A 117,710-nucleotide genomic window follows, 5' to 3' on the forward strand; every position below is an offset into this window, starting at 1 on the left:
GTGGCATGTGGCACACTGGGATACCTACCCCTAGGGCATTGCACTTTGCATTGACCCAAGCACTCCTGGTGCGTGCCCACAGTACCGATGCAAGCAGCCAAGTGATATACAAACTTTGGCAGCTGTATGCCAACATTGACAAGTGTGGACATGGCATAATAATGCCTGACAAAAAACTGATTCATTGAGGCAAAATTAAATTACAGCAATTGATGTGTTCATTTTAAAACACTCTTGCAGATATCCCTTATACCTGTGGGGAAAAAACAACATTAGAATTAATGCCAGAGTGTGAACTTTGTACATGGAATACCCATTAATGCCATGTGGCTGCAGGGAGTGTCATGTGTGCAAATCGAGGGCACTTTATGCCCTTTCTCAAGAAATGTAAATTGCTCAGGCATTTTGCTCTATTTTTTTCAATTGGATGACCTGCGTCTAATCTCTCTTTAACCAGCTGTTCTATTTTTGGAAGCTAGATGTGAGTTTTCTCTCTCCCAGCATGACAGTAATTTCCATCAGCAGGCCATTTGTTTAGCATTGATGGCTTTGAGACTGTGGGGCCTTCACAAACTATTAGAATGATGTTTGTTTAATACCCAAGGCATCGATTTTAAACTGGGTCTGAAGCAAAAGCATTTGTTTTGCTGCTCAGGGATTAAATATTGAATTCAGTCTGTAAGAGCTAAACCCAGTTAAAGAGCTGGGGAGAATCTTGTTTGATTCCACAAGCCTCAGTGGCCAGAGACGAGGAAAGAAAAGGCACAAGGAACAGAAGAGTTGGAAGAACTTAACCAGGCAGAAATGAGAGCAAGCTGCCAGATATGGCTGTGCATTAATCTAAAGGGGGTCGGAGGCAAGAGAGAGACAGACAGTGAAATTGTCTACATTATAAATTGTAGTATTCAAACTCAATTGTGAAGAGTTAGCTGGCACACTGCTGACCATGCCTGAGTGGCTAGTGCAGATCATGGCAAATCATTATCATCATGGTGTCAGCTAATTTTGATCATCATCGCTAGCTGACATGATTTGTGTGGCTCTGACTGGTCTGTTGTGGACAGTATCATGTCAGCTAACTTGGCACTTCACAATGCTGTTTGAATGCGACCACCAGTGCCGTCTTTCCAAAGTACTGGGGGGTGCTTGACCCCAGGCCCTGCCACCACTCCACCCTTTCCCCAAGGCCCCACCCCTGTCCCACCTCTTCCCACCCAGTTCTGCCTCCTCTCCTGAATTCGCTGCGTCCACCCTCCTCCCCTGTCCAGGGCCTCCCACACGCCACAAAACAGCCAATGGCGGGGGAAGGGGAGGCACTGATCGGTGGGGCCTGCCAGCAGGGAGGAGGCACTGGGAGGGGAGGGGGATGTTCTGACAGGGGGGCTGCCGGTGGGTGCTCAGCACCCATTTTTTCCCACAGAGTTGGCGCCTAGGAATGCAACACAGTTTTGAACCGTAGACAAGCTTGAATGCTTTAAGAAACCTCCCTCTTTCCCACACACACTGAGATTACTGGGCAATAATGTTAGGTCCAATCCTGCAAAATGCAGAACATATCCTCAATTCTTGCTGAAGGCCCAGGGAGAAGTACTCCAGGAGCAGGCCCTAAGTCAGATTTGCTGCATCTTGGGACCTGAGCTCCAACAACCTCCAGTGACTTCAGTGTTCTTTAGTGACAATTTAAAAAAAAAAAAAAAAATCAAAAAAGGAATCCTTATCTGAAAAACAAAACTATTTTTATCTTCAGATACCAGAGAGCAGCAAACATTTAGAGTAATACAGGAGAACCCAACAGTACAAATTTTCACAATATCAATAAGATGTTGTGAGCTCTCTTCGAGTTTGGACTTGGGAATGAAAAAAAAATTGTAGCTGGAAATTTTTGGAGCCTGCCATTTGATTTCATTGCAAGTCCCAGGGAACCTTTTAGCCCTCTCCAGATTGTTCTAAACTGAGTTTCAGAGTTACATTAAGTGATAGTCCTGTCTGAATTCCAAAATTTGTATTTGGAATCTGAGGTGACTCCAAACTTTCCTGGACCCAACCCCACTTCCAAAATGAAATGGTAGGTCCTCTAGATGAAAATGAGCACCAGGGAATCCTTGTAAAGCCAGACGTGTCCAACACTTTTATTTTTAGAGTTTTGCCTTCACCATGTTGGATTCACAGAAACATGCAATGAAACTAAAGGAATGGAAACCACATGAAGTAGAAATACAAAAGGAAGACAAACTTGGGCACACTGAAGTCAGCAATTTTTGCACTGCTTAATCTAGACTTTTTTTTTTTTAAAGCAGTAAATACTGAACAGTTCAAAAGTAAGAAAGAACCAAGCAAGTAACAATTAAGGAGTTTTGGAACCAACACCTCTTTCAACTTTCCAGTAGGTTTTCTGATGTTGACGGTGTAGGCAGCTGATGTGATGTCTAATCCAGGAACTAGATTTGTAAATTATCCTCCATGAGTAAGGCAAGAGAGACTTTGCTTTTTGTCAGTGTAGGCTGAGGTGTGAAGCTCCTATGTGCCTAGTGGTGTTCTGAGGAATGCACTTCCATCTCTATGAACACGAAGGGGGCGACACACACTGTTCAAAATCCATACCTTCTTATCCAGGTGTTTGGATAAGCCTGGCCACTACTCAAGAGTTCTAAGGATTCTACTTGTGGCACCTTAGAGACTAACAAATTTATTGGAGCATAAGCTTTCGTGAGTTACAGCTCACTTCATTGGATGCATCCGATGAAGTGAGCTGTAGCTCACGAAAGCTTATGCTCTAATAAATTTGTTAGTCTCTAAGGTGCCACAAGTACTCCTTTTCTTTTTGCGAATACAGACTAACACGGCTGCTACTCTGAAACCTAAGGATTCTAGTTGAGGTAAAAATTAAGCGTGCAACAGTGCAAGCTCCTAACATTTACTAATTATACTGACATTTAACAATTGTAGTGGAGTTCTGAATTAAAAAAAAAAAAAAGACACCTTTCTAGGCCTAGGAGAGAATGTCCTTACACTTGCAGCTAGCCACAGAAAAGGACTGAAGCTTTTGGAACTGCATTCCTTTTATATAACCTGTACTCCAAATTTTCAAGGGTGCAAGAGTATACTCATGAAGCCCCCATAAGCCTTGCTCTCAAGAAGGGTCCTGCACTGGAGGTTCATCCCAGTAGTGCAAATATGGAGAGGAAACAGAGAAAAATGTAGACATATCACTTGAACTAAAGGGTGCTTTCCTTCACTCTCTAATTAAGGTTTACTCTCCTCTTTGTAAATCACTGTGACACAGAGGCCCATTGTTGGTTTACTACACTGTGCCAGCAACTCGTCAGGCCTGACATACTCACCACACCTAAAATACTGTTGTCATAATTGGTATCTAAAAGGTGTCATGTAAGGGATCATATACTGGTAATGTGCTGGTCTGAAAATCACTGTGTGATGTATGTATGGTAAACCCACAAACGATTTTATAGCTATGTGCTGCAAATGTGTTCTCACAATGTATTTTTGAAAACAACTCTTAAGAAAGCCATGCCTGTTCCAGACAAAGGAATATGGTTCCACCTCCTTGAATGCGGTCTTTAATATAAGTTAGGCAGAGTGTGACCAAAGACAAAAAGCAGCACAAAGCCATCTGGAGAGCAAATGCAGAAAAATGAATACTTAACAGTCTTGACGTGGGGGCAGGGGGAAAGGGATGGAGATTGCATCCTCAGGGAGGCCTCCTGCCTCTTGAATCATAGTCAATGAACTTCAGGAAGACAGCATGGTGTCTACACCCCGGCAGGAGAGAGAAGCATGGTTTGGGCTTACTTTTCAAAGCATACATTGCAAAGGTTTAGTGGACTATAAAAGACAGGGGTTCTGAACATCATGTGATAAGGTATTGAATCAAACTGATTATACAGAATATTACTGTATTAGAAGTGTACTGAATAAGGTCTTTTATGAATCACCAGTGTGTCAAAGGCTTTAATACCACTGTGAAATGTATGTATTGACACAATATGTGGCATAATGGGTACTCACTGATATTATGCTTTAAAGTCCAACTAAATAGAGGGAAAAACAGGTTCTCTCCCAGACAGGAGGGGAAGTAGCTATCTCCAGTGTAAATTAAGCATTATGGAAACAAAACAATGGAAGCCCCCATCTACATATGAATCAGCAGAGGGATGGGAAGTCAACAAGAAGGGACGAACAGTAGGGAGCCTTCAGGCCTCTTGTTACAGGGTCAATGAACTTTGGGAGACATAAGCAGAAACAGGGAGCCATTTTGGGGGATTTAATTGAGGGATTAAAGGGACCACAGCTCTTGAAAATCACAGAATGTTGGATCCTTCAAGCAAGGGGGTTGAAGTCTCTGGGAACCGAGTTTCAGTGTGAAAACTGCTTAGGCAAAGAATGTAACATGCTGAAATCAACTTTTAAGTCAGAGAAGTGTATTTTTCTTTTGTTTGTAACCCTTTCTATCTTTATTCCTTATACTTGATTCTAGGAATTTGTGTTTAATAAACTTGTTTTACTTTTACTATAAAACAATTCAGCGTGCTGATTGAAAGGAAGGGTGTGTTAACCCCAGTTAAGCTAACAGGCTGCAGTGTACTGCCTCTTTCAAGAAGCAACAAACATAAAACTTCTGTGAGTGTTCAGAAAGGAAACTGCATGGAGACGTCTCTGGGGAACTCAAGAGTTGGGATTCAGTTTTGTTACTGGTATGACAAGGTTTGGATTGGTAGAGTCCTGAAGAGTTTCCTGCAAGAAAGACAAGCTGGTATGTCAGGGCTTTGTCATGCAGTAGCAAAACTTTCACTTGCTGAGGTTAAGAAGGCTAACACAGTAACTCACAGTTCTGGGAACCCCAGCAGATGGTCACAACCAATCACTAGACTAGAGCACAAAACAAAAAACACTTCATCAGGTCTGATTCCATCCAGCAGATGACAACACAGGACACAGAAAACATTATATGTACACACTGACCCAAGCTAAGGCAGCACTAACCAAAGTATCTGGGGGTCCATTCAAAACTTCAGCCAGGAGTCAATCAATAAGAATCTGTGGCTCCATAAAAATATCACAATTGTTTGCAGAGTGCGTATCTCTGGCACAGGGAATAGAACTTGTAATTTCAGCTCAAGCACCTCCACCACTAGTTCTTTTGCATTTGAGCTGAAGGTAAAGGTCCCTTAGCTCACAGTAGCACTAAGGTTCTTATCCTTTTAGATCAAACATTAGAGGAGGAAGCCACCCCCCAAACACAGATCTGATCCATTCCAGAGAGAGAACTGTGGTACGCATACAATCCATTATAATACCCAAACTTTTCAAGACCTCCTTTGTTAGCGTTTAACGCTTGATGCGGCAGAACCATTACCATATTACAGGTCTTAATTACCTGCTATGCAGGTATTTAAAATTATACAAATGGAACTAACATCCTGTGCATTATTTCAAGTTTGAATATATTACAATGAATGTAGTTGTCTTTCTTGCTTGCAGACCATCTGAGGAAATCAAGATCAGTTTGCAAATATATTCATTATCTACAGGTGTACACTGAATATTTTGTGCAAACAACTTTCAGTCAATGAGGTATATGAGAACTGTTCATTTTTGACTATTCACTATTTGTTGTGAGATTGGTCATGTATGTCACATGGTATTGTTTCTGCCCTTTGATTGTATAATAAACTTTTTAAAAATAGAAAGAACTGACAAATAGCAAACAAACAATCTTGTTTTGTACAAATACCAATATTTGTATGAGCACAAGAAACAGCCACTCTCTGTTGATCTGTGTATATATTTCACTATATTATAATGAATTAGTTCATATTATTCCTTCTTAGATCAATTGCATTAACATATTAAGGGAAAAAACTCTGTATAAGAAAAATAGACTTTGTGATAAAGCTTCATTTGAATTGTTGCCAGAATGTATTTAAAAGATAGAGGGGAAAAAAAAAAAAGACATATCCCAAGTATGTCTGATTCACAACTTCATGCAGGAAGGAATGCATTTTAGTTTTAGTGGTGCTGTCCTGTATTGTTTATTGTCGTCTGTTTTTAGAATAGAGTATTGCTTATATTTGTGTATATATCTACTTTGAGGCTCAGATTTTCAACAGTGATTGCACGAACACTTCTGTAGGTACTTGATTTGCATATGCACTAAGGTCATTTTGCAGCATATACAAGTATGTCTGTATGCAAGTCAGGATTTACATGTGATCATTAGTTTGCACATCTGCAAAACTGCACATGTATGTATGCACACACCTCCCCCCCGCCCTGAAAATATAGTGAAAATGTTGAAAAATATTCAATGAAAACACAAAAACATTTTTTCTGCTTTTAAAAATAAATTGATTTTATATACATTACAAATCAAATTTTGGCTTTTGCCTGAGCTCTGTGCGATAATTCTGCAAAGCATTCTCATTTATTATTTTCTGTAGCCATATAGACTTGATGGGGTTTTCTTCACCAGATTGCAGCAATATTAAGGTATGTCAAGTTTTGAACCTATACTACTTGTCACTCTCCTTTTGACATGAACCCCCCCCCAAATTCCTGTTACATAAAACTATGAAACATTAAAGTGAACTACTAAGGAGTGGAAATCTATTATGTGTTCTTTCAGCATGTCAATGCACAAAGTCAAAACTACCTGCAAAAACAGTTACTTACAGACAGCAAACGTTCTTTGAAATGTGTTGTGCACATATACATTCCACTGCAGGTGTATATGTTCCCAATACACTCGAGTCAGCGACTTTTGCCAGCAGTACCACAAGGTGGTGCATGTGCTCCTACTCTCCTGGTGCTCTAAGGCAAAGACATAAAAGAGGTGTGTCTGCCGCCTCCCTCTCTGTTCCTTCACACCGCTGTATGTAAATGTCTGAAGTAGAGGGGAAGGTGGGAGGGTTATGGAATGTGTATGTGCACAACACATCTCAAAAAAAGCAAGGTTTCCAGGCAGCTTATCTAGATTAGCTTATCTCTCTAAAGGTCTGGCATCTCTGGACCATATTTTTCCATCTGAACACCTGTTAAACCTTTACATGAATATGCTTATAGCTGTGCCTGCTGTCTTTTCCAGATAATATATTCTCTGATGGAAGGACCTAACCCTGAGACGTGCTCTGCATCCACAACTTCTATTCAGGTGACATCTGAAGATCAGAACTATAGCATTATAGTCCTTGTGATTAAGATTTTCAAAGCTGACTAGGCAATTTAGCTGTAACACACCCACTGAAATTAATAGAAGTGATGCAGATAAATCCCCATGTCATCTTTGAAAAAATCTTTTTTCCTTAATATTTGGAAGAAAACATGCACAATGTTTTATGTCAAAAATGCTTAAGACAGATTCATATAAGTGTAAAAGGTCTCCAAGACACCATATCTGCTCCAGACCAGTAGCTGAATTAATTGACATAGCAGAGATGTATTGACACATGTTTACCCACACACAAATTAATAGAGGTTAAGGACTGGAAGACCAGCCAAGGTTTGTAACAGAATTGTATTGCATATTAGAAGTATATATATTTTCAAAACAAAATGCAGCATCCGGTTGATTTTTTTTCTATGATTAAAGGCTGTTCATTTTCTTTTGCAGATTAATTACTATATGTAAGAAATATCCAATTTCACCAGGGACCATCAGTATAATCTGCACATTTTTCACGAGTAATAAAACCCCATAAAAGCAGAAAGACATTTGGATCGAGACAAAAATCTCCTCTCATCTCCATTGTAACATTTTTATTTTAATGCTGTCACACAAAACCTACTTCAAGCAACATTCAGGGTCTGCCAGAAACTAACCCAAACCAATATATTTAGAATAATTTCCAGCCTTCTCTCTCTCTCTCATCTCTTGTGTCTTGTGTGACTAGCCCAGCTGAAGTCAAGGGAACAATAGGCCTGATCCAAAGTCCATTTAATTCAATAGGAGATTTTTCAGTGACTTCAGTAGGCTTTAGATCATGCCTTATTTGCATTAATAATCTTTTAAGAAGTAAAGTTGGGATCTGGCCTATTGTCCCAGCTCTAGATTTTGCAGGGATTTCCTAACGGTAGGTAATTTAACAGATGACAGGCCGGATCCTGCATGCTTTGCACACTTAAAACTCCCACTGACTTCAGTAGGATTTTGAGTATGCCAGGAATGCAGTACTGGGCACTTGCATTGTCCTGCAACACCCTCGGCACTATTAAATGGGGGATGGACCAAGCATTTGACAGAGCTCTGACTTTATGGCTTGTGTCAGTTTAAGTTAGAGGGTTAATCTAACCTTTTTGTGGGTGTATATGTTTCCTTTTATTAAGTGTAGGTTTTGAAAAAATTCCCACTTTATCTTAAAAGGTGCATTTATAAACTGTTTACAAAAGGGTTAATAAAGGCTTCTTAGATACCGTAATAAGTGGTTAATCAATTGTTTTGGTATCAAGAAAAGAAATAGGTTGCTTAGAGCCATCTCTATCACCTTCTAGTAAAGCCATTTGTAAGTTTTTTGGGGGAAGGATGAGGATGTCTGCCCATGATCTGTGGTTGAAAGGCTTTTTTCAGATTTTTTTTTTTTAATTTGTAGTCTTCATCTGATGTACATTGTTACCTGCCCTTCATTAGAGAAGGCTGGTGGAGTTAATTGATTTGTAATTATGCTGTGCCGCTAAGTGGTTATTGCAAGTTTAATTATTGCCAGGACAGCTTTGAATCTATGGTTTCAATGTCACATTAAAGACATAATAAAATACTGATGTGTCTAGGACCAACTATAAGACACTACTCATGTCTATAACGTCTATTATAATCATTAACCCTTTATTAACTATTTATAAATGTATTCCTAGTATGAAGTGTGACTAAAAAAATCTCTCTCTCATGGACCCATACCAGAGTTGCAGAGTAATCATAAAACCTTTGTTGTCCTTGAAAATATTTTTATGAACTCATAATTACATATCCAGCAAAGTAATGACTTTGGAGGAAATACAACTGTATCACATAAAAAGTTTATCTGCTTTTTAAAGTGAGGATTTCTGATCTAATAGAGCATGATAGTTCTGGAAATCCATTACAATCTACCTGCCTTTGAAAAAACAAGTTGGCACATAGGACTTGTACTGCATTGCACAGGAAAAATACTTCTGAAAGTGTTTTGAAAAAGCAGTTACTGTACATGAAGCTACTTTTTGGAAGTTCAATGTCCGTGCCATTTTAATTAACAAATTTCAGAGCAACAAAAACAAAGAACACATATCATAGACTAACTACCTGCTAAGTCTTTCATTCTTCAAAAAAGCTTTTGCACAGCAAAAATCAGTCTCCCTCTCCCACCCAAAAACATTAAGAACTAGTAAACCATTTTTTCTGCATTTGTGTAAACAAAACAAAAAGGCCAAAAAATTGTCCCAGACAAAAATCTTGGGTAACTAGTTCGACATGATATTTTCCAGCTACGTTACAGATTCCTGAAAATATGACTGATGTTGAACTAAATAATGCTAATATAATTAAAGCAATGTGAATACTTTAAGTTTAAAGACAAGGCATGCTTTTTCCATTCAGAGAAACTGTTCATGTAAAAATCCATCATTCATGAAGCATGTTCTGATTTTTAATTTTTCTTTGCTTTGATAGATCAGTTGCTTCACAATATCCCTTAAAAGACAACTATCCAAGAAAAGCTAAATTTACAGTGTTCACATTTTAAAGATTGTCAGTTTTATAGAACCAATGTTGCTAAAACAGTGGAAGATTGATGGATCATTTCTGTTACTATCTGAAAACATGGGAATCTACTAACATTAGGTAAATATTTTGACAGTAGACTACAAAGTTAGTAAGTTTGTAAAGGCGCGCGCTCTCACACAGTCAAAAAAAAAAAAGAAGAAAGTGATTATTCAGTAGATCCTACAGAACTACAGAGCAGAACAACATTTGTATTTCCACGTTGCACAGGTAACCAAATGACATAGTTAGGGTGACCTTTTAACAGCATACTTGCGCCATCTTTCATTCTACCTCATGCTGGATGATTAAGTAAAATTATTTAATAATGTGAAAAATAAAATTCTTGAAAGAGTTTAGCAAGCCTAGAAAATCAGATTTGGGTTTGGCAAAGCCAACCTAGCTATTCAATCTACAATGAAACAACAACAAAGTACAGTCAAGTCCTAAATGTTTCTAAGAGTACTCTTTAGCAATACATTTAACAATTCAGAAGTAATACCTGTTTAGGTTTTAGTTTGTTCATTTGAATACTACAGTTAAACTTGCATTCTCATTGATTTTTCTTGGCTAGCTTTGCTTTTTGGAGGAGATGATTACAGTCTGAATACATTCCATTTACTATGGCAGAGGGGAGAATGGTTTAGAAACAGAAATGTTTCACTACGTAGAACTTCAAGCATTTAATATCTTAGATTTTCAGGAGGGAATGAAGGTTACTTATATTTCCAACACACTTTCCAAATTATATTTTGCCTAGTCAACTTTAAACCCAGCTGAAATTTTCATTAATGTTTTGTCTGAATGATCATCAAAAATAAAAGAAGACCAAAAATACAACAATAAAGTACTTATAAATCACACAATTATGGCTGGAGGGGTGACTTTCACCTTGCATAGACTGAATAATTATTCATTAATTGCTCCCAAGCAGGTTTGGTACCAAAAATTGAATCATTAGTAACTTAAATTAACTTAATTACAATCAAGAACATCTCTTTTAATTTTGCATAATTTCCATGATTTCTTTTTAAATGTTGCAGTTTTAGTTATTAGATATCAGTCCTTGAAAAATTTGGGCCTCATAGTTTGTTAAACAGTACCTCTGATTACTAAAACTGAAGTAATTTTACAAATATAGTTTACTTTTCACTATACTGTTTACTTTTTGCAGTTCTCGAGACTGACATTAAAAATGGATTACTCCATTTTCTTTTGTCACTAGTAACTTTCCAATCAATTTCACTTTCCAGGTACTTATGCATTAGCTAAATGCTGCAAACACCAGCGAGAAAGCTTACTTATTCTATTGAATACAAATATATATACTTCCACTAGAACTAAAGAAAAAAATCCAAGGAAACACTTAATTGGTGTAATGATTTGTACAAGCTTGCTTTCGTAAAATCAAAAGGGGCATCATCAACTTGAAATCTAGTTATTTTCAACTGAGTTAAAAGTTTTAGGTACTACACCTGCCTGAGTCCCTCTGCCTATATATTTTAAAAATCACATTTTCCTATTTTCTGAGGACTCAATTCTGCCAGCCTTACTCGTATTGAGCAGTACATGATTCTACTCACGTATGTAAGTATTTGCAGCACCGTGGCTTCAACTGCTACTAAACATGAACACAGTTGGCTGAATCTAGTCCTACAAATATTTTTCCTCTCACCTTCTGTTGTATGAAAAACATACACAATACAATAGGAAAAAATGGCTCTTCCACAGAAACACTGAAAACAAAGTACTGGAAGAAGCAAACAGTAAACGAACTGAAAAGAGAAAAAGTATATTTGCTTTCAATCTCTGTCAATTATAGTCATCTTAGGTGTTGCTTGTAACAATAGCAGGCAAAATGTTTTCAGACAGGAGTTTGATTTTTAAAGTTGACTGTGTCCTTTTAATTTTGGGGTCAAACTGGACTTGTCAGTATGCCTTACATCAATTACATTATACCAGTTTTCATAATTAAATCTTTCATTATACACTCTTAGTATTTTCTTTAAACTGCTCAGTACATAGGGAAAGGGTATTAGAGGCAAAAACAGAGACGTTGGATTAAAACAAATACTTTAAAAAATTTAATAATTCTAATCATAATACCACCTCATTACTGCAGTCGAGTCAACAGGCCCAATTCATCACAGGCATAAGTGGGTGCTATAGTAGCGAAGTCAGCTGCTTATGCTAGTGGCAAGTGTAGCCCAATGCCAGTAAAACAAGGGGTTTTTTTAATGGTAACCTCTGAAAAATAAATTTCCCCCTATGAACATGTAACAATTTTTTAGCATCTCCTGTCAAGGTCTCTGTTCATGCTGCCTATAAATTGCTCAGTAAGGCAGACTTTAAAGCCCCAATTCAACAAAGCACCTAAGCATGTGTTTAATTTCAAGTATATGGTTTAACCCCACTGAAGTCAATGGGATCTAAGCACATGCTTGGATATTTTGTGGAACAGGAATGGCTTTAAGTAGGTGCTTACAGTTAAGCACCTAACTAAGTGCTTTGCTCAATCAGTGCTTAAGATTTGAAGGTAGCACTCTCCTTTTCACACTGTCCTGCTACAAGACTTCTTGAGTCTTCTGTTATTTGCACTTAACAATGGGGAAAGACCAACTTTTTCAGCATGATGTGTCAATAACAGGTGTTCAGAAACAACAATACACAACTCAAGATCTGCAGGTAAATGGAAATTAACCATTATCACAGATAAATCTATTTTCATCACTAGTTCTGAGTTTGTTAAAAGATACACAAGGATTTTTTACAAACCTGTTGTAAATTCTGGTAGTGATGTTTGTATTTGAAAAGATTCTTTATATAATCCATGAATTATATTTTTTGTATGTGGAAAAAAATTTCAAAAATTCAACAACATAACCTAGGTGGAAAAACTAGCCAGTCAGTTTTTCATATTTAAAAATCAGACTGAAAAAACATGAACTATTAAATGTCTCTGTTGATTACTAGAAATTTTGTGGATAATTGTACTTACTTACCTGAATACTTATTTAGCAAATATCTTCAGATACAAGTTTAGATACAGAGTTAAATGTAATTTGAGCATTAGTTTAAAGATATATAAATCAAAGTTTGACAATATCAAAATCCCATCAAACCGTGGGCCCTTCTTATGCTATTATCAAATATACTATACCACTATGGGATAGCAGAGAACCATGGAACACTAGCATTAGGCATGTTTATTAAATTTGGTCAAATTTTCAGAATCTTCCAAATAGGAATACTAAACATTTATTTTCCCCTTCTGGAAATTTTTTTCTCATGCTCAATACAGTTGTCATTCCAATTCCTACTGAATTTATAAAAATATTTTTTTTATCCAATAATCCCGCCAAGGTAAAAATAGGAGTTTTTATAGCAAATGATAAACAAGCTCACTGACTATGAGAGAAATTAAACTTATTTAAACTGTCATACATTCACTACTGAATCACACATCTCTATTTTCTTTGTGTGCGCGTGCGTGCGTGTTGTTGCCCACCTCAGACTGGCAGCTTTTTAAGGTGCAGAAGCATCTTTCAAACGTGTGTAACTTAATGATCAAGTGACACATGCTTTGAATTTACATCGTTAGCCAACCAAGAGTTGTGTTAAACAATAGGTCTAATTGAAACGGCATAATTCTTTAGAAATTGTAGCACTTTCAATATAATGAGAGAAAAAAAGGGATATTTATGTGGATCATTATGTTACTAGATGCAATTTTTTGAAATGAAAAAACCCAAAAACCTAACCCCTCTTCAAAATTCAAAAAACACATTTGAAAGAAGTTGCTGCACCTGCAAAGACACTCTTTAAGCTTACTATGAAATACAAAAAAGTGCACCCTTCTATATCTACATATAAAACATATTAGAAATAAAACTTGTGTAAAATGTTTGCTGTGCAAACTATAAAAACAGTCAGTCAGTCCATTCATTTTCCTAAATATTTTGTCACACTCTTGCTTCCTACTGCAAAGAATCGCTGTTATCCAAAACAAGCCCACTGATGTTTGTTGTTGAGAGGTCTGCTCCATCATCTTCACCACTATCCACAGATTCATCCTCACTTTGTCCTGCCATCATAACTTGCTGAACAGCCAAAGTAGCACCATCAGATGACAGAGACTGGAGACTGTCTACATTCATGTTGACTGGAGCTGTAATTGTTACAACAGCTCCTGCAGAGATGAAAACGTGTAAACTGAATTAGTAAACAATTAGTAAACTGAAAACAATGATCAAATCAGAATTTAGATTTAACATTACACAAGAAAATTTGTTTTTTTGTTTTTTTTTTTAAAATAGGATACCTTGGAAATTACGTACAACAACTAAGTTATTTAGGTTGCAAAGTCAAGCACTCAAAAGTTAGGAAATGTCAGAATTGAGATTGCAAGACTCTGTTTGGTCCCTCTGTGTGCATGCATGAATCAGTCTTTAATTACATGATCACAAACTAAATATTTCCCACTGTACCCCTACCTCATTCAGTGCACAGGCTGGAAGGTGCTCAGGGAGTGAATCAGGGTTACTTAAATGGATGACACTTTTGCCTTATGTAGCTCCAATTGATGTCAACAATTAATTGAAGTGTTGTTGTAGCCATGTTGTTCCCAGGATATTAGAGAGTCCAATAAAAGATATTACCTCACCCACCCTGTCAACAGTTACTGGCAGCTCTCCTATTGACTTCAGTGAGAGTCACATCAGGCCCTGGATGCAGACACTGCAAGGTGAGTAGGGACCTGAGGCAGGGGAGTGCAGGAAGGGAAAGGCTGGTCCTGTGATTAAGGCAGTTGGATGCCATCCAGGGGGGATAACGGGGTCTATTCCTGCCTCTGCCACAAAAGTTCCTACATGATACTAGCCAAGTCATTTAAACCAAAAGTTCAACAGGTGGTTACTAATTATATATTCCTCATTTTCTTGGTGCCCAAATGTGAGACTCTTGGGGTCTGATTTGCAGCACTGAGCACACAACACTACAAGAGAATTCAATGGGAGCTGTAGTACCTTGGGCAGTAAGGCAGTGTGGTCTGCAGGAATGAGAACAGCGTGGAGAGTCAGGAGGCCCCATGTAACAAGTCTGGCTCTTCCACTCTGGGGAAAATAATACATGATCATGTAACTAAAAACTGTATCATAATACATATGCAACCAGGGCGAAGAATTAAGATTGCGTGGGCAACTTTAATTCTGACATTTCCTAACTGCTGAGTGTTTGACTTTGAGAAACCTAAACAACATTCTTGAAACACATTTTTTCTATATATTATATAGCTAATTACTTGGATTTTTTGCTAAAATTCTGAGAGAGAAATTTCTGTTAATTTTTTCCAGACTATCAACACAGTGATTTAGCTACATCAGGAAATGCCCCAAAACATAATAACAAAAGCCACTTTATTTCTATGTAATAAAGACATTTAAATAAGGAATTCATTTTACTATACATGTTCCAGCCAATTTTCCTTACCATCTGACATTGTAAGTTCATTAGATTGCTGCTGAGCAACTCCTGATGCAATGGAATCAGGCCAGAACCTCTGAACTGGTCTGTTTTGAGCTGTTTTTTTCTTTGTTTTTGGAGTTTCAGAACAGCTAGAATCCAGCATTGGCTGAAGAATTCGTCTTCTAGCATTGATAAACCTAAACATGACCAACAAAAACACCACACAGCTTATGACCAAAAAATTGTGAATGCATGCACATGCATGCACACACAGAGATGGTCTCAACCAATGTTTTATGCAAAAAATAAAAATTAAATAGAAATTCATATTAAAAATGAAAACTATTTCTCAGCTCCTTGATTTCATACTCCATGTTAGGGATGCACAAGAACCACTGAACCACAACACCTGTGCCTGGAGCACTGAAGTCCTTTGATATTGCAAATCTAACTAAGGAAGCAGCTCTCTACTTCTCCCTGGCTGGCAGGCCCTCTTTCCTCCCTCCCCTACTGCCAACTGGTACAGTTCTTCTTCTAGCCACGTGCATTCCAAAGTCCACCCACACAATATAAGCTGTGAATCATTGCAGCATGGCCCAGATAATCGATACTTCTCTAATTAGGGTCCCCCCAGACATGGCTCCTACTTGCGTCATTTGCTCAGGTTTCCTGCTCACCTGGCTCTTCCCTGTTTATCTCTGGTTTGTTCCTAGCTCCTGCCCGACATCCTTTGATGGTCCCACTAGATCTCTCATGCCTGGCTCTTGCTCCAGTCAATCCACTCTCTTGTCAACAGTCTCTGCCAAACAGATTCTCCACCTTCTTCCTAATTCCCTGTAACTCTGTTCTCCTCCTATTTACTTCAGGCCCCTCCAATTGCTGCACAAGAACCATCCTTCCCTTTCTTTCTGCTCCTGAACATAAATTCAAAAGCCTGACAAGCCATCAGTAATTAATTTCACTGTAGTTAGATAAGGAAGGATTTTCTTATGGCAAAGCACAGGACTTTGAATGAGGAGACCTCTATCTATGCCAGATATGAAAAGACTTCTGTTCTGTTGGACTGGTCATTAAAGCTCTCTAAGCCTCAATTCCTTTATCAGCAAAATAGGCATAATACTACTTCCATATCTCGAAGGGTGTTAGGAGGTGAAAATCCTTAGTGCCTGTAGAGTGTTTTGAGGTCCTTAGGTGTTTAAGTTTGCAGAGTACTGTATATGGAAGACCACTCTGTTTCCAGGCAAGTTTAGTGTAAAACTGTAGATTTAACTCTAGATGTTCATGATTTTTTCAGTTTAAGTTAAACTCCTAATTTTATTTCTATGTATTGTATACATGTGGATGGCACTCACATACACAGAGTGTACTTCCATACCTACACTCCAATAATGGACATTAAACCAAAGTTTTGGATCTTACCAATTGTTAACCTGAAGTAGTGTAAGATTTGTCTGGGCTGCAATCTGCTTTTTCTCATCTTCTGTTGGATATGGATGCTAAGGACAAAAAAACCCAAAAACAAAACAAAAAAAAAACTTTATATGTAAATTTTGCTATTTTCTTTCCTTAAAAGAAAATGAAACTTTCTTCATTAAATTGATTAAAAATTGCTAGAATAAAAAAACCTGTTTCATCAACAAAATAAATTTTAAAACAAACTTACTGATACAGTCACTTAAAAAGTAAAACTTTACTAAACAAAAACTGATTTTACCCTTATAAAGTGTATATGCCACCATTTAATTGCCCATGTCAAATTCAGGGAAAAAAATGCTTCTCACAGCTGCCAGAGTCCTTGTTAGACAGTGTGATCCTTCACCAGCACAGCATGTGGTAAGATTTGATTAGTTACACTGTCTGACAGCTATGTCACATGAGAGTGCTGATGAGCCTTTTGTGGTTAAATAACACTCTCCCTTTCCCCCGAATTGAACATGACAAGGAAACTGTATGTAACATAAGAATACACGTGTGATTTTCATGTATAATTTATCTGTTGTAACATCAGTTAGCTAAAACAGAAATTTGTTAGTCTCTAAGGTGCCACGGGTACTCCTTTTCTTTTTGCAAATACAGACTAACACGGCTGCTACTCTGAAACCTAAAACAGAAGATACTCCATTAAATTATAGTGCTCTATTTATTACAAATAGAGACCTATCTTCCCCTTCCAGCGCAAGTATGTGCGCGCTGGGAGGACATTGTAGAACAACACAGAGCCGATGGCACACAGCAATTGTTGGAAAGTTTGGTGAAAATTCAATTCCCCATCCACATATAATTTATACATAATTGCTCCTGAGTGAGCCATGCTCTGGATGAGTACCTGGCACTAAATCCTGAGCACACTGAAATAAAGAACAACAATGTCTAGAAAATTTAATAAGATCTTGCAGTTCAAATATTAAATATATTCGAAAATTAGGGTCTTATCCAATTCAGATTAGAGTCAATGGAAAACTTTAACGGACTTCAGTGAAAGCTGGATTGGGCCCTTAATGTATAAAAAGTAAGGCCAAAAATTTTTATCTTCCTCAGGAAGCAAATCCAAATAGACCACACAGAAAGTCTTCTCTGAATACTTACGACTGCTGATCATGTTTAATCCTTACCCCTATATGCTGAAAGAGCCAAGATCTCATCACATTAGTAGCGTGCTTTGGAAGAACCCCTCTCTTATTTTTTGACGAGCCATCATCTTGATGCAAGATACTTAGATCTTGGTTTAACTGTAACTGAAGCTGCACAAATAATTTAAGAAAAATGTAGAAAGTTATACAGTTACTTTAATGAATAAAGATATTGCACAAAAATTGTTTTTATCATCATGTGAAAAAATGAATATATTTACAGAAGCAACGAAATAAGTTAGCTCTATAATCTGTGTCAAAAAAGGGAACTTTATTTACCTGCAATGGTAGTGATGGAAGTTCTCTTGCCGTATTATCCTAAAGAGATCCATACTCTGGGTTACATATTATCAGGTTTCTGATGTTTTAGCATTTTCTAGAACCTCCTTCAAGAATTGCTGTAGTTGCCAGAAGGCTGTATTCACTGCATCACAGCTACCAAGTGCCCATTTATTTTCACTTACAATAAAATTCATTCCAGTGCAGGGGGCAAGGCATAATATCCTCCTTATCCTGTAAACACCATATTGAGAATCTGATTCTCTACTGACTTGCAATTTGTGTATCCATTTACACATGGTGCACAGAGTGTAACACGCTATGCTTATTTGGTAGTGTTTCACACTCACTTTACACAGATGTGACTACACAAGATGCAAGGCTGTGAAGAATCAGGTCCTAGGGGCTTAACATGGAGCTTAAATAGTGTAAGACACCTTGTGCGGTTCTTCTGCACTGAGGTGAATTTAACTCTAAGGCCCTTACTTCCCCAGCCTAAACAAATACACCAAAACTCTCAAAGCACAATAGGTCTGTGCATGTGCCTCAATCCATATCATCATCTAAGACAACAATAATGACCGGTATAAAAACCATCTCTCGCTACTTAACGTTCCCCTGGCCTCCAGCCTCCGGAAACTACAAAGCTGAACTGGTGAGAGGCGTACACACCAGCTCCTTAAAGGAAGCCATATAACAGATACAAAGAATACATGTATGACAACTAACTTTGTAAAATGAACAGCTATCACCAGCTCCACTTTTAAGAGAAAAATCGGCTAAACTCTGTCCTTGAAGTAGGTATGCAGTTTCTTGGGAACTGCATGTATGCATGTTCAAGTTGAGTTTGGCCTAATGAATTTAGATTATTGCAACAAGTTCAAAAGAGCATGAGAACAGAGTAAAATAAATGACAAAGTTTAACTGATTGTAGTGGAAATTCAGCAGCTCCTTTACAAAGTATATAACTGTATGCAAAGCCACTCTACAGGGAGAATCTATTACTTAAATTTACATGCTTAAAATACCAATTAATGAGGTTTTTCTCATATATCTCTAGCTATATGTGTGCATACATTTTTTAAAACTACACTAAAGCAAAATTAAATTTTAAAAAGTTTAACTGCACAAAAAACAGCAGATTCTGAATTAGAGTTTCCACACAAATTCTAACTCTACCCAGTCAGTAATCAATGCTGCATGCACTTGATTTATATTTATGCTGTACCTTTTCTACAGCTTCAGAGGCACATATTTAATGTTTTGTTTTACCAACTCTGATCCAGAGGCTATATTTGTTTTACAAGACCATGAGGCTGTATTATATTCTCCATGTCCCCTCAGCTACAGAGCATAACCAAGTGGCATCAGCTGTTTTAGAAAGGGCTGACTGGCTTCACATGTAAATGTTCTTGGTCTCCCAAACCTGGCAGGCCACTGCATGATTAAAAGGAGCACAGCATACAGACTTGAAACAAGACAGTCCTCTCAGTCAGCTGGAATCCTCTGAAACTGAAGTCAGCAGGATTTGAAAAGTCTGCACTTGGGAATAGAGATCATGAAACAGATTTCAAAGCCTGGTGGCCAGGTCTCCTCCCCACAACCCCCAAGACATCTGAAAAAAAAAAAAAAAGAAGTTGTACTGTATTGTATGATCATTTAATGGAAGACCCTAATGTAATGCCTACAAGGAGAAGAGTTCAGGCTACTATAGGATCCTTAACACTGAGTAGCTTAATTGTTGTATTATTAAAATTTAGACCTTAATGATTTTTAACATAGATGTATGAAACCTTCACGAGGTATCTATCTTTCCCTCTTTTGTCTCCTTTTTTCACTCTCAATTGATGTATCTAGATGTTCCCACATTGAAAAAATCTGCATCTACGAACATTTGGAGAGATGCTCTTCAGTGTTTATCCAAACCTAGCAGGAAACAGCATAGAGCTCACATATGATATATCATTTCAAACAGCTGTGTTACAACTTTATTATTTCTAAACCAAGTTTCTTCAAACAAGACAGAACACTGGTTCATCACCAAGCACTGTGTATATGCTGAGTGTGAATCTATTTTAAAAAGGATGTTCTTGAGCTAAGTGTAAAGTATCATATGAAAAAAATTTCTTTGAGCCCCCAAACACATTCAGAATTGACAACAAACACAGCCAATTTTTTTAAATTCACAGCAATCGGCTTCTCTGCAGAGGCTCACCATTGTATTTTTCAGCTCCCACAAGATAATTTCTTCCCCACTCCCTCAGAAAGTTATGGAACACTAGAAATAGGAATTTAGGAAGTTCTATTTCATGCCCAAGGGTTACAGTGGAATACAGAGTCACAGTCAACCCACAGATGGACTTGGGAGTTCCAACTGAAGTCGAAGGAAGCTATGGACATATTTGTGCATAAATTGAGGTTATTTCCCACTTTTCCCATTCGAAGTGGCAACAGTTTTCCCTCCCAACAATCCAGTTTACGTGACCAATTTTACAGGTCAGGGGTATGGATGCAATTCTTATTAACTCAGAGGTATATGTATCTGAGAGCAGAATTTGGCCATGTATGTGCTATTACAAAGGATAAGTGAATTTTAAATGTACTCTTTCATGAAAGAAAATCAGTAATTGTTAATGGGCTTTATATTGTGCAGATGAATCTTCCTGTTCAAATGTTTAACAAATTAATCCACTGTACGGTCTTCTTATTCCTGGATGATCTGATTTACCACTTTCTGATACATGGACCATTATCTTGATGTTCTGATTTGAGACTGTCAACCTGTTATCATATATTTTCCCTTCCTGTAATGCAGATTTCATTGGACTGTCCTATTCTAAACTGTAAAGGGCTTCCCAGCAAAAGAAGGCTGACCTTTCTCTTTCTTGAGTTTGATGTAATGCACACTATTTGGCTGTCACCCATTTAATTCAACACAGTATTCTGAAAGTTTGTGTAGTGAGAAACACCTCTTAACAAGTGTAAAATCTGAAATATATAAAAATAAAGTTTTAAATTGCAAGAAGTCTGCCAGCACCAGTAAAATGACACTGACACCAGCAGTATGGCATCATAACATACTCGTATAAATCCATCCTGCCATAATCCTAGTTCAGTTACAAAGAGTTTAAAAATGCTTAATGTTTACTCGGTAAAATATTTTTCTTCTATACAAAATACTTCTCTGCTATCACCAAGAAGAAAGAAATTGATAGTTGATGTCATGATGCTCTGTCCTGTCAAGGGAGATTTTTGCAAATCTTTGAGATCCTATGCCATATTACAAATGTGGGGATCTTTGCAACAATGCTTAACTTTTTTTTCCTGGAATTAAGGTAAAATCTACATTAATTAATGTTTATTTGTGTAATGCTCAGTCTGGCACTTTAATCATACTGAATATATTACTACTAATTAAAAAAAATAGGTATTTTACTCCAAGAAACTATTCCATGAAGACCATGAAACAAACCTGTGAATTCTGGATCCTAATTGTCCCAGGTGACAGTGCTTGTGTCACTACTTGACCTTGTGGAGTGACCACAGTGACTGGCTGATACACTGTACCCCCTTTAAAAACAAAATACAAAATTATGATTATAAAGTAAATAAAAAGTGAATATTTGAAAAACATGCATTTCAACACTAAGATCACTATTGATTTAGTTGGGGATTGGTCTTGCTTTGAGCAAGGGGTTGGACTAGATGACCTCCTGAGGGACCTTCCAACCCTGATATTTTATGATTCAATTAAGTGAACATCTTGGTGGGAGTTACTTTACTAAGGGACAAATAATCATTCTATTTAATTTTAATATCATTATTGCTGACAAATAGAAATGCATTTTTAGATAACTGATATTAACTATATTTTATTACAACTTCTTTAACACATTAAGATGCACTCTTTGATATTAAAGTTTCATTTATAGAAAACTGCAAAAAGTTTGACTCCATTTCCATCCATTTTAGATATGCCAGATCAGATGCCCATAGTGACAAGACATTTCAAGTGTATTTCATCTTCACTGCCAGCCCAACACAATGGTGAAGTTTGGAGTTGTCAGGATTTCACTGTCTTCCAGATCCTGTTACCAATCTTCATAATGCAATGAAAGACTTGCTTGACCCAGTGTTCTGGCAGGTCCAGGCAGCGTGGTAAGGGGGCAGGGAATGGTGGGGGGGGTGTTGGATAGAGGGCAGGGGAGTTGGGGGAGGCAGGGGTATGGATAAGGATCGGGGTGGTTAGAGGGTGGGGAACAGGGGGATTGGATGGGGCAGGGGTCCCGGGGGGCAAGTCAGGAATGAGGTGGGGGGTTGGAAGGGGTGACAGGGGGCCGTCAGGGGAGAGGGGGTGGTGGATGGGGCAGGAGTCCCGGGGCGGGCCGTCAGGGGAGAGGGGGGCTGGATGGGGCAGGGGTCCCGGGGGGCAAGTCAGGAATGAGGTGGGGGGTTGGAAGGGGTGACAGGGGGCCGTCAGGGGAGAGGGGGGTTGGATGGGGCAGGAGTCCCGGGGCGGGCCGTCAGGGGAGAGAAGCGGTGGGGTCAGATAGGAGGCAGAGGCCGGGCCACGTGTGGCTGTTTGGGGAGAGTCAGCCTCCCCTAACCAGCCCTCCATACAATTTTGGAAACCCGATGTGGCCCTCAGGCCAAAAAAAGTTTGCCCGCCCCTGCTTTAAAGCACAGCATTTTAATAATACATATTTTTTGCCTAAAAATATTTTGAAAAACAGTAGAAAACATGTTCTTTTCAATAATAGATCAAATTTTTCCATTTATAAAAGGACATTGCACAGAAATACATCACCCTCCCCCACCCCACATACACATAACCCTTTAGATATATTTCTGTGCAATGTCCTTTTTTTGGTTGTATATACAAAAGTATATACCAGTGCTCCTCAACCAGGGTTCCAGGGCCCCCTGGAGGGCCGTGAGCAGGTTTCAGGGTGTCCCCAAGCAGGGCCAGCGTTAGACTCACTGAGGCCTGGGGCAGAAAGTCAAAGCCCCACTGCATGGGGCTGAAGCCTGGGGCCCTGAGCCCTGCCACCCAGGGCTGAAGCAAAAGCCTGAGCAACTTAGCTTCACAGGGCCCCTGCCCCAAGGCAATTGCTCTGCTTGCTACTCCCTAAAACTAGCCCTGGCTTTCATATGCAGAAAAACAGTAGTTTTGTCACAGGTGGGCCATGGAGTTTTTAATAGCATGGGGGTGGGGTTGGGGGGTCAGAAACAAAAAGGTTGAGAACCCCTGGTATATACTATACTTAATTTACACAAAACATATAAAACCAGTATTCAAAAGAACTACTGGGACACTTGTTTGTATAACATTTGGAAAGTTACTATTATAGGAGGTTTTAATAAGAAAATATTCCTATCTTTGTACATTTCTTAACAACTGTGAAAGAAAGCAAAATAAATAGCAATATGTCAGTTTTTCTTTTCTGTGTCATACCTGCTACTGTTGCCATAGTTACATTTCCCTGCTGCAATGCTGATGCAGGCACCATAATCCCTTGGGGACTGAGTGTGCCTGCAATGGCACTTTGAATTTGCTAGAAAAATAAAATAATTAATTTTAAAAACTAAGTATGCTCATGTAATTTGTAGTTACAACAAAGCTGGGGCTTTAAAAAGAGGATCATCTCCAAGAGAAAGACTCCATCACTCAAAGGACATTACTGCAAAAACTGACCAGCTTGAAAACATTAGTCATTAAATAATAAATCCATAAAGCAGACATGAAATAACCAAATATATTAATAATAATCAAAAAGATTTTGGATACACAACTAAACCAGAAGTGAAACAACAATTTTCAAAGACACAGAAGTTAAAGAGTAGATACAATGGGTCTCAGGAAGTAAAATTACAAGCGAGTTTGGAGGTTTAATAAATAACTTAATTCCTTCTATAACTTTCTGACTTAAATATGCAATATGCACACAATATCTTAATCTAATTAAACTGTGTACTACAGTTATGTAATTTAAATTATGTTGGTAAACCCTGATCCTGCAAATATTTGTACATATTCTTAACTCTGCCTGTGAATAGTTCCATTGACGTCAAAGTAAACACATGCGTAAAGTTAAACAAATGTGTGTCTGCAGCATTGAGAGCTAGTAGCCATGCCACCAAAAACTGTTTTAAGTAATCTCTATCTAATTTCAAACTTTCCTCTCCATGCTTCAAGCAAAAAGTGAGAGTTTTAAAAACTGAAATTTAAACCATTAGAAATATTCACAGTGCATAAAATTAAACATGCATATAAGTCATTACAGGATCGGCACCCTAGACTGAAGCACTACTAGGTAGTATGACATCATTGTCCACACTCAGGGAAATAGGGTTGCCAACTTTCTAATCGCACAAAACCGAACACCCTAGCCCCGCCCACTACATTCCCTCTCCCTCAGTGGCTCATTCTCCCCAACCCTCCCTCACTTTCACTGGGCTGGGGCAGGGGGTTGGGGTTCAGGAGGGGGTGAGGGCTCTAACTGGGGGTGTGGGCTCCAGGGTGGGGCCAGAAATGAGGGGTTCAAGGTGTGGGAGGGGCTCTGGGCTAGGGCAGGGAGTTGGGGTGTGGGATCCGGCTGAGGGCGGGCTCCAAGCTGTGGGGTGGGGCCAAGGGATTTGGAATGTGGGATGGGGCTGCGGGTTGAGGCAGGGGGTTGGGGTGCAGGAGGGGGTGAGGGCTCTGGCTGGGAGTGCAGGCTCTAGGGTGGGACCAGGGATGAGGGGTCCAGGGTGTGGGCAGGGGCTCTCGGCTGGGGCAAGGGGTTGGGTGGCAGGAGGTGGTATGGGCTCTGGGCTGGGGGTGCAGGCTCTGAGGTGGGGCTGGGGATGAGGAGTTTAGGGCATAGGAGGTTTGGAGTGCAGGGCTGGGGCAGAAGATTGGGACTCGGGGTAGGAGCACAGGCTTACCTCAGGAGGCTCCGGTCAGCGACTCAGCGGAGCTAAGGCAGGCTGTTGCCCGCAAGCACTGTCCCCCAGCTCTCACTTGCTGGGAACAATGGGTGGGGAAAAAAAAACCACACGGAGCCTTGTGGCCCCCCTGCCTAGGAGCTGGACCTACTGACCGCTTCTGGGGTGCAGCACGGTGCAAGGACAGGTAGGGACGAGCCTGCCTTAGCCCCCCAGCACTGCCGACTGGACTTTTAATGGCCCAGTTGGCGGTGCTGACTGGAACCACCATGGTTCCTTTTCGACTGGATGTTCCAAAAAGGGTAATAAAGCAATCATTACCTTTCCGATTACTTTATAAAATAGATTAGGTATTGTAATCAGATATTTCAACAACCTAGCAAATACAGTGCACGTGTATAAGAATATGTGCAGCTGTTGATATTACAAGATAGACAGAACAGACACACGTGACATCTCAAATATTATGACTAAAAACCAACAAGTAACCTTTGTCCACTCTAAAATGTTTGGATCAACTTATATGTTCAGTTTATATACACACGCAGAGCCAAACCACCTTTAGTGAGGCAGATAAACCTGACACCGGGGTCAAAGCTAAGGAGACATTGCCAAAGAGATACAATGCATATTATGACAACTTTTTCTTGTGTCCATTCTCTTTCCTAACATCTGTTGTCATCAAGGCAGCAACTCCAGCAAATCCAAGGTTTTTTTTAAATTTTATTTTATTTTTGAAGTTGCTGGAGTGAGGTAAGAAGTAAAAGGAATACAGACAAACTAATTAAGGCATGTCTCTAAGTGTTGACACTTTTCAATAAACTTGTCCACTGTTCAGCTCCTCAAAAGAGGGTTGCTAACCTTAATAAAAACACAGTTACAAAGAACAAGGTAAGCAGCGTATAAGTGGAATTCTTACAAAGTGTAGTAAAAACGTATCATAAATTTCACAGTATTTCTAAGCAAAAGCCCATTTAAACTAGCTTGAAATGTACCTGTGATGGTACAGGTGAGTAAGGACTTCCAGGTTCTCCACTTAGTAGAGTTTCACTGTTCATTTTAGTTTTCAGACAGGCAATGTAACGACTACAGAAATCCTTGCAGAGTTCATTAACCTTTTCTAGCTCAAGCAGATGAATACGTAGAACCTGGATTGCCTTTACCATCTAGAGAGAAAGATGGAAAAAAGACTTAGAAACAAGGCAAGAAAACACTATTACTTGCATGAATAATTAATTTAGGGCAAGCTTTAAATACATGTAAGAATATAAGAAAAGGAGTACTTGTGGCACCTTAGAGACTAACAAATTTGTTAGTCTCTAAGGTGCCACAAGTACTCCTTTTCTTTTTGCAAATACAGACTAACACGGCTGCTACTCTGAAACATGTAAGAATATACTATTTCAATTACCAGAACACAGAATTACTGATGCAGAAGGCTGCTCACAATACTCTTTCCCAGGCTGTATTATACTGGAGTGTGAAAGGCATGTGTTTAGAACAAAATCCTGTGTTGCTCCACCGCTTAGGTAAACTGTCAAACAAGACAGAACAAACACAAATACAGCATAGGATTTTTCTTGTCTTGGCCACGTCTATATTACTGTACAATTTTTAAAAAATGGTTGGGGCAGATGTGGTGAACAATAGTACTCTGAGCTATACCCAAAAGAATGGGTTCAATTCTTCAAACCCATTCCCTCACTCCCTGGGCCAGGAGAAACTGTAAGTGCTATAGTAGCTCTCCTGGGGAGGAGTGCTACCCATTACTCGCAACCCATGTGGCCAATTAATGCTGCCCTATTACCTAAAAGGACATTGGCAGAAACATAAGGCCTCAAGAACAGAGCTGTGAAAGTGAAAAAGTGGGAGAGGAATCTTCAATTCTTAGACAAGAACAGAGCCTGTCAGCACACAAACAAACAAACAAACATAAAAATGAGCATTCATGCAGTCCTTTGAATATAAGCATATTTGTAATCATATGCTTTAAAACGCAGTTCTATTCCAAAGCAAGACTACATAAAACTGACATCTTACTCAACAGATCTGCTCCGATGTGTATTCAGCCATATCTGCTGACTTTAGTAACAAAAATGCATTGTTTTTCTGCTTTTTATGCCAGTTTGCAGAGCTAACACATCTAAGAAAGAATCCACAGCTCAGCTCGCCCTATTTCACCTTGTGCATCAACAGGATTGCTCACGAAACTCTAATCTGTTACCTTCAGTGAGTTTGTACTGGGATAAGAGGGTTGCACTGGTGTCACTCAGGGGATAATTTGAAGACAATGGGAATGCATGTGTAATCTTATCTGGCCTACAGAACCTTATTACTTACAATGTACAAAATGCAAAAAAAATCCAGTGGCAGGCAAGGGAAAAAACGTATCACCCAGAAGCCTTAGACAATTGTTATCTGGGCAAATAAAAGCATCAGACTTCCTGTTCATCAAACAAGGACATTTTGGAGAGCCAGAATGACATCAGACACAGCAGCATAGACTATAGTCAGAGGACAGAGCGGAGGGAGGAGACTGGTGAAAGGGGAGCAGAAAGAACTAAGTTGCCTCAGGGACAGAGAGGAGCAGCAACACTGAGCTACCAGTGAGAGTGGACAGGAGAAGATGCTGGGCAGAGGGATGGGCTTAGATGCTGTCAGCCAGATATGCAACACTTTGGGAAAAGGGGCTGATACAAGGGAAAAAGCACACTACTGAGCATATCTGAGGATAATGTATTGGATATAAGCGCTCTGATCAGAGGTCTGTGCTGCAGTCAGGTAGTTCAAAGGCAGTCAGGTATCTTTCCCAAAAAGGGAAGCAATGATTTAACTTTTCAGCCAAGCCAAAGTAGGCTGTGTATTATTATTTATACTGTAGCAGCACTAGAGGCCTCAATCAGAGATCATGACACCATTGTGCTAAGCAGTATATGTACCTAAAAGTCTGCCCCGTCTCCATAAAGCTTATAGTTGACTCAAACTAACTAAAAATTTCATTACTTGCTGCTGCTAAACACAATTTGATTGTATTTAGAATGGAGATGATCTTTCTTTAATACTCTGTTGCAGCCTTCAAACTGCAAATTTGCTCCTCTAACGACAGGTAGTCCGATTTTTCGCAGCAATCCTTGATTTACACACTAATACTTAAGAATCATTTGTGTAAAGACTATCTACACACATAATTTTAAACAAATCTGAAAAGTATCTGGAAGACATTGAACAACACTGCTGGGTTTGGGGGTAAAAAAACCATCATCAGCAGAGCGCAATATTGGAGACCCCGAGTCAAGTAAGAATAAAGCACATGACACGTAAGGAAAATGAGGTACTTAGAGTTAAATGCAATTTCCAGAATTAATTAAAAGCTACTATTGATGTATTTCATGTCAGAAAGATGAAATGTTCTGTGTAATTTGCAGAAAGCATGAGAAGCTTTCTAATGAGAGATCTTCTTGTAAATGGGTGAAAATTCTTTAGAACTGATTTGCCACCCATACATGATCTCTCTGCTGCTCATGCAAAATATACTGAAGCAGAAAACAAGTTGCTTTGTCCCCAACGAGAACCTGTTACCATATAATTTTCTGTAAAGTGTTAAATAAGGAGATCCAACAATTTGTCACCTTGTTTAACACTCTTTACAATCACTAAACAAGATTTTAGTTCTAGAGATTCTGAGATTGAGATTTTGTAATCGGAAGGCCAAAAGTGGCCTTAATCCTAGATGAGAGATGGGCAAACTATTGCCTGGGGGCTGCATCTGGCCTTTCAAACACTTTAATCCAGCCCTCAAGCTCCTCCCGGGGAGCAGGGTCCAAGGCTTGCCCTGCTCTGCACGTGCTGTGGCTAGGCGTAGCTCCCGGAAGCAGCAGCATGTCTCCACTCCAGCTCCTATGCGTAGGGGCAGCCAGGGGACTCCACATGCTGCCCCCGCCCAAAGCACTGTCCCTGCAGCTCCCATTGGCCAGGAACTTCGGCTGATGAGAGCTGCAGGAGCGGCATCTGCAGACGGGGCAGCGCGCAGACCCGCTTGGCTGCACCTCTGCGTAGGAACTCGAGGGGGGACACGCCGCTGCTTCCAGGAGCTACTTTAGGTAAGTGCCACCCGGAGCCTTGGTCCCTGAACCCCTCCAACATCCAACCTCCTGCCCCAGCCCTGATCCCCCTTCCGCCCGCCAAACCCCTCCTGCACCTCAGAGCCCTCACCCTCAACCCCTCCCACACCTCAACCCCCAATTTTGTGAGCATTCATGGCCCGCCATACAATTTCCATACTCAGGCCAAAAGTTTGCCCATGCCAGTCCTAGATCAAATCATATTAATAACTATGGCGTGGAGGACTTTACAAATGCAAAGTTTCTTCAGGAAGTGCCTCAGAAATATATACAGACAGCTAGCTTTGTTACTGTGCTTGCTGATGAATCAGCTGACAGGTAAGTAACGGAGCAAGAGATGGTGAAATCCGATTTGTGCATGATGACAAGTCTTGTACTCTTTACTGATACAGAAGACTTGGAATCTGGGATAGCTAGTGGTACTACTCAGGGAATAAAAACAGTGTCAGGAATTGTAAACGTCATGGCAGAATAGCTACAACCAAAACCAAATGGCCTTTCAAGACCGATTGTACAGTAGTGAATACAGGATGTTAAAGTAGTGTGCAGGCCAAATATAGGTACAATACTTCTGTCAAGGTTCTTTCCCCACTCTGAACTCTAGGATACAGATGTGGGGACCTGAATGAAAAACCCCTAAGCTTTTTTTTTTTTTTTTTTTTTTTTAAAAACCAGCTTAGGTTAAAACTTCCCCAAGGTACAAACAAACTATTTTACCTTTTGCCCTTGAACTTTATTGCTGTCACCAAGCGTCTAACAAATATATAACAGGGAAAGAGCCCGCTTGGAAACATCTTTCCCCCCAAAATCTTCCCCAAACCCTACACCCCCTTTTCCTAGGGAAGGCTTGATCAAAATCCTCACCAATTTGCATAAGTGAAACACAGACCCAAACCCTTGGATCTTAAGAACAATGAAAAAGCAATCAGGTTCTTAAAAGAAGAATTTTAATTGAAGAAAAATTAAAAAGAATCACCTCTGTAAAATCAGGATGGTAAATACCTTACAGGGTAATCAGATTCAAAACACAGAGAATCCCTCTAGGCAAAACCTTAAATTACAAAAAGACACAAAAACAGGAATATACATTCCATTCAGCACAGCTTATTTTCTCAGCCATTTAAACAAAACAGAATCTAACGCATATCTAGCTAGATTACTTACTAAATTCTAAGACTCCATTCCTGTTCTGTTCCTGGCAAAACAACACACAGAGAACCTTTGTTTCTCCCTCCCTCCAGCTTTGAAAGTATCTTGTCTCCTCATTGGTCATTTTGGTCAGGTGCCAGCAAGATTATCCTAGCTTCTTAACCCTTTACAGGTGAAAGGGTTTTTCCTCTGGCCAGGAGGGATTTTAAAGGTATTTACCCTTCCCTTTATATTTATGACAACTCCTTGGCTGGCTGTTGTATAGTGCATCATCCACAACACTGACTTGCTATTCTGGATCTCAAAAAAGATTCTCCTTATTCTATATAAAGTTTGGATTTCTTTTGTAAAACATAAAAGTCTCAAAAGACGACAGCAGTTTCAAGCAGTGCACTATTTTGGAAGTATTCACCATGTACATTGATTTGCTTGCCTGGCCAGAGCACTGAAGCCAAATGATCATTTTTGATCACTAACGGTCACCCATTTGCTACATATTGCAGAAACGAAGTTAAGGGCATCTTAAGGAGATCAAGACAGGCAAATTTGTGCGCACATTGTTTTCCATGACGGACGGAGCCTACATTATGCCTGAAGTTTTTCTTACTCTTCAAGGAGAGGATCTTTTCTTGTATGAAGTTTTAGCAAATCTAGAAAGTGGTATGTCAGAACTTACAGCAATGAAAGGCAGTCCTAGCCCTTTGGTTCAAAACCTGTAGGGATGACAAAATGCTTCTGAGTCTTTAAAAGAAGAGCTGCAGAAAAATCAGCTCCATGTGCTCAAAGTGTTATTTTAAATATGAATGCATATTCACTGGGTTTCAATATTTTGACTACACAGAGTTCTAGTGATTAAAAAAAAAAGGATAAAAAAGCACAGAGCCATTATTAAAGTATAAAATAAACCATTTTCTAGACCAGGGGTCGGCAACCTATGGCACGTGTGCCAAAGATGGCACGCAAGGCGATTTTTAATGGCACGCTGCTGCCTGCCAGGTCCCAGCTGCTGGCGGGCTGGGACCCCGGCAGGCAGCAGTGTACCATTAAAAATCCTGCCCGCCCCGTCCCGCTCTTCTCTGCTCCCCGCCGCGGGCACAGGATGAAGAAGTTTGGTCCCGCCGCCTGCTGCTGCAAGGCAGGCAAGGTCCTGCCACCCCCACCTCTTCCCCCAGCATGCTGGGGTCCTGCCCCTCCTCCTCTCCCTCCCTGCCACCGATCAGCTGATGGCCCTTGCGAGGGAGGGGGAGAAGCAGAGCCACAGATTGTTCACTGCTCCGGGGAGGAGGCGGAGAAGAGGTGGGGACGGGGCCTTGGGGGACGGGGTGGAATCCGGGCATATCCCCTCCAGCCCCCTGCCGCGAGCCACTTTGGACGGGGGCTGGGAGCACCCCCATGACCCTAGCTCACACCCTCAGCCCTCTGCCCTGATCCCTACACCCTACCACACACACACCAGCCCTCTGCCCTGACCCCTGCATCCCCCACATTCCCACTCCCACCCCTCGCACCAAATGGGAGCTCCTGCAAACACACACACCCCTCCACATTCCCACCTGCACCCCTCGCACCAAATGGGAGCTGCCCAGGTAAACACGCCATTTCCAAACCTCCTGCCCCAGTCCTGAGCCCCCTCCCTCATTCTAGCTCCTGGCCAGACCCTAAACTCCGATCCTCAGCCTGCTCCTTCATCCCCAGCCCTGTGCTCAGTGCACTCCCACCCTCAGCTCAGTGCAGAGAGAGAGAGAGAATGGGCTAGAACCAGGGAGAAAGGTAGGTGCCCACCGGCAGCCGGGACCCTGGCTGGCAGGAGCCGGCAGACAGAACCCCAGACTGGCAGCGGGCTAAGCCGCTCAGCCCACTGCCAGTCTGGGGTCCTGGCCGCTGGCCCCGCTCAGCCCACTGCCGGCCTAGGTGAATGGAATCCCAGGCTGGCAGCGGGCTGAGCAGGCCGGTGGCATAAGATCATCATTTTAATTTAAAATGAAGCTTCTTAAACGTTTTGAAAACCTTGTTTATTTTACATACAACAATAGTTTAGTTATATGATATATAAACTTATAGAAATAGACCTTCTAAAAAATGTTAAAATACATTACTGGCACGCAAAACCTTAAATTAAAGTGAATAAATGAAGACTTGGCACACCACTTCTGAAAGGTTGCTGACCCCTGTTCTAGACCAATGCACTCCTCCAGCGGTTGCCTTTCCAATTGTATTCAAATACCACCAAATCCCAAATAAATGATCATGAACATGCGTATTTAACTAAGTGTTTAACCAGCAGGTCACCTACTTTTAGGAATATATTGTTCTTGGTGGAAATATTGTTAAATAATTGTCCTGTAATACTGCAATGGTAGAACATAGGTTTTACACAAAGAACTTAAAAACAAAAAAACTACCAGTGGCAAAGCAAGACTTGATGTAGGTACAAGTAAACAGCCTAAATATAAACTTTTTTTTAGCCTCAAAACTATTCTCTACTGCAGAGGTGGGCAAACTACGGCCTGCGGGACCGTCCTGCCCAGCCCTTGAGCTCCAGGCTGGGGAGGCTAGCCCCCAGCCCCTCCTCTGCTGTCCCCCACCCCCAGCAGCCTCAGCTCGCCCTGCTGCCAGCACTCTGGGCGGCGGGGCTGTGAGCTCCTGCCGGACAGTGTGGCAGGCTCCGGCCGGGCGGTGCAGGTGGCAGTCCTGCTGCTCTGAGCGGCATGGTAAGGGAGCGGGGAGCAGGGGCGTTGAATAAGGGGCAGGGAGTCCTGAGGGGCAGTCAGGGGACTGGGAACGGGGGCGGTTGGATGGGGTGGAGATTCTGGGGGCGAGGGTGGTCAGGGGATGGGGAACGGGCTGGGGGTTGGATAGGTGTGGGAGTCCCAGGGGGCCTGTCAGGGGGCAGGGGTGTGGATAGGGGTCCAGGCAGTCAGGAGACAGGGAGCGGGGGGGGGGGGGGGAGGGTAGGATAGGGGGTAGGGTCCCTGGGAGGACAACCATTAGGGGCAGGGGGTTCTGGGAGGGGGGCGGTCAGGGGACAAAAAGCAGGTGTGTGTGTGTGTGTGTGTGTGTGTGTGTGTGTGTGTGTGTGTGTGTGTGTGTGTGTGTGTGTGTGTGTGTGTGTGTGTGTGTGTGTAGGTCGGATGTTCTGAGAGGGGCAGTCACGGGGTAGGGACCAGGCTGTTTGGGGAGGCACAGCCCTCCCTACAGTTTTGCAACCCCGACGTGGCCCTCGAGCCAAAAAGTTTGCTCACCACTGCTCTAATGGCTTGAAGAAGGACCAGGAACAAAACACATTCATGGACAAAGTCACAATGAGCATACAACAGTAGGTAGCATTACTGGAGGGCTTGACTAATGCTAGTCTATAGGATCAGATGGAGAGTACTCATGGTATTATCTGGGTATCAACACTTTTACTTGTTTGAAATAAGTTACCTTGCCTCAGTTTTGACCCTCCGTCTCAGATTAGTTGTGATACTGTAATTAACATTAAAGCAAGGACAAAACTAACATAAAATCAAGTGAGAGCTAGACACACTAAAAACAAGAGAATAAAAATAAAATTCTAGCAGAATAGTCCAACACAGAACAAACATACCATAAAGAAACGCTTCCAGACAATCACAGCAAAAATAATATTTCATTTTAAATTCGCTTGAGAGAAAGAGACCACAGCCTGTAAATTTGGATGATCACATTTTTGCATATAACAAGTACATCTGCAGTCTTAGCTTCCTGTGGACAAAGCATTAGAATTCTTTTCCCCCAGCATGACTTGACTATTACATGCCACCTAACTATGGGTGTCAATAGCCATCTGGTATTGTCTTTCCAGTTGCAGAAACAAATCTGGAACATCCACTAATGGTTAAATCCAGTAAGTAGAATAATTTGTCCATAGGTGCCAGATTGTAAAAACTACATTGATATTGTTTTAAGTAAAGCCAGGCACATACTACAAAACAGAGAACAGGACTAGAGGAACGGCTATACCAGACAGATCCTTTGTCCATTTACTTCAATATCCTTTGAAAGGGCCAGCACCAGATAGTTCAGAGGAAGGTGAAAGAAACCTTGTAGCCAGACAGTTACAAAATAAACTGCCCATGGAAGAAGTTTCCTTCAGACTCTTCACCATCTCATCAGATATCTTATCAGATTGGCTTATGCACTAAAAGATGAGGGTTTATTGTTCTTCTAAAAACTGTATCGTATCTGTTGCAACTGTACTGAATCTAAACCAAAGTCCATTAAAGTCAATGGAAAGACTCCCACTGACTTCAATGAGAGTCATATCAGGCATATCATCACTACAAAATGTCTAATCCTTTGATGTCTATTAAGTTTGGCTTCAATGACAATGGATTTCACGTGTTGTGTGAAAACTATTTTTTAAAATCGGCCTTAAATGTGTTGCCTTTAAATTGCACTGAAAATCCCTTGCTCTTGTATTATAAGAAAGAGTAAACAGGATTGCACAGATTTTTCTATACATTATTCATTATTTTGTCCACCTTTACCATGACCATTTTATTTGTTTCAAGATCACTTTTCCTGTGGAAAGTCTCTCCTTGCCTCTAAATAATACCATAAATCTGATGAAGGTAACATGGACAGCTCCGAGTTTCGAAACTACTTCTCATATGATAAATAACTGCTTGGATTAGCAACACCACCTTTATATGTCCCCCACAGGAATATATTGGGAAACACAGTCAGACACGCTACTTGCAGAAGGCCAGCTCAATACCTTGGGGTCAGCAGACACATCAAAGATTATGTTACAAAAGAACGCACATATGCCTGAGTGTTGCCTTTGAAAATTGTTAGTGTGCTCTTCTGAGTAATGCACCAACTGATAATTTTAACTAATCTTTAATTCTCTGGATCAATTCAAATCGGTGTAAAAATAAGTTGATAATGTTAAACTGCTAATTTGTTAAGTCTTCTTTTTAAATGTTGCCAGATCGCCCAGAGTAGTGAAAAGGCTATCTGAGCTACTCAAAGTACTCGCTTGGTAATATCTGTAACAACAGAACTCGCAAAACATACTGCTAACAAGTCTTATCGGTAAGCCCCTGTGGCATTCTTAGTACTGACCCAATAAAGAAATCTCATTACCTAATGCTAACAATGGTGGTACCATTACATTACATTGCATCTAGGATGAAAAGAATATAAGTACTAATGTGTATCTTCTCTAGGATAGATTACTTCAGAGTTATTCACAGGGTCTGATCCAAAGTCCACTGAAGTCAATGTGAGTCTTTCCACTGATTTCAGTGTCCTTTGTATGAGACGATGTTCAGATTGGCACTCTTTAGGATACTATGCCAACTGGTTCAATTGAGTGTAGCATGGAGGAACTGAATCCTCTCAATTCAAATAATCAGACAGTGCTGAAATTTAATTTAGACATCACCCTCAACTACAGGTGCACTAAGGTGGTCCTTAGAGATACTTCAAGTAAATTCTGCTGGAGTTTCGCATGCTGAAATCTTTTGCATAGCATTAAACACAAAAAAAAAGCTTACAAGAAATGGAAGATTGGACAAATGACTAGGGAAGAGTATAAAAATATTGCTCGGGCATGCAGGAGTGAAATCAGGAAGGCCAAATCACACCTGGAGGTGCAGCTAGCAAGAGATGTTAAGAGTAACAAGAAGGGTTTCTTCAGGTATGTTAGCAACAAGAAGAAAGTCAAGGAAAGTGTGGGCCCCTTACTGAAAGAGAGGCAACCTAGTGACAGAGGATGTGGAAAAAGCTAATGTACTCAATGCTTTTTTTGCCTTTGTCTTCACGAACAAGGTCAGCTCCCAGACTACTGCACTGGGCAGCACAGCATGGGGAGGAGGTGACCAGCCCTCTGTGGAGAAAGAAGTGATTTGGGACTATTTAGAAAAGCTGGACGAGCTCAAGTCCATGGGGCTGGATGTGCTGCATCCGAGAGTGCTAAAGGAGCTGACGGATGTGATTGCAGAGCCATTGGTCATTATCTTTGAAAACTCATGGCGATCGGGGGAAGTCCCGGACGACTGGAAAAAGGCTAATGTGGTGCCCATCTTTAAAAAAGGGAAGGAGGAGGATCCTGGGAACTACAGGCCAGTCAGCCTCACCTCAGTCCCTGGAAAAATCATGGAGCAGGTCCTCAAGGAATCAATTCTGAAGCACTTAGAGGAGAGGAAAGTGATCAGGAACAGTCAGCATGGATTCACCAAGGGCAAGTCGTGCCTGACTAATCTAATTCCCTTCTATGATGAGATAACTGGCTCTGTGGATGAGGGGAAAGCAGTGGATGTGTTGTTCCTTGACTTTAGCAAAGCTTGACACTTGACACTGTCTCCCATAGTATTCTTGCCAGCAAGTTAAAGAAGTATGGGCTGGATGAATGGACTATAAAGGTGGATAGAAAGTTGGCTAGATTGTCAGGCTCAAAGAGTAGTGATCAATGGCTCCATGTCTAGTTGGCAGCCGGTATCAAGTGGAGTGCCCCAAGGGTCGGTCCTCGGCCGGTTTTGTTCAATATCTTCACAAATGATCTGGAGGATGGTGTGGATTGCACCCTCAGCAAGTTTGCAGATGACACTAAACTGGGAGGAGAGGTAGATACACTGGAGGGCAGAGACAGGATACAGAGGGACCTAGATAAATTAGAGGATTGGGCCAAAAGAAATCAGATGAGGTTCAACAAGGACAAGTGCAGAATCCTGCACTTAGGACGGAAGAATCCCATGCACTGCTACAGACTAGGGACCAAATGGCTCGGCAGCAGTTCTGCAGAACTGGGGTTACAGTGGATGAGAAGCTGGATATGAGTCAACAGTGTGCCCTTGTTGCCAAGAAGGCCAATAGCATTTTGGGATGTATAAGTAGGGGCATTGCCAGCAGATCGAGGGACGTGATCATTCCCCTCTATTCAATATTGGCGAGGCCTCATCTGGAATACTGTGTCCACTTTTGGGCCCCACACTACAAGAAGGATGTGAAAAAATTGGAAAGAGTCCAGCGGAGCGCAACAAAAATGATTAGGGGACTGGAACACATGACTTATGAGGAGAGGCTGAGGGAACTGGGATTGTTTATTCTGCGGAAGAGAAGAATGAGGGGGGATTTGATAGCTGCTTTCAACTACCTGAAAGGGGGTTCCAAAGAGGATGGATCTAGACTGTTCTCAGTGGTAGCAGATGACAGAACAAGGAGTAATGGTCTCAAGTTGCAGTGGGGGAGGTTTAGGTTGGATATTAGGAAAAACTTTTTCATTAGGAGGGTGGTGAAACACTGGAATGCATTACCTAGGGAGGTGGTGGAATCTCCTTCCTTAGAGGTTTTTAAGGTCAGGCTTGACAAAATCTGGGCTGGGATGATTTAATTGGGGATTGGTCCTGCTTTCAGCAGGGGGTTGGACTAGATGTCCTCCTGAGGTCCCTTCCAACCTGATATTCTATGATTCTGTGATTAATGCAGAAATCCATCAACTCACTTAAGAAGTGAGTAGCCCTCATAGCATCAAAGTAATAGGAAGTCATCAAAATGACTAAAATTCACTAAAAACTGTCGAAGGTAATCACTGACACTTTATCAACCCCTTCCTTGGGAGTATCTCAACCAGTTTAGGTGTATGAGCCAGGTGAATCACCTGTAGGGTGCTGTTACTGATCCATGGGAGACTCCCAGACCATCCTTTATGATTGCTCAGAATGTCCTTCAATTAGTGGATTAGTCTCTGTGCTGCCCTTGAGCCATACGGGTTTGCCGAGAACCACGGTTACAGTATCCCAATTATTGTGGAGCTACTGTTCCCTCAGGACAGTCATTGAAGCAACACGGAACAAGTCATAAGAATGGCCATACTGGGTCAGACCAAAGGTCCATCTAGCCCAGTATCTTGTCTTCCAACAGTGGCCAATGTCAGGTGCCCCAGAGAGGATGAACAAAACAGGTAATCATCAAGTGATCCATCCCCTGTCGCCAATTCCCAGCTTCTGGCAAACCGAGGCTAGGGACACCATCCCTGCCCATCCTGGTTAATAACCACTGATTGAGGTTTTGAACCCTGTTATAGTCTTGGCCTTCACAACATCCTCTTGCAGGGAGTTCCACAGATTGATTGTGCATTGTGTGAAGAAACACTTCCTTTTGTTTGTTTTAAACCTGCTGTCCATTAAGTCTAAATTCTGAAAGCTGTTTCTCCCCCCCCCCCCCACACACACACAAAAAGTAAAAAGAAAGCTCTTTTATCTTGGCCAAGCTCATGGCTCTTCTTCTGTTGGTACTGAAATATGTGGCTTCTTTTAAATCAATACTGAAATGCATGGCTCTTCCTAATTCAGCTCTTGTTCCACGATGAGCCAACCAGACACAGGGTTCTTATGTCAACGCTCCCTGAATTATTAGTGCTTCCACAACAAGGGAGGCTTGCAACTGGTTGCAATGGCAGCTTTTCCTGCCTTATAACTTTTAAAAATATATATTTATAAATCCAGGTGGAATGGGCAGGAACCTTCATTACAAGGTTGATTTCTCCTCCTCCTTCCCCCCGCCCCCCAGCTTCTCTTCTTCTGTCTTTGGCCCCAGCTCATCCTGGCAAAGAATGCAGGCACCACAGGGACTGTTATCAGGACAGCCCAGAGAGGGCCAGACAACTGCAAGGCTCCCTTCCTTCCAGTCTGGAAGCATTTCTTTATGATCTGTTTGTTCTGTGTTGGACTATTCTGCTAGAATTTTATTTTTATTCTCTTGTTTTTAGTGTGTCTAGCTCTCACTTGATCTTATGTTAGTTTTGTCCTTGCTTTAACGTTAATTACAGTATCACCACTAATCTGAGACAGAGTCAGAACTGAGGCAATGCAACGGGGACTGGACTGGAAGGAAGGGAGCCTTGCAGTTGTCTGGCCCACTCTGAGTCTCTCTGGGCTGTCCTGATAACAGTTCCTGTTGGTGCCTTCATTCTTTGCCAGGATGACCTGGGACCAAAGACAGAAGAAGAGAAGCTGGGGAGCGGGGGGAAGGAAGAGGAGAAATCAACCTTGTAATGAAGGTTCCTGCCCATTCCATCTGGATTTATAAATATATATTTTTAAAAGTTATAAGGAGCAGCAGCAGTCAGGCACTCCATTGCTGTCAGTCATGAAAGAACTGACAGAGGCACTACAGGCTAATAAACTGGCAGAAGTGAAGGAAGAAAAGAGCTGTCCCTCAATTCTAAGACTATAAGAATGCCTGCCAGTCAATATACTAGGATCATGGACTTAAAAACGAGACTAACACCAATGGTCTGTTTAGGGAATTCTGCTTACAGTTCTGTCATGTTAGCAAGCAGACTCACAAGAGCATGTACCATGTCACTCATGACATCAAAGATGACAATCTGAAATAATGGCTGAAATCTCCCTCAGAAAGAAATTTTTATGGCTATTTAAAACCATTAGATGTATTTCCTCCCTTGAAAATGAACCTCATATTTAAACAAGATATTTTAACTGAAAACAATCTTTGAAGGTGTGAAATGTCTGCAGCGGGGCTCTTTCCTTTTCAAGAGGAATCTAAAATGGTGGCAGCAATGTGGTGGGTTTTACAGAATATCAGTAAACCTGCAGTGTTTTCCATTGGCTCGGCTACACTTTTCATATGATGGGAGAGAACATATCATTATAGCCATTAACATAGCAGTTATTATTATTACCAACACTTATGATAATATAGTGGTATGAGTACTTCACAAGGCTTCACTGGGTCATTAACATTCCATTTAAAACGAACAAACACTACATGCCCCTGCTGCTTGCAGCTTTCAAAAAGCTGGTGGAAGGACCTGGTTTATTTTCTCTCTTCCACATTGTGTTAATTATTTTGGTCTATGGTGACAAAAGCCACTCTACTACAGGATTTAGCCACAGAACCATTATAGGACACAAACACATTTCTTCTTCTTTCTGTCTGGGCAAATTATTTCACAATGTCAATGATCTTTTCTTATGCAAGTTACATCAAACCTTGCTTCTCCGTTAGAGAGATACAAGGGCCTCAGGGCTGAAACACTAAACAGGGACTCAGGAGTTCTGAATTCTCTTCCTAGTTGGGACCTTGGACAACTCACAGAATCCCTGTGCTTTGGTTCCCCATCTGCAAAGTGGGGATAGTAAGATCTCTTCATCTCATATAGGTGTTGATTATGCATTAATGCCTCTAAGGTACTCAGACCACAGAGAAGTGCCATTGAAAGACCTATACATAAATATAATGTAAATATTTCACTAACTCCTTAACTACGTTTCCATCTTTCTTGAACACAAACTGGGTCTTCTAACTCTGTTCAATTAGAAGTCACCAAAACAAACTTTCTACTTGACAATGGAAATATCCTAAGCTATCTGCCTTTCATTCCAAGTCTAGTCATGGAGTTGACCTCCACCATAAGCTCTTCTCTGCACCTCAAATGTATATAATCTGCAAGTAAGCCTACTGTAACCTTTTCAGTACAGCACATTGTCTTCCTTCCCCTCCAAGTAGCTTAATTTAAATTTAGCTCTTTCAATGTTTCCTTATACTTCACTCCCTCCAGTCCCCTGATAGTTTCCGATAATCTTTTCTTCTGAATTCCTTCCAGTTTGTCAATACCTTTCTGGTCTTATACCAGAAAGAAACCCAGTATTTCAACCACAGTCACACAAGTGCCATATAGAGAAGAACTATTACCTACCTTCCCGCTCCATGATATCATGTCTTTCTATACATATTGACTTGTGTCTCCCACCTTTCCCTTCCCCCAAGTTATTAACTGCATGTTTTTAATCTTTCTAAGTCCCTTTTATTACAACATTCTTCTGCCCTGACTTGTTTCCCCAATTTTGTTAAATTCATAAATGAAACACGTTTACTGACTCTTCAAGACTGCTAAAAATGTTATCAGCCTTTGTGAGCATCCCAATAGACACCTTCCCCAATTCAATCTATTGCCATTTATCATTAATCTTTGTTTACAGTCTTCTAATCTATAAAATATACTTATGCACATACTTTTAGAAAACTAAGGATATGAAACTCTTTTCTCCAAAGATACATAATAGATCCCTACTCTGAGTCTCTAAAGCTCCAAGACTGTGTTTGTAAAAATACAGAACTTGCAACAATGTAGGAATAATATAAATATAATGTAACAGAGTGCAAAAACCAAAAACAAAGTAAAACACATCTTGATCAAAAGGCAATACAATAATTTTTTGCCTGCTTTCAACAGGTTCAATGAGGCGGACTTCAAGCAATAATACCTTGTAAAAATATGTCTGGAACTCTGTGTGGATGCCATAGATCCCAAACCAACATTTTTTTTTGACACTCATCATTAAAACCACTGAAATCATAGCCCTAGCAAGAAATAGCAATGCAAGATTACTAAGACAGACTTCTGGAGGTTGAATTTATGGAGAAGGGCCTTTACTGGACTTGACATGTGTGCGTGAGAAGCTAGCAGGACTCACTGACCTAGGTAGAATACAGAGAAAATATCTCACTGTAACATAAAAATAAGGTAGTCAAACATTGTGTGTGAGATGCATACCAAAAGAGCCACATGGGCCTTTTTGGACCAGACAGTGAGTTCTTTCTGTGTAAGTTGGAATGCTCTTTTGATAGGCTTCTTCTGAGCAACTGGGACTTCAGAGGTACTGAATCTCTGATCCTCTACCTGCAAGTACTCATGAGCAGTCTAATTTGAAGTTCCTTCTCTCTGCCTTATCTGAAATGACAGAATTCCATTTAAAACAGACACAGGACTCTACATATGAACAGGTTTTTACATAGGCCCAAAATACCAAACTATCATTTAGAACTGCTGTCTCAAACTGATTTATCATTCAACACAAACTTTTTTTTTTTTAAGATTTGCTTATATTCCTATTGCATACCATGCCTCAGACTTATTTTTATGTATAAATGTTAGTGGGCAAATTTTCTAACCTTTCCTCCCTCAGACAATGCAGATGCATCAGGGCAAACACCACATAACAGAAAAATCTGACTAGATAAGATATACAGAACAGTGAAGCAAAAATTATCTGATTGCCTTCTGAGAAACTACTCCGTACAGTCAACTGGATTGTAGTGGGTATATGTCTTAACTCATCTCTAAATATAATGTCAACCTCAGCTGTTTTAGGAACACATATTGGAAACAACTATTGAAAAATGTGAGGCATGTGATCAACATGAAGGATGCAATAGATCAGTGGTTCCCAAACTTCAACAACCTGTGAACCCCTTTCATTAAAATGTCAAGTTTCACAAACCCTCTCCTAAAAATGAATATTTCAGGGATTTTCTCCTTTACCCGAATATAAATTATAAAAGCAGTGATCTTGGAAATATAAAATTTGTTTTTATGACATGCTTATTACACACTATTTATTATTATTATGTATAATTACAGTATTTTTATTACATTATGAAAAAGGAAACACTCTTCCAAGATCTCACTTTCATAGCTTGCATCATTTTGAATAAGCCATTTATAAGACAGGGCTCCTATGTTTCATCAAGGAGTATCAGATGTGAAAGAGCATGAAGGTATTTAAGAAGCCAACTCAAAGACTTCCTCCTGCACAAGCATTCAGGTCTTGAGCAGTCCAGGCACATAACGCACGTTACAACAAAGCTTAAACTTATTCTTCATAATAATTTTAAAAACAATACTAGCTGCCTATTTAATTTTAAATACAGAAAAAAATATCCACCTCCCTTTCTATTTCATATAAGGAGTCTTTAAGTTTAAATATGAGTGATAGATATGCTTGCTTTGATCTGCTTACCTCTTGGAAGTCCAGGGGCTCCGGGCTGCTGGTCCCGGGCTGCCTGGGGTCCCTAGAGACAGTTCTGTCCACCATTAGGGAATTTCCCCCCCTGAAAACTCCCTGTAACATTTTGCGAACCCCCCAGGGGTTCATGAACCCCAGTTTGGGAACCACTGCAATAGATGTTTATAGATAAGAAAAAAAGGATAAAAAGACTAAGTTTACAAACTTTTTCAGATCTTTAGTTTCAGAATTCAGTACTTGCAATACTAACAATACACCATTGTAGGATCAAAAGATTTGGGAATCTACCGAGAGCAGCAGCTGAGAGACGTAATTGGGAATAAGAGGAAGAAGTGTCATTTGCTTCATAAAAAGGCTTTATACTTACTAAATTATCAGTTTCTGGATCTTCACAAAAAAAGGGTTTTCCTTCCTTCTCCTGCTTCCTTACAAAATTTTCAATATCTACATCAAAACTAGCAGAGGTAGTGCCTTCTGAGCCCTGTGTAGATTGTTCACATTTTTCAAACAACAGCGCTAACAATGGAAACAGTGGGTGCCTATGAATAAATAAATAATAAAATCAGGTCTGAATAAATATTTTTTTTACTTTATAATGTTAGGTATCCAAAAAGTAAAAACCTAACCACCACTCTTCCAGAAAAGGAATTCTGTAAGTTTTATTAACAGATTATATAAAACAAAACTGACAATATTAGCCAAAATACATGTGAGGTGTTTTTTTTTTTTTTTTAAATAAGAGTGAAACTGTATAAGATTTAGACATAACTAAAGCTGTATAATAAAGCAGGACTATTTAATTGGACCTTAAGAAGAAATCATAATTGCAGTTATGAAGCTATGAAATACCATTTTATTAATTGTAATTTAGTAGAAGGTGATTTATTAGTACAATGTGTAATGGATTAACACTGACACAAAGAATGAAAACAGATTTAAATTACAAAAAAAAACAAGCCTGAGAGCACCCATCTGGTCTCCAATATGTGCCCCATTTCAATATAATAAAATCACCTTACAGTTTGGTACAATTGAGAACCGCCTGTATTATGAGAGACTCACTGTGAAATTAGCTAACTTGGCTCAGGTCAGGACTAAGATGATTTTACCATTAACTCACTTTGTCATCTAGGCCAACTCACCCTCCCTCCTATGTGTCGTTTTCCTCATGTGTAAACTGGCAATAACAGTGCCTTTGTAAAGCACTTTTGGTATGTCTACACTGCAAAGTGAAGATGTGATTGTAGCATGGCTAGGCATACATATGATAGTTTTAATTTAGCTAGCACAGGTCACAATAGCAGTGTACTCATAGCAGCACAGGTTTCAGAATGGGCTACCAACCAAAGTACATGGCTAGGGTCCATGGAGGGCTTGTATTCTGGTTGATAGCCCATACTAAAGTCCTTGCACTTTTATGTGTGCACGGCTACTGTTACCCGCACTAGCTAGATTAAAGCTAACACAGGTATGCCTACCCGTGCTACAATTACATCCTCACTTTGCAGTTTATACATACTGATTAATATCTTCAAATGAAAAGTGCTAAGATAAGTATTTTTGTATTATAGAGTTGTGAGAAAAGGCACATTTTTATTTATTTATTTATTTTTAATCTAAAGAAAAAGTGGTACAGGTTTCGTTGATCACAAAAATAAAATAAAATAAAATAAAATATCTGAGGCCTTTTCTCATTTTACTATTGAAACTAATTCTAACATATAATGGGACAGCATGAGTTAAAGTCACTATTCCTCAATAGCCTAGACAAAATACTATAGCTAACTTAAAGCCTGATGCCTGATGCCCACTACAGCTATAGCAGTACCTGTTTTTAATAACTGACATATGTGCACTTCATAATAGTCTTCAAGATCATGCAACAGAATCCTAAATTTGGGGGAAAATTTTGCCTTAAGTAAAGAATCTGAAAATGAAACCATTTTATTTGAACTTACTCATTGTTTACTTGCAAACTACAACTCATCTGGTTTTAATCTGCCTACTTAAAAGAAAAAAAAAAAGAAAAAACACACCCCCAACTTAACTTTTTACCCTTCAAACACACAACCAAAGTCCATAATACTACCTGTAAATGGCCTGCTTGTCTGCATCCATTGGTGTCTGAGATTCTACAGGGGCAGGACTCACTCCTTCTGCATCAGTTTCAGAGCAGTTTGGGTCTTGTTCAGTTTTTAACTCTGTTACTACTTGCATCTGTAGAAAAAGGAGGATAAGTTTTTTTACGTCACCAAGCACAAAGATTTATTAATAAGTACACTGTTTTCTAAGTAAATAGCAATGCAAAAAGCTAGTAAATTGCCAGAAGGTTGGTATGATTTGGCAATTATACAAAAAGCATAAGCAGTAACAAGAAACTCATTTAATCCTTGACACTTTTTGTTGGATGGTGTAAAGGTCACTACAAGTTTCAGCACTAAGCTTTAAAATTGGAATGATTGATATTAGTGAACTGCTAAAGCATTTTGTGTCTCACAAGCAGCTATTTTTGGAATAGGTTAGACATATATTACTCCAAAAATGAGTTTATGAAAAGGCTGACTTACCAGCCTTTGTGGTGAAATCACAACAACATTTTTACCCTCCTATTGATTTCCTTCTCCCTTTCCACGGAGATGCTGATGGAAATAGGGACTCTGAAACTAGCTTCAAATCCATTATAATTTACACTTTGTTACACAGAACTGAAATATAGCATTTGTTGCAGTCTTTCACTAAACAGGAATGTAATTTCGCCTTACAATTTACCTCTAAACTTTTACATATGCAGATGATATTAAACAATATAGGAATACCTATTCAATGTAAAAAGCAACAGTAGTTATATTTAAAAAGTAATATTTAGTAGTTTTTCAGCAGAATGGAGTGAAGTAACTGCCATTAAAAATATTTTAACATGGCATTTGTTTGCCAGTTCAACTAAATGAGCTCATCTTCATATCCATGCAGAACAAACTTAGATCAGCTTGAAACAGAACAACGATGACAAATTAAAATCAAGTTAAGTGAAAGATACCAGCCTAAAAAGGCATCCAATAGTGTATGTTAGAGAGAGACTATCAGTCTGAACAGCTACTCTGCAGTTTGTGTGGGAGTGCAGGGCACAAGTAAAAGCTGCAATAGTAAAAGAGGCAAGAAAAAGATGCAAAAACAGGAAAGCACCAAAGCACCTTAAAAGATAAACCTAAAGAGTCATGATTTAAACATTACTAACAGGATATAGAGTCCTGTAATCTTTGGGTAGTTTTATGTTATTCCATGATCATATTGGGTATATTATAGCTCCACAAGAACATGGTTAGAGTTACAATAGGGCAATTCAATCTGCACATATAGAACATCCTGAATGGCACCAATGGACTGGGAACGGCTTTGAGACTTTCTGAGGGCTTTCTAAAATGGGACTTCCATTCTTTTTCCACCTACAGCAAGGTATCTTTAGACTAAGAGTCCGCTTAAGGGGGACAGAAAGATCATCCCACTTGAAGAACTTATCCACCATGGAATCCAATCTTCCCTTCAAAAAGGATTGCATTTTTCTTCCAGCTTGAGCATTAGTCACGTCCCCCTAGGGGCACTGAACCAGTGGCATAAGAAGTTTCTTTTTCTGCTTGAACCATGGCAGTTTGTGTCTTACGCAGAAAAGCCAGGCTGCATTAAGCACCATTACCACATTAGGATCAAGGCCTCAGAAAGAAAATTAAAAAGCACAGAAGGACCCACCCTCACAAGAGTTGTCACCATCTTGTGCAAGAGCAATCCTTTGAAGAAAGAGTCAGCCCCTTAGTAAATATTAGAGTAACCAATTCAGACCTCATCTAGGGACAAAGCTGCACCTAATTCCGCACACAACAAACAAAAGGAATTTAAGACACTATCCTGGAGTGAGTCTTGCATAGGCTGTTTGTACTTTGTCGTCTGACACGGATGAGCCCTCTTTTAGCTCAACAGGAAATTTTGAGAAAATGGCAGAACTTCCTGACCCTCAAGAAGTTCTCTCAGAAGGGTTAGCTGATTTGGAAGCCACTGTGCCTGGAGAAAGACATAATCGATGGACTTATTTTTTGGCTAACAAAAGGAAGGATGGGCAATGGGAAAACAAGTTACCTAAAACTGGGGGCTACATTCTTTCAGCTGTTTCCTGCGGATGACAGAAGCCAAGACACACCAAAACCAGAAGACTACCTTGTGGCAGAGTGCTCCTGAGGCGCAAAACAAAAAAAGAACCACCGCTCTGTTCCTGAGGGAATTCTGCACCACTGTGCATTCACATAATTCATGTGCCGTGCAGAATTTTCTTTCCTCAGCACAAAATACATTCTGCCAAGAAGTGCTGCAGTTACGCCTTTTGCCTACCAGAGGCTGCTGCTGTGCCAGAACAGAGAGCAGACGCTCCTTGGTGGGAGCAGCCCCAGCTGCAGACAGGGAAGAGAAAAGACTCTGTTCCTCACAGCGCCCTACCTGTGGGGCTAGGCCAGGAGGCATGGTATATGGGGAGGGTGGAACACATGGAGCTCCTGGGAGTTACAGACTGGGGTTCAGAAGGGCTAGTGGGGAGACAGACTAGGGTGGGAGCTGAATGGGAGTGGGGGCGCAGGGACACATGGGAACAGAAGGGTGCAGGGACACGGTGAGAGTGGTGGCTGGCTGAGTGGGAGTTCAGGGACACATGGGGACGGGGCAGATATGTCTGACTGAATGAGGCTAGGGATCAGCGAGAGTCTGCACGGGGGAGGCTCCCTAACAACCCCTCCCACCCCACCCCCCAAAAAACGGTTCCATACTTCTCCCACACACACCCAACAACCCTCCAAATTCACGCCTAGGCTCCCTCCCAGCAATTACTTTCCTCTTCCTCAGCTCCTCCATTATCCTTGACTTCTCCAACTCTTTGCATTGCTTCTGAGGGGTGCGGGAAATACATTACTGTATTGTAGTTTAAAGAAACTACTACTCAAATTACATAATTGTAGATATATATTTTGAAATAAATTACCAAAATAATTGAAACTGGCATGATTATATTGTGTTATTTTGACAAATAAAATACACAGAATTTTGCCAAATTTGAATCTACTGTATACAGAATTTTTAAGTTATGGCGCAGAAGTTTTAGGGTGCAGAATTCTTCCAGGAGTAAACTGCCACTAGCCAGGGTGGATTTGATTTAAATCAAATTGATTCAAATCATGACTTAAATCACTAGTCAGAAAGACTCAATTTAATCATGGGATTTCTAAATAAAAAAGTGCATTCTTGTTGGCTGTTATAAACCTTAATACATATTCTTCACAACTCAGAGATAGATGTAGGTTTCATTTTTAGAAGGTACACACTACACATTTTTTAAAGTGAAAACTTTTCAGATTAGTTTTACAGCTATATCAGAAAAGAAATGATTGTTTGGTTATTTCATTTACCAAAGGTAACTGAGGCAGATATTTATGAAGTCATTGGGAAGTGAACTATCTCCAATTCAACAGGTTAATCATTAATATTTGAAGGATTTTCTTGCCACGCTGTATTAGGAGGAGATCATCATCAGACAGACATTTAAATTGTTTTATTTAACTAAAACAACGTTATGTATTCTGGATTTTTTTCTTCAACAGGAAACATGATATTTTAACAAAACAAGCATATGAATTTTTGAATTTAATTAAACATGCAAGTTTTTTTAAAAAACCAGGTTTGTTTTTGTTAAAATTGTTTTTAAACTAAAATAGTTAAATGAAACATTTAAAAAAAAAACACAACCAAAAATTAAATTGATTATCTCAGCCAGGTCAACATGAGAAACTTAAAATATTGGCTTCTGCAGCTCACTCAATTGTCTTCACCTTCATTTTCCTGTTTGTTCATAATCTGGGAAAGAAAAACAAGTTTTCTTGCTTTTTCACGTCCCAAATGATCTCAAATTGGAATGAATTAGTCCAAAGGAAAAAAAATATTCTTTCTACACGGGCTGAAAATACTACTGCTGTTAAAAGTGAGATTATCACTTCAACAGTCTCTGAATCCAAGTGCTTAAGGGACTTCCACCAGTTCACTGGTGTGACTTTCTTTAAAACATCATCAGCAAACATATATTTCTTCAGTGGTTCACCCTTAACTCCGAAGTTTATTATAGTTGGCATTATGGAGGGATGATTGCTGGATGTCCATGTCATAGCCAACTCCTCTTCTTTAGCTGTTAAGGTTTGATCCTGGTACCGAGTATTGAGAATATTTGTAAGAAAATAAGCTGGAAATAGTGCTTGTCCCATTCTTTTTTTTAATGCTTGTAATTTAACTCTGTCATTGCATATTTCTCCTTTTAAGATCTCACTCAGTTCCTTCCAAATTTCAACAGCATCAGCAATAAAACAGCTATTTCCCTGCATTTTGTTCCAGGCTACAGAAATAGACTTCAGGGTACTCAGCATGTGTTCAACATTTCTCTTAAGATCAACGCTGAGAACTTTGGCTGCGACAGTGCCATCTATTTTTTCATGATTTTGTTCAAAAACTGTCATCAGATTAGGCCAGTTCTTGATATAGTGCTCAAAACAATTCACTACTGAGTTTCACCGCTTGGTTCCTCCCACTTTTTTCAGAGCAGCTGCTGCAAAGTGGTTGTTACCGAAGTATTTTGCAATTTCAACAACATTAGCCTTTATTTCTGGAACACTGAAGTCTTTGGCTAGGAGATGCATCACATGAGCACTGCAACCGTATGTTATTAGCTCGGGACTCTCTTCAAGCTCTTCTAAATAATTTCTTCTCATTTTGGATACATTTGCAGCATTTTCTGTGACCAAACTGCATACCAGAGATTTGAAATTTTTTTTCCCACAGTTTGTTATAGCTTTTACTGCTATTTCTAGTAAGTATTCTGCTGTGTGTGTGCATTTCCTGATGTATCAGTTGTTTCTGTAAGGAAGACATTCCCTTCTTCTGTTGTCACACAAGCACATACAACAGGATCATTATGGACATTGCTCCACCCATCAAGACTCAGGTTAACAATTTTACCCTCTAAACTTTTTGCACACTGCTCAATTTTTCTTTCATACACTTTATGCAAATTTGCCTGCAACATCTGCTCTGTTGGTGGACTGTATCCCAGTCTTAGTGACTGAACCACGTTAATGAAGTGTGGGTTCTCAATCATATGGAAAGGAGAGTTTGTTGCATAAACAAACCAGGCAATTTTTTCATCAATTACCTCTTTTTGTAATCTGCTGGTTTTTAATCACAAACTTATCTATGGTTGTTTCTGGATGATGGAGATTTTTTTTTTCCTTTTTGCTACAGCTGATATACTGTAGCTATGTGACATACATGATGTGACTGAAATATTATCATTGGCAAATAACTCTGAAACTATGGAAAATTATGGTGATCTTGAAGGTGGATAGTCTTCAGAATCCTGTATGTTGAGGATGGATTCTCCTAAACAAAATAAGTCAATGCAGTTATTTAATTATTATTACCATACTGCTCATTTAGTATTACTCATTGCATTCACTGACACTCAGTACTACTTTAAAGGGGAAATTGTAAAAAGAAGATCTGTCTATTTCAGTTATTTTTTTTTTTAATCACAACTGCATCTAAAATGATAGTACCATATAGAGTAACAACTATATTTTTTGCTCAAACACGACAATTTAAGAAGAGTCCAGAAGGAAGACAGGCAGTCCTTAAGAAAGTAGCATGAAATAAAAAAAAAGTTTACCAACCTGAAGATCCTGCATATTCAGACAAGTTCTTTTCATCATCTTCAATACAGCTTCCTCCTGAGAAGGAACACTTCTCCTGATGTTGTTTCATTCGGGCAACCAGACTTTGCATTTCTTTGTTGCACTGTTTGCATTTTGCAAGCATGCCTGTTTTACCCACAGGTAGAGGAACTTAATTAAAATATTCCCAAACCGGGTCTCTTTTACAGTCTTCTGCCATTATAGGTTTTCCCTTCTAGTGAGAGAATGGTATGGTAGATCTCAAATCAATGAAGGCTACACTCAGAAAGACCTTAAGACTTCTGGAATATGCTGCTCAAACAGTTTCACTTTTGTTTCTACTGCCTGTCACTCCCTTCTCACATTTATCTCCAGACTTCTTCTCCTTGTCCAGATCTATTCCGCCCCCAACAATCTTCTATTCATTGAACTTTTTGAAACTTTGCACTTTTAGAGAGATATAAGGGATTGACTCTGTGTACACAAATTTGCAGAGGGACAATAGGGTTGAGGTCTGTTATTTCTCACCTCTATATATTATTTATTTATTTAAAAACATTTTTGCTGTTAACAAGCATGTTATCTCTGGAGTGGAGACACAAATTCACAGGTTGAGAACTGCAAAACTAAGCATCTCTGATGGTATCTTCTAGACTGAGCACTGAATCCCATTGGGTAGATAGAAAGATTAATTTAAATAATCTATACAGAAGCCCCTGGAATCCCATAAGATTGGATCCCTAATCCATTAACTATTGGAACTCATTTACAAAACTTTTCTTAAACATTACATGAATATATTGGCTCATACTATAGAATTAGAATTTATAATCCCTATTCCATGATGAGTTTGTTTTAATTAAGATACATTATAGCTCAAAGATATCTTTAGATAGGTTTTTTCCCCTCAAAAAGCAATTTATCAAAAAAACCCAATTTAAAAAAAAAAAATCATTGATTTTTATCCACCCTGCCACCAGCTCTTTACCAAGGCAAATAAGTATTCTAAACTAAGTAAACCTGTCAAAGAAAAGGGTTTATGGAAAAAAAAGCTCTCCAAAATAAAAGCAGGAGATACTCCAAAAAGAAGACAGCAATCAGAGACCTGCCTCTTTGGAAATAAAAGAGAATTTACTGTTCAGCTAACCAAGCTTCTTTGTAGGGGAATCAACAACTCATTTTTTCTTCTGACAGTTAACACTATCTCCATCTACTGGCAGGAAGACTTGCACCTACTGCTCAGGCTGGCATACAGCAATAACGGAGAATAGGTCTTCAGAGTGCGGATCAATGGCATGACTTGCCCCCAGACTAATGTTAATTTGAATGCAGTTTTAGGAACCACAGCTCAAAGATGCAACATCACATCACATATAGAGCCTAACCTAAAACAAAAAGGTAAATTTTTCACTTGCTAATAGTAATGCAATACATAGAGGAGAAAAAATGCTCTCACTTGTTGCCCATCTTGATAGTTGTCTATACTTAATGTCTGTGTTGCCATCATGGTTAATGAAGGGTTTATAATGTCAAATCATCACAAGAAAGAACACATTCTAGAAAAGAGTAAAAGATGTCAGTTACAAAAATATTTTTTTTAAAATGGATTCTACACAATGCAAAAAATGTTACCAAAATTTGTGTGCGCAACAGCAAAGTGACTCAGTTATTTAATTGATAATGCAATTATATTAATTTTTTAGGCAGCCATCACTCTCGCAAACAAAACATTTAAATTAATTGAGCTATGGCAATTTAAGGCTCTGAACCCTACATGTTTTCCTTCTGTAATGTATCTAGTCATCAGGAGTGCTTTGGCTGTTGCCAAATCTTTCCCACACTCTTGCATATCACTGTAGTATATGACCATTAAGATGACTAATTATTCATTATTTTCCAGATGTATTCTATTTTCTAGATATTAAAAACTGTCTCAAGTGGAGTTTTTCCATTGAGAAAACATTTCAGATTGTTTGAAGAATATTCTCCACTTTCATTTTGTTGAAGGATTTTCGTATCATGAACAGAGGAAGTCACAGCTAAGGATACTATTTAGTCACAGAGATCACGGTAGTCACGGATTCCATGCCTTTACTGGACTCCATGACTTCTTTGGCTGTCAGGGACTGAAGCCGGGACCATGGCTTTGGACTGGGCTGTGAGCCCCTGTCCTGGAGCTGTGACTGTGCACGTACCCCTTCCCCCTTGGCTGCAGCTGGGGCTGTGTGCCCTGCCCTGTAGCTGGGGCTGGGACTGTGTATCCCCTACCCCTTTGTCTGGGGTTTGAGCCAAAGCCATACGCAAACCACCACCCCACATGCTGGGGCCAGGGCCAAGGCCAGGCGCCACTGCCGCACTCCCCACACCAAAATGGCTGGAGCCATCTGTTGTTGTCCATTCCTCTCTCCCCGCTGGGGCTGTGTGCCCCTGCCCCGTGGCTTTGGCTAGAGCTGGAACCAGGGCTATGCACTTCTCACCGTGGCTGCTGCCAGGGCTGGAGCCAGGACTGTGTGCCTCTGCCCCACAGCTGGAGTCAGGGGTGTGGTGCCCCCGCCCATGGAAGTGGGGCTGGTGCTGTCAGTCCATACCCACAATTGGGGCTCCAGCTGTCATTCTTCTCTACCTCTCCCCTCTTCCCCCCCAGCCCTGTCTCCTGGTTACTTTTAGTAAAGTCACAGACAGATCATGGGCTCCTGTGAATTTTTATTTATTGCCAGTGACTTTTACTAAAAATAACCATAACAAAATCTTAACCGTAGTCTTCGCTCTTTGGGACAAGCCTTTGTATGTGTTTATATGGCACCTAATGGGGCTGCTATCCTGATTGGGGCCTCTAGGCACTACTGTAAATTTTCACTGATTTTAAGGCCATAAAGGTCCATTATGATCATCTGATCTTCTGCATAATGCAGGCCATAGAACAGCACCCAGCAAATTCCTAAATCAACCTTTTATCCTGTGGTTGAGCTCGAGCATAATGTTTAGAAAGACATTAATTTGGTGAAGAAAGGGGACTGGATTCACATTCCTAGATCCTTTAAACCTTTGTTTACAGTTTTAATGAAAAACTAGGAGGAGGCTATTTTCTGGTTCTGGTTTGGAGGCAGCAAAGATCTCAAGAGAACAGGATTTTTACAATATTTCAGTCCAAGACAGTAGAAGCCTCACAAGAACACCTGATCTTGGCAGAAGTTACACCATTCCAAGTCAAAAACCTCACAAGAAGCAGATCATGAGATTCTGTCATTTAATAACAGAAAGCCTAGGCCTGATTTGTGTATTCTTGGCCCATCTCCATTTAAAATGCAACTCTCCTTATACTCACCCCACACAACCCCAAAGCAAGCACTGAAGATATAAGAACTATTAATACTGCATTGCATTCTCATTAATCTCTCTATATACGGGTGGGCAGAGATGCTGGAACAAAATTTTTATAGTGGGAGTGCTGAAAGCAGAAACCATGTATTCGGTTGTTACTACTTCTTCAAGCCAGGGGATGCTGCTACACCACCAACACCCCTAGTTCCAGCACCCCTGGTGGTAGGGCAGAAATTAATCTTCTTCATAAAACTTTTCCATTATAACAATCTTTCTTACATAAGATTTCTCATGACAAAAAAGAGTACATTGCTATATTGCCATAAACTTACACACATGAATATTGGGATAAAAATCAAAACAAGAAAGGTATTTTGTACCTAGATATTACAACACTAGACTTCTATAACACCTTTAAAGGGATCTTTAAACCTCATTGGTCCATAGTGATTGACACCATGGTAAACAGGATGTAAGCGGTGGCCAAAAGCCTGGTTGGTAGTTGATATTTGTACCTCCATCTGGTGAGGGAGGTCCCTAAAGGTTCTCCACCTTAGGTGGACTGGAGAGCAGTGCCTCCTTCCACAGGTTACCTAGAAATACAAGACCGGACTGATGTGGGAGGTCACTAAAACAGCCTTACGGCTCAGTTTTTCCATCTATAAAATGATATAATGCTTTCTTCTTTGAGTGCTGTCCCTGTGGATGCTCTACTTCAGGTGTCGGTGCATCCCGGTGCTGTTGATCACACATTGAGTAGAAGTGTCCGTTTGGGACACACGTGTGCAGTAGTCATCTTGCGACACAGTTGGCATCTCATCTAGTGCACGCATGACCCTCACAGAGGAGAAGACCAGGTAGATACCACCCTACCCCGCGATCAGGACCCCGACCTCTCTGCCACCTCACCATCAGGGACCACCTAAATGGAGACACTACTCTATTCTCTCCTGCTCCTCAAAAGATTGTGCTTCAGGCTAAGATCTGGATACCGAGGAGGATGGGGAGCGTCTAGATCTTTCCCTCCGAGTATTCTCCCTCTGGGAAACTTTTGCGTAAAAGCAACCCATGAATCCCAGCAAAGTCATTGCATGGGCATAAGCCTGGGGGGGCACCCATGGGTGCCCATACCAAGGCCTGGAATCACACCTGATCTCCTGGTATCTAGTATGCGTATGCAGATCACACTGTGTAGTCCATGATATATGGGGGGTACGTAATATCACTGAATACAGACATCGACATCTTTGTCTTCACTTGAGAAGGAGCGAGCAGTCCCAGATGGTGATGGTGAACAATGTGGTACCGGTTACACTGTGCGGAGACAGGTGCATTCCGCTGGGAGCTCCGTGCAAAGCAGGGGTGATTCCCGAGTCTCAGAGATGAGCAGGTCTTTTGGGAATCTAAATTCCTGTAGTACCGGCATCAACAACATCGGTATCAGGGACAGTATTTGTGTCAGTACCATGAGAAGCGTGTGCATCAATGCCCATACTGTTGGTGCTGATGGTGTTGAGATGACTATGTGCTCTGGTGATTGTGAGGTAGGTGGTGGCAAAGTTCTTGTCAGTGCTGAAGCACTTGGTACTGTGTATTTAGGTGGTGTCCTCTGTGCCATCTTTGAGGCTCTGGGCTTCTCTTTGCCTCTATCGCCTGACAGTGCAGTCTTGTTCAGTCCACTTCTCTTGGGGTCCTTGGACTTATCGGCAGTGTTGGTACTGGAGGTCCCAGGGGAGTCAAAGATACTGTGTTTAGTACCTGACGGCATGGAGGCTACTGACCTTGTCAGGGAACTCTTTCTGGGATAGCTCCTTGGTAAGCAAACTTGGGGCCCTTTTCTTACTCTCTTCGTGAGAGTCTGCTGCCTCTCTCTTCATGGATAGTGGAAAGTGTGAGGTGGCAGATGTCAGTGCTGTTGGTGATCGTTGCTCTGGATAGATGCCAGGACTGGAGTCTGAGGCTAGCCGCAGCAAACTCTCCATCATTAAAAGTTTCAGCTTCAATTTACAGGCTTTTCAGGCCCGAGTTTTGAGCTTGAGACTGTGTGTGCATTTTTGTGGGAAGCACACTTCTCCCAAGCAACGAATGCACTGGGAGTGCCCGTTGCTCATGGGGATGCCTGCCGGCAAGAGAGGCACTTTTTGAACCCGGAATATCCTGGCATAACCCCCATGTAGGGATAACTCCTGTGAAGGAAAGAATTTAGGAAACACCAATCTGATGTCACTAAAGGGTAACGAGGAGGGGAAAAAAATTTTTAATAAGGAGAAAAAGGGAAAGAAAATGGAAGCAACTATCATTATAAAGAGCACTAAAGGCACTTGCCTAGAAAGGGCTCTGCAAGGACTCCGTCTCAGGACAAGGGCAGTTGCAAAGGAACGGATGGCGACTGGATTACACAGCCCTATATAGCTGCTGCTCACAACGTGAGACCGGAGAGAATGGGCTCATGTGCAGTCCAACAGGCACTGCTACCAAAAATCTCAGATCCTAGGTACAGGGATGCATACACACCTAAGGTGAAGCACCCACAGGGACACTACTCGAAGAAGAATCTATTTTTTTAAATGTTTAACTGCCATCTCAAATTTAAGACCTATTAAAACAGGTTTAAGATTTTCTACTAAAACTTCTCTCTTCTCTGACTTAACTGACAACCTTACAATACTTCCAAAATCTATATTCTCTCTCCTCCTCTTCATATATCCAATCCCTGTAATTCCAGTTGTTTCTTCCTCTTTAATATTTCCAAATCTGTCCTTTTCTCATTGTGACCATTGCTCAAAACATGTCTACACCCGATCATCCTCTTATCTTTTACCATTCCAATATATTACTAATGTTAGTTTTCTCACACACCATTTGACTACCACATTTTATTCTTAAGAACATAAGAATGATCATATTGGGTCAGACCAATGGTCCATATAGCCCAGTATCCTGTCTTCTAATAGTAGCCAATGCCAGATGCTTCAGAGGGAATGAACAGGATATATTTATATCAAGTGATCCATCCCCTGTCATCCACTCCCAGCTTCTGGCAGTTAGAGGCTGAGGAGATCCAGAGCATGGGATTGCATCCCTGATCATCTTGGCTAATAGCCATTGACGGACCTGTCCTCCATGAACTTATCTAATTCTCTTTTGAACCCAGTTATAGTTTTAGCCTTCACAACATCCTCTGGCAATGAGTTCCACTGGTTGACTTTAATTGTGTGAAGTAGTACTTCCTTTTGTTTGTTTTAAACCTGCACCCTATTAATTCCTCCATCCTTCCCATCTCCTGCCGTATAAAATTAAAGCTCCTTCTCATCACCTAGAAGGGTTTACATAATCTTTCTTCCACGTACATCTTTGCTCTCATTTCTTCTTCTCCCCTCAATTTCCTATGCTTTCTTCCTCTTCCCCTTCACTCCTCCCCCGACCACTTATCTTCCTCCTTCCTTCATCTCCTTCTTCCATTCTCAGATCTCTGCCTTCTAGACTGCTGCCAACTACCCCCAAACAGCCTCCTTGGCTTCCTCTGAGAAATTCCCTCTCTGCCCCCCTTCAAATAAGTCCAGCTCTCCTATATCTTGTGCTTATCTGATCGTACTAAGACTAATCTCTTCAGGATGGTGGGAGTATTTATGTTCTGTAAAAGTTTTACAGCACAAGAAAACTTTATTTTAATATAGATTTTTGCTATTTAATTTCTTAAACGTGGTGCTAAATATTGTGTGTAGCACTACCCATTAATGTAACAAGGACTAATAAAAGGTTCACATTTTATACTACTTTATAAATACCACCTTAGGAAAGTCCAATAAAAAATAAAATAAAAAAGGATAATGAAATTATAAAGTATTTAAATGGGGGTTTCATAAGCCAAATTTTCATTTATTTTCTTGGGAATTAGATCAACGTGTTTTCTCCAATCCTTAGATACTTGGAGGTTTCCATTTTCTAACCCAAATTTATTAAATAATGACTTCTAAGTTAGTGTCATTCCACTGTTTAATTATGGAATGGAAAGAATGAGGAACATTTCAAAGTTCTTGCTACATTTGTCTTGGGTTTACTATTTAAATTCCATTATCCCATATATTTACTAGAGGAGCATATTTAGCTTGAAGGTATCAATTAACTGCTACTCCATCTCCATAAAACTATAGATTCAGTATCTGTTTTTTGGAATGGCAAAATATTACAGATTTCTCCAGTATAGAAGTTATAAAGAGGGGAAGGTGGGAATAGAAGGAATAAATGCATTTACTAATCAAACCTGTATTATTTCGTTACTGTACTGAGACACATGATAGTAAGGACTAAGCAGTCCTGTGAAGACCAGTGTTCATCTTAACAGTTACATTGGAGGTTTCAGTAAAATTTGTATGATTCTAAAGGGCCACATTCTAAAGTGGCAGCTTTCTCAGTGTTTCATCATATCTTCAGGTGTGTCTCTTTTTCTGTTTTATCTGATAGTTTATACTTGGGGAAACCCATGTAGATGTCTTCACTTGTAAATGGAGTGAGGAAAAGAATGTACATTTTTCCCTACTGTTATAGGCTACTCACATTTCATGTCTTAGGGTGATATCAGAGGGACAAACCAACATAGCTCTATAAATTTACATTGTGCCTCTCTGATCTACTATAATTATTTGAATAAGTCAAATTAAATGGATAAAAGAGAATCAGAAGACATAATTTGGTAAAATCCTTTTGAAAGTTCATATTAAGTCCCTCACAGAAGGCTACTATGGAAACTATGTAGTTGCCGAATGAGAGATGATGTTCTGTTCTTAGTCAGAAACTAGTCAAGAGAGAGAACAGAAAATAGGAATAAATCATTGATTTTCAGCGTGTAAAGAGGTTAACAGGGAGTCTGTCAAAAGGAATCTTTTTCAGACTAATGTAATTGCATACCATTATTAAATGACCTGAAAATAGTGTGAATAGTATTGTGGCAAAATCTGAAGATAAGTTATGTAAACTAATCAACACTACAGAAGAACATGAGAAACTTAACAAGGTCCTAACAACAGCCTGGATGACCCCATCATGCCTGATTCTGACACAGAGGAGACTCTCCACGTTTGCACTTCCCCCCACCTATGTGGAAGGGGAGGAGGAAGAGATATTTGGTAATTGGAAGCAGATCAGTAGCTCATTCCACTGAAAAGGGCTCCAACATCATCACCTCTAAATGGAACATTTGAGGAGGATCTCTAAAAGGAATCCTATCATAGCTGTCCTCCCCTATAGCCTCCTTCTGTGGATGAGGAGGATACTGAGCAAGCCAATGACAGATAAAAATTCACCAAAGACAACTCTAAGGTAATGCAAACTGAAAAGAACAATTTGAGCTAATCATGCACACTGATTGGCTCTAAATTAACTGAATCCACTCAGGAAAGACTGAGTCTTCATTGTGTATAACTAAAGAAACATAACTGTTCATTATGCAGTGGTGGCAAAAAAAAAACACAACCAAAATATGTCAGGTTTTATTAAGAAAGGGATAATATAAGAAAGAACAAAATAAATGTCTTTATATAAATTGGCTGTACATCCTCATCTGTAATACTGCACTCAATTCTAGTCAGCAAAAATATAATTCAATTAAAAAAAGGATAGAGCAGAAATAGAGAAGGTTCACAGAACAGCAACAATGATGATTAGAGGCATGGAAAGATTTCCTTGTGTGAACAGGAAGGTCTATGTAGTTTAGACAGGAGATCAACAGGTGAGCTGAATCAGGTATATAAAATGCTTAATGGTATACAGGTCAATCATGTGCTCCTATTTACTCTCATAATAAGAAAGTAGACACCCAGTGATATTAACTCAAGGCATAACTACCTTGTGGGATTCATTGGTGCAAGAGATGGCTAAAAGAGAGCTTTGTAGGATTCAATAAAGAAACAGATATTCACAGATATAAACAATGTCATTTGCAGGAAGACTAAATATGGCAGATAGTTATAAGAGATCTAAAACCTCATTCTTCAGGGTATAAACCAACCATTAATTGCCTCGGGTCATGAAGTACCTTCTACGGAATATTAGTGCACAATTGTTCCTTATAGGATTTTTTGTTTATTAAACTACACCTTCCTCTGAAGCATTTAGGACTGGCCAGTTAGATAGACAGATACTGTAGATGTGGGGGCCACTGACCTGATCCAGTACGACTAGTAGCAGTACCAGTAGTAGTACCAATACTTTCTATACAACTGTCCATGTTTGTGCGTTCATACATAGCAAAGTAAAAATAAATAAAGAAATAAAGAAATAAAAATGGGTATTTCTCCTGCCCAAGGCAGGCTAGCGAGGAACAGACTGCACTTTCCATTAAAATACAATGGAATTTGCCTCCATCTGCACACTGCCTGTTAGAGGAGGAGTTAACATGGTACCAGCTGCAAGGAAGCTCTCACCCCTTTATTTCAACTGGACGTAGAGGCCATTGTCTTATTCCAGCAGATTGAATTCCAGGCTCATTGCTGCACAAGATAGCAGATACACACCTAGAAATCAACAAGGAAAAATTCAGATGGAAATAATAAGTTGGCAAATAGCTTATCAGCTGGAAACGAATTTCCCCCCCCCCCCCAGAAAACAGAGTAATAAAAACAAGGGTTAGAAAAAAAAAATGTAATGGTAAGATGTTTTTTCTACCATTTCTATTTTGGGGGAAAAAAAGGATGTATTAAAAAAAAGAATAAACTGCCCAGTCTTTATTGTGGACTTGCCCTGATCTTACGACCTCCAATGTTGCTTTTGTTAGTGCTTGCAAAAGAAAGCAAATATTGTGACTGCTGATCTTCTATCCATTGTATGTGGAACCTTTGTATTTTACTCTCTGGATAAACATCTATTTGCTTAGGCAACACAAGGCCAATTCCAAAATAAATCCAGTGATGGCAAATCGGAACAACTGTGTACTGTCTTAAAGGAAGCTCTTCCATATCAAATCAAACACAGAGCCAAGAACTATTAATCAGCTCTTTTGATATACTTCTTAATTGTACTCTCTCAAAATAAGTTCAACAATTATTAGTGAAAAAATAACTGACCTACTACATGAAAAAATATGCAGAATGTAATGTTGGAAATTATTCATCCCATATGCAGAGAGCTGGTAGGTTGTATTGTAGGTTTACATAGTTTAAAAAGCCTTCTTTAAATTATCACTTAATATTGAATTATGTTTGACATATTCAAACTAGCATTTAATTAGTGCTGATGCAGAAATTATGAAAATATACTCAGAAAATATGGTTCCTGAAAACACTACTGAAAAATGGCAGTTAACCCAGAGCAAAGTTTATGGTCAATAAAACTATCTCAGGGGAATGGTCAAGATGCTAACGCCATACAGAGGTCAAATGGTGAAACAACAACTAAAAAGTGGTCATTCTTTAATACACAGTTGTGATTTAAAATAAAACTATGTATTCACTTATTCAAGACTCCATATTTCTAATCATAAAGCATTTTTTCTAAAATTTAGCTACAATGAAAAAAAGACAAACCCCAAATCCAAATTTTGGAAACTGAACTGGAAATGGTTGGATTTGAGATGTAGAACTTTAGTTGTGTTCAGTGTAGAACCGGTACCTCAAACTGTCAGTTTTTATTCCTGGGATAAACTATAATGAGGACAGTGGTTCATAGTACTTTCTCCCTTTATCCACCAAAGCCCCACCTCCCCCAAGAAGCTGGACATCCCTTGTTTTCTGCAACTCCCCACGGTTGTCTTTGTGGAGGGAGATCTGTGGCCTCAGTACCGCAATTGCAGGCAGTATATCTGGGGATTACTACATTAGCTTTATGAATGTTATCAGTACGTTATATATATTGTGGTGGACTAGGGATTGTATTCTACTCTATGGTGGAGGGTTAACACTGCTCCTCTAGGAATTAAAAACAGTCCCTTGACCCTCCCTCATGTAAGATACCAAGTATGAGCAGGGAAAGGTGCTTAAGGAGGACAAGACCCAGGTGGAAGGTTGCTACTGAAGTGTGAAGACTGAATGGGAAAAGATGCTATGGGAGGAAATTGTGTTAGTTTGGATGGGAGGGAATCACATGAGGTTGTGGTTGTGCAGTCCTCCCCATGAAGATACTTGAGGCCTTAGCAGACCACTATGTTTTCCTCTAGAAGACATCAGAGGAGACTGGAGTGCCACAGGAAATCATGGGGCCGCCATAGGTTGGGACAGTGTGAAGCCTGGGCTTGAGTCTAATATTGCTGAGGTTTTTTAAAATTAATTTTATTCCTTGTGTACTCCTACAAATAGGGGAAGATTTAAAGAGGGTAAAAAGAGAGAAGGTATGAGCACTCATATCACAGATTTAGATGCTGATAAGAAAATTAAAGGAACCAGAGAACATAAAGAGAAGAAATTCTTTAATTGCCTAAATACCAATGCTAGGACCCTGGTAACATAAGGAATTGCTCATTTTTGGGACATAAATTCAGTCTAGTTGGTATTACTGAAACCTGGTGGGATGATTCACATGATTAGAATGTTAAAATCAATGGTTACACCCTATTTAAGAAGGATAAAGGAGAGAGGGAATGGCACGCTATGTCAAAAACGCCGTTACCTGTTTCTGAATCACTGACAACTTGGAAGAAAATGATCTTGAATATTTATGGATCAATGTCCTAACAGATAAAGCACAAGATGGGGTATTAGTTGGTGTCTGCTACAGACCAGCAAAACGCACTAGGGAACAGGATGACCAGCTCCTTACACACTTATCTATAATATATAGGGAGAAATGCTCCATGATCATGGAGGACTTTAATTTGAGTGGCATATTCTGGATGTCTCATGCTGCAGCAATAAAATATCCTTGGATTTCCAAACAGTATGGATGACAATTTCCTAACTCAAGAAGTGTTGCATCCAACATAGGGGAACTCTATACAAGACCTCATCTTAATATATAAAAAGGACCTGGTCACAAAACTAAAAATTAATGGTAGCTAAATACAAGTGATCATGACTTGATTATTCTGTTTGCACACTAAATATGTAAAGTCCAGACCAGTTATATATATCACTTTAAAAGGGCCAATTTCACAAAACTTAACACACTTATGAGCCAAGTCTGATGGAAAGAGGAATTCAATCAGAAAAATGAAAATGATAATTGGGAATCATTAAAAACACCATACTAAATCCCCAAAATCTCACAATTGAGGAAGAATGCCATATTGGTTTAAAAAAAAAATCTCCCTGGTTTAGAGAGGAAGTGAAGGCACTTATAAAAAAATTATATAAACAAATGGAAAAAAGGAGACGTTGATAGCAGTTAATATAAATCAGAAGCTAGGAATGGTAGAATATTGATAAAGAAAGCAAAGGGATACAAGAAGATATCTATGACTGGAAGAGTTAAGGACAGTATGGAGTTTTTTAAAAGTGTATTAGCAACAACAGGAATCCTAACAATAGTATTGACCCATTACTAGATGAAAACGGTAGATTTATCAGTAGTCATGCAGAAAAGGCAGAGGTGTTCAATATATATTTTGTTCTGTATGTAGGGGAAAAAAGAGGAAGTTTATCATATGATAACGTTCTTTCTATTCCACTAGTATCTCAGGAGGGTGTTAAACAGCAGCTACTGAAGTTAGACATTTTTAAATCAGCAGGCCCACATAACTTGTACCCAAGAGTTTTAAAAGAGCTGGTTGAGGAACTCACTGGACCATTAATGTTGATTTTCAATAAGTATTGGAACTTAGGGGATGTTCCAGAATACTGGAAGAAAGCTAATGTTGTTCCAATATTTTAAAAGAGTAAACAGGATTACCCATGTAATTATAGACCTCTCAGCCTGACACTGATCCAGGGCAATATAATGGAGCAGCTGATATGGGTCTTGATTAATAAAGAATTAAAGAAGGGTAATCAATGCAAATTAACATGGATTTATGGAAAATAGATGCTGTCAAACTAACTTGGTACCTTCTTTTGATGATACTATAAATTTGGTTGATAAATGTGTGTTGGAGTCATGTACTTAGAATTCTGTAATGCATTTTTCTTGGTACTATAGGACATTTTGATTAAGAAACTAGAATGACATAAAATTAACGTGGCACATATTAAATGGATTAAAAGCTGGCTACCTGATAGGTCACAAAAATGCAACTTTAAATGGGAAAATCATCATCAAGCAGGTGCGTTTCTCATGGGGTCCTGCAGGGATTGGTTTTTGGCCCTATGCTATTTAACACTTTTATCAGTGATCTGGAAGAAAACAAAATCCCCACCGATAAAGTTTGCAGATGACACAAAAATTAGAGGAGTGATAAATAATGAAGAGGACAGGTCACTGATGCAGAGTGATCTAGATCGCTTGGTAAACTGGGTGCAAGCAAACAGCGTGCATTTTAATACAGCTAAAAAGAAATGTATACAACTAGGAACAAAGAATGTAGGCCATACTTACAGGAGGGGGATTCTATCCTGGGAAGCGGCAACTCTGAAAAAGAACTGGGGATCCTGGTGGATAATCACCATAACATGAGCTTCCAATGAGATACTGTGGCCAAAAAGATTAATGCGATCCTCAACTGCATGAACAGGGGAATCTTGAGCAGAAGTAGAGAGGTTATTTTACCTCATATATGGCACTGGTGAGACTGCTGCTGGAATACTGTATCCAGTTCTGGTGTCCACAATTCAAAAAGGATGTTGATAAACTGGAAAGGGTTCAGAGAGCCATGAGAATTGTTAAAGGATTAGAAAATATCTGGTATAGTGATAGACTCAAGGAGCTCAATCTATTTAGCTTAACAAAAGAGAAGGTTAAGGGGTGACTTGATTAGTCCGTAAGTACCTACAAGGGGAACAAATATGTGATAATGGGTTCTTAAATCTAGTTGGGAAAAGTATAACACAATCCAATGGCCAGAAGTTGAAGCTAGACAAATTCAGACCGGAAATGAGACAATTTTTTTTTAAAAAACAGTGACAGTAATTTACCATTGGAACAATTTACAAGGGTCATGGTGGATTCTTTATCACTGGCAATTTTTAAAACAAGACTGGATTTTTTCTAATAGCTGTGCTCTAAGACAGCAGTTCTCAGTCAGGGGTCTGAGGCCCGCTGGGGGGCCATGAACAGATTTCAGGGGGTCCGCCAAGCAGGGTCAGTGTTAGACTCTCTGGGGCCAGGGTAGAAAGCCGAAGCCCCATTGTGCGGGGCTGAAGCCTGGGGCCCTGAACCTCGCCACCCACAGCTCAAGCCGAAGCCTGAGCAATTTAGCTTTGAGGGAGCCCTGTGACATGGGGCTCTGGGCAACTGGCCTGCTTGCTACCTGCTAATGCTGGCCCCGTTTTTTATATATGCAGAAAAATAGTTGTTGTGGCACTGGTTGGCCGTGGAGTTTTTACAGCAAGTTGGGGGGAGACTCAGAAAGAAAAAGGTTGAGAACTCCTGCTCTAAGACATTTTGGGGAAGTTGTAAGGCGCATGCTATACAGGAGGTCAGACTAGATGATTACAATGGCCATGGAACCAATTGAAGCCAAAATGGAGACTATTTTAGCTTGATACGGTCAGAGAGAGAGAGTGTACAGTAACTTGGCAAATGTAAAATACTCCATATCCCTATAGGTTAGGAAGTCAAAATCAAAGTCAATTTGCTTTTGTCACATGAAAAAGACAAAGCTCCATTGAGGTTTTGCTAAAAAGCAAAAACAAGGTAGCCTGAGCCCAAGGGCCCAATTCTATAAAAGAAAGCACACAAAATAATACCCTAGCATCTTAACTGAAGCATTTATATTGCACACTCATTCCCTCAATGCCTACTTCAGCTATTAAAAACACAAAGACCTGTGCATACCTTAAAGATATTGTTTAAATCAATGAATTTACTAATGCAATAATACAGCAACATAGTATACAAGAGTGTACTGTGTCGCAGGGACTCACTCATTCCACTGCAGTTGAAGTGATTATTCGTCTCTGACTTACCTAAACACTACTGAGCATATACTACAGTTGTTCTGTGTTTGTTATTTATAGGATAGCCAATAATATTGTAATCTTTGTTTGTTTGGAGGATATTCATGTGTCTATCAGATTCCCAGAGCATCAGCTTGTAAAAAGAGCTCGTCTACACAGGGAAATTGACTAGCATATCTAGAGCAGAATAACGATCCCACTATGCTGGAGTGACTTTGCAGCATGGCCATTCTATTCCAGAGCGTCACTTTTATTCCAGAATAGCATGCCCACACAGGGGAGTTATAACACCATAGCTATAGCAGAGTAATTGTTCTGTTATAGCTGAAAAGTTATTCCACTATAGCTAGTCAATTTTCCCATGCAGACAAGCCTTAAGAAAGTCACTGATATGATTTTCCATTACAGTAAGAGGAATACTTGATTTTATACAACTTTTCTCGACTGCTTTGTGATCTAATCAAGCCACTACCCCACACAGACATGAAAAAGTGTAAGGCAAAGTTAAGGTCTGAGTGCATCTTACCTTTCAAGAATGTTAAGTTGGAAATCCAAGAAATATAGAGTTAAGCTTGGATTTCTCAAGCAAGGCACCCAAACTTTGCTCATGAGGAGACAAAAGCTTACCATCATCATTTCTTTGCATGTGGCGTGTTAAAGATATGCATTACATAACACTGGTTTTTTGTTTCATAGAGACATCTCTACTGTTACTTTGTTACTACATTAATCTTTGCTTTTTTCATGTAATAATATAATATAATATAATAATAATAATATAAGTAATAATCTGGGGATGCTAAATCTGCATATGGATCATTTTGTGTCTAGTGACACTTGGAAAAGTGGATGTCACATGCCATCATAGAGATTGAGCCTATAAAGTACTATGCGTTTCACAGGAAGTGTTATGTGCCCTCAGCATTTGACAGGATTAGGTCCTTAATGATGAGTGAGTAAACACTGCCTTCAATATACAGTTTGTCAAACCAGGAATTTGTAAAATTATTTTATATGTGCTACTTATGACTAACAATGTTGTGAAGTGGCACAACCATTGTATGATTAAATGAACCTGTTTTTATGGTCACCGTTAAAATGAAACTTTACTATGGATGGATAAGGAAGTACAAGTTTTTAATTTTCTAAATGTATCACTACGAAGGCAAAATTAAACAAGTTAGGATGCCTCATTTAAGCACAACCTAACTCTGCATTTCCTTTTTTTGTTTTTACATTAGCATTCTTGAGGTAACATTCACTTAACCCAAATATATATGCCTGCAATCTCCATTTCACCTTAAAGGTTCTGGGTTTTTAAAAAGAAACCTTAGGCTAGCTAGAGGAAGGCCCCTTTTTCCTATGAACCGAAGGGTTTCCAAAGATTGGAAGGTATCCTGGAAGTCTCGAGTGAATGCTACCTGGGGCTGCTGGCTACAAAATCTCAAAATAACCAGTGTCCTCTTCACCAGATGGGAGTGGGAAGTCCTGTAATTCTACAAGGGTATTCAGAATCAGGGATCCTCTCCTACAGGACACAACAGTTCCCTTCCTCTCAGCTTCCTATTGTACATAGGACTTGGGCTGTCCTCCTAAATTCTGCAGGAATAGTGGTGAGGAATAAAGTGGATTGGAAGGAGACCTGAAGTTCAGAAGAAGTGGAGTAAGAGGGGGAAATCTCCTTATCCCTCCTTTTGCTCTCATGGCCCCATGAAGGGGATCTCGGCCTTTCCTCACTAGTCTCCAGGACCCATTTAGGGTTTTCTGGTAAATGAAGATTCCCTCACCTGCTCATGCCAGCTTCCTTACATCATGAACCTTAGAAAGCTTGTGACCTCCTGCTAGCGAACCATGGGATGCTCATCACAGTCCTCTGTTCCCACTGGCTTTAGCAGCTTTGCTTGGCTTCCAATTAGCCAAATTATGTTCATATAGGACTAACATAGGCAATGCTTTCTGAATAGATAGTTATTCAGTATTTTATTTTAGCCTCATAATTCAGTGTGGCCCATACACTTTTTACTGCACTTCATCCAAAGCCAGCACAGAATAAAGAATTATTAATTTCTTAAGGCTTTTTCTGTGGTGCTCTCAATGTAACACCTTAGTTCTTTACAAACATTAATGAATTTATCTTCACAATATCCCTGTGAGATTAGATATTATCCTCATTTTAGACATCATGAACTAATGGACAGAGACCAATGACAAAAATGTCAGAAGTGTCTACTAATTTTGGGTGCCCAACTTGAGACGCTCAAGGCGTGGTTTTTCAAAGTACTTAGTATTTTATAGCAATGAACATGCTCAGACTGGAGCTACCATTGACATCACTTGTAATCATGAGCTCTTCACACTTCTGCAAATTTGCCCCAAGATGTCTCTTGTTGGGCACCCAGAAAACAAGGCACACCCAGTAAGTAGCAAACTGTGAAAACGTTGCGTTTAGTGACTTGCCCAGAACACAGAGGAACTACATTAGAGGCAGGGATAGAATCCAATTCTCTAGTGAAGCATTCAATTGTCCTAACCACAAGACCATCCTTTCTTTGTCCTTCAGTCCCCTGCCTTTTCACAGCCTACCTTCCAACTTCTGCAACAAATGAAGTAAGGGTCCTAAAGACCATAGCCTCATTCACTACAAAACCTGGATTCTTCTCGAGAGCACAGTCCTTGTGTGCACTAAGTAAGTCAGGAGTCCAGCAGATTTGGGATGGTTATATCCACAGCACAGTCCTCTGCCTCATAAGATAATGGAGTAACCAGTAGTAATAGAAGACGATGTTCTATGTGGACCTGCTGCTAGAGGGACATGAGACTAATTTTGTCAGTGGCTTTCACAACTATTTGGTATCTAGCAAAGGAATGTTAAGTCAAAAATAATGGGTTTAATTCCATTGTGCTGTAATGGTTAGAGAATCTTCTGCTCTTGTTCCCCCTAGCCTCTCCCTATCCTCTCCTGCTCCCATCCACCGTGCATAGCTCTTGGCCCATCCCCACCCCTGCTGCCCCCCACACCCAAGTCCTCTCCCTCTCCCTTATTCCCTTTGCTCTTTTCCCTCCGCCCCCATTAGTTCCTATCCTCCCATTCCCTTTCCCATCTTTTTTGTCCTATTAAATCTTGCCCGTTGCCCTCTCCTGACTCCTGCTCCTGTTCCCCTCCCCACCAGGTTCTTAGTCTCATTACCAACCCTTCTGCTCTTTACCCTTCTGCATTTCACTCAGGCTGCTTCCTCCTTGCTCTTCTTGCAGTCTGAACACCAGTAGGAGCAGCACTGACAGGAGAGATGCTCTGTTCCTGTGCCTGGCACCACAGTAGCATTGGTAACTGGGAGAAGCAATTACAGGGAAGGTCCTGCTCAGCCCATACAGCCCTGGTATGCTGCATGCTCAGTGCAGATGGAATCTTCATGGAATTTAGCTGCCAAACTCTAACAAACTGCTAATCACATGTAAACTTTTTTCAGAGGCTTATAACTCAAATAAATTTAGGCAAGTTTTCACAGGGGCAGCAAAAAAAAATATAATCCTGGCCCAAATGCAATCACCCTATCAAATTTCAAGTCTCTGCATCCAGGTCCCTCAAAACAAAGGATGTAAGATTTTTTAATTGGCAAAATGTATTTTTCCTTAATCTTATTCTCAGAAATGGTTGAACTGTTTTAGCTGAAACTTTCCAAAATAATTCAGTTTAAGACAGCCCAAACAGTTTACGTTTGCCAAAGTTAGAAGCAACTGAAAACAGGATTTTATAATGGAGAGCGTCAGGCAACCTTACTATAGGCATTGCTACCTTCATCACTTAGTATATATAAATGAATTTAGTGGTTATGAACTGACTGTCCTGGAAACGTAAGTTCTTTAGCTAAACAGGTACAGCATGAGAAGTGCATACATACACACACACACACACACACACACACACACACACACACACACACACACACACACACACACACACACACACACACCCCTCTATAGTCTATACACACAAATATTATGTACTTAAGTTCCAACTCGTTTTAGAATCCCCCGTGTTTCTTATATAGGACATATATTTGAGAGAAAACTAAGCCCGTATTACTATTTTCCTTACTCTTTAGTCCATTGTTTTTAACTCTAAAGTAAGTACATGGAGAGGGTCAAGCCCACTGTGACTACCCCCAAAACACACTATATCCTCAAAAAGGGCAGAGAAATAATCCCAAAAGCCCACAAACACAGGTTTAATCTGCTGGCAGTGTAATTCATTTTTATTTTATTCCACTAGAAGTAAATCACCATATCCCTTTTATTATCAGCAATAGGAACTGCAGAAGAAGGGGAGTTCCACCAGACAGAGCCAGAAAATGCCACTCTAAGGGCAGTATATAACTATTACTTAAACTGGCAATTCTATCTGCAGTTGTAAAGATCTGCTTTACAAAGCCTGGAATGTAGACCCAACTATTATATATTTTTGATAAAGTATTTTGCTGAGTTATTGGCGGAGTATTTACTAAAAGCTTCACCAGTAAGAGACAAATGAGGAATAGCAAGGGTTTTTTTGTTCTTCAATACAGCAGTACAAATAATACATTAATTTAAACATGGCTTATTATTGCTGATGCACACCATTGAATTTTAAGAGTTGGTTTTTTTTATAAATTGTTTAGAAAATACACTCTTTAAATCAGTGATACTGAGATTAAAGCTCGGGAGTCAAAAGTGGCTTCTTAATACGTCTCCTGAGGTTCTTTGAAGCACATGATATTAAAACAGTATGGTTTAATTATTAACCAATCAGAATGCTTTTACTATGTTGTTATTAAATAATTGTAGTTGATAGTCATTTTGCTGTGAGAATAATTATATATGTATGTATAGAAAATGAAACAACAAATTCATGCTACTGTGGCTCTTTTGAGTAATGTTGATCACTAATTTGGCTCCTGAACCACTGAGATCTGAGTAGCATTGCTTTAAATTATGTACTAATACTAAGTTGACACACTCTTTCTATTATAACACAGAAATGACACACAGATTATAACAGAACAAGAAAGACTGTCACCAGAAACACTCTGAGACCTAGCTAAACTCTCAACTTGAAAACCCTTCCCTCCCTTCCTCCCATACAGTACCCATCAAAGTCCAGGGTTATTTAAATTAAATTTTTGATTGTACTTTGCCACTTGGAACTGAAATGAACATTTAGAATAACCAACAACTACTCTATCCTAGCTCACACATTTATCATATTAAACCAAACAGTGGTTCACAAACTTGTTCTGTACATGCAAGGAGGAAGAACACATGTATGCAAAGCAGAAGATCTAGGTTTTATTTCCAGTTCTAACACAGGGCGACCTTGGACATACCACTTAACTCAGGTTATGTCTACATTAGCACTTTTGTCAGTCAGGGATGTGGGGAAAAAAAAAAAAAAAAAACACATAACTCGGCCAATGTAAGTTACCCCGACAGAAGCACCAGTGTGCACAGCACTATGTCGGCAGGAGATGCCCTCCTGCTGACATAACTACTGCCACTTGTTGGGGATGATTTAATTATACCAACAGGAGAGCTCTCTCCTGTCAGCATAGAGCAGCTACATGGGAGATCTTACACTGACACAGCTGCACTGGTACAGTTGTGCTGCTGTAAGGTCTTTAGTATAGACATAACTCAATTTCTTCCTCTGTAGAATGGGAATACAGAGGCTATTACTATTTACTTACCTCACAGGATTGTTTTGAGGCTTACTTAGCTAATATTTGACACTGTCAGATAATGGTTGCCTTGTATTTTCTACCCCCCACTTTCACTTTCGTTCTGGGCTACCAATGTTCCATGCTTATGACATGAGAATCACTTCCATGATAGTGAAGTGTGACATCAGAAACAATGACACTAGCAAATGAACTGAGTAAAAGGAAAAATTTGATTATGGATGAAAATATTTTAGTATTCAGCAATCATGGGAAAGGATATGATGGCTTTTGATGAAGTGTTTTGTAATACTTGTCTGGGTGCAACCAAAGCGAAGAGTTAAATCTACAGCTCTGTCTTTAATTTACTGTTCTGAGAACCTTACAACACTTAGAAAAGCAGTGAGTTGTACATTTCACACGATACAGATTATGGTAAAATGGTAAAAATGGAGTAAGATAATCCCTTGACAAAGTTATTCTTTTTAACCATATGCACCCCATAAACAAGTGAGGTAAAAAGACACCAGCTACTGCAAGAAATTAATAATCTATCTGGAATCTTAAAACTACACTAAAATAGCTCTAATTGTTTCACTTACTACAATAAAACACATTAATGTCTTTACCCTGCTGGTGTAAAACAATTTTGTAAACTCAGGTGCATGTCACACTTTTGCAGAAGTGCCTCTTCAGCCCCAGACTACTAAATACAAATCTCACACATTTTTGATCCACATCTGTTAATGTCCTGAGTGCCAAAGAGAACCATTACAACAAACAATTCCATGAATGCAGTGGTACTGTGGGTCATTGATACTTGGTTGTTAGTATATGCCATTCAATATAAATCAAATGGTTATGTATGGTAATGCCTTTTAAACCATTTCCAGTTTACTTATACATCAGCTATTAGACCCTTTGTGACTTTATTATAGCATTGCATTTGCAGTGTGGATAAAACAATACATAAACATTGGTTCTTGCACAGTAGTTTGGAAAAAAAACAAAGAGAAAAAACACAGCAACTAAAACTAGCAAAAGACACCCAGTTTGTAAGAATCTGAAAAATCTGAGATTGAATATGTATTTCTAGCATACCCCAAACTCTTACTGATTTAAGTGGGAGTATAGGGAATGCAAGATTGGACCTTGTTTTAAAAATATGGTATTTTTAAACACAGAATGCCTCAAAGGAGTACCCAGGCCTCTACAACTATATTTGACTTGGAAAATAATACAAACAACAAAAACCTAAAAATTAAGCCTTTTACTATAAAGAAAATGAATGTAAGCCAACAACTTGTATGCTAAACTGGACTTTCCAAATGTATATCACAATTTCCATTGTAACACACCACACAGAGCTCTTAAACTTCCATAAAGCATACAGAAAATGGTAACTAAATACTGTTCTAGTTCAGCAGAGTACTTAAAGCAAGTGAGTAATAAATAGATAGATAGATATCTCACAGATGAAAGAAAGCAGGTATAATTAACCCCACTTTACAAACGGAGAAACAGGCAAAGTGGCTTGCCTAACGTCACTCAACTGCAGATCTCCTGAGTTCCACCCTAGTGCTAAATCCTCTACACCACACTGCCAGTGAAGTAAATGAAACTATTCACATGCTTAAATAAGTGCTTAAGTAATTTACTAAATTAAGGCTTAAATTAAGAATTTGCCATAAAGTTTACATTTTGACGTTGACATTTGTGCCCTTTATTATAAATCAAGGGCAGGGGATATCTAAAATTGAAAATATTCATGGTGACAGACTAAACTGAAGATATGTTTGGAACCCAAACTGAGCATTGAAATTATCATCATTTGTAAAAAAAAAAATAAAGCAGCACTAATTTAGGTATAGTAAAAACAAAGAGGTTAAACTCAAAAGACGTACTGTACTATTTCACCAAATAAATGTGATTTGTTATTGGTCTCATTTTCAATAATTTAAGACAGTTCATTATAACTTTTTGTACTTACTAGTTTATAAATATACAAATTATCTGCAACTTTTGGCAGATGTATTAAGAAAATGTGTCCACAATATATTTTTATTATCTGCTACCCTGGAGATTGCGGGTTTGGATCAGGAAATTTCTGATGCTCCAGCAGTCATTAGTTTTCTGGCCTGCAATATAATCTGAGAGATTAAAGTATCCTGTATACACAATTAACATTCTTGAAATACATTTTAGGGCTTGTCTACACACACACACACACACACACACACACACGCACACTGTATCACTTTGACTATTCATGTATAGTTAAAGAGGTACAACACCCCTGTGTGGACCCAGTTATGCCAGTACAAAGGTGCTTTATATCAATATTCTCATATAGGTATTGTTTATTTCCAATCCTGTATAACTAGGGGTCTAACTCCTTCAAGCTTAAAAAAACAAAACAAAAAAACCCCTAACCGAATTAGGTATACCAGTACAAAAACTGAGTACAGACCAAACATTGGAAATGAAAGCAAGATCATGGATTTGAGAATAAGCAAGCAGCAATAACCAGTGATCAGTGTAACAAGAAATTTTTTTTTTAAATCAAGTTTTAAATTGGACATTGTAAATTAGATGAACCTTTTACAATAAAGTAAATTGATCTTCAAAAAACAAAAAAACCCCGTGATTCCCAAATTCTCCAAAGAAGTCTACAAACTATGCCAAAATGTGTTTCATACTCTTTACGCCAGTAAGATATTTAAAGGAACAGACATCATAGTCAAGTAGGGTCGAGGAAAAAAATTAAAAAATAAATTTTGCCTGGATTGCTCTATTTGGGAAAATTAGTTTATTCTGTAGCACAACATTCCCAATTCATAAAGTTATCAAAATAAACCTGGAACCTCACTTTCCCCACTGAAACCACACATCAGTTACATTTCTGTAAATGACTGGGACAAAAAGAGGACATTAATTGAAAGATGCATACAAAGCCAAAAACAGCTATTGTATCTCCAAGAGTGTTGGAAATGTTAGCTGCTGGGACACCACTCTACAGATGAAAAATAATCTTAAAAATCAATCAATCAATCAATCAAGACAGGCAGAGAAACACACAGTATATACGTTAACCAGTGAAGTTTTAACTGGTGAGCTCTGGGTGATATCTACTGGTACATGGGACGCACATTTCCAGAGACTCAAGATGTGTGGCTAATTGAGGGAATATTTCAGGATAGTAATAATATTGGTACCCCATTTTATCTAAGTATACGTGCTACAATAGTGCCCAAAGGCCCCAGTCAAGTTTTGGGGCCAAGTTGTTCTAGGTGCTGTGCAAACATGTAGGAAGTCATTGTCCATGTCTCAAATTGCTTATAATATAAACTGAAACAAATATAACATAGCAGGTCAGTTTAGAGTAGAGCTAATAAGACCAGCCACTGCCTAGCCTAGCTATGAGCACAACTTGTAACTTCTGAATCATTTCAAAAGACCTCATGCCCCAGCACTAGTCAAGATCACCATCATTAACCGGCTGAGCTCTTGTGGGTGTCAAGGCAAAAGTGGACTTCAAGATGGGATGTGAGGAGGGCTGTGAACTTGGTTGAGTTGGTATCTTTGTGGTTTATGTGGGGGCCTAACAACCCACTCCCGCAGGCCAGGTCTATTGGTGTCAGGCTCAAGTGTTTACACTGTAAGCTCCTTGGGGCAGGGACCCTTGGCAGTTTTTCTAGCCTCTACAGGGAGGAGGCAGCGTGGGCCACAGAGGGGCTCAGACTAGATGACCTGCGGGGCTAGAACTCAAACTCCCAGCACCCAACAACAACCGGAGCGGCAGGCCGGCGGCCCACGGCCCGGCCCCGGCGGAGATGTGGCGGGGAGTTGAACACCGCGCGGAGGCGCGCCGGCCCGGGGGAGCTCGGCTAGCAGAGAGGCGGGCAGCGGCTCTTCCCCCTCACCCGGGGACTGCCGCGGGCCAGGCGAGGCCACAGCCACCTCCCACCCTGCGCCGGGGGGGGGGGGAACAAAGCAATGCCCCCCCCCCCCCGCCCGGCAGCAGCCCGACCCCCGCTCTATCGGAATCTTCGCAAAGGCCCTTTAAATATCCCCCCCCCTCGCGCCGCCACCGCCCTCGCGGCACAAACAGCTGTTACCCGTCCCCCTTCCCTCGCGCCGCCTCCCTCCCCTTCGGCGGGCGCGCGCGCGCGCCGCCTCCCTCGCGCTCCCACAAAGGCAACGGTTAGTCGGCGGCTGTTCCAGAAATTTCCTCGCTCCCCCCTCCCTTCCCCGCGCCTACCCGCCGCCGCCCCTATCCTCCCCCCCGGGTTGGGTATAGCGCGGGTGCCCCCCTCCCCGCTGTGCCGTGTGGCGGGCTCTCGCTCCCCCCGCCATCCCCGGTCTGCTTGTGTGTCTGGGCCCGGCCGGCCAGCCGCCGGCGACGGGCGCGCCGTGATGGATGGCTGGCTGGGAGCGGGTTTGAGTGACAGCGCTTACCTGGGTGCCAATCTTCGTCACACTGACAAGCGGCTGCAGCAATCGGGACCCGCACCGCCGCGACACGCGTCACCACGCACACACGCACCCGGCCAATCGCCGCCCGCGCCACACTTAACGACAGCACGCTGCGCATCACGCCTCATCAATATTCACCAAGGGGGCGGGGCGAGCGCCGGCGCAAGACACGCCCACCACGAAACTCGCTGGAGCCAGTGGGCGAGGTGAGCAGCACGGCTCCTCCTCACGCCGACGTGCCCCCACGCGTTCGTAATGAATACTCATGAGGGGGCGGGGCGAGCGCCGTCTCTGTCACTCCCCCTTCCCCGCCTCTTCTGTATGGTCGGGGTGGGAAGGAGGTGAAACCAACTCCCCAGGGTAGTGCGGGGGTGGGGCGGAGATACCAAGTGAAGCGGGGAGAGGCGGGGGAGGGGGAGCCTCAGGCATTTGCAGCGGGGCCTGCTACAGCTGCCCCTGATGGTTCTGCCCTGAGCTGGCGCGAGAGGCCCCTGCTTTGCTGCCCCCCAGGCTCTCAAATGCCCCTGCTGCCAGGGCGCCCCTCCCTCCAGCCCCTGGCAGGTGCGGTGCCCCCAGGCCTCCTTGGTGTGGCTTTGCCACCCCGTGTCCCAGTCGCTCTCCTGCCCTTCTCCCCCACCCCACCCCACCCCACCCGCCGCGCAAGGCCCTGGTGCTCGCCCCGCACACAGCCAGCGTATTGCCAGGGCCTAGCTGCCCATGCTCAGGGACGCAAATAAAGGCAAGGGGGAGCAGCCTGGGAATGGCAGAGCCCATCTCAGCAGCCTTGGTGGTGTTACACAAATGGGCACCACTGCACGCTGTTTGCCATAGCCTTCTGCAGAGCCAGGCCACAGGAAGAGCCCTGGCCAGCTGAGCTGGTGAAATTGGCAGCAGGCTAGCTGAGTGTCTATGCAATACACAAGCGTGCCCCATATCCCCTAAACATGACCACACTTCTCCCCATCTATCAAAGCCCTACTCTGTCCCCACTTGCAGTTTTTGTCTCTGAGAATCTGGTCACCCTACACCTACATCAGCACCTCGCCAGTCACATATTGTTATTTTAGTTGCCTTCTTGCCTGAGGAGGCCTACAAGGCCTGGTCTACACCTTAAACTTAGGTAGCCCTAACTATATTGCTCAGGGCTGTGAAAAACTTCATATCCTGTGCAACATAGGTCGACCTAACTCCCACTGTAGATGCAGCTAGGTCAACGGAAGAATTCTTCCATTAACCTAGCTGCTGCCTCTCAGAGAGGTGGATGAACTACATCAAGGAAAGAGCCCTTCTATCCATGTAGGAAGTGTCTACATTACAGCCCCACAGCTGTAGCACCATTGCTGTGCCAGTGTGATGTAGACAATACTCCAAGTGAGCTCCCTCTCCTGCCACTTCTCCGTACATTCAGATCCATGTGGAGTTAGAGACTGTGAATATGATAAAGAATAAGTCTGGCAGAAACAGGTAGAAATCAGTATTGCCAACCCCAAGTTTTCAAAAACCAGGTGACAAAACTCATAATATTGTCTAAAAAAATCATGAGATTTTAATAATAATAAATTTTGTATTTTTTATTTGCCTTCTGGCTTTTGAGCCTTTAGGGTTCAAATCAAGCTTTACTCTGCAACCACTGTGTCTAGAAACGTCCTCTTTTTAAAATGAAAGCTGACTCCAAAAGATAAAGCTTTAAGAAAACCACCAAAATATCAAGAGACTTGCATTAAAATGGTAAGTGTTGGCAACAGTGAAAGGAGAAAACAAGGAAAAAGAAAAACGTAGAAAATGAATTGGAGGAAAGAATATGCACTCTTTTCTCTCTCCACCCCTAGCTGCCAAACGATCATGTGCTCCCCCTTCCCAGCACTACAAAGAGTCCACGACAGGAGGAATGATACAACAAAGGGTAGAGGAGAGCCACAATGAGGGGGGTGGGTAGAGTGCTTTTGCACTCTGTAAGAGTTCCATAGCTGTGGGAGTACATAATATAAACCAATGGTGATATTGATGTGCAAGTCTCTCTCTTTTTTTTTTTTTCTTAGAAAACATGCAAAGTGAATACAAAAACTTTTTTGCATAAAATGGTTGTCACAGTTCAGGGCAACTGCATCTGTATTCCCCCTCCTTGGTCCATCAAGGGAACCCATTCTATGCTCTCAGTTCCAGGCTCCGCAGTTGTCAATTCTCTTGGGTAGAGACCTCTGTCTCTCTCCCTTCTGACTGGGGTATTTCCAGGCTGAACAGTTGCCTGCCTCCACTGAGTTATACCCCAAAAGATAGACTGCTCTGGCAGGCCTGCTTTGCTGCTCTGCGCAGAGACAGTAGACAGTGTAATTACCCACAGTTATAAGTTACCACACAGCTCTTTCTAAGCAAGCACTTTTATTCTTAGGCTAAAAGCACTACAGACAAATCATATTAAAAACAATAAAAGAACATACACTCATGCTAGTAAACTTACCAGAGATCACCCCGCCCCAACAAGGCTCTGACTGGTGATTAGTCCTTCAAACCCCACCAGTTCATAACAGATCTTTCTCAGAACTTGCTCCAATATCTAATAGGGCCTCACTGGACCAAAGACTTTCCAATCCATCCCTAACAATTGGGGCCCCACTTGGAGCTTAGGTCTCTCCATTTGCTGGATCAGAATGAAGCACTTGAGTCACTTTAGTTCAGGCTATTTAACCAAAAATCCTCTTTGTTGGACAATTCCCTGGAGAATTCAGTTTGAACCAGTATAGGCAAATCTCTTTCAAGGTGGTGGTAGCTCTCTGAAGGTGTTACAAACTGAGCTAATTTGCTCAATCGCACTCCCCTCCCCCCAAACTCCCACTGTTCTTAGTTCCTGAAGGGCTGTGGTCCCCTTCCCACACAGAAATACATACAATCCCTTAAGAGTGCATAAACTTTTGCATTTTTAATCTAATGAACTGTTAAAATACTTAAACTTAATTTGATAAGGTTTAATTTAATTCAATAAAGTTTGCCCAGGATATTGCCATAGCTGTCATAGAGTTTAATGCTTGCAATTACAATTTGCAAAAAGCTTAAAATGATTGGCACTACCAAAGTCTTGCAGTTCAAGTAATTAAATACCAAGGTTCTCATACTAATTTTAACTTTTTTTTTCCACACTTCACATATTGAGTACAAACTGTATGTGTAGTTCTGAGAACTGAATTGGGCTTATTATATAGTAAAGCTACCTTTAATAACTTAAGCCCCAGTCCTGCAAACACTTATGCATATGCTTAATTTTACCACCACGAGTAACCCTAAGGATTTTAATGAGACTGCTCATGGTTGTAAAGTTAGGCATTTGCCTAAGTGTTTGCAGGCTCAGGACTCAAGTTATTAAAGGTAGCCTTAATATATAACAAGCCCAATTCTGTTCTTAGAGGTATACATACAACTACAATTTTCTGAAATAGGATTTGTACAATTGTATCTGAGGGCAAAACAGGATCCTGTATATACACAGTATACCCGTTAAGTTACTGTGACATTCTTAACTTTTGCAAATCCTAAATTCTGATTGTTAAATGGTATGCATAGTATCATATTGATGCAAGTTTTATACGTAACGTATTCAAACAGAAAAAAGGAAACATTTCATTTGACAATATTAAGTATTTATTTATTTATGTACTTTATTATGTACTTTGAGGCTTTTTGATATATAAGCATTAAAAGCTATGTTTTTAAGTGGTGTTGGGATGGGTTACTGTGTATGTGGCAATCACTAATGTGTATAACATTATACTGAATAAAAACTTTAGTCCCAGTTATCAGGTTGGCATAACATTGTCATAACAGTGTTTCGCACAGGTTTCCATTACAATGCTGTTAGTTTCTTAAGTGTTGAGCTTTAACAAAGGAAGGGCTCAACTGCTGCTCTCTTTTGTTACTAATGGAAAAAAACCACTTAAGTAATAAGAGATACATGTTAACCATTTTGATGTCCTATGGCTATTTGGAGTGCATCCAGAAAAGCAGCCCTTGTATGTCTGTCCATGTATGCTGAACATTCATATAATCTACTAGAGTTTTACATGGCATAGTAACAGTAGTGAAAAAATCTTGAGACTCATTGTACAATAGATGTGGGACTCATGTTAATACTAACAATAATCTATTTAAGTCAATATTAATGATTTAACTGAGTCTAAGTAGATATTAAGACCATGAATACAATATAACTCAGTTGATAACATTCCCTCTAGGCAAAAATGTTAAGAGATCATGTTCCACAGCAGGCTTTGGGCTCATATCAAATGCTGGCACTGAAGTGCAGTACGGCTCAAAGGGAATTCTGCACAGTAATCAAGATGTAATTCTTTGGATGAGATATCACACAGTGGTTTCATTTACCCATCTCCTGTTCAGAGAAAAAGTAAAGACCTCAAGGCATTTCCCAAAAAGAGAAAGGAATAAATCCTATCTCCCGTTTGGCATTCCCTCTCTCATTAAAACAAGTTCTAATTTCCAGGGCAGTACGTTAGCTGAATCACTGGCTGCATAATAGTTATTCCATCTGTTTATACAGTTGAGTCACTGCATTACCAGTATCGAATGCGTTATTTGGAAAGAATGTTAGGCTATCTTGATTTATATATATTTTCCTTTCTATACATTCTCCAATACTTTGACACCTTTCACTCCCGTTTTAACATTTTAACAAACGGCTGAAAAGTTAGCGGATAGTACCAGCAACAAATACAGCAGAGTGAATAGTATGACAAAAATACCCCTACCCCTATATTGCCTTCCTACCTGCAACACTCTTTGCTGCAGGAATGTAATGGTAATGGAGCTAAATTATTTCATAACTCACTACATTTATTTTCCATTTGAGATATCATAAATAAATTATATAGACAGAGTTTGAGGGGAAATTATCTGTTTTAATTGGTGCCAAGAAATTGTGGATTTTTGGTCACTTGATTGCAAATTTTCTTCCAAAATATAAACAGTTTGAAAAGACACAGTAAATTTTAAACATAAATTTAATCTTTTCTTTCTTTTTTTTTTTTTAAAGGAGGGCAGGGAAGGAGGGGAGGCCCTTATATGTATCAAAACACTTTCTTGATTTAAATATAAAAATTAAATGAGAATATTTTATTTAACTGTTACCCATTAGTGTTGCGAATGCAAACAGCATTGTTCTAGTCAGTGCAAGAGAACCTGAGAATGAAACTGACTAGAAATAAAAATAAAATCAATTAGTCTACATTCACTTTCCAATAAATGGGCGAGATCCATCCTCCAAATCCAAAGTCAATGGAAAGACTCCCGTTGGCTTCAACAGGAGATGGATTGGGTCCCAAGTGAAATACAATGAAATGCCAAAAGAAAACAAACATCAGAGGTTCTCAAACTAAGGTCCACAGAACACTTGCTTATGGTCCATGGAGACCTGTCTTTACTCTTCATTTCCAGCTGCTTTTACAGGTCTCCAGGGTTTTTATAACATAGAAGAACTGGGAGGCTTTCCAAAAGCAGCCGGGAATGAGGTGAACGAGCCAGCCAGCCAGCCCTCTGCTGTATAAATGGAACAGGAGAGGAACCAAGAGCTACGCTTAGCAACTAGAATAAAAAACGGGAGTGTAATGACCAGGGGAGCAGAAGAAAAGAAAACAAGGCAGCTAGGTGGTATGTCCAAAAAATCAGGTAGCTGCTGGAGATAATGTCCAGGAGAAAAGAGAATCAAGCTGTGGGAAAATGTATGCAGAGGTACAGGAGGACTACATAACAAGCAAGCATGTGCAGTGAAAGAAACATAAAAGATGGCAAAAAACAGTAGAGAAGCATGAACAGAGAGAAACAAAACAAATGGGAGGAAAAAATGAAAGGAAGAAGAAAAGAAGAGAATATATTAACTTTTAAAAAAAAAGACACAATGCATTGCATTAAGGCAGTTAAAATAATACATATTTTCCTGATAATACTGCTCAATACAAGCAACTGCTGTAGTTCCCAGAGTGATATTATGAGACTAAAAATGCATAAGGAGTTTTATTACGAGGAATCTCTATTAAGATATGGTCTATACTATCAAAATATTTGAGAATTCCAGGAATAGTAAAAAGTAAACAATATTTTAAAAATTCTCTTTTAATAATGTAAAGTGTTGTTAGTAGCGGTGATATTTTAATACAGCATACTTTTATGTTGATTGTGTACCTTTTATAAATTTCAATATATTTAACTATACGCTTAAATATCACACTGAGCTGTGTCCAGAATTCAAATGTTGGTGTCATAACCTGAACTACTTTCAAAGAGTGTCAGGAATACTATTATATGTGACTTTATCACCTTTACATAGACTACAAGAGCCCTCTGAGCTACCATAAATTAACTTTTCAGAACTGTAACTGGGCACACCCTATAAAACATTCTGAAATATCAGAAGTTACACCAATGAAATACCTTCTTCATATGTGCTTTCTGATGTTATCCACAGTAAAGATTTCACATGTCCAATTCAGCTTTCTGTCTCAAGGGGCTGATTCACATATTCCTACTTTATGAGCAACACCACTGAACACTGTCAGACTCATTCACTTTTTGCCATGCTGGCCCCTGCAAATGAAAATGTCTGCTCACAAAAATGAGCATGCTTGTATTTCCCATATATTTTTTACATCAGAAGATTGAAACAAACCCACTTAGTGTCTATTCAGTGTGATATTCATATAAATGTACTCTGTATGCATATTTGAATGTTAAATCATTCTCAACATTTTCTTTCTTTAATTAAAAATACTAGAAAATTAAATGCAAAAAGTCACATTAATTCTGTATTATGGTGGATATTTTTAAGCCCATAAGAGTCAGGAAGTTCAATGTTAAAGGTAAAAGTCAACTGTAATTTGACAATATTGTTTATTTTATATGTTAATCCTTAGAAAATGGCATGGTTCACACTGCCAACCAAATAAATATATTGATTATTATATACAGTCTCCAGAGGCACAAAGTGACACAATTTTATAACATAAAAGTGTACAAAAGACACCACAGATGCACAATGATGCACAATTATAGCTGCTACAGAAACCATAAAAACTGTACATTTTTGGTTTAAAAAGTTCACCAATAACATTTTACCCTACCATAGCTTTTTGCTTTTAGTATAAATAATCTGGTTAGAAGATATTTAGAAACTGAAAATATTGTGTGGGGGAAAACATGTAATGACTACATAAGTTCCAGATACTCCCCTAGCGGGTAGTATTGTGGTGAGACATTATTGGATAGTTAAAAGAGAGAAAGGTTTCAAAATCCCTGCCCCTATGTCAAGTTTTGGTCCAGGCTTATCCCAGGTCCAGTCTCTCCTCATCATCCCTATTGCTGATAATGGTTTGCTTAGTGGGAAAAGACTGTAGTCACAACTGCAGTCACTGCCAGAATCCATTGGCTCAAAATTACTCTGAGTCAGAGCTTAATGCTATTATAAGGTCTATAACAGCTGCAGCAGTAATACATCTGCAAGTCATTTGAAAATTTCATAATGAATAAAAAGTTATCCATCACACAGATGTATACATTATATATAAACCCTACTACCTATTCAGTTACACTTCCAGTAACCCACTCTCCTTTGTATACTAGCCGCAGTGAGACACCTAAAACTTACTGGTGTAGCAATCCCTGCATAATATTACCTAACCTATTCTACCTATTTTAAACAAAAGATAGGATGTTGAAAAAAGAGAAGGGGAATAGAAAGCTATAAAAATTCATAATGCAAAAGGGAACTATTAATAGCATGAGACTGAGTGAATAATATAGTGAAAAAATAAGGTGAATATTGAGGAACAATGAAAAATATGTACTTTAAATATATAGTTATGAGGTTTAGTTAAGATCTCCAGGGATCTCTAACACATCCCAATGCCCCCAGCCTGCAATCTGATACTCGATAACAAAGCCAGGATTTGAAAAATAAAAACTCAGTATAATAATGAAATGGGTGGGGCAAGTTAGGGTAGAGAAAGGGAAGCTATGAGTAACTATGAAGATTTTAGAAAATAATAAAAAGGGATCAAGTATAAACACAATCCATGGAAGGAAATGTATACATGTCCACCAATTATGAGTCCAGTCCTGCAGGATGTTGAATTCCTCACGCAAGGTGCTGAAAACCCTTAATTTAGGAGTTCAAGTTGCTCAACAACTCAGCATCTTGCAGGATTGGGCCCTACGTGGGCTGAAAAACACCAAAAAATGTTATTCTATATTTATCTAAACAGTAAAAATGAACTAGAAAAGAAACACTTTCACCATAAGAACTATGTACTGACAAGGCTCTGGCACCACTGAAGTCAATTGGAATTTTGCATTCAACTTCAATGGGGCCAGAATTTCACCCATAGTCTCAAAAATGTTTAAAGAGTATTTCATTTTACTTAATCTTTCATTATCTATTGTTTGAAAACTCCTTTTACAAGCTCAAAAGTTTTTTCTTTTCCCATTTGTTTTACTCTGTATTTTTGTGTATCAGTACAGTATCTTTCATAATATGATTATAGCTCGGGAAACAGGATTTGTTAATCAACTTGCACTTCCACAGTGAGGTGGCTATCCATGCAACAGCAGATCACACCATATTTTAGTTTCTATATAAACAAATAGTTTTTAAAATGATATGGTTAGAAAAGTGACTATGTGAAAATGCTTTCTTCCTCAACAGATCTGCTTCTTATGTGCATTCAGAGCCTGAACTGCTTATTTTACTGACAATAAGTTTTTATTGGTTGCATATAAAAAAAGACAACATATATCTGTTTTATGATCTTAAACCAACTGAGAAAATACATACAGTAAAAATGAAAAATCTGTTAACACTATGAATGGCTCATCTGGAACAGGATCCTGGTGGATTCTTAGACTGATATATGTTTTTAAATCTTATAATGTGATGTATTTCAGGGCTGTGGGATGACCCAAGCACCTCTTTATGACAACTGGCAGAGGGCACAAGGATACATGGCAGTCCAGGGATCCCCTAGGTTCACCAAAAGAACATAATGTAAAGTCTCTAATGCAAGTCTGTGTCACACTGGTCATCCTAATCACTATGAGATGTATGCACAGAAAATGTGAGGATTTATATATATTTATGCTGAAAATTACCTGCTCTAGGCCTTGTAGTTAAATGCAAGTCACTCAAATTGAGAAAAAACTTCTCCAGACTGGAAGTGGGAGATACTTATTTCCTTGGTGGACCATTGTGTACTGTATGTTTTACAACAGAATTCTGTTAGCATACTGAGTGAAATGTTAATGAAGAGCTTGTGGAGACCACAGAAGGAAATTAACAGGAAAAGGTAAACAAGGGTCGGGAGGGAACCCTGTTTTCAGATGAAGATCAAAGGTCTGGTTTAGTAAATCTGGGGTGCAGAGACATGCCCTAGCATCCTTCAGTCTGCGAAGATACATTGCCAGCAGGCATGATCTTATGAAAAGAAGATCTCAGTAATCCTGGTTGAAAATGGAAAAGGACTTAGGGTAAATTATTCAGCAGGAAACGGGAATGTCTTGTGAGTTTAGTTTAGGCTCTAGAAAGCATATTATGATTTTGGTTTTTATGTAGCCATTTGTTTCCAATATTCTTTCTTACTGTCATTTGAATTTCTGTTCTTTGATAATAAACTTATTCTTGTTTTCACTAGAAATATATCTAAGTGCTGTTTGTTAACCAGAGTGATGATTCTGAGTTAAAACTAGTAAGCTAGCCTGTCCTATTCCTTTGTGAGTAATGAATCAGAGAGTTCTGTGAGCATTCAGTGGATCAGGAGCTGGGCACTACAGATAGACGCTCGGAGCACTAACCTGTACAGGGAGAGCAAGGCTAGCAGAGGCCTGGAAGGAAGCGTTTGGGTTACCAGAGGTTGGCAGAATCAGGGAGCTGATCCACAGCAGATGCAGACAAGATTTCTTCACAGTCACGATAAGTGGTAGTTAGGTGCCTCACAACCCTGGGAAGCACTACTAGTGGTGCTTTCAGAGCAGACAGCATCACTGCCTTTGCTCCTGCTCACAGCTTTCCTAAGATACAGCAGAGTAAAACAGATCAGAATGGCCAAGTTCACAGAATACCTGAACAAACACGAAACTGACAATAAACAGATTGTTTTCACTTCATTGCTTCATGCAGTGTTGCCAACTCTCCAAATTTTATCCTAAGTCTCATGATATTTGATGTTTTATTTAAGGCTCCAGCTGCTAGAATTATGTTACTACCAGAGAAACTCAACTTTCATTAAAAAAAACCCGAAGTTTCTGCATCCCTCATGGTTGCAAGGAAAAACTTGAAAATGTGAACACTTAAGGCTCCAAGAGCAGAAGGTAAATAAAAAGAACACAATCTTTATTAATGTTTAACTGTCATGATTTTTAAATCCATCTATTAATTTTTTGGGAACACCTCATGATTTTCAAATGCTCTGAGTTGGCAATACTGTGCTTGGGAAAGCAGAAGCAAATACTGAAGCTAGTTGTGGAGGAGGGATATCCAAGGATAAGGCGCCTAGCGCACTCTGATTAAGACCCTCACAGCTTACAGATAGGATGACCACGTGTCCAGTTTTCAATTGGAACACCCCGTCAAAAAGGGATCCTGGCAGCTCCGGTCAGTACTGCTGACCAGGTCGTTGACTGTCCAATTGGCTTTGCTGCAGTGGGACTGGCAGGCTCTCTGCTAGCTGCTGCGTGGCTCCCCAGAAGCAGCTGGCATGTCCGGCTCTTAGGCTTAGGGGCGGCCAGGGGGGCTTCAGGAGTGGGCCTTTAATGGACCCATTGAAGCTGTGATAATGTGTGGTCCTAATTCCACTCATAAAATTATAATAATTTTAGTGAACAAAAATCATAAAAGCTGGTTATGAAAAATGGGAAGAGGGGAGGGAAAGAATCATGGAAACCTTTGAGAAATTTCATTTTTTTAAAAAATTACCCTTTTTAACTATTTTGCTGCCAGCTCTAGCGTCCTGTAACAAATAAAACCTGAAATTAGCATAATATATTTGTCAAAACAATAAATATGCGTTTTTGGGCCTTGCAGTGAAAATGAGCAGATGAGCCAGGGTGGGGGAGAGCAAGCGATGGAGGGAGGGGGGATGGAGTGAGTGGGGGCGGGGCCTCTGCGAATGGGAGGGGCAGTGAGCAGGGCAGTGGGAGGGGCAAGGGTGATTAGTTTTCTGGAATTAGAAAGTTGGCAAGCCTACTTACAGCAGCAACCAGGAGGCTGTGGGAAGTGTAGCCTAGCAGATCCCTCTCTGCCCTTTGGTATCCACGAGGATGTTGGGGAAGTTTAGAGTAGTGCAGATGGTGCTTCCCCCTCACCCCAAACTGTGAGGCAGGAGACTGTGATGAGGAGTTGGGAGAAAAAGCTCCTTCTCGCTTCCAGCAGCGGAGGGGAAGGAGAGGTTGGAAATAAGGCTTTGATTTTATCAGATACCTGCTAAGAAGAGGTTGATATGATCGAATAACTAAGTAGGAACCCCCATTTTCCCTGTCTCCACTAGTAGGCCTCTGGCTAGTAAGTACCTGGAACATTTGTAAAGCCATTTTGTATTTGAATGTCTTTACCACTGCTTGATTGTAATTTCAGCTGGCATTTATAAACAGAGCAGTTGTTGTATATTTTTCTGATGGTATTAATGTGTGTCTTGGGGAGAACTGGAACTAGCTCAAAGTTTCTGGATTAAATGATCACTTATGGAAGATATATTTTAAAAATGCTTTTCTTACTTTTTACTCCAGTTGGCACTGAAAATAAACAAGATGTACAAAGGATGAGAGAAAATAAGTACTATTACCCCATTTTACTAAAGGGGAGCTGAGGTCCAGAGAAATTAAGGTCCAGATTCACAAAGGTATTTAGGCTCTTAAATCCCACTGCAATCACTGAAAGTTAGGAGCTTAAATACCTGTATGGATCTGGGCCTACGTGATTTGCCCAATGTCTCACAGGGAGTCTATGGTACCTTAGGTAACTAATCCAGTCCAAGTCCACTGCCTTAGCCACAAGATAATTCTTCCTCTCCCTTCTCACATCCTACATGTGTTTTCCAAAGACTACTTTTCCCTCTAAAGAGTGGAGAATTTGACCCATAGTTTCACATGAGCCCCAAAGAGAGTTTGGGTAACTTAAACATAGCTTGAATTGCTGGAATTTGAACTGTTAAGTGTTGGGGATACTGTCAGAGTTGGGAATGTATGAGAATGGGAAATGAAACCTCCGTTAGCCCCCTTCTGGAGCTGCAAGGAAAAGCCATCACGATCATGGTCCATTGATTTAACTGGGGTATTAGCATTTGCCTAAGATGGTACGCGCTGTGGCTCAACCGTCTTTACCAAGCCTCACATGTTCTCCTGTGGAATATTGCATAGATTTTAGGGAACAGATCATTTCCAAGGCAGGGATTAAAAAGATAGCAGGCAATCAGAAAATTTGAATAAAAATACAAATGTTACAATTAGGTAGCTTTTATGTGACAGCAGAAAGAATAGGAGTACTTGTGGCACCTTAGAAACTAAAAATGTATTTGAGCATAAGCTTTCATGAGCTACAGCCCACTTCACAAAACTATCCATCCAGTGCCACTGAAATAGTCACATTTGGAAGGGAGGGTTGGCACCAGCTGGTGCTCAGCAAACTGCAGAGTGTTTTGTAGGGACAGAAAAATGTCTGCTAAAAACCTAAGTATCAATCTTACTGAACCTATAAGATACAGGTACAGTACATAGTACACTGAGTAGATGCTGTAGACCAACACATGCATCAGTCTGGGCTGTCACTGTGCCATCTTTCCCACCACCACCACTGCCCTATAATGTGGCTTTCCCCACAATTACATATTGTAAAAGTGTTTCCCAGCACTGGGTAAGGGTTTGATTTCCAAAAATAATTGAATGGACGCAGTCTATCAAGGAGTAACAACAACAGATCTGAAAAAATACATTGGGAACTATATCTTCCTGAAATAAAAATTTAGGATACATCTCCAAAACCATGAAGTGTATGCAATTGTTTAAAAAAAGGGGAAAAAAAAGAAAATCAAATCTATTTAGGCAGAGAATTAGAAATGGGAAAATCTGGAAAGGATGTTGATGGGATATTTTATTTAAAATCCTAATCCCTACAGAAGATTGTTATCTAAAAGAGGAGAAAGGAAATTATTTATAAATACTCCACAACCATTCCCAAAAACCAAACCAAAATATTAAAAGAACATTAACAGTAGCAAAGTCAAGCACTCAGAAGTTAGGAAACATCAAATCAATGTGGCCTGTTTAAACTTCATTTGCCTCCCTTGTGCACATGGATATGATACAGTCTTAAATTACACAATTGTATGCTACAAAATATAGGATAGAGACCTTAGATTGTAAACTCTTTGGGTCAGAGACTATCCTTTACTGTGTATTTGTACAGCATCTAGCACAATGGGACCCTAATCTTGGTTGGGACCTCTAGGTGTCCTGGTAATACAAATAATTCAGCTTCTACTCCCTGAGTTTACTTCTAGCCTATTGGGGAGGATTCCAGAACAAAGAACTGGTAAGGCTCTTAAAACAGGTTCCTTACAAGCAGTACACTTGGGACAGCGTGACAATACAGTCCCTCTGCACAATTGCCTGAGCCAGCAATACCTCTTCAAGCGTGTAGTTCCAAGTGGACAGAACATTTCACAGAACTGGCATTCCCACTCTGCCACACCTCTCCAGCAGGCTCAGACAGTTTTGGCTCTCATCTTCCAGTATTAATGGAAGAGAGAACACAAGCTATTTGAAGAGTTACCAATCTTCCTCAAAGCTTCCTAAATGCTTGGAAAAGGTCCTGGTATTTTCATTACCTTTTGACTGCAGATAAGAAAGAGTCAACATAATGCACATTTAAAAGCAGCTTGGTCAATGGCAAGACAGGGTTCAAGACTCACATGCTAGGGCTAACGCAACTATTCAGAAAACCATTTACTTTGAACAGCAGTGATCGTTTATCTGCTCAGCTGTTCAAAACATGGAACACACTTTGGAAGAAATTATCTTAAACACACTATCAAGTTAAGACTTTTCACCTATTTAAAAAATGTCTGAAAAAGACTACTGACTTCACTACTAGTACACTTGTTTACTGGATCTCAAAACAAAAAGTCTTTACATTTCTGTTATTCATAACTTCAATAATTGCAACTGAATTTAAAAAAAATCTTATTTCTTATCGATTTCTGCTGTTTATCTTAGCATCTTAAGACAATGAAAATAAACCGGTTTCACTTTTAGTTAGATTCTAGTGAGTTTCTCCTTTACATTCTCATCTACTTGCACAATGCTACATTATTTGGATTGCAAACACTGCTTTAAAATTTTTATTAAGAATTTTTGCTGGGTTTTGTAGAACTTGTTTTGGGCCTAATTTGTTTTACTTTTGGAGGTGTAACAGAAGTGTGTAAACATCACAGGCTGAAAGATTTTTGGAGCAGGGATCATGTCTACCTCTGACAAATGTCTAAGACAACGGGACACAATCCTGACCTGGATGATGGATTGATGTTGGAGAACACTTCAATGTCTCCGGTCCCTCGATTACAGATCTAAAAGTGGCAATTCTTCAACAAAAAAAACAGACTCTAATGAGAGACTGCTGAATTGGAATTAATTTGCAAACTGGACACCATTAACTTAGGCTTGAATAAAGACTGGGAGTGGATGTGTCATTACACAAACTAAAACTATTTTCCCATGTTTATTTGCCCCCTCCCCCCTGTTCCTCACATGTTCTTGTCAACTGCTGGAAATGACCCACCTTGATTATCATTACAAAAGGTTTTTTTTCTCTCCTGCTGGTAATAGCTCACCTTACCTGATCATTCTCTACAGTGTGTATGGTAACACCCATTGTTTCATGTTCTCTGTGTATATAAAATCTCCCCCACTGTATTTTCTACTGCATGCATCTGATGAAGTGAGCCATAGCTCATGAAAGCTTATGCTCAAATAAATTTGTTAGTCTCTAAGGTGCCACAAGTTTCAGAGTAGCAGCCGTGTTAGTCTGTATCCGCACAAAGAAAAGGACGACTTGTGGCACCTTAGAGACTAACAAATTTATTTGAGCATAAGCTTTTGTGAGCTACGGCTCACTTCATTGGATGCATGCAGTAGAAAATACAGTGTGGGAGATTTTATATACACAGAGAACATGAAACAATGGGTGTTACCATACACACTGTAACAAGAGTGATCAGGTAAGGTGAGCTATTACCAGCAGGAGAGCGGGTGGGGGAGGAAGTGGAATACCTTTTGTAGTGATAATCAAGGTGGGCCATTTCCAGCAGTTGACAAGAACATGCGAGGAACAGTGGGGCGGGGAAGGGGAGAGAAGGGGGGAAATAAGCATGGGGAAATAGTTTTACTTTGTGTAATGACACATCTACTCCCAGTCTTTATTCAAGCCTAAGTTAACTGTGTCCAGTTTGCAAAATTAATTCCAATTCAGCAGACTCCCGTTGGAGTCTGTTTCTGAAGTTTTTTTGTTGAAGAATTGCCACTTTTAGGTCTGTAATCGAGTGACCAAAGAGATTGAAGTGTTCTCCGACTGGTTTTTGAACTTTATAATTCTTGACGTCTGATTTGTGTCCATTTATTCTTTTACGTAGAGACTGTCCAGTTTGACCAATGTACATGGCAGAAGGGCATTGCTGGCACATGATGGCATATATCACATTGGTAGATGTGCAGGTGAACGAGCCTCTGATAGTGTGGCTGATGTGATTAAGCCCTATGATGGTGTCCCCTGAATAGATATGTGGACAGAGTTGGCAACGGGCTTTGTTGCAAGGATAGGTTCCTGGGTTAGTGTTTTTGTTGTGTGGTGTATGGTTGCTGGTGAGTATTTGCTTCAGGTTGGGGGGCTGTCTATAAGCAAGGACTGGCCTCTCTCCCAAGATCTGTGAAAGTGATGGGTCGTCCTTCAGGATAGGTTGTAGATCCTTGATGATGCTTTGGAGAGGTTTTAGTTGGGGGCTGAAGGTGATGGCTAGTAGCGTTCTGTTATTTTCTTTGTTGGGCCTGTCCTGTAGTAGGTTACTTCTGGGTACTCTTCTGGCTCTGTCAATCTGTTTCTTCACTTCAGCAGGTGGGTATTGTAGTTGTAGGAATGCATGATAGAGATCTTGTAGGTGTTTGTCTCTGTCTGAGGGGTTGGAGCAAATGCGGTTGTATCGTAGAGCTTGGCTGTAGACAATGGATCGTGAGGTGTGCTCTTGGTGAAAGCTAGAGGCATGTAGGTAGGCATAGCGGTCAGTAGGTTTCTGGTATAGGGTGGTGTTTATGTGACAATCGCTTATTAGTACCAAAGTGTCCAGGAAGTGGATATCTTGTGTGGACTGGTCCAGGCTGAGGTTGATGGTGGGATGGAAATTGTTGAAATCATGGTGGAATTCATCAAGGGCTTCTTTCTCATGGATCCAGATTATGAAGATGTCATCAATGTACGCAAGTAGAGTAGGGGCATTAGGAGACGAGAGATGAGGAAGCGTTGTTCTAAGTCAGCCATAAAAATGTTGGCATACTGGGGGGCCATATGGGTACCCATAGCCGTGCTGCTGATTTGAAGGTATACATTGTTCCCAAATGTGAAATAGTTATGGGTGAGGACAAAGTCACAAAATTCAGCCTCCAGGGTTGCCGTGACATTATCGGGAATACTGTTCCTGATGGCTTGTAGTCCATCTTTGTGTGGAATGTTGGTGTAGAGGGCTTCTACATCCATAGTGGCTAGGATGGTATTTCCAGAAAGATCACCGATGGATTGTAGTTTCTTCAGAAAGTCAGTGGTGTCTTGAAGATAGCTGGGAGTGCTGGTAGTGTAGGGCCTGAGGAGGGAGTCTACATAGCCAGACAATCCTGCTGTCAGGGTGCCAACGCGGGCCTAATCACATCAGCCACACTATCAGAGGCTCATCACACTATCAGAGGCACCTGCACATCTACCAATGTGATGTATGCCATCATGTGCCAGCAATGCCCCTCTGCCATGTACATTGGCCAAACTGGACAGTCTTCACGTAAAAGAATAAATGTACACAAATCAGACATCAAGAATTATAATGTTCAAAAACCAGTTGGAGAACACTTCAATCTCTCTGGTCACTCGATTACAGACCTGAGAGTGGCTATTCTTCAACAAAAAAAACTTCAAAAACAGACTCCAATGAGAGACTGCTGAATTGGAATTAATTTGCAAAGTGGACACAATTAACTTAGGCTTGAATAGAGACTGGGAGTGGATGTGTCATTACACAAAGTAAAACTATTTCCCCATGTTTATTTTTCCCCTTCCCCCCCCACCCCACTTTTTCTCACATGTTCTTGTCAACTGCTGGAAATGGCCCACCTTGATTATCACTACAAAAGGTATTCCGACCCCCTCACCCCCGCTCTCCTGCTGGTAATAGCTCACCTTACCTGATCACTCTTGTTACAGTGTGTATGGTAACACCCACTGTTTCATGTTCTCTGCATATATAAAATCTCCCTACTGTATTTTCTACTGCATGCATCCGATGAAGTGAGCTGTAGTTCATGAAAACTTACGCTCAAATAAATTTGTTAGTCTCTAAGGTGCCACAAGTACTCCTTTTCTTTCTGAAGATGCCACAAGTACTCATTATTATTAGACTGTACTTTATTTTTACTTTTACTCTATACAAATAATATCTGACATGATTTACAGACTCCTTATGTAACTACAAAAATAAAACCATGGTTTGCAGATATTTTAGCACTGGTATAGTTCTGTATTATAGGCCTGACATGCAGTGCATTTAGGACTCGATTCTGCTCCCATTTCAGTCAATGACAAAACTCCCACTGACTTCACTGATGTAAAACTAGGCTCTTCAGTAGGAAAACTCACAAGGCTACTTTTGACAACACACATTTTCATGTTTATTTTTGTTAGTAACAAAATTCTGGGGTTGCTGCAAAGCACATTGCTTGAAGGCCAATTAATTTTTAAAATAGAAAGAAGAAGAAAACCAGAGTGGAACTAAACACACATAAGCTGGCAACCATCAAAGTAGTTTCCCAGTGGATGGAAGGTGGTTACTAATATAAATTTACTAAGACCAATGTAACCATTAACACAGGATTTATGAATTGAAGACTACTTTTCTCCCATCACAGCACATTTTTCATAGATTAAGTGAGACCCCACAGCTACTTTTACTTTTATTCTGAAAGAACAGTAGAAAATTAAATATGGTCCCAATGCTATGCACCAAAGCTCCTAGCCTATCAGCACAAGGAGTTACTGATTTACACCATCACTGTTGCTTTAATTATTAAATATTCAATTCTCATACATACGGAGAGAATACTCCTAAAAGTTTAATTGATGCAATGTAATGGATTAAGAATTGTCCAACTGATGTTCCCTTAAATATTAAATAGCTTGATTTTTTCAGAGAACCTGCACAGAATGAACTAAAATCAACTAAAGCTGTAATTAATCAGTTTTATGGGTGCCCCCTCATTTGCTCTATTACAAGTTCTAGGAGTGTCTCAGTTTTGTATGTTATGTAAGGAGATAAGGAAAATCTATATTCAAATGCTTCTATCAACAAGGATATTCTTTACTATAGCCCCATCTTCAACCAAAGACTTTAGTCCTCACATCATGCATAAGCTCTTTAAAGCAGTGATTGTCTTCTTGTTTGAAGAGAACATCACAATGTGGACACTAGCAGAATAAAAGTAATAAAATTAATAAATAATAATAATACAGAGAGGCATATAATGGACAAACAGATGTATATTCATTAATTTCCTTCAAAATAAACAAACAGTGCTATGAATCAGAGGGCAAGATCAAGACCAAAGTTTAGAATCAGATTACATATCAAATGTTAGGTGTCAGCTTAGACCAGGGGTGGCCAAACATACTGACCCTCTGAGCTGCATACAACAATCTTCAGAAGTTCAAGAGCTGGGGTGTGCCAGCCAGAGCAGGGCTTCAACCCTGCGTCGTGGTGGTGGTGGGGCTAGAGGCTTCTGCCTCACAGGGAGGTGGGGGGGGTCTTGGGGCTTCAGCCCAGCAGGGAGTCAGGGATTGGGGCTTCAGCCCTGCTCCTGCTGAAGCCCTGATCACTGGGAGGTACCTCCCGCAAGGTTGAAGTCCTGAGACTTCCCTCTCTGCAGGGCAGAAGCCCCTACCCCATCATCCCACCACAGAGCAGAAGCCCCCGAGCTCCTCCCCCCAGCATGATAGGTGGAGAATGGGGGAGGGCCCCTCCGTGAACCGCACTTTAAACTGTAAAAGAGCCGCATGTGTCTCGCGAGCCATGGTCTGGCCACCTCTAGCTTAGACTACATCTTGTCTCAATATGCACTGGGATCTAGAAAAGCTAATTAAGAAGAAGTCAGGGTGACTAATTTGTAACTCGCTAATGGACTCTAACACAAAGTGACTCTGTCAGACAAGAAGTCCTCATCAAAACCATCAGCATAAGTTACTGCAAATTTATTTGTTTTTTACAATACGGACAGTGCAACAGTGTCTGAGCAATTCATTCAACATTTCTTTTCATCTTGGATCTTTTAGTGCCTCGGTGACAGCCGTCCAGAAGATGGCTGAGGCTGTCTGAATTTTGAGAGCTCCACATCAAAATCCACAAAGGTATACATATTATACGCGTGATGCTGGAGGTTCTTGTAGGTAGAATTATCAAATTCCTCCTGTGCAGATGCAGAAGCCGTGTTGGTCTCTGTGGAACAAAAATAAGACTAGTGAAGCTGGCGATGCCAGAACAGAGATAACATTCTCTCTGACTGCATCAGTTCCATACAGTTGGAGACTCCTCATTCATTGAAACAAGGAAGTCAGCCGCTACAGTGTAAGGCCGGGGTGGGCACACTACAGCCTGCGGGCCAGATCCGGTCCCTCAGGGCTTTGGATCTGGCCCACAGGATTGCCACCCCCCGTGATGCCATGAGACCCCCACCGCTCCAGGAAGCGGCCGGCATGACGTCCCTGCTGCCCCTGGAGGAAGAGGTGCAGAGGGATGAGCGCGCTGCCCTTGCCTGTGGGTACCTCCCCCAAAGCTCCCATTGGCCAGGAATGGGGAACCATGGCCAATGGGAGTTCAGGGGAGGTACCCACAGGCAAGGGCTGCACACTCAGGCCTCAGCCCCCCCCCCCCCCCGGATGTGGTGCCAGCCGCTTCCTGGAATGGCGCGGGGCCAGGGACTCTGCCCTGGCCCTGGCGCACGCCACTGCCACCCTGGAGCAGCTCCAGGTAAGCAGCGCCATGCTGGAGCCCGCACATGGAACCCCTCCTGCACCCAAACTCCCTGCCCTCAGCCCCTTGCCTGCACCCCAACCCCCTGCTGCACCCCACCTGCACTCCAACCCCCTGCCCTAAGCCCCCTGCTGCACCTCGCACCCCTCTTGTACCCCAACCCCCTGCCCTGAGCTTCCTTCCCGCACTCTGCACCCCTCCCTGCACCACTGCCCTGAGCCCCCTCCCACACTGTGTACCCTGTCCTGCACCCCAACCCCTTTCCCTGAGCCCCCTCGTACATCCCGCACCCCTCCTCTTTCCCAACCCCTTGTCTTGAGCCCCTTCCTGCTCACTGCACTCCCTCCCATACCCCAACCACCTATCCCAGCCCTATATTCATGGCCCTGCATGCAATTTCCCCACCCAGATGTGGCCCTCGGGTCAAAAAGTTTGCCCACCCCTAGTATAAGGATAAAGTTGCTAAATTTCTGTTTGTATCTTATAAGATACCAAGGACGCACATCACGCATCTTTAATTGAAAAGACAGAACAACAGATTACTTGAATCAACTACCACAGGATTCCAAATATATGACTCCCTTACAGTGGAAAACATTAGCAACAGTGTTTTTATTTCAACACACAAATGATTTACTATTCATGGAAATGAGTCGATCTCTCCTGAATGTTACCTTGTATATACTTAATGTCACTTAGCTTTACTACCTGGTTCTCCCCATAGCCAGAACATTATGTGACACTCTGAGCAAGCCAAGAGATGCAAAAGAGCATTAATTACACATTTATCTCTATCTATCATGTCAGACCACAAAGTAAGGACATTAAAATATAAAGTCCTTGATATATTTTCTGATACAGCCACAGTTGAAATAATTTGTGGAAATCCTTTTTGTAACTAAGTTTTTATTAGAAAAGATCGTCAGCTTAACTTGTTTTAATCCCCCCTCCCCCACATTATGAAATTTCTTGTGTACTCTTTATTCTTTTCAAAACCTCACACTTGCTTTCTTTTCTAAAGATATAATTCTGAATGAATAGTAAAAAGCTTAAATTTCTGACACCACATATACTGAAGCGGGCATTAAATTTCTGTACTTTAGAAAGATTACACTAATCTAAATAAGATCTTTTTAACAACATTACTGTTCAATTCACTTTACCACACAGGGAAATTGTGAGAAATTTTTTTCCAGAGCAAGAAGAAAAGCAAAACATATTTCCTATGCTAGCCTGTACTTTTATATAAAAAGGGTTGACAGTCAGAAGGAAATTTAAGTGAGATCTAGCAATAAAAGTTTGTGCCACTTGTATATAGTGGTTTGTATTTGTTTATTTTATATCAAAAACTTTACCTTCTACAGTTATTTGTTTCTTTCATAATGCAAGTCTCTCAGAAAAATAAGCAAGAAACAGAACATGGTGTTTTCTCCTTAATCTTTCTATATTGGTGCAGTGATACCATATGTTTCAACACATGTATCTGTTGCATTTTATAATCGAGACTCTTGCAAGTGTAACAAATGACAATTTTGTTTAAATGGCAGGTAGAACTATGAAGGCAAACAATCTAGTGCCTTCTATTCAGTTCCTAGCAGGGCATATCTCACAACAGAAACCACTACATACATATTTGAACCAGGTGTTGCAAACTCTGCTGGAAAGAGCTCCAAGAATAAGCAAGCTTAGGAAATAGTACAGTCAACCTGCAAGACAGGGTCTTTCTAAATCAAGAGACAGATGCTCAAAAAGAGCAGACAATCATTTTTTCTTGCCCATGATGCACTGCACTTGGTTCCTCAAAGACTTTATTCCTGAATTCTTCCCCCATACTTCAAACTTCATATGCACTCTCTCTCAAGCAGAATGAGCTTTTCACATGATATTCTTGTTAAGTGAGTCGGAGGTACACTTCTGAGTTACTTTGCTGGTATATTTACTTACCAACAGCTAATGGCACCTTTGTTTTGATGAATGTTTAGCATTCCTATTCCACTTTGTGGGATGAAGCTAATTTAAAGTACAGATTTCTAAAGTAGGAAAAATGTGCAATATGTCTTGCAAGTTGATCTGGCTGCTCCGTTTTCAGATAAATGAAAGAATGCAGAAACAGGAAGGAAATGTAGGTTACACAAAATCTTATGAGTTAAAAGTTGTTAACTATTGTTCATCTGTTTATAAAAAAAAAAAGACCAGCAAAAGGGAGGGGTAGGGAAAGGGTCCCCGTAAAATAGTAAAATGAAAACCAGATTTTGCTCAGTTACATCTATTTAAACAAGAAGTGGCTCCTCCATTTACTTCAATGAAGTTACTCTAGATTTACTCTAATGAGTGAAAGCAGAATCCAGGCCATAGTTTAAAATACGAACTAGTTAAGAAAATGGTTCATACTTCACTTTGATGCAGCAGTGCATTTTGCAATAAAGCCTTTCTCCAACTCACCAGAGGTTAACTAGACCCATTCCTTTAATTTTCTAATTACTTTCTAGGTGTTAACTACTGAGGGGAGTGACTGAAGCTACAGGGCTTGGCTCTCTAAGGATAGTATTGTTGGGAAAGAGAGAAGCATCAAATATAGACAAATGTAGGGAAAGGTGTTTTACAGCTTTCAGAAGCTCCTTCCACTGAAAATGGAGCTTTTTGCAGAAGGGCAAAAAGTTGGCAAGGTTAATCATAACAGTGATTGTATTTTAAAAATCTTGAGGAAATATCCTTGGATTCTAATGCTGAAGATAGGTCAAATTAGTGGTTGATTTTTCCTTTAAATAAAATCTGCACCCCTTTTGCTCAGCACTGTCTCCTGAAAATTGACATGCAAAAAGCATTACTTGTCATCTAAGGCTCTTGCAAATAATTGTGATCTTGCAAATAGCCTTATCTGTGCTTTCATCCTTGCAAGTAGCAGGTTCTTTAAATTAAGTGTGCTAGCAAAATGGTAGCCAGATTTCTGAACGTCAAAAACAGGACACCTAACAGGCTCATGGGCTGGAGGAAGAAAAGAATGCACCACAGAAGGTGTTGAACAAATTGGGATGGAGAAATTTTTTCTTTTATTGGACTATGGGGAACACAGGATATATCTGACGGGGGGACTGATGGTGTGGGATTCATGCAACTTGTGGGTGGGAAACTGAATTGTTTAAGGAGACCAGTTATAACAAGGAAGGTTAGGCGAGACACAAATATATGGCTGGGAGATGATTTGGGGAAGGCATGATGTGTGATAGAGAAAGACATCAGTGCCCTCTTTCTCCCCTGGCTATCTTATTGATTTCGTTGGGACCTTTGCTGGCCTTACATATTGCTCACCTTACAAGTCCACCTGTCTCACAGCCAACTCCTTCTCCTGTGATCCTCCTATGCTACCCAAATCTGTTGCAATCTGTGGTATGGCAAAATTGGGGGAGGCGGTGGCAGCATCTGTGCAATGGGATGATGGCACATTCCGCTCAGCAGAAAGGCAGCTACTGGGTTTGTATGCAGAATTTAGACAGGAAGAAAAGGGGAAGAATCGAGAGGTTGGGCAGAGGTTGCTGGCTGTCTTCAATGTGGTTCTACCAAAACTGCAACAAAATCCTGATTTTATGACAACAGGCTATGACTAGAACAGTCCCTCAAAACTGAAACAAGCGTGGTTACCTTACCTGTTAACAAATATAATGTTGATTTAAGAAAAAAATAAAATACAATGAAATAAAAAAAATATGTTTCCTTCCACCATCATAACTAGAAGCTGCATATTAAAAAGAAGAGAAAGTTTTTTCAACATAAGTACCCATGACAGCAAGAATTTATCACCAAGATGTAACTCTTTCCTCCATAATGTGCTGTATCAGCTAGCTGTATAACAGAATTTGGAGAATCTAGATCAAAGAGTTGATATTGTAGCTATAATTAAAAATGTTATTTCAAGCCCCAGCCCCAGAAGAACCAATATAGTTCAAACAATTTAAAGCTGTACCCTGTATAGTGCCTTGCTCTTCAGTCTGAACTCCAGCTTCTTGAATGATCTCCTCTGTTGTAGTGTTTACCATGAACGGTGTCTCCTTCAAAAACTCCTCTTGTAGTTTAGGAGCAGCTTTTTCTTTTGTCTCAGTCTCCTGTACCTCCCTTCTCTTGGTTTCTTCCCATCTCAATAAAGTCAGCTTTTGCTCCATTTCTTGCTGAGGCTCTGGCGGAACTTTTAGCTGTGCTGCTGCTGGTGGGGCTCCAATGGGAGTCTCTGCCAAGTGCCTAGATTCCTTAAGTCTGACGGCTGTCAGCTTTTGGCTTTCTTCAGCCTGTGTTTTTGAGATTGACTTCTGCAAATCTGTCCCTTTTAGGTTTTGTTTCATGGAAGGTGCTCTTGTTTCTGACTTTAATATTTTACTGTTGGCTGTTGCTGTTTTACCAGACTCCATCTGCTTGATGTGAGGAGCCTCAATTTCTGGTCTGTAAGGCTTCTTCTTAGGTATATATTCTTTATCTCCTTTCTGGGACAAGCTCTTGTCTGCCAATGTCATTACCTTCACTGTTCTGTTCCCAAAAGAGAAGGGATCATGTCTTGGAAACTCTACTCTGGTTTTAGTGGCAACTCCTGAGACACTATCTTCTTCATCAGAATCAGAGCTAGAATCTGATTCAGAGCTGGATGAAGACTCTTCCTCAGCCAGCTTCTTGCTCAACCCTCCTCTTGTTGTGATAGAAGCCTTTCCCTCAAGTGAGGAAAGTGTTACTCGCTCAGGAAATGCTACCAAAGTTTTTCTTGACAAGAATTTCCTCACCTCTTCATTCGTTAGCTTTAAAGCTTCATCAGTGCTAGTACTAGCTATGGTCTTGGTCTCACCTTTATTTGCAGATGGTGGGTGAGAACTAGGAAACAACTTTTTAGGGAATTCAACTGTTGTTTTGGTGGCCAGCAGTTTGGTGCTCTCCTGAGGTGCCACCACATCTAGGAAATGGCATAAAGAGGATTATTATAATTTCTGACACTCCTGTTAATTTGGAGTTCCTAAACATCCAACGTTAAGTTTCTGAACTGCTCTGGTATAAAAATCAAATTTGAAAGTGTAATTTCACTAATTGCAGAACCCTGGAACAGATAATTGCCTTTTCTATATTGTGCATATAGTTAAACTGTACTTAGCATCAGACATTCTTTACTGCTAGGACTGGAACTCGTATGAGATCTGGCTTTTATTCCTTGCTGTATCTGAATTCTTGTGAGAGCTCTGCAATGTCACTATCTTTCTCTGTGCCTCAGTTCCCCATGAATAAAGAGGGGACAAAAATATCTTCCTATTTCACAAGGGTGTTAGAATAAATTCATTACCGCATGTGAGGTACTCAGATACTATAGTGATATATATTATATATAAACCTAAGAACAAGACAACAAAGAACACGGACTACTGAGTGATCATTCTGATAGCTATTCTGTTGTGATGGTTATCTTCATAAACAACAGAGGGATAACTCATGAATAATGTTTAGATGGCTACAGGTCTCTTCCTTGTTCAAGACCTCATATACAGTATAAAGTAACTGGTTGTAAAAATGTCCCCATAATTTACCTACTGAATTGTTACATAAAACCTTATTTGTGTGATACACAGCCACAAAATGCTTCCCCTTCCTGTTCTTGAGCTTCTCCACTTGCTATTTTGCCTTCCTGCCTTCTTCCTCTCTGTCTGTTTCTCTATGCTGGGATTTCTCCACATGGATGTTTCAGTGGATTTCCTGATCCTGTCATCAGCACTCTGATTATTCCATACTAAGGACGGTAGCAAGCTAAGAGAAACTGCCAGCCCGCCCACTCTTTCTCTGAGTAGACGTGGGTACCTCCACTAAATTTTACTGTCCCGATTGGGGCACTGGAAAGAAAGCAGTAACTTCTAAACTGTTACCCACCCGTGGGCCTTAGGTACTCAAGGCAGATTGTGTGGCCTGCTGGAGGAAGACCAGTGACAGAGACTATTTTTGTGAGGACAGGGAGAGCTTCAGGAAGAGCTGGCAGCTGCCATGCAGCACTACTAAACTCTCTCACTACTCCCACAAATAGCTGCATGATTCCCACTTTGGCGTGTAGTTTAGTGTAGCTCTGCCACATAACTTGGAAGTCTATGCTGCATAACTTGGATCTAACCGTACCGCATAGTTCACAGGGTATTGATTATTTCTACACATACTTTTTCCACCAGTTTTACAGCTATGGAGATTAATTAGGATGTATGAGAAATAAGCAATTCCGAGTACAGTTAACCCTTCAGCAACATGCGAGTTAAGACATAAGTGAAGTCACAGATGCATGAAATTAAAAGCATTTCATGAAGAGAAATATTGTTCTTTTATTTATATTTCAAATACAGTAGTTTAAGTTAAATACTGATTTATTATATAGGTATTATTTACTTAAAAATAATTTCAGAGACACAAACTTTAGGTAAGCAAAATCAAATACTGGGTCATCAACCCAGACACCATGGTCTACAGACATTGTCACTAATATTTGAGAAAGTTTATTCAAATATAAAAAGATTTGTACTAAATACACAGGACGTGGCAATGTAAACACAAGAGTCCGGGGGGGGGGGGGGGAAGAAAGAGTATCAACAGAGCAAAAGCTGGAGTTGTATTCATGCTGGGAAGTCTTTAGAAACTGAACAAAAGAAGGCAGCAGCAATACTGAAATCACACAAATGGAGTATTAATACTATGCATCATTAAAGACTGGAAAAAAGAATATGATTTAAAATTCAGTGAAGAGTGAAATATTATATTTGTCAGCATATATCATTAAGCATGCGATCAAATTATTAATGGTATAGAAGTTTAATTTGGCACTGAGCAGAAAAGCATTTTCGCAAAGTCAGTGGCTATATTAACAAGCTTTTTGACTAGCAATATTGAGGTGCTTCCAGCTTTGTACCACAGGATGCACTCAACTAATATTGAACTGAACTGGCTCTGTTGAAATGATAACATGTCCCTTTCAGTGGTTGGCATGGACATTATCCTCATGAGTGACTTAGAAGATAAACATAAAACAGTGGTATCATTAGCAGAGGCTCTAAATGATAGAAAACAGGAGCCAGTAGGACTAGTGGAACCAGTTTAAAATGTATTCATTTTCAGAAAAGTAGAATATGGAACTGTCATTTTTGTTCCATCAATGATTTCCACAACAAATGTGTTCATTTTATCAAGGCAAAGAAGATTTTCACAGCCTCCTCAAGCTAGGATCTGAAAAATCAGGCTGTGTTCTATGTATTTTTATTACCAATAAAATACACTGGATGGAATAATCATGTACTCAAAGGAAGATGTCCTAATTGATCTTTTTCTACACTATCCAGAGGCTTACAAGAGTTAGAGATTCCAGAAATTGATGCTATGATACTACAGTGATGACAACCCTAAAAATACCATATATAATTATTGTTGTATGTATATTTTTACCAAAACCATGCTTCAAAATAAAGATACTATACAAAACAGTAACTGGCAGCAGCTATTGATTTAAAATATTTTAAGTTTGTACTTTTCTGAGCATTATCAATGACAGGAAGGCCGCAAAGGCTCTCAGGTAGGATATCCAAGCTTTTATTTCCCAAGCTTTTTCAGAGATCAAGGTTAGGGATTGGGAGAGTTTGTTTTGGAGAAATCTTTTCAAGCAGGTTCTTTTTAATCTGTCTTTGACATGCTTGATTATTAAGTTATTTAAATTTTGCATATGCCTAGAAAATAACTAATAGATGCAATGTACAAGTCTGAATAAATAAAAATAGCTAACTGTATGTTATTTTTCAACAAGATATGCTCAGTCCTAACCTCCTACAAAATACTGAAAAATGGAAAGTTTTGGATTGACATACATGTGCATGTATAAAGCTTAAATTACAAGCAACCAGCACGATTGTTATGGATCAGATATTATCATTTTCCACTTTTTCATAAAATCCCATTCAGTATTTTCCTAAAATAATGCTAAACTGAGATTGAGGGCATTTAAGCAACTGTTTCCATTTTTTATGAAAACATTAAAAATACAGGTCATTGGCCCCAACTCTTTGAAGGGATCCAGAAGCACATGCTCTTGAAGTCCATGAAGTCCACTTTTTGCTCAGGAGTAAAAGTCCAAAATTCTGAATTATTTTTGTAGTATTAGGGCCTTGATCTTTAGTCTGGTCAATTTCTATTTATAAACATGTAGCTGAAATTGTTGCTTAACTTTTACTCACTTTAAGTGATAAAAAAAAGTGACAGGATCTAGATATTACAGCATTTTATAAATACTCTATCGCAAGGTGGATAAGAATCGGTTGATTTTTAAAAAAATCAATTTTTAAAATTTAAATTAAATACACGTTTATTTTAAAAAACTATTTAAAATTAAATTTGAAATTGTGACAACCTATATTAAAACAAACTTTCTATAATCTATAAAATCATTTAAATAATATTAAGCAGTACATTTGCTGCCAACTTTTAAAGAAAGTCAAATCACTGAATTTGTGGAAGCAATTGGAATGACAGTTTGAAGTGCTAAACCTGCTTTTGACAGCAGTAGCTTCTTCTCCAAGTGCACAGAGAACATCTTTATTTCAAAAAGAAAAGGAGTACTTGTGGCACCTTAGAGACTAACAAATTTATTTGAGCCTAAGCTTTCGTGATGCATCCGATGAAGTGAGCTGTAGCTCACGAAAGCTTATGCTCAAATAAATTTGTTAGTCTCTAAGGTGCCACAAGTACTCCTTTTCTTTTTGTGCATACAGACTAACACGGCTGTTACTCTGAAACCTATCTTTATTTCAGTTTATTCAACTAGTTCAGTTCAATGTTCATTCAAAGTTAAGAAACCAATTAGAAGTTTAAAAACAGGAAGGCTTATTTTCCTCTTCCAATCCAAAAACAAGGTGTGAGGGGATGAATCATAGAATCATAGACTTTAAGGTCAGAAGGGACCATTATGATCATCTAGTCTGACTTTCTGCACAACACAGGCCACAGAATCTCACCCAGCCACTCCTGTAACAAACCTCTAACCTATGTCTCAGCTACTGAAGTCCTCAAATCATTATTTGAAGACTTCAAGGTGCAGAGAATCCTCCAGCAAATGACCCATGTCCCACGCTGCAGAGGAAGGCGAAAAAACCCCAGGGCCTCTGCCATCTGCCCTGGAGGAAAATTCCTTCCTGACCCCAAATATGGTGATCAGCTAAACCCTGAGCATGTGGGCAAGACTCACCAGCCAGATACCCAGGAAAGAATTCTCTGTAATAACTCAGCTTCCACCCCATCTAACATCTCATCACAGGCCATTGGGCATATCTACCGCTAATAGTTGAAGATGGATTAATTGCCAAAATTAGGCTATCCCATCATATCATCCCTTCCATTAACTTATCAAGCTTAGTCTTGAAGCCAGATATGTCTTTTGCCCCCACTGCTTCCCTTGGAAGGCTGTTCCAGAAATTCACTCTTCTGATGGTTAGAAACCTTCGTCTAATTTCAAGTCTAAACTTCCTGACGGCCAGTTTATATCCATTTGTTCTTGTGTCCACATTGGTACTGAGCTTAAATAATTCTTCTCCCTCCGTGGTATTTATGCCTCTGATATATTTATAGAGAGCAATCATATCTCCCCTCAGCCTTCTTTTGGTTAGGCTAAACAAGCCGAGCTCTTTGAGTCTCCTTTCATAGACAGGTTTTCCATTCCTCGGATCATCCTAGTAGCCCTTCTCTGTACTTGTTCCAGTTTGAATTCATCTTTCTTAAACATGGGAGACCAGAACTGCACACAACATTCCAAATGAGGTCTCACCAATGCCTTGTATAATGGTACTAACACCTCCTTATCTCTACTGGAAAGAGAACTACTAGTTCTAAAATCTTGAAGGACTGGTAACCTAGAAACAATCAGTTGAATACACTAACTACGGATAATGCTTTCTTTGTTTAATAAGGAAGTTAGTTTTATATGCAAAACATGTTTTGATAAATACTTTTTCTTATGTATCCAGCACATAAAAGGTAGTTTTATTTAACAAATAAAAACTTTTTAAAAATGTTTCTGTGTATTTAATTGAATTTTAATTTCCATCCAAAAGCCTGATACAAATCACAAATAAAAAATTAATCATAATCTAAGAAGAAATGCATCATTAAGCTTTTTCTGACAAAGTAAAAGATTAATAATCCAAATAAACATAAATTAAGCTACATAATTGATTAAATAAACATGTATAGAAATAGTGTATCCTCCTGATTTGCAAAAAGCACCAAATTTAGTGTAATGGCTATATTTAAATGCAAATTAACATGTTTTAATAGTTAACAGCCAATGAGAATCAATTTCTTGAGGAAACTAACTAAAAAAAGTATAAATGCAAAACAAGATTAAAAGCCATTATTTAAATCAAGGCTTTTTGGTCACCGATTTGAATCATGATTAAAGTCCATGATTTAAAAATCAGTCTATCCTGCTCTCTCCTTTTGAAATTTACGCACAGATTCTGACTTAGGTCACAGGCAGAGATGATCCGAATATCCCTCAGCTTTCCGAATATTTCGAAGTTCCAACCCAGATCTGTATTCTACTTAGTTTGCAAGCTCTTCCGGGAAAGGACTGCTTTTTGTTCCATGTTTGTGCAGCATCCAGCACAATGGGGCCCTGATCCATAAATGGGGCCTCCTAGGTGCTAGTGCAACACCAACATTATCTTGCAAATAGTACCTTTCTTTATAATGGGCTACACCCCAACCCACCAGAGGCCAATGTCCCAGGCTGCAAGGGGAACGTTTGAAGTCCAGATCCAAGTTTTACAGTTTATACGCATCTCTAGTTACAGGTGAAAAGTGAATTTCAGAGATTCATTGCAGTCACTTTTTGTCCACATGCCAAAGCCATTTAATACTGGGATCCCAGCAATCTGCTAAACTGAGGCCAAGGAATCCAAAGCTTAGCTGTTACAGGTAAGATTTTAGGTGCATTGGCTGCACTGGGGTGGATAGGAAAGAAATGTTTGGCTTACAACAGTGGTTTTCAACCAGGGGTCCAGGGCCACCACGAGCAGGTTTCAGGGGGGTCGCCAAACAGGACCAGCGTTAGACTCGCTGTGGCCCAGGGCAGAAAGCCGAAGTCCCACAGCATGGGGCTGAAGCCCAGAGCCCTGCTACCTGGATCTGAAGCAGAAGCCTTAGAAACTTAGCTTTATGGTGCCCCTGTGGTTTGGGGCCCCGGGAAGTGCCATGCTTGTTACCCCTTAATGCCAGCCCTGCTGTTTATATGCAGAAAATCAGATGCTGTGGCACAGGTGGGCTGTGAAGTTTTTCTAACATGTCAGGGGGGCCTCAGAAAGAAAAAGGTTGAGAACCCCTGGCTTACAATACATAGGTCTACATTTTGCCTGATATAAACCAGTTGCTACTAGTCCTTTGCTAACATGGGCATGTGGCAAAACCCATCTGTTTGATAAGAACTAGTGCAGGTGGAGGCAGTTGAGTGTGGAATTTCCATGTGGTGAAGGGTTTAAGTTTTATTGGTTTGCTGATTGACAATAAGATGAAGTATGGTGGGAAGCTGTTGTTTTGGACAGTTTCATATGGTTCTATAGCATTTTGTTTTTAAATTACTTCTGGGGGCATTCTGTGCCAAAAAAATTAAAAATTCTCTGCACAATATTTTAAAATTCTGCAATTTTTTGGGTCAAAATAATACTACATAATCGCGCCAGTTTCAGTTATTTTGATAATTTATTTTAAAATACCGGTCTGCAAGTATGTCTGTAACAATACAGACACACACAAAAATTCCCCCAGGAGTAGAGAGTTAAAGATACCCCTATGACAACCCAGTTCCTGTTTTTCTGCCCTCTTCCCCACCCCCCAAGCCAAGTCAGGGGGCCAGACACCCACAACTCCTGCCCCCCAAAAGCTCAGCCGCAGGGCCCTGCTAGCCAATACACCTGAACCATCTCCCTCCCAGAGCCCAGCCACGGGGCCCCCCAGCTCAGATACCCGCACCCACTCCTCCCCCAGAGCCCAGCTGTGCCCCCCAACCCCTAGCCCAGACACCCTCTCCCCACAGAGAAACAGCCTGATGCTTGATCCCAGGCTTGCACAGAGTTTCCTGTGTGCCACCCTCTCCTTCCCTCAGGGCATGCTGGGAACTGCAGCTGCCAGGAAACCTCAAACTCCCTCTCTCTCCCTCCAGCAATGTCTTCTATGTGCAAGCTGGGTTGTGCTGGTTCTAGCGGTCCCTAGTGGCGGCTAGCAGCACTGCAGCCCATTTCTGTTTGGAAAAGGAAATTCTGCACATACATTAATTTCTGCAAAATTCTGCATTGCACAGTGGCGCAGAATTCCCCCAGGAATATTAAATGTACATCAAAGGTGCCCTGAGTGTGGGAGTCCTTTGATATGGATTATGTTTATGAAAATCAAAATTGATAAAATTGCCCCTCCCCCTTAAGATTTATAAATAGTTACATGACATAGAAGAATAATCACAAATTTAAATTAAATTAAAATTTGTAATCTGGACATTCTACAGACTAAAAAGCCATTCAATTGCTTCTTGTTAAATACCAAATGAAAAAATGAAGTTTCTATTAGCTGTGCACCTATTTTAATGTGCTCATATACATGACAAATGCACACAACCAACAATTTAAGAAAAATAAATATCTTACCCTTTTCTTGACCTTTTTTAGAGCTCTCTGATTTGGTGCAGAGAGAAAGAGATGGAGAGAGGCTTCGGAGTCCCCATGCTTCTAGCTGTAAAGTCTGCAAAATTAAAATCAAACAAATCTCTTATTTTTTGTATTAGCTAGAACTTTGATTTTTCATCTGTAGTGTTCTTCTGATACTGTTAACTACCGATTTCCATAAGGTGCAAAGACGGATGATTGACGTGAATTCCCTGGATGCAGTAGAAAGATGATGGTGGAACGGTTATCTCATTGGGATTCCTCTCACAGATTTACTTTCTGTGAAACAGCAGAGACTAATCAGAAATTCCTGATCCTAAATTATACAGATAAAATACTGATGCTATCTATGTATACCACTTATACCAAGGATAGTACAGTTAAACTAAACAAACATTTATAAGTATGGAAGGAAACAGGTAAAGCTAAATAGTTAACACACTCAACTCACAGAATCTCTTACAGTATGATGTTATAGACCAGAAACGCTCATGACATCCACTCACCCTACATTATATTACATACAAAAATGTTAAGAAAACATTAGTTAGGCTGCAAAGCCAAGCACTCACACTTTGGGAACTGCTAGATTTACTGTTATCTGTCCCCAGTGCACATCCAAGCTATGAACTGATGAGGAGCCTGTGGAAAAGACAGCATGCGAACATGTAACTGCAAGATCCTAATGCATATGCACAAAGAGGCCAAGGTTGCATGAACAACCATAAATCTGTATGCAGTTGTTGAAGCAGCGTTGGTCCCAGGATTTTAGAGAGACGAGGTTGGTGAGGTAATATCTTCTATTGGTCCAACTTCTGTTGGTGAGAGAGACATGCTTTCAAGCTCTACAGAGCTCTTCTTCACAGAAGCACTGCTGCATCCAGGTCATGGTTTTGGATGGAGCTTTTTTCCCCACCTGGGAGGTGGAAGGGCTCCTACAGCAATGGTGCTCCTAGGAGGGTATGTGCATGAGACACTGGAACCACAAACTGGGTCAGGAGAGAAGTTACGGAGAGAACCCAGCTCCAGTCTCTCTCCACTGCCCTGGCTACTCTCATAACAGCTGCTCTGGCAGTAGAGTATCATCTGCTGCTTGTTCAGAACTTAGGCCAGGCTCTTTGCAACAGTCAGGGTTTCTGGTAAGCTGCAAAAAGGATCCATTACATTCTCTATAATGGAAAGCAATAGGCAACCCAAATATTGGGGTTTCGACCAGCTCCCCTTATGCAGTTCCACTGCAGGCTACAAACTCTATTAAGTCATGACTCTCCTGCTTCATATGGTCCGGAGTCCTCTTCAGTCCCTTCAACTTTATTAGCCAGTGTCAGGGTTCCCTCCCCACTCTGAACTCTAGGGTACAGATGTGGGGACCTGCATGAAAGACCCCCTAAGCTTATTTCTACCAGCTTAGGTTAAAAACTTCCCCAAGGCACAAATCCTTCCTTGTCCTTGGATGGGTACTGCTGCCACCACCAAATGAGTTAGACAAAGATTCAGGAAAAGGACCACTTGGAGTTTCTGTTTCCCTAAAATATCCCCCCAAGCCACTTCACCCTCTTTCCTGAGGAGGCTTGAGAATAATCTATCAACCAAATAGGTAAACCAGATGAACACAGACCAGACCCTTGGGTTTTTAGGACACTAAACACCCCAATCAGATTCTTAAAAACAGAACTTTATTATAAAGAAAAGAAGTAAATGAAACCCCTCTGTAAAATCAGGATGGAAGGTAACTTTACAGGGTAATTAGATTCAAAACACAGAGGATTTCCTGCTAGGCAAAACTTTAAAGTTACAAAAAATAGGAATAAACCTCCCTCTTAGCACAGGGAAAATTCACAAGCTAAAACAAAAGATAATCTAACGCCCTTCCTTGCTGTACTTACAATTTTTGTAATCCTAAACCTCATTTCAGACAGGATTTTAAGAGATGTTTTTTCCCGCCCCTGGTCCCTCTCAGACTCCGAGAGAACACAAAGAAAAACCTTCCCCCACAGATTTGAAAGTATCTTTTGGTCAGGTGCCAACCAGGTTATCTGAGTTTCTTAACCCTTTACAGGTAAAGGAGGGAGTTTATGCTACCCTTAGCTGTATGTTTATGACAGCCAGATACTCCAAAATTATGTTTTTTACTCTCTCGTATATAGGCAAGACAACAGTCCTCCATCACAACCACATTTTACTGTCTATTCTCAATACACATTCCAGAAACACCTGATGGAATATTGATGGAATTTGAAGGGGGAAAAGACTGGAGGGGCAAAAAATCCGATCTAATTTATCCATGCTTCTTATATAAATTAGAAATCCCATTACACCTTTCCCATTTTGAATCGGAGACCCACACCTACCACTCATATACAGATCACATGTCTACCTACATCCAATCAACTCTACACAGACACCCCAACCATCAACCCCGACTACTACTGCCAGAATAGAAGAGTGTTTCCAATGTGTCTATAAAATGTACCACATTTTCAACTGTAGACAACTATTGCAAAAATTTCTCAAAAGTTGTGATTATGAAGTACATATAGCGAAGCTCTATGCAGGCAGTTAGGACTGTTCTGAGCCATGGCAGTGTGATTTTACACATGCATATGTAAGATTCTATGAACAGTGAATACATTTAAGTATTTATTTACCTACCCCTCACTATTTATTTCCTTGCTTTTAAAATGTTTAGGAATTTTAGGGGGGCAAGGGTGAGGGGGGTTGGACTAGAAATTTAAAAAACCTGGTAGTGTTCCTTAACTTCACAGTAGCAAATTTCATTTTCATTTAAAAGAAAACAGCTATGGAGCACTTACAAGTTTAAAAATTGCACACGTTCATGGCTTCCTGTAGCTCACTCTGCAAATTTTAAACCCTACTGTAAAACCAGGTCAGGGGACAACTATTTTGTTACAGACTCTGTTATTTATGTAGCACAGAAAGGGCCAAAATGCTCTTCCAAAACTAACATTATTGGCATTATCCAAATATTGAGCCCAAAGAAAATACCTCTGAGTTTTACTCCTTTTCTGTTCAAGAAGAAAGAAATTTCACAAAACATACAAAAAACACAACCTTTTGCATTTACACTTCTGGAGAGCATCTATATTAGAAAAAATAATAGTATTCGTACTGCAGCAGCCAACCAACAACGTTTAGCCCCAAATTTCATGATACAGTGATAAAAATGCCCCTTGAGGCCAAATCTGAAGCTGTTTGGCGCAGCCGCTGTAATACAGGTACAGTACTCATTTTTTTCTAGTTTAGACAAAACTGAACAGTCTGTGCTGGAAAGGTTTCAAGGGCTTCCCCTCTCTCCCCACCCTCCCCGCAATCAATTAACCGTTTTTCCAGAAGGGTCAGGGTAATGCTGCCCAGTATGCATTCAAGCATTATAGTCTTATTCTGTAGAGGAATTATTTGTTGTTTACGCTGTTTCCTTCCAGAACGACATTTTTGGCTGTATTGGATCATGTTTTATCTTCTACCATACTGTGTCCTGGTTTATGTTATACTGCACTAAAAGGGAAAAAAAAACAGAAAAAGCAAACAGCAAGTAAAGCTCAAATATTTGTTGACACTGTGGGCTACACTCTTAAAGTATGTAGCAGTGAACAATCCTGTTTTGGTAGAAAAAGATGCATAGGTTTGGCAGAAATTAATTTAAAAAATAATAATTTTGGCAGATAATATTAATGTTTATTTTTATCTATTTAAATTTTCACAATAGCGGGAAATTCTGAGGGATGTAGGACAATAATTATTTAATGACCGTAGATGTTGAGATTCAAAAAGTTAAAGCATTGTAACTTAAAACACAAATTGTAAACATCACACATCAAAGTATATCCTTAAATTTAACTAATAAATTCTTATTTTTTTGCCTATCTGTACATTATCATCAATAGAAATATTTTTGTCAGTTTGTGCGCGTACACTGAAATTGACATTTACTGATAAAAATCTAATCCTTTCACGCCTAAAGATACACAGTAGTTTTTTGCCAACTCTGTATCTCTGAGGCACATGGAACAGAATTTGAGATCTGGTCATGGACTATCTACCTATCTAGCTCAGTGTCAGGCAATAGCCACTACCTATTAAAGAAAGACAAAAATCAATTTAAACACACACAATCAAATGTAAAATGAGGTACAGTATGTGTGTGTGTAGGATTTTCTTCCTCATGCCAATTATAATAAATTTACTTTTTGAAGCATGAGATTTGTTTTCACCTCGAGCTGTTTCTTGCATTTTTGTGTAGAAACATTTAAGACTTGTTGCAGAGCTTATAACTAGGCTTGGCAGAATTCTTTTTTTTTTTTTTATATTGACAGATAATATTAATGTTTATTTTTAAGCATTTTTTATTTTTATTGATTTAAATTTTCACAGTTGCAGGAAACGGGTGGAGTCAAACAATAATTATTTAATAACAGTAGATATTGAGATTAAAAATTTAAAGTTAACAATTAAAACACAAATTGTCAACATCACATCAAAAACTAGAATTGATTTTAGGAAAAAAAACTCCAGAGAAACGATATCCTTAAATCAATAACTCAGACCTGTTATTACTGTTCATTCACTAGTCCATTTGTAACAAGCCTCATTTAAAAGTCTAAATCACTGGATTTTTGACTGTAATAAGTTCTCAGGCAGCATTTTTCTTACTTGCCCTATCTATAAATTTTGATCATTATCGATGGAATATTTTTCATCAGTTTGTGTATGGACAGTGATATTGACATTTACTGGTAAAAATCTAATCCTTCCAAGCCTACTTCTAGTCATGTTTGAAACTATTTTCAAGCACCATTCTAACAGATTGCATCAAATGAAGCCCAGTCTGCCTGGGCCTTTTCTTCACGAGGAAGGCTAACAAGTATTAGACACACCTTTCTCCCCTGGTGTGGGCATGACGAGACATGGAGCGTAGGCCCTGCTAGAAGGGACAACAGCAGCCCTGGCTATTGCAGCATGCTGTCAGACAAACAAGCTGGAATGTTTTGAAAATTTGCAGTGACACATTTTCCAGATTTTCCAGCCAGGCTTCAAGTCAGAGAGAGGCCTGTCTACAGCAGGGCACTGAGCCACACCTCTCTGCTTGGGACCATAAGGGGACAGCGCATCTCCATGCTCCTAGCCACAGCACCGCTGAATGCGGGCAGGTCTCCACATAGGGTTGCCAGCTGTCTGGTTTTCAATAAGAGTTGCGCAGGCTGGCGCCTGCAGACACAATAGCGCAGAGCCACCTGGCCGAGCCTCCACATAGGAGCCGGAGAAGGGACATGCTGCTGCTTCCAGGAGCTGCTTGAGGAAAGCACCGCCTGAAGCTTGCAACCCTGACCCACTCCCATGCCCCAACCCCTCATCCCCAACCTCACCCCAAAGCCCACACCCCCAGCTGGAGCCCTCACACCCCAACCCTGTGAAAATGAGCAAGTGAGGGTGAAGACAGCAAGTGAGGGGAAGGGGTAAAAGGGGGCGGAGATGGAGCGAGCGGAGGGCAGGGCAGTGGCGTTCGGTTTTGTGAAAGTAGAAAGTTGGCCACCCTTGGCTGCAGAGCGAAGAGGCCTCTTGCCACAGCACTGCCCCGCCCACCCAGCACAGGGGGCAGCAGCCTCAGACTCTGGCTCCCTCCTCCCAGCACATGCACAGGCCCGGCCCGCCCCACGCCCACGTACGCATGCGCAGCACCTATGGTGCCTCACCCCTCCCTCATTGTGCACAGGCTCCCTCTGGGACGGTGAAACACAAACAACATGACGCATGCGCACTAGCCTCACTCCGCCTCTTCCCCCAGCCAGGAAAACTGACCCCGGGGGACTGGAGTGGCTGCAGAGCCCGGACGCATGCGTAATTGCTACTGTCCTTGCGTCCCTGCCCAAGGAGTCACTGACCCCTTGGGACAGAGTGCGCGCGGTGGGGGCGTGGCTGAGTTCTGGCGCATGCGCCCCAAGCAGGAGCCGCAGCCCTGAGTTGATTTGAACGGCAAGTCCCACTCACCCGAGCCGGCCAAGTGGGGACCGGTGTTTGCGCCTCTCTTACCCCCCGCCCATGGGCGAGCATCAGCCCCGCCGCTTACCTTGAGAGTCGCGGCCCGGCCGCAGCCCAGCAGCGAGGAGGCGGCCATATCTGTGCCACCCCCACCAGTCCCCCAACGCCTCGGGGAAACACGGCACCAGCAGCAAAGGTACCCACCCCTCGGGGCCTCGTTCTGAGTGTCCGCGCGGGGCGGGCGGGCCTCGGCGCAGAGACTCCTCCCCCTGGCAGTCAGCGTTCCATCTGCCCCGCCCACCGCCGCAGGAGCCAGCCCCCTCGTCCCCGCCCTACTCCGGCGCTCGCTGGTGCTGGTGGCAGCGGGCTGCACGCATGATAGCCCCCCCTCCCTGTGAGGGGACCAGCCCCCCCCCCCACAGCGGAGGAAGCTGAAGCACAGAGTGCAAGTGACGGTGACCTGCCCAAGAGCACGTCCAGCAAAACGGGAGAAGCGCTGGGGCAGCAGCAGGCAGGAGGAATGCATACTCCAGCCTGGTTGCAGAGGGGTAGGTGGACTTCTGTCTCTGATGCTGGGGTCATGACTTCACATCCCTGTGCTTCAGCCCCAGGACTAGCCTGTTCCATGTGTAGTGCCACTCCTGAAGCATCCAAAGACCGGGAAAGAAGTTTAGCTACGAACTAAAGACAAAGATTTTCCAACAAGACATTGTTAGCGCTTTTCAGTGCGGTTTTCTAAGGCCTCAATCCTGCAAAACGACAACTACTACACAGAGGGCTTACTACCTCCAGTATTAAGTGTTGTGCAAGATTAGATCTTAATTTTGAAGGGAACTAGTATATTAGCATGCCATATAATTAAATTTTCACTTGGAAATATGAACACAGTGCATAACAAAGTCTAAATAGCAACAACAGGTGAAGGTGCAGTGACATTTTAAAAATAGCTTAACTAGTTAGGTTTCAGAGTAGCAGCCATGTTAGTCTGTATTCGCTGTAGCTCACGAAAGCTTATGTTCAAATAAATGTGTTAGTCTCTAAGGTGCCACAAGTACTCCTTTTCTTAACTAGTTAGTGATATTAGAAAAGCACTTTTAAACAGAGTGCTAAATGAAATAAGTATTATTAATTACTTTTTAGGACTGTATGCACAGAATCAACCCCCTGAAGTATCCAGTGTTACCATCTAGAATGAAAACAACAAGGAATCTTTTTGGCACCTTAGAGACAAACAAATTTATATGGGCATAAGCTTTCATGGGCTAGAACACACTTAATCAGATGCATGGAGTGGAAAATACAGTAGCAGGCAAATTTATTTATATTATATATATATATATATATATATATAGTACATGAAAAGATGGGAGTTGCCTTACCAAGTGGGGGGTTAGTCTAATGAGACAATTCAGTTAACAGTAAAATACCAAGGGAGGAAAAATCACTTTTGTAGTGATAACGAGGGTGGCCCATTTAAAACAGTTGACAAGAAGGTATGAGTAACTGTAGGGGAAAACTACCATTCTGAAACCTATCTAGAATGATATGTTCTAACATTTATAGAACATACAGTAGGACTCCTTTTTCAAAACACTGTTCAAACATTAACTAATGAATTATCAGAGTACATGTCAAGTAAGTACACATTGTTATCCATATTTTACAAATGGGGAAACTGAACAATCAAGGCCATAAATTCTGTCTCAAAGTTCTCGGCATAGTTTGACAATGGACTTTCATGCAGGCTCCTGCACGCAGAACTCTTTTTCGGATCAGAGCCTATATTACTTGGCCCAGGACCTATGGCAAGTATGGAACAGACGTAGGGTTTAGAACTCAGGAAAACTGCCTTCTTAGCCTTAGTTCATACCACTAAACTACACTGCCTTCTGAAACTAGACTTAAATAAACTTACTTGCAGAGACTTTTACAAAAAAGAAAAATCTAGGCATTGAAGTGTAGCAAATTTAGATGGAATCACTTTTAGTTTATATATTCATAATATAATTTGTACTGATGATTGAAAAGCAGAAGCTTTAATTAAATCTTGACTTTCTATAAAGCTTTTCCCTATGAAAGTTATAATTTACAGATCAAAAGTAGAACACTTCTACAAACATCCATGTAGAAGTAATTTTACAGACATGAATTTTCTCATTAACTTCAAACTACTCATGTGCATAAATTTAAAGTGTCTGCAAAATCTGGGGTATTAGTCAATGTTTAAGGGACACTGTTAATTTGCATTTTTGAATAATTTAAAAATATTCAGTGTTCTTATAGTATGTCCTGATAGTTTTAAAAAAAATCCTTTAGAACATATGAATATAGAGGTTTTCGTGTTCCTTTCTTTATATTTATCAGAAAGAAGCTTTGGTTGAGAACGAGACT

The 117,710-nt window shown here is 40.3% G+C and overlaps 2 protein-coding genes and 1 long non-coding RNA gene across 47 annotated transcripts; all 3 read right to left on the reverse strand.

Moving 5' to 3' along the window:
- Positions 1 to 7,512: 7,512 nt before the first annotated feature.
- PKNOX1 (PBX/knotted 1 homeobox 1) lies at positions 7,513 to 76,423 on the reverse strand. 44 transcript variants are annotated; one of them, XM_043506719.1, is made up of 17 exons: positions 76,307 to 76,407; positions 64,639 to 64,780; positions 62,779 to 62,839; positions 60,603 to 60,692; positions 52,316 to 52,415; positions 45,204 to 45,331; positions 43,482 to 43,653; positions 26,040 to 26,210; positions 23,573 to 23,672; positions 21,590 to 21,687; positions 18,847 to 18,969; positions 18,118 to 18,156; positions 17,821 to 17,949; positions 16,628 to 16,704; positions 15,233 to 15,405; positions 14,770 to 14,856; positions 7,513 to 13,934 (listed from the first exon to the last, which is right to left on the reverse strand). In XM_043506719.1, the coding sequence occupies exons 5-17, from the start codon at positions 52,364 to 52,366 to the stop codon at positions 13,723 to 13,725; spliced, it is 1,560 nt and encodes a 519-aa protein (XP_043362654.1). In that variant the 5' UTR covers positions 52,367 to 52,415; positions 60,603 to 60,692; positions 62,779 to 62,839; positions 64,639 to 64,780; positions 76,307 to 76,407; the 3' UTR covers positions 7,513 to 13,722. The 44 variants fall into 44 exon arrangements, with proteins under 44 accessions (XP_043362654.1, XP_043362648.1, XP_043362643.1 ...); XM_043506713.1 differs by lacking the exon at positions 76,307 to 76,407 and adding an exon at positions 74,799 to 75,841; XM_043506708.1 differs by lacking the exon at positions 76,307 to 76,407 and adding an exon at positions 73,839 to 74,791.
- Positions 76,424 to 84,807: 8,384 nt separating this feature from the next.
- LOC122458385 lies at positions 84,808 to 87,441 on the reverse strand. Its single transcript, XR_006278416.1, has 2 exons — positions 87,285 to 87,441; positions 84,808 to 86,380 (listed from the first exon to the last, which is right to left on the reverse strand). It is a non-coding gene; the product is annotated as an uncharacterized LOC122458385 (long non-coding RNA).
- An 8,399-nt stretch (positions 87,442 to 95,840) lies between these two features.
- NDUFV3 (NADH:ubiquinone oxidoreductase subunit V3) lies at positions 95,841 to 115,698 on the reverse strand. 2 transcript variants are annotated; one of them, XR_006278414.1, is made up of 5 exons: positions 115,408 to 115,575; positions 109,305 to 109,398; positions 100,595 to 101,563; positions 99,943 to 100,196; positions 95,964 to 96,099 (listed from the first exon to the last, which is right to left on the reverse strand). XR_006278414.1 is itself a non-coding variant. In XM_038389578.2 (4 exons), exons 1-4 carry the CDS (start codon positions 115,453 to 115,455, stop codon positions 95,933 to 95,935), a joined length of 1,278 nt encoding a protein of 425 aa, XP_038245506.1. In that variant the 5' UTR covers positions 115,456 to 115,698; the 3' UTR covers positions 95,841 to 95,932. The 2 variants fall into 2 exon arrangements, 1 of the variants encoding a protein (XP_038245506.1); XM_038389578.2 differs by lacking the exon at positions 99,943 to 100,196 and having other exon boundaries at positions 95,841 to 96,099; positions 115,408 to 115,698.
- Between the last annotated feature and the right edge of the window lie 2,012 nt (positions 115,699 to 117,710).

The sequence above is a fragment of the Dermochelys coriacea genome, chromosome 1 (genome assembly GCF_009764565.3).
Source record: "Dermochelys coriacea isolate rDerCor1 chromosome 1, rDerCor1.pri.v4, whole genome shotgun sequence".
NCBI lineage: Eukaryota > Metazoa > Chordata > Testudines > Dermochelyidae > Dermochelys > Dermochelys coriacea.

What these genes read in the sequence shown, in the direction of transcription:
- PKNOX1 (XM_043506699.1), bottom strand. Translation starts at nt 52,366, where the DNA reads ATGATGGCAACACAGACATTAAGTATAGACAACTATCAAGATGGGCAA. An exon ending in TTCCATCACTACCATTGCAG is followed by an intron (nt 17,950 to 18,117) that starts GTAAATAAAGTT and finishes TTATTTGTGCAG; the next exon opens with CTTCAGTTACAGTTAAACCA. An exon ending in CTACTTCAGGTTAACAATTG is followed by an intron (nt 15,406 to 16,627) that starts GTAAGATCCAAA and finishes GGTCATGTTTAG; the next exon opens with GTTTATCAATGCTAGAAGAC.
- NDUFV3 (XM_038389578.2), bottom strand. Translation starts at nt 115,455, where the DNA reads ATGGCCGCCTCCTCGCTGCTGGGCTGCGGCCGGGCCGCGACTCTCAAG. An exon ending in GCCGGGCCGCGACTCTCAAG is followed by an intron (nt 109,399 to 115,407) that starts GTAAGCGGCGGG and finishes TTAATTTTGCAG; the next exon opens with ACTTTACAGCTAGAAGCATG. An exon ending in AGAGCAAGGCACTATACAGG is followed by an intron (nt 96,100 to 100,594) that starts GTACAGCTTTAA and finishes TTTGTTCCACAG; the next exon opens with AGACCAACACGGCTTCTGCA.